The sequence below is a fragment of the Camellia sinensis genome, chromosome 15, assembly GCF_055761805.1.
Source record: "Camellia sinensis isolate YWXY chromosome 15, ASM5576180v1, whole genome shotgun sequence".
Taxonomy (NCBI): Eukaryota; Viridiplantae; Streptophyta; class Magnoliopsida; order Ericales; family Theaceae; genus Camellia; species Camellia sinensis.
Window position 1 is genome coordinate 7,525,521 of NC_138975.1, and position 101,409 is coordinate 7,626,929.

The 101,409-nt window shown below is 33.9% G+C and overlaps 7 protein-coding genes across 9 annotated transcripts; 4 read left to right on the forward strand and 3 right to left on the reverse strand.

Moving 5' to 3' along the window:
• Positions 1–3,729: 3,729 nt before the first annotated feature.
• Positions 3,730–8,774, reverse strand: MSR1 (O-fucosyltransferase family protein). The gene is made up of 6 exons (XM_028249527.2): positions 8,478–8,774; positions 7,666–7,810; positions 7,482–7,552; positions 6,293–6,378; positions 5,014–5,587; positions 3,730–4,359 (listed from the first exon to the last, which is right to left on the reverse strand). The coding sequence occupies exons 1-6, from the start codon at positions 8,577–8,579 to the stop codon at positions 4,084–4,086; spliced, it is 1,254 nt and encodes a 417-aa protein (XP_028105328.2). The 5' UTR covers positions 8,580–8,774; the 3' UTR covers positions 3,730–4,083.
• A 19,444-nt stretch (positions 8,775–28,218) lies between these two features.
• LOC114304377 (uncharacterized) lies at positions 28,219–33,111 on the reverse strand. Its single transcript, XM_082909962.1, has 2 exons — positions 32,793–33,111; positions 28,219–28,361 (listed from the first exon to the last, which is right to left on the reverse strand). Exons 1-2 carry the CDS (start codon positions 33,109–33,111, stop codon positions 28,219–28,221), a joined length of 462 nt encoding a protein of 153 aa, XP_082766088.1.
• A 1,935-nt stretch (positions 33,112–35,046) lies between these two features.
• LOC114304369 (coatomer subunit beta-1) lies at positions 35,047–40,267 on the forward strand. The gene is made up of 5 exons (XM_028249528.2): positions 35,047–35,179; positions 35,351–37,429; positions 38,223–38,732; positions 39,613–39,698; positions 39,836–40,267. Exons 2-5 carry the CDS (start codon positions 35,381–35,383, stop codon positions 40,038–40,040), a joined length of 2,850 nt encoding a protein of 949 aa, XP_028105329.1. The 5' UTR covers positions 35,047–35,179; positions 35,351–35,380; the 3' UTR covers positions 40,041–40,267.
• Positions 40,268–42,100: 1,833 nt separating this feature from the next.
• Positions 42,101–44,600, forward strand: LOC114304371 (exocyst complex component EXO70A1-like). The gene has a single exon (XM_028249532.2). The coding sequence runs from the start codon at positions 42,433–42,435 to the stop codon at positions 44,428–44,430; it is 1,998 nt and encodes a 665-aa protein (XP_028105333.2). The 5' UTR covers positions 42,101–42,432; the 3' UTR covers positions 44,431–44,600.
• Positions 44,601–50,993: 6,393 nt separating this feature from the next.
• On the forward strand, positions 50,994–55,168 carry LOC114304379 (uncharacterized). Of its 3 annotated transcripts, none has more exons than XM_028249543.2 (3): positions 51,071–51,330; positions 51,976–53,047; positions 54,931–55,168. In XM_028249543.2, the coding sequence occupies exons 2-3, from the start codon at positions 52,036–52,038 to the stop codon at positions 54,933–54,935; spliced, it is 1,017 nt and encodes a 338-aa protein (XP_028105344.2). In that variant the 5' UTR covers positions 51,071–51,330; positions 51,976–52,035; the 3' UTR covers positions 54,936–55,168. The 3 variants fall into 3 exon arrangements, with proteins under 3 accessions (XP_028105342.2, XP_028105344.2, XP_028105343.2); XM_028249542.2 differs by having other exon boundaries at positions 51,165–51,330; positions 51,915–53,047; XM_028249541.2 differs by having other exon boundaries at positions 50,994–53,047.
• Positions 55,169–55,436: 268 nt separating this feature from the next.
• On the reverse strand, positions 55,437–56,243 carry LOC114304376 (putative UDP-glucosyl transferase 73B6). The gene has a single exon (XM_028249538.2). It carries the CDS (start codon positions 56,241–56,243, stop codon positions 55,437–55,439), a length of 807 nt encoding a protein of 268 aa, XP_028105339.2.
• Positions 56,244–78,987: 22,744 nt separating this feature from the next.
• On the forward strand, positions 78,988–79,896 carry LOC145813838 (uncharacterized). Its single transcript, XM_082909963.1, has one exon. The coding sequence runs from the start codon at positions 78,988–78,990 to the stop codon at positions 79,894–79,896; it is 909 nt and encodes a 302-aa protein (XP_082766089.1).
• Positions 79,897–101,409: the final 21,513 nt, after the last annotated feature.

The following is a 101,409-nucleotide window of genomic DNA, read 5'->3' on the forward strand; positions in this document are numbered from 1 at the left end:
TGTCTAGAGGAATGAAGAGAGCCGAGGGGATGACATATGTAAACCTCCTTAGTGAGATGGCATTAAAAAAAGTATTTTTAACATCCATCTGATAAATAGGCCAATGATGAACAGTAGCAACATAAATTAAAATATAAACAATAGTCATCTTGGCAATAGGGACAAAGGTTTCCTCATAATCAATATCATACTCCTAGAGAAACCTTTGGCAACTAGGCGAGCTTTGTAGCGCTCAAGAGAACCATTAGAGTGAGTTTTGACTTCATAGGCCCATTTGCAACCAACTGGATTTTTGCTAGCAGGCCACAGAACTAACTCTTAAATAGTCTTCTGCAAAGCAGATAACTCATCCTTTATAGCTCAAACCTAATTAGGATCTTGATAGGGTTCATTGTAAGACTAGAGTTCTAGAAAAGAGTGATTAATAGACAAAAATGTACAGTATAAAGGAGAAAACCCTATTTTAGCAAAACCAAGTTTGACTATCTGTTTACAGATGTAAAGAGGATACTTACGGTTAGCAAGATCAGAGTTGTTAGAAGCAGGGGGATCAGTAACAAGGGTAGAGATAACTAGTAGAGGAAGAGCCTTGCGCCGAGAATAGATTAACAACGGAGGAGAAAAAGGAGCATGTGGGGGAAGTCGAGGAGGAGAAAAGGGAACAGACTCATGGGGGTCAAGGGAGAGGGACTCATCAGGTGGGCTGAGACGAGGAGAAAAGGGAACAAGCTCATGGGGAACATCAGATGCGTACTCATCAAGAGGGACCTAAGAAGGAAATGGATCAATATAAACCAACTCCTCTTTGAAAACTGGGGCTGTGAGAGGAGGAAGTTAAAAGTAAAGTAAACGTTCAAGAAAGGCAACATGGCGGGAGACATATAGACGGCGAGAAATAGAGTCATAACAACGATAACCTTTTTGAGTGGGACTGTAACCCAAAAAGACACACAAGATGGACCGGGCACTCAGTTTGGTCCTATCTTTATGGGGTAAAAAGACAAAACAAGTAAACCCAAACACATGAAGAAGAGAGTAATTGAGAAGTTAAGAAAATAGAGCCTCATAAGGAGACTGACCAGAGAGAAGAGGAGTAGGCATATGGTTGAGAAAAAAAGTAGCAGTAAGAACTGTTTCACTCCAAAACGAAGCCAGAACAGAGGTAGAGAGAAGGAAAGACCTAACTGTCTCCAGAAGATGACGATTTTTATGTTCGGCGCGACCATTTTAGGCAGGTGTATCAGTATAGGAAGTCTAGTGAATGGTGCTTAATTTGGCCAAATACTCACAGAACTCAATTTTAAAATATTTCCTATCCAAGTTAGATCGTAATAATTTAATAATAAATGCAAATTGTGCAGTGACCATAGACTGAAAAGTACGATATATCTGATAGAAGTTAGACTTATGAGTCGTAAGATAAACTCAAATGTAACAAGTGCAGTCATCAACAAATGACACATAGTATGCAGAATCCCTTTTAGTGAGAACATGAGAAGGATTCCAAGCATTAGTATGAACTAAAGAAAATGGTGTATCAGATACAGAAATACTTTTACGAAAATGTAAGGTTGTCATTTTGGTAAGTTTACATCCCCGACACTCGTTAAGTTGACTAGGAAAAACTTTACCTAATATACCTGACTGAGCTAAGGCGGTCAGCAGACAAATGTCCTAATCTGGAATGCCACAAATAGAAAGGACTTGACAGAGAATCTAACTGGAAAAAAAAGCAATCTGAGAGTTAGTCATAGGTAGATGTAAGCTCTTCACCACATAGAGGTCTCTAATTCTACGGTCACTCCCAATCTGCCGCTTGGACATCCGATCCTACACAGAATAGATAGAAGAAGAAAATATAACATCAAAATCAGAGGCATCAAGTTGACTGATAGATAATAAACTGACAGATAATTGCGGAACATATAAGACAGATGGAATAGAGACAACAGACATAGCAAACGGTAGAACAGACCCAATAGATATAACAGACATATCAAACCCATTAGTAGAATTGACAGTAGTAGGAAAGGGAGTAATACAATTTTAGAGTAAGGAGAGATGATGAGTCATATGATGAGAGGCACCAAAGTCGAAAATCTTGACAAACAAAAAGATACTTAAAGAAGACCCAAGCAAACCTGAATAAAGAAATGAAACAGTGGAGACAGATGGAGATGACTAGGTGGTAGACAGTATATGCTAAAGTTGACCAATCTGAGTACTCAAGGAAGCTAAGTTAAGATCGAGAGACGGAACAGATGCACTATAAACGGTTGGAGTCTGAAAAGTACTCTGAGTAGGAGCTCGAAAGTGTGGCTGAGATTGCAGAGCAGATAAACGGCCCTTCTTGAGACAGTGGGACTTTCAATGGCCCTTCTAATGGCAGACGGCACACTCATTAATAGCTAGAGACATCATAATAACTAGAATTCTGAGGGGCTCAAGTGTAATAATGTTTGAATAGAACAAAATAGCCAAACCAGGGGTCGAAGGGTAATAATAAAAAATTTGAGGGGTTCAAGTGTAATACACCTAAAATAGACCAAAGTAACCAAATCAAGATCAGTTGACTCGACAACCCAGATGACCTGACGAACCAGTCGAACAAGAGAGAGCGAGAGCAGCCTGGTGTCGCAATTTCCAAACCAGATGGAACCAGAGAGCTTGTGATGGGTCGCGATACTAGAGTAGAAGAAAGAAAGAACTTCAGTGCTTAGAGGATCAGCGAACAAGGATCACCCATGAGAACCAGTTGATGAACCCTAAGTCGACAAAATCAAAGGAGAGAGAAGACCAATAGTAAAAGGAGTTTTGACTGAAGGTCACGAACCAAAGAGGGGTTAAGACGGATGGCCTTTCGACCAGTGAAGACGAACCACGACGGTGACGAATTAGAGCAAAAAATTGCGAGGTCCAAAGATATCGGACGAATTAGAGATGTCGACCATAGAGGAGTTACGAACCAAACTGGAGAACCCGGGCAAATCAGACAACGACTCAAACAGAGGACCAAACGAACCAAACCCAATCTCGAACAAGATGCGTCGCACGTATTAAAAAGGTTGAACCAAAGAACTCAACGAAGCAGAGAAGCTTGGACAATGGTTGCTAGGGTTTCGAACCTAACTCTGATACTATGTAAACTTTCAGAATATTTTCTATATATTCAATTGTGTATGTAATACAAGAATACATTAGTTTATATAACAATCTAACCCTAGAACGAAAAAAGAAATATGAATTATTCACTCAATCCCTAATATATATAAAATATATATACTACCATATATACATAAAATCTAATATTCTCACAATAATTACATTTGTTCTTCCAACTTTTGCTCTTACTTGATCCTACTGACATACGCATTGAGCCGAGACCCTGGTTACTGTTTTTAGTAGCAATACTAATTTATGTATTCAATAATGTGCTTAATTTATGTTTCATCTAGCATAATAGAAAGAACATTATAGTTTTTTTAGTGTCAATTTTTAATGATTCGCCCATAATCGCATGTGTCCCCAAAAAAAGCTTGCCCTGACACATTCTTTCATTACCATTCAGTGAACGTGCATTGCCTCTTTGAACGTCCCGCTGATTGACTACTAGATCCAGCGATGGGATTGATCCCAAAAGAGAGGTCTTTCTTTCTGGCTATGAAATCACTTGTATTGAAAATCTCTAAAAACCCCCTTGTTTTCTTCTTCATTCTAAAAGAAAAATTATGAGGAAACAAACATGATTTTCATACCAATGCAGGATCCACAATATGGAAACAATTCGAGCAATCGATAAAGTAACTTTTACATCGAAGCAATCTAAAAAATTCTGAAAATGTAGCAGTTGTTACAATGAATTAAAAATACATACAGCAACAGCAACAGCAACAATTAACCATTATGTCTTCAAAGAGTTTGTCCACTTGAAGAATCTCAAGTGATTTCTGAGTGGCTACTAAGGTCACAAATGGAAGAGTATGAATACTGTAGAAAAACCCTTGATTAAGGTAAATTGGAAATATGAGTATATCAAGACATTCCTTTAATCGCTCTATTCGGATTTTCCTTCACTTGAAGAGTTTAGCAGAAACAAGAGTAGGCCAAGTGATTCTTCTTTGAGACGTACGGGGATATGAAATCTGATGCAGAAGCAGAACCGTGAACATTTGCAGGAACAAGGATCTGAGTCCTGCCAGAAGCAATCCTCTTACCGGCTACGTTAGCATAGAACAGGCCTGAGATGGCGGGAACAAAAACATCACTCTGAGAACAAATGTAGAAGTCAATAACCTTCTCGAATTCAGTAGTGTCTGAGTCGAGAAATTTGTCCTTTTTATCCACTGGCATAATGCCTTCCTGTAACGGTTTTCAAAGCAAAAGAGATATTCAGAATGTAATCAACTCTATTTTGTACCAAAGCTGTGATTTAAGACAAATGTCTTGAATTCTACTATACATGACATTCAATTGAGTAGAAAACTGTCCAAGTTGCTCTAGTCTAAGAAGATCTAGGGCATGACTGCACCAAACAGGCTCGCAATAGTTCCAATGTGCTTTATATACAATTTGGGTATAATTAATCATAACAAGTATGGATTTTATAACCTTTTCATAATGACGCCATTCTTGACGATGGATTTGTAATGTTGTGTAAAACATGACAGGGCTCTTCCTTTCTATTGAAAAGCACTTGATAATTCTATGTTGAAGTGATTTCTGCTTTGCAAGAAGCGAAAGGAAAGAAATTTTTTTTTTTACCTTCCCCCTTTTCTTTTTTCTTTTTTTAAACTTTTAGAACACATGAAACAGACTGATAGGAGTCATTCTAGACAAAGAATTCTTCCTTGAAGTTGCTTCAAAACATTCCCTAAATGAAATTCTAGCATTGAAGTCTAAAAATACTGATTGACCATTCTAAGAACTGATTAAGAAAGAAAATTCCACATAATTAAACTTAATTGAGACATGATTAACATGTTACGGAGGAAAAGAGAGGAAGAAAGGCGTTACCTTTGTATAAGTTTTCGGAAAGAAATCCTTCAGAGTATCAAGGCTGCTATCCCACCTTGATTGGGTCAAATATATAGTGGTGTCCTTGTCGAAACCCATCTTCCTCAAAAATAGTGCTATCTCCTCGGGACTGTAACAGCTTTTTGTTCCACTAGATCCTTGGCAACCTTTTTTCTCCAACATCTCAACCCTCAAGTCCACAGCTATGAACCGACCATCTGACTTCCGACTTAATGTTCTTAGCCGCTCAATTATCGAGTCAACTACTTCATGAACCTCTGGTTGTAGCTCTAGAGTTCCAAACATTGCCAAGCACGCCACAGAATCGATTTTACCTTTTTGGTCAGTCTTTCTCATATTCACCGAAGGAAAGTATGTTGCCAGCCTTAGATTGCCCTTTGTACTAAAAATTGGTTCAATATGTTCAGCAATGTGGCTTTGAGTAACTCGATTAGGGACCTTCACAACTGCTAAGTTACGGGATGATATTTCGTCAGGCTGATTTTTAGCGACTCTGACCACCCCATGCAAGCTTTTTACAAGCCTCTCAACATCATAAATATCTCCAAAGTTCCTGAAGATTTCAGCATGTCAGAATAGTTGTGTTTCATGGCTTAACTATATGCAATAAGTACGTATTCATGATCTAGAAATTAACCTTACACAATTGGAAACAATTCGCATTTATATCACGTACATAAATACATAAAGGTGCTGGCTGCGGATTTCCAGGACAAGGATTGCTAGGTATTATTGACTCTTTCCCTGAAGACATCTCAGGTGGGAGTCCTAAATGAAGAGCTCAATTTGTGAATGCATGCTAAGCATTTGGCATATCTAAAACTAGAATTTATAACTGTTGATCTTTGTAATTAACCTTACATGGTTTTCCTTACCAAGAATTAATATGTAAGACCAGAGAAACAGAGGGAAGATTCATAATCCAGTGGAGAAATGAAACTATGAGATGACATAAAAAGATAGACAGGGAACAAACTTATCAGTATCAAGAAAACAAATGGAACTGTATTTTGTGTAGTAAAGCATGCCTATAACCAAAATTGTTTATGTGTGACTAATTTTTATTATACTCTTTCGTTAAAAATTATTTCAGAGGCAATAAGCCCCTAAAAAACGAACAAAGAAAGAAAAAAGACTGCTAAAGGAAAATATTAAGTCGAATTTCATGGGAGGATTCAATTGACTTATAGAGCTTGTGGTTCATTTTTCAAAAGTGTACATAGACAAAGTGTGTTAAAATGCTATTATGGGCACTTACATTTTATCACCCGGTTTACTTCCCCTTATGTCCGGCAGTACAAGAGTTGCTCCTAGATATCTTGCCACTACAACAGCATCAGCAATCTGAAGACATAAATTACATAGAGTAAATAAATAATTAGGGATGAAAGATAAACGAAATAAAAGTTTTATCAAAAAGACAAAAATGAAGAACTCTAAAAGGAATCCACTTCATCAATAGAATAGGAAAGGATATCATAGTTAGCTAATTAAGGATATATGGACTTGGATAGAGAACATCTACTTAAAAAAAAAAAAAAAAAGAATTTTTTTTTTCTTCTAGAAAGCCAAAATTACAATATAAAATAATAAAGAAAAGGAACCCAAATGACCAATAAAATAGTGGACAAGATGAGCAATATAGCACAATCGGGACAAGAAAATTGCTTTGCAATAAAATTCTTCCCCCCCTCTTTTCTCTTTTTCCTTTTCTTTTGGGTAGGCAGAACCAACACAGCTTGTTCAACAAAGCCAAGTCGAGCAATATAGCACAATCGGGCCAAGCAAATTGCTTTGCAATAAAATTCTTCCCCCCCCCCTTTTCTCTTTTTCGTTTTCTTTTGGGTAGGCAGAACCAACACAGCTTGTTCAACAAAGCCAAGTCTTAAATCAACTTTAAACATGCATCTACTAGGAGATAGATTCACTATTAATCACCTCTAAATATGATTTGAGTGGGAATTATCAACTGTGAGCAACCAAGTTAAATTAGAAGGAACTTGAATGGAAAACAAAGCATCAGCTTTGATAGAGTTTAGCCAATTTTGTCTTGATGTTAAAGCTTTCAGATAGAACTAGTTATTTTCTAAATGTGGAAAAAATTCCTATTTTCCTTCTCATGGTAGGTCGCTATTGATCACTTGATGCACATTTGACACAATCTCACCCACCTGTGTCTCTGATTACACCAACACTCCTCTAGGCTTGTATTTCTCAGTTGCCTCCGCCTCATCTCTGTCTCTGTGTTAGTGAGCCCTAGGTAATCAGATCCTAGCATTTTGCAGCTCTTTTTAATAATTCTAATTAGCTTGGCCATTTACGAATTGCTCACTAACTGTTCAATAAAATGTTCAGTAATAGATTGAACCACCCTTTTATTCCAATAAACCCAGAAAAGAGTGCAAGGCAAGGCAACAGGAAACTGATGCATATTAAATTTAGGATACCTGTGAGACATGATATTCAGGGCCGTTGGTTAATGAGAAGGTGACGAAACCGTCTGTTTGTGTTGCTTCTTCTGTTAGCCATAAGAACAAATAAGAAAGCATGAAAGAGAGAATGATTAGCCAAAGGTAAGCTAATTTTAAAAACTACGAAATTTACGAATCTCTAGGACTCAAGCCGACTTACCCAAACCGGGTTTTGTCCAACAAGGTTTCAGATCCAGGCCATCCTCCTTCCAAGGCCCATTACTTGCTCTAGCATGTGTAACAGTGGTGTGCTCTGTAAACTTGACATTATCATAATTCTCCCTTGGTTCTTCCGAATGGTTGGTCTTTAAGAGGGAAGAAATACAAAAGAAATTTAGAGAAAAAAATACATAAAAGAAGAGTAATAAAGTAGATTAATAATGGATACTCATGAAATGATTGTTTCTTTGTAGTTACACAAAGTGAAATTTATGAAAGGCCCACTTAAAATAAAACCCCAATACATTCCTTCCTGAATTGCCTAATGAATACATAAATATACATAATCAAATCCTTTGGTTGCCCAGAAACCATAGAAGCACATGCTAAGTGAAGTGAAATATGAAAATTTAGCTTAATTTTCCCTTCACTTCACGAATCACTCCTCAAATACTCAAAAAAAACACAGCCTTAAGGATTAACTGATGAAAGATCCAAGATTTGTTCATCTTTTCCACAAATTGTCAGCAACAAAGAGAAGAATTAACCAAGCTATAGATATGATCATAAAATGAATTCAACCACATAACAAAAACTAAAAAAACAAAATTGAATAAAAAAGATGTATGAATTTGACATACAGCAATGATTGAATGAAGTTGAAATCTAGAAGAGCATAGGCACAGACACTCACACCGACACTCAGAGAGTAGAGAATGAAGTTAACTAACATGATTTAAGAACAATTGATTCGAAAATGAGGAAACAAAACACTAGATTGAAGTGAATCCGAGAGAGAGTTGGAAAGAATACTTTGGGCGAATCGAAATGGTCGCGCTTGATCATGTTACCGAGCATTACAAACATGGTGATTGTCAAGAAACCAGCCAACACCTGCCTTGGATCTACAGCCATTTCCTCAGATCAAACCAACTCGCTCTCTCTCTCTCTCTGAATAAAAGAATAAAAGAAAGATAAGAGACAGAGTCCCACAGGAGACAGAGAAGAGAGGAGACAAATGTTGAGCAAATGGGGGGTGTGAATCGTCTTCGTCTGTGTAAAGATTTGGAACAAGTTTTAATTAAAGTCATCTTAACAAAATCCAGTGTTACTTGTATTATTTAATGTATTTATTAATTAATGTTCTATTATTATTAATAATTTTATTTATTATATAAATTATAAATACTTAAAATTTTTAAAATTATGTCACATTATCTGTTAATATATTAATTAGTATATTAATTAATATATATACCATTTTTCTAACAAAATTTGTGATATCCGTGAATCACTCTCCTTATCATTTGTTAATTTAATCATTTATTTTATAAAATATTTAATATATATTTTTGATTTATTCGAAAAATTAAATTAATTTAATAATTATAATATTTTAAAAAAATACAAATATTTAGAGATCAAGTAATTTTTTTTTCTACAAATAATATATATTGAGAATAATAAAATTAACTATTCAAATTATTAAAATAAAATTTGATATGAGCCGTACAAACTTTTTCTAATTCTCATGTGGCCCTGAGATAAATTAATTTTTATTTTATTTTTTTAGAGGAGAAAATTAATGGTTAGTTGGAGAGAGAGAGAGAGACGAGCGTATGAATGTGCGTGAGAAGTGAGGTGAGCGAGCATATACTCTTTCAATGTTTTTGCTACCACCGACACTCCACTTCACCCAGAAAACAACCCAAAGCCTGCTCTAACTACTCACTGTTTTTTTTTTTTTTTTTTTTCATAATTCTTTGTTTTTTTTATATAAATAATAAATAATAACTCTAAGTGCATGGAAAATCAAATAAAAAATGAAACACAGATGTCTCACAAATGGTAGATACAACATATAAGTTTCAAACTTTATGAGACGTGTTTGGTCTTTGTGTTTATAACATTAATTTCTGAATAATAAATTCCCTCTAGATTTATCAAAAGAGTTTCGGATTGAAGGGTGTTGTTTGGGCTAGTGAGACTAACTATGGGTTTTGTTTTGATAATTCAAACAATTTATTTTGTATGACTTTTCGTGTATATCATTCATAAAAAATTAAAAAAAAATGGATCTGGTAATTGTAATTTGTTTAATTTATCGCATTTGTATGAAAAAAAAAAAAGAAGAAAAAGAACAATAAGTGTGTTTTTTAGAATATACTTTTTTTTGTGACAAATTTAATAAATTAAACTGATTACAATTATCGAATTGATTTTATTTTTAATTCAAATTATCAAAATAGAACCCATAATGTATCTTACAAAAATAAAAAAATATGCTAGACTCCTATCAAAATATTTTTGATTTCATGTGATTTTTTAAAATTATATCTCACCGCCTGCTCATTGTCACCCCTTCATCTCTGTCATCTCATCCTAATTAACAAGATTAGAAAATGAAGGATTAATTTCACTTTTATTTTTTAAATTATTATTATTTTTTAATTTTATTCTTAAATTATCAAGTCCATTTAGTCTTTAAAATTAATCCAATAGGACTATAAAATTTGAAATTAATAATTTAAAAATAAAATAATTAAAACAATACTGTAGATGAAATTGCAATTAATCCAAAAGAAAAAGGTGTAAAGAAAAAGATAGAGAGATACGAGCGTATGCTTGCTTTTGTGTGGAATTCTCAATCATTGACATGGTTTTGAGTGTAATACACTCAAAATAATACGTGGGATGCTGTGAATTCCAAAATGAAATGCAAATGCAAATGCAAATGCAAATGTGAAGTTCATTTATGGAGCATGTTAGTCAACTAACATTTAATTATATATGAAAGTTGTTACTATGTCACATGTTAACCAAATATAAAAGAGTTATATTATCTAATTTGTTAATTAATAAATGATAAAAAATTTAATTATATATGAAAGTTGTTACTATGTCACATGTTAACCAAATATAAAAGAGTTATATTATCTAATTTGTTAATTAATAAATGATAAAAAATAAATAAAATGATAAAATAGAGATAAATGAATAAAATGGTATTTTTGTTCTCACTGGGAAAAAGTATTTATCATAAGGCTGTATATTTTATTTTTGTACTTTCTATAATAGTAGAGTTAATTACTATCATTTAATGTATTATTAACAAGTGTCCTTAAAACATTGAGTAATGCTAGAAACCTAAAAAGTTGCATCAAATTTTCTATCAACATAGGACTTACATAGTGTGGGTTTCATACCCATGTAAGACATTTGATAGAAAATTTGATAAAACTTTTGGAGTTTCTAACATTATTGTAAAACATTTGTTAACAAAAACCTAATCAGTAATGATTTAGAACTCTAAATAAGGAGCTCTAAATCCACCACTAGTGAGGTGGAAATTGAAAAAATAAAAAAAAAAACAAAAAAAAACAAGGCACAACATAAATTGTGGCAATGGGAAGAACCCATTGTCACATCATTAGTGGTGGCTCTAATTAGAGTTCCCAAGCATTTTTGAAACCCAATATAAAAAGGTTATACACATTCTTTTATGTAGAATTGCAATCCTTTTAAATATTTTAATCTACTATTAAAAAAAAGTCGCTAATTGTTAATTTTTAACGATAGTTTAAAAAATTTGTTATAAAAATTTAAAAAATCGTCACAAAAAAATATTACTAATTTATGACTCTCAGCGACAATTTAAAAAATTCATCATAAAAAAAGGTCATTAATTGTAAATTTTAGTTACAATTTATAAAAATTGTGACAAAAAAGTCACTAATTGTTTATTTTTAGCGACATGCAAAAAATATCAATTTTTAGCGACATTTAAAAAATATCATTTTTTTTTTTAACAACGATTTTACTAGATTTTATTTTCAATAAGATTTGATAAGAATTAAATCCAACTATTATGACCTATTGGTAGTTTATCTTTGTATTATATATCAATTACAAAAATGTATTTTAGTAAATCAATAGTAAAATGATACATCAAGACCTTAGCCGTAGGGGCCATTTGGGAACATGCATAAAAAGTCAAAAGTCAAGTTTTAATTTTTTTTAAGTCACATTACCTCTCATATAAAAAAATAAAAAAATTAACGTCCCGTAATGATTTTGTAACATCACTTTGTGATGTGAAATTGATTGGCAAATCGTATATGTAATTGTTTTCATATTTGTAATAATTTGGATTGGCAAAACATATATTTTATTCACATACCTAAATTTTGTATTATGTGATTGTAAAGGTCAAGGAAGATTGACAAGTTTGGTAAAAACTTAAGTTATTGTTTGTCAATGATATATTTTAATCAAAATTTTAAAATGTCACATTATTTATTTATTTATTTATTTTTTAACATCTTTTTATAAAAAATTAAAAAATTATAAAAATAATTCATTATCAAACGTAACCTAAAATAATTAAAAAGTTATTGGCAAATGGTCAATTATTATCTCCACTTTTTGACACATTTTTTTATATATAAAAAATTAAAAAATTAACTAAAATAACTAGTTCAAAAACTAAGGAGCCTAATGTAATTAACTCATTAATCAATGAGGTCAATACAAAATCTATATAAATATATATATATATATATATATATATATTTAATCTCATTAGAAAACCTTCCGTCGTCTCCAATCTCGCCTAAATTTCTCAATTGTGAACCCTTTGACTTTGACGAAGTGGTCGCATTTCAGCACGTGCTTCTCACGTGCACTTATTTATTTTGTTTTGTGTTTTGTGTTTTTTTTTGTTTAATTTTAATTGAGAGATTTGGTGATAGTCTCCTCAGTGTCTAACTTATCTTTCATAAGGACAAGAATTATATAGATTATTTCAAAATCCCCTAATATTTTAAAATTTATTTATTTTATTATAATACCCTCGCGCGCACACACACACAAACATATATATATGTGTGTGTATCAGATTGCAATCACTCTCTCTCATCTCAATCTCTCTTCTCTCTGTCTCGCTCTTATCACTGTTGCTCTCCATCGACGCTATCGTCGCTCTACACTGGCACCACCGTTGCTCACCATGAAACTCTCTCTATCGTTTTCATTATCACCGTCACTCGTCGCATCCTCAGCCTTAAATTTGAGATCATTCACAGTTGTTGTCATTGAAAAATGACGGTTTGCAAACATCATGTATGAGATTATTCACTCTCTCCATCTCTTAGGTTCTAATGGTTCGTGCTCTCTATGTGTATGTGTATGTCACTCATCATTTATGCTCTCTCTCTCTCTCTTTCCCTCTTCTTCTTTTTTCTTACGATCCTCTATTTTCAAACTCTATCTCTCTTTCTTTTTCCTATGATGCTCTGTTTTTCAAATGGTAAAATTTTACTCTAGTTCATGACACAACACTCTCTTGTAAAGTCATCCTCGCAGCTTGTTTCAAAGTAAAATTTTACTTTGAATCATATTAAATATTACTCTGATTTAGAGTAAAATTTTACTCTATAATGAAAAAAAATTACTCTGAATTAGAGTAACATTTACTATAATTCAAAGTAAATACTAAATGAACGAACCAGAGTCAAATTTACTTTTAGATCTATGAACAAACAAACAAAAAATCTCTTGATTTTTCATTGCAATATCTCGATTTCTCATTTTTTTTTTGTCAAATATATGTTTTTTTTAATCTCAGATCTCAAGTTATTGATTTCAAATATGAGTTCGTACGTATCAAATCTGAGATGGTGGTAGTTTGACGGTAAAAATAGTGGCTGTCGGCCGACGATGAGGATGAGCAATGCTAGTAAACGAAAAAGATTGTGGAGATAATGAACAACCGTCAAGTTGGTAAAGACATAGAGAGAGTGCTATAAAAAAAAAAGAGAAGAAAGAAAGGGTATAATGGTTAAATAAAATATTCAAATAACAAATTTTATCCTTCATACAAGACTTTATAATTATGAGGGGTTTTGAAAGTACTAATTTTTTTTTATTTTATTTTATCATTTTAACAAGAAAAGGAAACTAGGCGGGGTTTATGGGCAAATTTCTCATTTTAGTTTCCCTCCTCTTTTATAAGTTAATGTAAAACCTCAAGTTCAACTATATATATATTTTTAAAAAAATTAATTATTGTGTTTGGTTTCAATTTTCTAGAAATTGAGTTTTTTATTGAAAGCAACCATATGCTAATTTTTGCCAATTTTCAATTTAGCATAAACGAGAAATTCACAAAAGTTTGTAAGAATTTTGTAAAAACTTGCAAAATCTTACATCAAAAATAAATAAAGAGACAATTATAAATTTTGTTTGATTAGGTCATTATTAGTGTAAAATTTTTTATAATAAAAAAAGACAAGAGTGTTTTGAAAAAATGGTTAAAAATTGATTTTTTGACTTTTTTTAATTTTTTTTTTAAATGTGTAGAAAATATAAGAGATTATGTGACTCAAAATGAATTAAAAGTTAGAAAGTGACTTTTAACCCACTTTCCAAAAGAGGCTATAGTAACTTATGCAAAATTGATTGGAAAGTAAAATTTTGACTCGTTTTAAACGGGTGGCTCGGTTTCATCCATTTTTATTTATAACCTTACATAATTTTAGAATTTACCAACTAAATAAATTAACATCGTATCATTTTTGTTTCTTTTACTTTTTTGAGTAATTCAACTAAACTCAAGTTGAACTTGTAAAGACAGTAACATTTGCATTGAATTCCAAATGAAGAGGATGAGGTTAGCTATCTTGACCAATTAAAGTACTACTAAAAGTCTACACATTGTTATTAACTTTTGACTTTTATTTGGAGGCTTTGGGATCCTAATTTTTATTTTCATACATGCAAAATGTATTGCAAAGTATTATGTTTCTATTGTATAGTTGCTGTTATTCTCATTCTTTCTAGGGACTATTTTTAAGATTTTGACCTAATTAGTATGAGTAATATATAAGAGAAGACCATATATATTTAAAAAAATTTGTCCCAAACATTTTTTTAACCAAAAAACAAACAATGTACTGGAATTTTATTCCAGTGTCCAACGGAAAGGTAGTGTCAAATTCAAAATTTTAATATTATATTGATTTACCATATGAAAGTTGCCAAGTTGGTCAGAAAATATTGAAAATCTAGAGAAATTTCAAGACTTAATCTATAATCTTAAAACCAATCTAGCCTTCTCATAATTTTTTGAGCAATGGTTTTATAAGTTAGAGCTACAACAAGAGCCCTCTATGGTATACAACAAATGTATAATGGATACAAAAATCTAAAATATTTTTACACATAAAATCTCAATTAATGTCAAAGCATACAAAAATCATTACAAGAAATTAAAATTTTAAAGACAAAATATTTTTGTCACCAAAAGTGTTATTATTTTATTTTTAACGACAAAATTAGACATTTAGTGATGAATTACTGACCTTCTAGGACCAAAAGTTTTGTCTCAATAAATAAATCTTTTTTGGATTAAGTTATTTTGTCCCTAAAAATGTATTTATTTGCGACATTTTTAAAATTTTGCTACTAAAAGGTCATTTTTTGACTTTTCAAGACAACATTTTAGCCACTGTCATCTCGACAACTGAAATTAGTCCTTAAATATTTTTTGGAACAAAATTTATACTTTTAGAAACAAAAAAAACTTGATCTCTAAAACTCTTATATGTTGTAGTGAATTAATTGTTGGGACCGAATTCCCAAGATCCAGTGATATCATGTATAAATTTGACCCCAAAAAAAAATTAGTGATTTATATAACTTTACAAGGTGGAATTAAGATTTATACCTTCGAGATTTGTTTGGTTTGATTTCGTTTAAATTACGAACAGAAGATTGTAGTTGATAAATTTTGAACTCGGTTGCACTTTACGATCTTTTATCGTATTCATTCCTTATACCTAATCTCAAACTGAGTGTAGGCTGAAAAACGTGACCTCTCTCTCTAAAACTTGAAAAAATTACAACGACGCATATATATAGGTTACGACATGGACCATTGGGAGTATATTAGGATTGGGACTCCCTATGGAATTAGGAAAACTTGTTCCGTTTGGTTGTGTTTTGAAAACATAATTCTACACCTACATTTGAATATCATGTTTGGTAGGAGTTTTGGAATCAATTTTCCAAAACTCTGTAGAGAACTCTGTTTTAGGCTCGTTTTTCGGAATTTTTTTTTTGCAAATTTTGCCTAACTGGTCGTCCGGCCGGTTGATCAGAATAGTGATTTTTTTTTTTGATATGTTAATTTTTATATAATCAAAAAAAATATTTTCTGAATTTTTTAAAATTTTTATGTGCTTTAAAATAATTTTGAGTTGTTATGAGTTGTAAATTTTTGTATTAAATATCAAATGTCACATCAACAATTCCTTACTCAAATCAAAACTCTTTTCAAAACTATTTTCAAAACTCTTTACCAAACAAATTTTCCATACTCAAATCATAATTCAAAACCTCACAAACTCAAAATACAACTCATACTTTCAAATCATAATTACAAAACTCTACCAAACGCAACCTCATAAATTATAATTCATACCACTAAAAAATTATACTTGCATTTCCATTTTAATCTCCAATTTATATTTTGAGTTCCACATTTTTAAATACTTATTTATCTCCCCACATTAAGATTATTAATACCCGCCAATTAAATAAATTGCTGACAATTATATTTAATCGACTTCTTAATATTTTTTGAGACCTTCCACTCAACTTGTTTGATATGTTGGATACAAAATTCACTTGCAGGGTTTGACATAATCAAAACTTATAAGCTTCTTTAAGAGGGTATTATCAATCCCTAAACTGGGATGTAGATTCTGCCAATAATCAATATTCATCATATACATAAAGTGATCATCCAAAAAACTGAGCTTATTGACCCATAAAGAATCTCACTCTTTTATGAATCAAAATAACCAATACTAAATGTATATATGTGATAATTAATTATTTTCAGATTAAGAGCATAAACACTCATAATCATTATGGGATGTAAATTGTCTTATCTAATCAGTACATTAACAATTATCCCAAGACAGTCCTGCTCAATACACAAAGTATACTAGCACAATGAGTTGAAATTTTACCATTTCCTATAGTCAAATACAGACTTACTCAAACACCATACTACAGTCGTACCGATGGTGTCATGACCCAAACATGCCCCTATAGATTTAGTATCATAACCGGCTAGTAATCTAAGATTATCAAAGGCCTAACTAAACAGATTAAATATACGGGGCTAGCAGAAGCTAATTATAGAATAAAAGTAACCGTCCAATGAGCTGTGAAAACTTACATGAGACAAAATGGCCAACTCCATATATACATAGATTAACATATACATCAAGTCATAAGAATCCCCAGTCTCATTACATGCAAAAGCAAAATAAAACTAAACACAATGGAGGAACGATGCGCAAAAAGGTGAACACCGGCCACCTCAAAACTCTGACAGATGGGAACCTCGTGGTAAGGCACAGAGGTTAGCTTGACAAAACCGAAGCAAGGTCGACGCCACTATGTCCTTTCTTGAACTGGATCACCTACATAATATATCAAAATATGAGCTAGAGCCCAGTCAATAATAGCTGAGTAAAGGGGTTCTGAATGATGATCATAATGTAAAGCAAGTTACATACTGAGCAGGTTTTTATAACATATAGAAAGCATAATGTAATATGTGGTACATCCATAAGCAATAAGTACAGGTGGTTTAGAAGACCAAACAAGCAGTCATGAAGACCGAAGATCAGATATGATGGCCATCACTATAGTAAACAAGAGTCCCATGAATTGGAACTGACAGAGATCTCTGTACTCATGTGCATAGATGCTACGGATGCCACGATAAACAATATAAGCGGAAGTAAAATCATCATTCATAAATATAAGAAAACATATCAGAACAAAGCATAATTTTAAAGCAGGAAAAAGGTACTTTAAATTAAACATATCTTTACAACAGTGTTGCTCACAGTTGGCTCCATGATGCAGGTGGCTGGAACGTGGTGTTTGACCTACACAGACAGATATAAGCGTAACACACTTAGTTCACCATACAACCAACTAATTAGTTTCATTACTGTGACAGCCACCACCTTAATTAAGTAAATTAATTAGATATTGATTACGTGCTTAATTTCGATTATGCGATTATGTATTGTTAAGTGTTATTGATTGTTATGCGATTTATTGAATTGTGTTATTGAGAACAGGTAGGTTAAAATGAGAAATAAACCTGTTTGATTTGTAAATTTTAACATACTAGAATTAAATTATTGGATAGGCAATTAGAGCCTAATTCACACTTATATAATTAAATTTAATGTAATTGAGATCATAATTTGATGAGGAGTAATTTAATTTGAGTGAATATAACTTAATTTAACTTAAAGAAAAATTAGGAATTAATTAAAGCCTTAGACAAATTAATTAGTGAATAAAATAAAGTAAAAGTAGAAGTATCTTATTTATAATTCAAGATTTAATTAAGTGTGGTATGTATTAGGACATTTAATGATGTTGAGTGTAGGAGATTATTTTCTGGTGGGTGTATTGAGAATCTAGGTGTGTGTAGAGAAATCTGTGTGGGTGTGTGTGTGCTGAGCAATCTGGTGGGTGTACTGAGTAACCAGATTTGTATGTATAATTTAGTATAGTGAGAGAAAGAGAGGGAGAGAGAGAAGCTTGGGTGGAAGAAGAAGAGAGCTATGGAGATTCATCTCCTAATCCAAAATTAAACTCTTGGTTTGAACGTTGTGTAAGGACACCAACCTACTCGAGGTGAGTAATCTCTTTGTAACGGTATTTTTGTATGAATTACTTTGAAATTAGTTTTGCTAGACAAAGAATTATGAAATATGATGAAGTTTATAAATAAGTCCTTTAAAACTAAAAGTTATGCTTTGACGTACCGAATTGTGTACAATGTAATTTGTTTCTTGAAAAGGAAATTTGCTAAGGAGTGAATGAGTTCCCGTTGAACAACCAATAAGAAAATATGTATTGATCATTCAGTAACCACTGTTTTGTCTATGATCTGTAAATGACGTTCTATATAAGTTAATGGACTGTCGTAAACGTTTTGTTATCAATAACAAGTTATTTGAGAAATTATGTTTGATAAGAATAATGAGCATTCCTATTTGATCAACGAATGTGACACCATGAACATGTGTTGTGATTATCGAAAACTTCCGTTATGTTTATGTCGATCCCTAGTGGTTGTTATGTCTATATCGACCTGTTGCGGTTGTTATGGCTAAGTCGATCTGTTACAATCGTTATGTATATATTGATCCATTGCAATCGTTATGTATATGTCAACACGTTGCGATCATTATGCCTATGTTCTCGTTCCATTGTGAACGTTCTGCTAATTTGCTAACTAGTACTATTGGATCACATCACAAAATGAAAGTGACATTGAATGGTATGAAGAACTTTATGACTTCTAAATGTATATGTTTCATAAATACTTCGTTTCGTCATGAACGTCTTGTATAGTATTTTGCTAAAGGTCTAGGTACGCTTTTGACAATGTACTGCGCTATGTGTTGATTTATGGAAAGTTTATGAAGGTTTATGGAACTTTATTCATTAATATAAGTATCCGAAAAATATTTTGAACATTGTTTTGGTTATATAAGCTGTGAATCTTTACATTGTGATTATTCACTGGGCTCTAGCTCACTGTTTCATATATGTATGTAGTTAGTGGCGCCGACCCGAACTCTCTTTTTTGTCAAGCCAACTATTACGCCTCACCGTGAGGTTCCAAGCCAATACGTGTCAAGGCTTTTTGGGTGGTTCAGATTCACCCTTTAAAAATCGGTCTAATGGCAAGAGTGGTCTGTGACTTTTGTTTGTACTGTTTTGATTATGGGATTTAATTCCCTAACTTGTGTTTCATTTTGTATATAAGTGTTTATGGACTTAAGTGTTTGTGCATACATAAATATTTAAAAGTGGGTTTGTATATGTAACTTCTCACAGCTCGTTGGACATCATTTTCTATTATTGAATTGGCTTTCACTAGCCCCCTTTTATTGTGTTATTGTCATTATTGTTAAGTAGGCCTTTGGTAATCACTGATTACTGGCCGGTTACGACGCTAAACCTATAGGGGCGGGTTTAGGTTGTGACAATTACTTAGGAATTGATTGGCCTAAATGCCTTTTACTCTCGTTTGATGCCCATGCAGTGCAAATGGACGTCAATTACGGATGCAAATCATGCTAATGAAGGCTCGGGAGTAGGGTAAATAAAGCAAAAAAGTGAAATTAAGGCTGCCAAACAGCCGCACGTGCGGAGTTCCTTGGCCGCCCGCATGAGACTTTTTTCACATGTGCTCCACCGGGTGCTTTTTATGCAGAATGCTCCCAGTACCTCCCCTGTTATCCGCATGTGCGGACCTACCCGCGGCATGTGCGGTTCTGGGTGTTCCAGAATCGATTTTTTGCTCTATTTTCTAAGCTTCAAACCACCAAAAATAAACCTAAATTCGATCAAATCAAAAGCCAAAAGTTAACAAACATGGTGTGTAAACAATTACCAAGTTCAAACCAAGAATAGAACTTTAAATTCAAATTCAAGGTCCATAATCTCATAAACAACTTCAAGGTTAAAGAAAAAACAAAACCTATGCATATGGAAATTCCATGTTTCAACAAAGCCATGGAAATCTAGCTTAAAATCATGCAAGACCAAGTAAATGAGCTTGAGTAATGCCACTCAGGCAAGGATATGGAAGAATTCATCCTGTTAAGGTTATAACACAACTTATACTACCCAACTCCTTGCTCTTTCTCTCAATCCCATGAGTTCAAGATGAAAATTCATTATAATGCAAGAAATTAGAAAGAACTCTTACCTTAATGAGTTAATTTGATGAAGTTGCTTCAAATTCTCCTCTTCTCCTTTACCTTCCTCTCTTCTTTTCTTATTCACTCACTCAAACTCTAGAACACTCTTTAACTCTCCCAGGTTTTATCTCTCTCTCTCTCTCTCTCTCTCTCTCTCTCTCATTGAGTTCAACATATATATATATATATACAAATCTATATCTAAGTTACTTAACTTGGATTAATTAAATGAGAGCCTCATTACTTGAATTACCTAGCTAATTAATTAAATTACTACTTGACCTAATTAAGGTGAATCAACTCTACTCACCTAGTCCATTAGTTAATTTATAACCCTACGATTTAACGAATCAGACATGTCTTTTTCATAAATGAACATATCTGTCAACAAACATGATGCACATAACACATAAATAAGCATATAATGCACAGATAAATACATAATTAAGATTAACCATAAAATTAACAGCTAAGTAAGAGGCAGGTGTTACAGATGGTGTGTCCAAATCTATCTTAGACTATGAACCACTTATATTCTATAAGAACTAATGATTTGATCTTCTGTGTGTATGTTGTACTCTACACACCAGATTACATATTTCGTAGAATAAAGGACACACATGCAAAACATTAAACAAATAATATAATGTAAATGTTACTCATAATGATTCTAATTAAAACATGAATAATTGATATTTTTAAAACAAAATACTAAATCTCATTATAAAAAACATGACTTTTAGTATATTTTTCTAACATTAACATCATCTTAAGCTATGTTTGGATTAAGAATTTGTGTAAAAAAAGAAAAAAGAAGAAGAAGAAGTAGAAAAGGTTATGCAATTGATACTAAACTTTTGGAAAATTTACCAATAAATCCCATTTCACAAACTATTAAACCAATTAGTCCCAACTTTATTCTTTTGTTCGAATAAGTCCTATCAGTGGGGAAGTTTATTTCTTATTGATCCTATTTTTCATATTTAGTGTAACTGTATGGACGATTTTACCCATTATTATTTTGTTTCCATGTACTGGTGGGGCTTCACCATCACTTCACCATTTCCCACATTATAACCCTTCCCCTCTTCTGTCTGCAACCCACCCGCGCTTCTCTCTCTCTCAAATTTCGTTCCCTCCAAACCCTTCCACAGATTTAATCTAACAAAACTCCTCTCATCTCTCATTTCAGATCTCTCTCTCTCTCTCATCTCAGACCCCATCTTTCTCTGCCGCTCTCTGTCTCTCGTCTCTACGCCGCCGTGGCCGCACTCCGCCGCTTGATACCATCGGCGCAACCAGTCTCCATCTTCTCTCCTCTCTCAACCGATCGAGACCTCTCTTCTCTCCCTGTGATTGTGTGTGTGTGTGATGATGATGGCGACTCAGATCTCAGTCTCAGATCTGCAGATGCATGTGTGTGTGTGTGATGATGATGGCGACTCAGATCTCAGTCTCAGATCTGCAGATGTGTGTGTGTATGTATCTGTGTGTGTGTGTCTGCCCCTCGTAATGTATGTGTGTATTTGTGTGTGTGTGTGTATCTGTGTGTGTGTGTGTATCTGTGTGTGTATGTATGTATCTGTGTGTGTCTGTGTGTGTATCTGTGTGTGTGTATCTGTGTGTGTGTGTGTGTATGTATGTATCTGTGTGTGTATCTCTGTGTGTGTGTGTCTCTGTGTGTGTGTGTCTGTGTATCTGTGAGCAACGGTTAGAGATGAGGGTAATTACGTCCCTCACAATTAAATGGGACTAAACGGTTTACTAGAATAAAAATGGGACTAATTGGTTCATAAGTTTACATTTTGGGATTTATTGGTAAATCTCCCTAAACTTTTTAGCTTCTAACAAACACATCAGAACATGCACAAAGACTTAGAGCGAAAAGAAAATGGGATTTAAATTACCTTGGGTTACATATACATCACGTGTGCCAACCCTTACAATATCCATTACCACAAATAGTGGTGGAGTCAGAAAATTAAATTAGATGGGGCACTTTCTAATTACAATAATTTTTACAAAAATATTTCACACAAGTTTTTACGATTGATTTCAAGAAATATATATATAAAAAAAAAATTAAGGCGTTTGGTTTCAGTTTTCTGAATTTAGTTTTTTGAAAACTGAGTTTTTTTATTTTTCGTATTTTTTTGTTTTTAGTGAATATTTTTTGAATTTTAAGTTATTTTTCTACTTTTTTAGATGCACATTACTTAGATGTATCTAAATAGTAAAATATTTGTGAAAAAATATTTCAAAAAATTAATAAATACACAAAAATATAAAAAATATACTGAATTTTTTGTTTTTTTTTTTTGTATTTTTTGGTATTTAATGTATGTTTTAAATATATTTTTTTCACAAATATTATATTTTTTAAGTGTATTTATGTTAGGTGTGTCTAAATTTTTTTTAAAAAAAAAGGCTCAAAATATTAAAAAATTTCATTCAAAACATTAAAATACGAAAAATAAAAAAGTTAAATTTTCTGAAAACTGTTTTCTGAAAACTAAAAACAAACAAGCTGAAAGTTATTTATAACTAGTGTATCATGGACAATACAAAAAAAAATGATATAAGCCTTAAAATAGATTATATAATGATAAATTATTTTTTGATACAAAATTTGATTAAAAATTCAATATAATGGTAATACCACATTATCATTAGTATGTGATATCACCCATTAATGGTAAATAAACACATAGAGAGTGAACCTCACATATCAAATGTAACTAACAATCCAATAAATTTCATATATTTATAGTAAGATTACTTATTTTTGCATATCACTAATAATGACATCACCGTTACATTCAAAAAATTCCATAACTAATATGGTTTATTTATAATAGTCTCTTCATTTTCAATCAAAACAACTATTATTGTTTTCATAATTTTTAAAATGTCATTGATATTTCATTCTAATAATATTTTTGTAATTTTTTATTTAAAATATTTTCTTTATATTTAAAAAAAAAAATTTCTTAAAATTCAGGGAGGACACGTGACCCTCCTAATCCCATGCTCCCTCCGCCACTGATCACAAATAATAGCAAACTCTTCTCCATATGAGTTGTTATTAAACTAAATGCCTTATTAAATATATATATACACACATGTGTGAAGAAGGTTTTAAAATGTAGCATTAAAAAAAAAAAAATGCAACATAAAAATAGGCGTGAATACAGGGAGGTAGACAGACAGCGATTTGATGCCATCATACAAGACAAAAGTTGATTAGGTCAGCCTTGGACTGGACTACAAATAGGGACGAATTGCATGTGCCTAACAATAAATTTGTTCTTGAATAAAAAATAATTAAAAAAAAACAATAAATTTGTTCAGTTATCAATTTTATTTTATTTTTTAATTATAAATCGTCAATAATTCGCACAAAATATTTTTACTTGCGGTGTGGTGTGTCAGTGTAATCGAATTACAATTCATTTGATATAACATGTGAAAAAATAAAATAAATTATTGTGATTTTTTTATTACCATTGTTTGAATAGATAAAAAAATTAGAATATGTGAGAATGAGATATGATTGGTTAACCCGAGAGATTATGGCATTGCGGTAAGGTTTTAGGGTTTAAGTCCCAAGGTCACAAGTTCAATTTCTCCTTGGGCCAATCTTCTGGGCGAAATACTGTTGATTAGGAGGTTGGACCTCAAGGATGCCTAATCAGCTACTTGGTGTAGGTTTAATGCTCCCCCGCTGTGCGAGTCCTGACTTAATCGAAACTTACCTTGGGAGGTCGGGGCAAGATTCCAGGTTATAGTCTCTTACTCGGAACAGACAACAGGATACCCTGGTGATCTCCTCATGGGGCGCTACCTTGGACCTGCGGGAGGGTGGGAGGATTTCCTTGTAAAAAAAAAAAAAAAAAGAGAGATATGATTAGTATTATAAAAATTATATTACTATTCAGAACATTTGTTAAATATTGTCACGCTGGGAGAGAAATGTGTGCAAGCACGAAATAATTCTTCTCATATGATCTTATTGATCAAGTTTGCACTCCTTCAAACGTTGTCGCCTTGCCACCTAAAAACACAAACGTGAGCTAACCGGCGGGTGTGTGCCGGAAGCCCCTCCGATGCCTAAGTCAGCAACTAGACCATAGACAATAAGTTATGTATATTCTACAGTAAGAATTGGGATACCTGTACATAGGTCTGGTCATGAGCTTTTATAGACTTGGTTTGGCCCAATCCTAGTAGGATTCCAACTCTCCTTATAAGAGTCCTTCTAGAAATCACACACTCTACTCACTACCAACCAAGTGAGATGGTTTGCACAATCCTAGTAGGACTTTACTCTCCTTAGCAGAGTCCTCCTAGGAGTCACACTCCTACTCACTACCAACCAGGTGAGATGGTTTGCACAATCCCAGTAGGACTCTAACTCTTCTTAGCAAGGTCCTCCTAGGAGTTTCATCACTGCAAGCCAAGTGAGATGGCTGAACCGTTTACCTCGGCTATACATTCCTGACCGAACTGCCTTATCTCGGTCCCTTGCCATTCGGACCGTGTGATCGAAAGTCGATCTATCGAATGCCATCCTGCCGAGCTGTACACAGCTCGCCCCTCGCCATTGATGTTACCTCTGCTCCGTGCTCAACATGGGCGAGCCGTAATGACCATGTTACAGGTTGGTATCCTGCTGAGCTACACCTAGCTCGACCCATCGCCCTGCCATCATCCCGGTCAGAAGGTAAATAGGTCCCAATCCCAGCAACACATCCAACCGTCCTGGTACCTACCTCGGCCCAATGCCAAACCAAACCAAGCCTTAAGTCCCATCAAATGGGGTCGGCTACATGAATCCTTCTTCTCCACGCGGCCTTATCAAAGGCCATTTCATTAGTCAAATTAAGTAGATTCATATCTCTATTTAAAACGCTAGTCAACGTTAATCTAGGCCTACCCCGTCCCCTAACATTTCCATCTACTGTTACAGTATCGCATCTCTTCACTACTGCCTCTGTTGGTCTCCATTGAATATGACCAAACCATCTCAAACGATTCTCTCTCAACTTATCTTCTATCGGTGCTACTCCTACCCATTCTCGAATACACTCATTCTTAATCCTGTCTTGTCTAGTCTTACCACACATCCACCTTAACATCCTCATCTCAGCCACACTCATCTTATCTACATGTTGTTTCTTGGTTGCCAAACACTCCGTCCCATACAACATAGCTTGTCTAATAGCCGTTCTATAAAACTTATCTTTTAGTCTAGTGGGTATTCGTTTATCGCACAATACCCCAAACGCACTTCTCCACTTACACCATCCCGCCTTAATCCTATGGGCCACATCTGCATCAATCTCTCCCGCTGTTGTGATAATCGACCCTAGATAACGAAAATGTTCACTCTTAGGCAATTCTTGGTTCTCAATCTTTACTTCTCCTCTGCTTTCATTGTTACTGTTACTAAATTTACACTCCATGTATTCTGTCTTAGTTCTGCTTATCCGAAATCCTTTAGATTCAAGAGCTTTTCTCTAAATCTCTAACTTTGTGTTAACTCCTTCTCTAGTCTCATCCACTAGCACAATATCGTCTGCAAAAAGGATGCACCATGGCACGTCATCCTGAATATTTATCGTCAACTCGTCCATAACTAAAGCAAAAAGATAAGGACTTAAGGTAGAACCTGGGTGTAACCCTACAGTGATAGGAAATTCATTTGTCTCTCAAACTGGTGATCTAATGGTGGTCACCACCCCTTCATACATGTCTCTAATCACGTCAATGTAACCTTTTGTCACCCCTTTCTTCTCTAACACCTACCATATTATATCCCGGGACACTCTGTCGTATGCTTTCTCAAGGTCGATAAATACCATATGAATGTCTCTTTTCTTTTCTTTATACTTTTCTATTACTCTCCTCAAAAGATAGATTGCTTCCATTGTTGACCTACCAGGTATAAACCCAAATTGATTCTCTGACACCTCTGTTATATCTCGCAATCGGCGTTCCATCACCCTCTCTCACACTTTCATCATATGACACATTAGCTTGATTCCTCTATAGTTGTTACAATTCTGGACATCACCTTTATTCTTATAGATTGGCACTAAAATACTCTTCCTCCACTCATCTGGCATGTTTCTAGTCAACAAAATTTTGCTAAACAACCTAGTCAACCAACCAACTCCCTTTTTACCTCAGCCCAATGCTGAAATGCAAAATATCTCCATGGCCCATTGCGCGGCCCAACTTCCAAAGAAGACTCGTCCTAGCTCGGCCCAATTTGCTCATAAATTACCCTCTCAACTACCCCTTAATTCCATCTGCGTAGCATGATTGGAATTATTTTTCCTCCAGCCGAGCTAAGAACACCCCACTCTGCCGAGCTAAAAAATTGTTCAGTTTCACAACTTGTTCGGCCCCAATAAGCCTTGTCAGTTGTTCAACATGTCCTTCCATTAATCTGGCATGTTTGATACGACGTCATTCCCAGGATACGTGACGTGTCCCCATTATTCTCGTTCTCCTTCTACAACCGTTATGTACCTTCAAAATTTTGAACAGCTAGCCTTGCATTTTTGCCTTCAATATTTATATCCTTCAAGTTCGCAATCGCACTACAAGACGTTCTTTTCGTGTAACCGGGCTATATGTCCCATATTTTGTATTGAAAAATTTCGATCTCTTTGCTCGATTACTGTCTTTTTCAATGTTTTGCATCATTCTGACTGCATGTCTAGCCACACTAATTAGCTTGGCCTTACCTGATCCCGCCAACCTTTTTTGGCCGAGATACGCATCTCGGCTGAAGAATCCGAAAAACGTGTTGGTCAAACCTGCCAACCTACTTTGGTCGAGGAAACTGTCATTCCGGCCAAAGAGTGCAAAAGTTTTGTTGGTCATACCTGCCAACCGCCTTTAGCCTAGATCCTGATCTCGGCTAAAGGGTGCAAAAAAGTTTTGTTGGTCATACCTCCCAAGTTCCTGCAACCTTGATCCTTATCTCGGCTTACGAAAGTGTTGGTTTTTCCAGCCAACAACTCTTCAGCTTAGATCCTTATCTCAGCTGAAGAGAGCTAAATGTTGGTCATACCTGCCAACTTCCTGCAGCCTACATCCTTATCTCAGCTTAGGAAAGTGTTGGTTTTTCCAGCCAACCACTCTTCAGCCTAGATCCTTATCTTGGCTGAAGAGAGTTAAATGTTTGGTTATTCCTGCCAAACTTCTTTAGCCTAGATCCTGATCTCGGCTGAAGAGAGCTCAAAGTTAGTTATTCCTGCCAACCTAGAGCGAGGTGTTGGTTATTCCGTCCAACCTCTTCAGCCTAGATCCTGATCTCGGCTAAAGAGAGCTCAAAATTGGTTATTCTGGCCAACGTTCTTCAGCCTAGATCCTGATCTCGGCTGAAGAGAGCTAAATGTTTGGTTGTTCCGGCCAAACTTCTTAATTGCCCCCCAGTCGGGCAAAGACTCTTGCACGGTCGGTCCTACTTGTCAACCGTGTTAACTCTCGGCAAAGGCTTTTTGTTTGGTATCGCTATTGTGCCAGACTCTTCCTCGGTGCGTGCCCTATCTTCCTTTACCCGGATATGTTGGTGCACTCTCTCCATTAAGGCTTCTATAGTAAGGGGCGGTGTCATTGTCATTGAATCCCTCAACTTATTACCAGCCGACAAACCTCGTTTGTACTGTGCGATAACTAGGTTTGTAGGGCAATCTCCAATCTGATTAAAAGTCTCACAATACCAGTTATTGTAAGATCTCAATGTCTATGGAGAGAAGCTGGTCAATCTCCACTGGTGTCTTGGTGTTCGCTCTGAATCTGGTCACAAATGCCTCCGCTAGTTGCGCCCACGAAGCTATGCTACCTTCTGGTAACCTTTCAGACCACGCTAAACCCAGGTCACCAAGGCTGGAAGGAAACAGGATACACATTAGAGCCTCGTTTCGTCGATACACGGCCATAACCTGGTAAAAGTGGCTTAAGTGTATGTAGGGGTTCGACTTTCCCACATAAGTAATGAATTTGGGCTGGTGGAAGCCTGAGGGTAATGGTGCGTTCTCTATTGTCGGAATGAACGGTGAGCTCTGCAGCCTTGCTAACGCTTTGTCTGCTGGTTCATAGGCAAGGCGTGACTCTGGAATTCCAACCTCGACACTCCCATGTGTTCTAGGAGCCAATCGTTGTAGTGCGGAGACTCTGTGGGGGTCGCAAGCTGAGTGTCTTCTCTCCTTCGAGCCCTTTTAGTCCTCATTCTCTCAGGCCTAGAGTAGCGTGTCCTGGAAGTCTTTGATTGTGTATCGCCCGACCTGAGGTTTCTACTTTCAGTTTGTGATGGTGTGAATTGTCTGTCACGATCTTTTGAGTGGCAAGAGTGTGTGTTGCCTTTGCGCCTCTCTTTTATTGCCACTTATTTGCCTTTTATCCGGCTCTTCATAGACTCTGTGTCAGCCGCCATTCTTCTTATTACTTCGTCTTGCTCCCTTATGCGATCTCCGAGAATCTGAGGATCCATCTTTCGCCTCTGTCTATCAGGGCTTTGAGATCGGTGTGGACTTGAGCCCCGTCTTTCTCTTGCTTCTCTCTGCGGATTCCTTCACTGGGGATCTAATTCTGCCATGGGAGCGATAGAAGGTAAACTGTCGTCGCCTTGCCACCTGAAAACACAAACGTGAGCTAACCCGCGGGTGTGTGCCGAAAACCCCTTCGATGCCTAAGTCAGCAACTAGACCATAGACAATAAGCTATGTATATTCTACATTAAGAATTGGGATACCTGTACATAGGTCTGGTCATGAGCTTTTATAGACTTGGTTTGGCCCAATCCTAGTAGGATTCCAACTCTCCTTATAAGAGTCCTTCTAGGAATCACACACCCTACTCACTACCAACCAAGTGAGATGGTTTGCACAATCCTAGTAGGACTTTACTCTCCTTAGCAGAGTCCTCCTAGGAGTCACACTCCTATTCACTATACCAACCAAGTGAGATGGTTTGCACAATCCCAGTAAGACTCTAACTCTACTTAGCAAAGTCCTCCTAAGAGTCTCATCATTGCAAGCCAAGTGAGATGGCTGAACCCTTTACCTCGGTTATACATTCCTGACCGAACTGCCTTATCTCAGTCCCCTGCCATTCGGACCGTGTGATCGAAAGCCGATCTATCGAATGCCACCCTACCGAGCTATACACAGCTCGACCCTTACCATTGATGTTACCTCTACTCCGTGCTCAACATAGGCGAGCCATGATGACCATGCTGCAGGTTGGTATCCTGCCGAGCTACACCTAGCTCGGCCCATCGCCCTGCCATCATCCGGTCAGAAGGTAAATAAGTCCCAATCCCAGCAACACATCCAACCGTCCTGGTACCTACCTCGACCCAATGCTGAAATACAAAATATCTCCTTGGCCCATTGCGCGGCCCAACTTTCAAAGAAGACCCGTCCTAGCTCGGCCCAATTTGCTCACAAATTACCCTCTCAAAATGAAATAAACAAAATAAAAGAAAAAAATAAAGTAAGCAAAAGTAAGAGAGTACTATTTCTTATACAATTTATCAATCAAACATGGGAAATTTTTTTTATTTATCTTTATTTCTTATAATTTCTCTCATGAAATCATTTTATTTAAACAAACTATAAATATTTTAGAAAAATAAATGATAGAGACGCAAAATAAGCTGTTAGACCATCTCCAACGGTGAATTAGATTCATTATCAGATTTGAATTTGATGAAAAAGTACCACTTTTTTCTCTCCAACGGTTTCACCAAAATGATATCAAATTGAGAATGAACCAAAACTTTCACCAAAATGAGGAGCTGGACCAGATTTCACCAAAACACTGTGTGTTTACGTTGAAGGTGGGCCCCACCGGACAACCGGCCGGATGTCCAGCCAGTTGTCCCATTGATCGCCCCATGCATACAAAAAATTGCAAAGCTGTTATGCAGTGCTTCAGTGTTTGAGTGGCCTGCGAATTGTTTCACAATTAGGTTGTTTTTGTGGCACTAACAATAAATTCAAGGTTGATATAGATTTAAATTTCTATCAAAATACAACATGAAATTGTTGCATGGTATATAGATTTAAATTTGTATCAAATATAGCCGTTCTGAACCTACAACTCCAATAAGTTACCATTGGTGTTATAGAGTACTTGACAAACTTACCGTTGCTGTGATCTATAAAATATACCAATTTTTAAACTTTACTATATCATTAGAATTTCTATTTTCTTTATGAGCTTCAGTTTGACAATATCATTACAATTTCTATTTTCTTTGTGAGCTTCAGTGTATATTATCTGTTTCTCAGAATCAGTGTATATCATTATAATATATTTCACTGTCTAAGTTGGATGTTGTATCCTACTGAATTTTCTTCAAACTATGGAAGATTTTGAAATGTTTGAAGAATCACAAACTTCAAAGCACAACAATGATATTAATTTTATTTCAAAAATTTCTCGTGTTTCTCGTGGTAAAGTGTTCACAATTATAAAAGATGAAACTTTATGTAGACCTTGATTGACAGTCTCTCAAGCTCCCATTACTAGTAATAGTTAGACCATAACAATATTTTGGGAATGAGTACTAGTTTATTTTAATTCACAATTGAGCGGTGAATCAAATCGAAGCCATATTTCTTTGTTTCATCGGTGGTCTGTCATGCAAAAAGCAATTAATAAATTCTATGGTTTTCTTTAGCAAATTCAATTAAGGCAACAAAGTGGAACAACTGAGGCAGACATGGTAATTTTTATTTTTGTTATTAAATATCAATTTTCTTTTGTAAGTATACTTGTTATCGATATGTTTTTAATTTTCATTTTGTAGATCGCTGAAGCGAAGCGGATGTATCATGCAATACAAAAAAAAACACTTCACATTTGATACAAGTTGGGATATTTTGCGCCGAAGTTGTAAGTGGGATGAGTTTAGAACACAACAAAAAAAAAACCACGCAACATGCATATCAAGATTCGAATCCACCAACTGAAGATGAGGCTTTTCAACCCAACTACAATATTGCGGGGGACCAACAACTAACTAATACATCAACACGACCAATTGGTACTAAGGCTGTGAAAGAGAAGTTGAAGAATCAAACAACTCACGATGTTAGATTTGATGAAATGGTTGCCAACCAATCTAAAATTGTTGAATTATTATCATCTATCTTCGCTAGAACTGTTAAGTGGGATGAACAAAAAGTGATAGACCGTGAACAGAAGGCTGCAGAGCATCGAAGAAGGGCCGAGGATAGGGAGGAACAACTTAAAATCTTATATATGATGAATGAAAGAGAAACAACGAAATGAAGATCATAGAATAATGTCAATGGACATGACAAGCTTAAATCTTATGCAAAGGACGTACTATGAAGAGTTTCAACGATAAATCTTATTCAATCAACAAATTAATTTCCTTGACTGTTTCTATATTGCATTACTTATTTCAATCAACAATTTCTTGCATTTTAATCTATTTATGTATTGCATTTTATTCTATTTTAATCTATTTCTGTATTGTAATTATATATATGTTCATGGTGGGTTGTATTGGTTTTATTATTTAAAAACAATTACAGTTCATGTTGATGGTGGGTTGTATTGGAATTATTTGTACCGTTTTTATTATTTAAATCATTGCGGAGGGCATGATGTGCATTTTTATCTCTAATACCTAAATGACGAGAGAAAAATGATTGGAAGTCATTGTTAGTACTACAGGAAAGTTCTACTAGTGAGTTGGTTGATGAAGTATCATAATCGAAATTAAGATGCTCATATCTCTCATCTTCGACAATCATATTATGTAATGTAACGCAACTCTTCATTATGCTTCCAAGCATTTTCGGATCCCAAAAATGTACGGCACCACTTATAATTGCAAATCGAGATTGGAGCACTCTGAATGCCCGCTTTACATTCTTTCTTGCTGACTATTGCATCATTTCAAAATGTTGCTTCTTTGCTCCTTAGGGAGAAGACATTGTTTAAACTAGTGTTACCCACTAAGGGTATATATCATCAACAAGGTAATAACCCATATTATAATTGTGTCCATTAATAGTGTAATGGACAATGGGAGCTTTACCTTGGGCAAGATCAGAAAACAAGGGCGATCGATCCAATACATTCAAGTCATTGTGTGATCCAGGCATTTCAAAAAATGCATGACAAATTCATAAGTCATAAGAAGCTACTGCTTTAAGAATGATGGTTGGCTTTCTCTGATGGCTTACGTATTAACCTTGCCATGTCTTTGGACAATTTTTCCACTCCCATTGCATGCAATCTAAACTTCCCAACATACCTGGAAACCCACGAACCTCTCCAATAACAAGTAATCTAGCATTATCAGTTGATGTTGGAGATCTTAGGTATTTTGGTCCAAAAATTTCAATTACTGAATTACAAAAGTGTTGCAAATTTTGAATTGCAGTGCTTCCCTCAATACGTATATTATCATCAACTGCATCTGCTGCCACTCTATATGACAATATTCTCATTGCTGAAGTCATCATTTGTAGGGGAGACAATCCAAGAATATGAGTTGTATCTTGTTTTTGAACAAAATATGGATCATGTGCTTCAATAGCATTCAAAATTCGCAAATACAGAGGACGACGCATTCGAAAACGTCTCCGAAATGTTGCAGGTGAATAAATTGGACCTACCGCAAAATAATCAGCGAAAATCGCTCATGAACCTTCCATCTATCGCAACGTATGTACTTATGTCCTAAAACAGAACCACATCTTTTCTTTGATCGATCAGTTAATTGTAAAATCTGAATCATACTAGCATTATTTATCTCATAAACCCCCAAAAGTGTGACAATTTTTTCATCATCAGACTCACTATCAGAGGATGAGGAAGAAGAAGAGAATGAAAATGAAGTGAATAGGTAAGAATTTGAGGTACTCATTATGTTCTGCTTTCAGTTATGGTGCCTTCCAGATATAACGTACCTCTTGTGTGGTATATGGTACATGGATTAATGTGTTTATATCAGTTCTTTAAAGGAAATCATTATTGGAGGTAACAAAAAATGAAAAATATTTAACGGAGGGAAAAAGAAATAGGAAACGAAATGGGAAACAGAAATGGAGGGGGGAAAAAAAATCAGTGCCCTTATCGGTCGACCGACCGGTTGTCCCACAAGAGACGTCCCCAGTATTTTGATGCAAGCTACAATGTAACAGTTAGAGCGGCTCATATCAGATTGAGGAATTTACATTTTTTTTTACTCAAATTTAGTGAAAAAATTATTAAATCGTTGAAAATACTCTTACTCTAAGTTATCATATTAAATAGGAAAATGCTAGAGGTCCCAAATTTTCTACCAAATAAATGACCAAATGTCTCACATGAGTGTGGGGTCCACAAAATTGCAGACCCCACACCCATGTGAGATATTTGATCATTTATTTGGTAGAAAATTTAGTATCCCTAGCATTACCCTTTATCATTCTACATGGGGAAAAAAATATATGCATAGTTTTATATGAAATTTGTACAAATTTAAAAGACTATCACGTGCAGAGATGGATTTGGAGGGGTGATTGCCCCTTTTATAATTTTAAAATTTTAATTTATATATTAGTATTAGTTATTGATTATTTTTAAATCGTACAAATTCACTCTCTATGAGTTGTAAAAAAAGATAGTGTTTGCACCGCCTTCACATCTATATCTATGAAAACACAGTGTTTGAACTATAAAATTTAACAATTTGGACTCAAAAAAAAAAAAAATTCTTACAATTAAATTTCATAGATTGTCTTACCATTCTTATTTTTTGTAACTCAATAAAAATATAAGAAATATTTTATTTATATATGTTTTCATGATATTTTTCATATTTTTTATTGGTAGAAATCAAGGTTGTCAGTTATATATATTTTTAAATTTTTTATTAGTATATATATTCGCCCCTTATTAGAATTCCGAGTCCATCTCTAATCATGTGATCATATTGTTTAATTATAATTTTTTTTTTGTTTTTTAATTTTTTTTTTTTTTTTAATGTCATCTATATTTACAAAACCCAACATTAAGCCTTCAGTTGGGCTTATTGGCCTTTAAGGTGGCCCAATTCAAGTTAATCAAGGTCGTCATAGCACAAAATTTTCTGACTATTTTTATATTATTTTAATATAAACCCAAAGAGTGCGAGTGATATTTTTGATAATTCTTATACACTAAGGAGTGATTTGAAAAGTTGGTTAAAAATTAATTTTTTAGTTTTTTTTTTACTTTTTTGTTGCGTATAAAAAATGTGAGGTGATGTGCCACCCAAAATGAGTTAAAAACTAAAAATTAGCTTTTTTTTTTTGGCTTTCCAAGTGACGTGTAAAGAAAGTTTTTATTATTGCATATGCTATTTGTTAAATTATAATTGTTTATTATCTTAATTTAGTTTGTTGTAATAATAATAATAAAAAAAAAAAAGAGTGGTTGGGCATGGAAGTTAGGTAGTCGCTACTCACTGGTCTGAACACCAATCCAGATAATTTCATGCTCTCCGATCCATTGGGCCAAAGGGCTTTAAGGCCCATAATTCAAACTACCTCAAACCCATTCAGCCCAATGTGATAGATCCGCATTAAACGCTCTCTCTCTCTCTATTTGTTTTTCTTTCTAGATCAGTTACCTATGAAGGCTTTTGGTGATTGAATCATAATCTGAAGCATTGAGGTTCGTCAATCACATTCACAGATCCACATTTTTCTTTTTCAAAATCATTCAACGATCTTTTAGATTTTTAGTTTGATTTTCAAATTTTAGATCTGAATTTATAGTTATTGTCAGTGTGTAATTTGATTTGAATTACTACTGATTTTTTTAAAAATATTTATTTTTGTGTAGAGATCTAGATTGAAAGAGAGAGAGTTGAAAATGGAGAAGTCTTGCACATTGTTGGTCCATTTTGACAAAGGAACACCGGCACTCGCGAACGAGATCAAGGAAGCATTGGAAGGGAATGATGTTTACGCAAAGATCGACGCTTTGAAGAAAGCAATCATGCTTTTGTTGAATGGCGAAACCATGCCGCAGTTGTTTATCACCATTGTTCGGTACGTTCTTCCTTCCGAAGACCATACGATTCAGAAACTATTGCTTTTGTATTTTGAAATTATTGAAAAAACTGATTCGAAAGGGAGAGTCTTGCAAGAAATGATTTTGATTTGTCAAAACCTGTTGAACAATCTAAATCACCCTAACGAGTACATCAGAGGGGTCACACTTCGGTTTCTTTGTCGGTTGAAAGAAACCGAGGTTATTGAGCCTTTGATCCCAACCGTTTTAACGAATTTAGAGCATCGCCATCCGTTTGTTCGAAGGAATGCGATTTTAGCTGTGATGTCAATATATAAGCTTCCCCAAGGGGAACAGTTGTTGGATAATGCACCTGATTTGATTGAGAAGGTTCTTTTGACTGAACAAGATCAGTCAGCAAAGCGAAATGCATTCCTTATGTTGTTCAATTCTGCACAAGATAGGGCGGTTAATTACCTTTTCACCCACGTCGATAGAATTATCGATTGGAATGAACAGCTTCAGATGGTGGTGTTGGAGTTGATTCGTAAGGTTTGCAGAGCAAACAGGGGAGAGAAGGGGAAGTACATAAAGATCATCATATCGTTGCTTAATGCCCCGTCAGCAGCAGTAATTTATGAATGTGCTGGGACTCTTGTTTCTTTATCCTCGGCTCCTACGGCAATCAGGGCTGCTGCGAATACTTATTGCCAGCTTTTAGTGTCACAAAGTGACAACAATGTTAAGCTTATTGTGCTTGACCGGCTCAACGAGCTTAAATCTTCACATAGAGAGATTATGGTTGATATGATAATGGATGTTCTTAGGGCACTTTCAAGCCCAAATCTTGATATTCGTAGGAAAACTATTGACATTGCTCTGGAGTTGATAACTCCTAGGAACATTGATGAAGTTGTTCTTGTGCTAAAGAAAGAAGTTATGAAGACTCAGAGTGCAGATCAAGAGAAAAATGGGGAGTATAGGCAAATGCTTGTGCAAGCTATTCATTCTTGTGCAATCAAATTTCCGGAGGTGGCAAGCACAGTTGTGCATCTTCTGATGGATTTCTTGGGAGATAGCAATGTTGCCTCGGCTATTGATGTGGTTGTCTTTGTGCGGGAGATAATTGAAACAAACCCAAAATTGAGGATGTCTATAGTAACTAGGCTTTTGGACACCTTCTATCAAATCCGGGCTGCACGGGTGTGTTCTTGTTCTCTTTGGATCATTGGTGAGTACTGCCTTTCACTTTCTGAAGTTGAGAGTGGGATTGTGACTATTAAGCAGTGCCTTGGGGACCTCCCCTTTTACACCCCTCCAGTGGAAGGGGATGGTCAGGATACTTTGAAGAATTCTCAGCAAGCAAACTCCATCACAGTATCTTCTAGAAGGCCTGCAATTCTTGCGGATGGGACCTATGCTACCCAGAGTGCTGCCTTGGAAACTGCCATGTCACCTCCATCACTTGTTCAAGGATCATTGGTATCTATTGGAAACTTGAGATCACTGATTCTTGCCGGTGATTTTTTCCTTGGTGCAGTTGTGGCATGCTCACTGACAAAACTTGTTTTGAGATTGGAAGAGGTTCAGCCATCTAAAGCTGAAGTGAATAAAGCAACTACCCAGGCCTTATTGGTTATGGTCTCTATGCTACAACTGGGACAATCGTCATTTCTTCCACACCCAATTGACAGTGATTCTTATGATAGGATTGTCCTATGCATCAGATTGCTTTGTGGTACTGGTGATGAGGTAAGGAAGATATGGTTGCAATCTTGCCGACAGAGTTTTGTAAAAATGCTCGCGGATAAGCAGTTCCGTGAAACAGAGGAAATGAAAGCGAAGGCTCAGATATGTCATGCCCAGCCCGATGACCTTATTGATTTCTACCATTTGAAGAGCAGGAAGGTAATAGAAATTTTCCTTTTATTGTCTTTCTCGTGATGTGGAATTAGCTGGCCTTATAAAATTTGATGGGTGTTTCTTTTGTTTTGATTACATAATTACTATAGACAACTTCTCGTATTAAGCTGATGTTAGATAATTTTGTTAATTTCAAGCCATAAAAGACAGGTGGTTGATCCTGATTTACTTTCTAATGTTCTGTTTATTTTTGTACTTACAAATTTTCTTGGAAATGGCATATTGAGTCAATTTATATGTGTATAGCCGTTTTTTTTTGTTTTTTTGTTTTTTTTTCTCTAGTGAATTGTTTATTTATAAAGTGTGGTTTGTTGACAAATTTCTGCTATTTGTTTGATGTCCATATGGGAAATGCAATGTGTTTTTGTAAATTTCTTTCTTTTCTTTTCCTGGGTTGTTGCTTTGTATTATATCTTAAAACTTATGGTTGTTAGGAGGCTTCATGAGTTGAGGTTAGAGATAGATAATCAGCAATTTTAATTTTTTATCTCATGCTATGTACTAAATTTAGCAGAGTAATGTGTTTGAAGGTGAACAGTGTAAATGGACGATTGGTTAGATCATTTGTAATGTTGAATATGATAAGGAGCTATCTTACTGATAATTCCATCTATTTGTATAGTTTTTCAGTTTTGTTTGTTTGTTTGTTTGTTTGTTTGTTTGTTTGTTTGTTTTGTTATTGGTCAATTGTATGTTTTGCTCTTTCCCCTCCAATTAATGGTTATCTTGCATTTATCTTATTGCTATTTTTCTTTTCTAAAATCCACATAATTGTCAGGGTATGAGCCAGCTTGAGTTGGAAGATGAGGTGCAGGATGATCTAAAACGTGCCACTGGAGAGTTCATAAATGACAGTGATGATGCAAATAAACTTAATCGCATTCTTCAGCTCACAGGATTCAGTGATCCTGTCTATGCCGAAGCATATGTTACAGTTCATCATTATGACATTGTCCTAGATGTTACTGTCATCAACCGCACCAAGGAGACCCTCCAAAATTTGTGCTTGGAGTTGGCAACCATGGGCGATCTCAAACTTGTGGAGCGTCCACAAAACTACACTCTAGCACCAGAAACAAGCAAGCAGATAAGGGCCAATATTAAGGTTTCTTCAACTGAAACAGGAGTTATATTTGGGAATATTGTCTATGAGACTTCAAATGTGTTCGAGCGAAATGTTGTTGTCCTCAATGACATTCACATTGATATAATGGACTACATTTCTCCTGCAACTTGTGCCGATGTGGCATTTAGAACTATGTGGGCTGAATTTGAGTGGGAAAACAAGGTATATCTTCTTTTCTTGTTTATGATTATGATATTTTATATTTTATCAATTTATCTACTAAAATTAAGCTTGTTTCATATATTTTCTAAACAATTTTGGGAACAAACACAATTATTTCCTGCAGATCGTGTAAATATTTTCTGTAACTTGAGATGATCTAATTATTAATAAATCATACCAGTGTTTCATGCTGAAACTTTCAAAAAGAATTGGAAAGAAATCCAGTTTCTTTACCCAGCATCCTTTTTCATGCTTCTCACCATTTGTGTCATGTAGATGACGTTGATGTATGTTTGGCTGGGATGCTGATGAGGATAAGGATTCTCGTGTAGGACTGTTCTTTTTGATGATTACTTTGTTGGTTGATTGTAGACAATTCATATCCATCCATGGCTAATACCCATCTGTATACTTAGCAGGGAGCTCCATTAATCTACTCTGTATGATATAGTAAATTCACAAACATGCATGTGTGAAATGCAGCTTTGTAGACTTTACTGCTTGCTTATCTATTTAGTTGCAACTTGCAAGTTAAAAAAACAAAGCTATTGAAAGCTCCTGATACTAGATGTTTGTAAGATTCCAATATTCAAGCACTCATTATATGCTGTTGCATTTCTGTTTGGATGTTTTCTTGTTTGATTAGTTTTGGGTCAGTACATTCGCAACTTTCCATGTTTTAACTTTTAGGTTATTGCCATTTTGCCTTACTAGACACACATTATGAAGCTTAAGTTAGATTTTAGCAGGACTTATCTTTCTGCATATTATTCTCTAATGTTTTCTTCGGTAACTCGAGTTTTCTAATCTTGCTGGTGTATTGATGATGCATTGTGGATTCAATATTAAAAAAAATTAATATGCTGTTACCAATTCTCAGGTTGCGGTAAACACTGTTATTCAAGCTGAGAAGGAATTTCTGAACCATATCATCAAGTCGACAAATATGAAGTGCCTAACTCCACTGTAAGTTCATCAAAACTCTTTCTTACTCGAGTCTCTCCTAATAACAACTACAATGCTCTGGCTCTTCATCTTCTCACCTTCTCTTAGTTTCTGATAGCCATATATATCTCATCATGTTTGCTGATTGGGTAAATCAGGTCGGCACTGGAAGGCGAGTGCGGATTCCTGGCTGCTAACCTGTACGCGAAAAGTATATTTGGGGAGGATGCTTTGGTAAATGTGAGCATTGAGAAACAAGCAGATGGAAAGCTGAGTGGGTACATCAGAATAAGGAGCAAGACTCAAGGAATTGCTCTTAGCCTGGGGGACAAGATCACTCTCAAACAGAAGGGAGGCTCTTGAATTGAGTCTAGGCATCATAGTTTTTTTCTACCTTTCTTCCTCTTTGACATTATTTACTCCATGTTGGTACCAATTAGAGGTACAATTTTTTCCATTTTTTTACCCCATTCTGTGTCTAAATTTTCGCTTTTGGACTAAAATGAAAGGGGTGCTCTACTTGATTGTATCTCGGAAACAGATGACATTCATTTTGTTATTCTGCAAATTTATAGTTTCTTTCCTCTTCATGCCTCGTATTCTTTTCTGTCATGTTCTTTTTTCTCCCCCATCTTGTCATTATTGTCATTTCTCTTTTTGAGACTTTAATATCTTGTTCACTTAGTTGAGAATGGTTTCTCATAGATACTCTGCAAAATGATTTAGATATTTTCAGTATTTTTTTTCGAACTTCTGGTGAATTTGAAGAGGAACCTAGGTTGGTTACTGGTGGTTGGTTCATGTTCTATGAAATTAGTAATGAATTAAAAGTTAGGTTAGAAGAGTTTTGGGTTTGAAGGTATAGTATGATTTGGTGGACGGCTGATTCGTAAAAGTATGTCCGACGTGATGTTCCATGTAGGATTCTCAACTCTTGTTTCATGCATTTACAATTACGAGATTTATTTTTAAACTTAGGTCATGTTTGTTTGGGTGGACATGAGCTTGGGATTGGACTAATAGTCCAATAAAATTATTAATTCTATGTTTGGTTAAACAATTGATGTACGGACTAATTATTTTAAACTTGACTATTAATTAAGATAGGATACATAATCCAACGGATTCGTAGTCCTAGGACTATTAGTCATGGGAATGCTAATCCAGTCCGCCCAAACAAACATGGCCTTAAAGACAATGAGGTCTTGTTAATGAAAATAATGAAATAGGACTGAATTTTATTTTTTGGGGGAGATTCACCCGAATCTCTCTTAAAGTAATTAGGTCAGCTACTTATGTACAGCTTAATAGAGTTATTTTATTTTATTACACTGCGTAACAATTTATAAAAAAAAAAAAAAAAAAAAATCAAGATTACTACTCTCTACATGAACAACCTGAGCAACCTCCAAATTAATTCCTACCTACCAAAGATAATACTTGCAATTTCTAAGTTCTTTGCTTTTGGGTTTCAACATGTACAAGAAAATAAAATGCCTTCTTCCCCTAATCAAATCATGATCGCTTAAGCTTCTTATCTTATTAGTGGGTTTTGTTCGCTTCACACCATTATCCAACGGAAAAATTCCCTAATTTAGCTTTAATATATAATGATATACAAACAACAAAAGTTATACAAAACTATTATAGACTAAGTTTGTATACATTATTTTTTTTAGAACAATTCATTTAATATCTTTATTTTAAAATGAAAAATGCTAAAAACAGCTATTGGTCTGTTGTTAGTGTTGAAAAATATGTAAAAAGTGTTTTGGGATACGTAAAAAGTGTATTGAAATTATAATTTTTTTGTCATTTTGTACTTGTTATTGACAATTCTTAAGATTATCATTAGCAGGACCTAAAGCATGCCATTGTCACTGTGACAACATTGGTGTATGAATATCATTTTGGGTTATTTATATCAAATATCCCTCAACTATTAGTGAATATTATTTTACTCTTTTCATCTATGAATTTGTATATATTAATTCTCTCAACTATAAAAATATATCATTTTCACCCCTGCTGACTACCTCAAAAAATGATGTATTTGTATGAATTTTATACTTGATTAAGGCGGTCAATATGTACGGATTTATGGATGAGGAAGGTGAAGTGATATTAAGGGGTGTTTTGGCAACACATTAAAAATGTCAAAAGCCAGCTTTTAACTCATTTTGAGTCACATCACCTCTCACATGAAACAGTAAAAAGAGTCGCGCAAAAAAAAAAAAAAAAAAAAAAAAGTTAAAAAATTAACTTATAATCATTTTCCCAAAAACATCCATAATTAATAGTTGAGGTTTTTGTGTAATTAACCCTGTCGTCATTTACACGCTTGTTGAGGGTTCCATGAGTTGCCTAGAATTCGTACATAAAATTATTACATAATGAGGTGACCTTAAAAGAATTGTGAGGATGAGTACATTGATGGTAAAGAAATCTGTTTTTATCACTTTATATATATGTGTAGCTTATCTACTCATGCAATTACAATCCCATTCAAGAAACCCACCGGCTTGGTGGTTGTGGATTCCTCAAATTCCTGTTATTGCAGTGAAGTTGGTTTGAATCTGTCAGCCTTCTTTTAACTCAATTTGGTGAGTTAGTTGGAGAGAAAGTTTTAGTGAAATTTTACTACTTCTCAAATGTATATTTTATCCATCTCTCTCTCTATCTCTCTTTAAAACTCACTCAACTAGTTTATTCAAGTGAATGATCATCACATCCATGGTTAAGGCTTTGTTTGGCAATGGCAGAGTTTGAAAGCACAGACAATCTTGTCATTGCTAGCAGAGTTCTAAGAACCACCTTACAAAAATCAAGAGATTTAACTTCTGCAATCGACAAAACTGGCCCGAGATTGGAATCCATAAGCCAAACACTACCATCACTAGAAGAGGCTATAAAAAGCATTGCGCAAAAGTGTTCTCTTGTCGCGATCAGAGGACACGTTGATCGTGCTATTGGCCCCGCTGCAGCTGTTCTAAAGGTTTTCGATACAGTCAATGGCCTCCAAGGATCGCTGTCGTGTGATCCCTCTTCTCATCTCTTTCGCTATCTTTCTTTAGTGAAACAGCTCGAAGAGGCACTAAAATTTCTAAGCGGTAATTGCGCATTGGTGATTCAGTGGTTAGAGGACGTTGTGCAGTTCTTGAAAGACAATACTGTTGATGATGATTTTTACCTTTCGAATGTGAGGAAGTTCTTGAAGATTCTTGGAGAGTTACAAGCAATGGAGGCACGGTCACGCCACGTTGGAGGTCCTCTGTTTGGTGCACTGGAAAAACTGGAATGTGAATTCAAACACATTTTGATGGAAAACAGTTTTCCAATCCCTTTCTCAGAACAAGCCTGCGTTTCTTCACTGCCTCTGCCAGAACCTGTAATTCAGAAATTGCAGGCTATCATTGAGCGATTAAACGCTAACAATCGGATTGAAAAGTGTGTGGCGATTTATGCTGAGGTTCGGAGTTCAAATGCTAGGGCTACAATGCAAGCTCTTGATTTGGATTACCTTGACATTTCACTATCTGAATTTGATAGAGTGCAAAGCATAGAGGATCACATAGATCAGTGGGAAAACCATTTGGAATTTGCTGTAATGCACGTTTTTGATATCGAACACAGACTTTGCAGCGATGTTTTTCACAAGGTTGGTTCGGATGTTTGGATGAGCTGCTTCGCAAAGATTGCTGTCCAATCCGGAATCCATAATTTCATTAAATTTGGGAACAGTATTACAAAGGGTAAGAAAGATGCAATCAAGCTGTTGAAGTTGTTGGACATTTTTGCGGTTCTGAGCAAGCTGAGATTGCATTTCAACTATTTGTTTGGTGGGAAAGCGTGTGTGGAAATTCAGGATCAGACGAGGGATTTAATCAAGAAAGTAGTAGATGGGGCATGCGAAATTTTCTTGGAGCTTTCTTATCAAGTGGAGTTACAAAGACAATCCACGCCTCCCTCTGATGGCAGTGTTCCAAGGCTGCTCAATTTTGTCACTGACTTCTGCAATCAGCTGCTTGAGGATGATTATAGACTAATCTTGATTCAGGTTCTTGAGATTCATCAGATTTGGAATTACCAAAATTTCGACAGTGAAATTCTTTCAAAAGAGGTCTATAAGATAATGAGCGCAATTGAATTGAACTTGGAGACATGGTCGAAGACATACAAAGACTCAACCCTGTCCTGTCTTTTCATGCTGAACGCGAATTGGAACATCTTCAAGAGCTTAAAAGGGACAAATCTCGGTGACATGATGGGCGATTCGTGGCTGAGACACCACGAGCAGGCAGTGGAGTATTATGCAACCGTCTACGTGAGACAAAGTTGGGGAAAGCTTCCTGCTCTATTGAGTGAGGAGGGTAGTTTAGTCTTTTCCTCTAATGATTTGGTGAAGAAGAGACTCAAATCATTCAATGAGGCATTTGATGAAATCTATAAGAAGCAATCCAATTGGGTTGTGTTAGATAGAGGGTTGAGAGTGAAGATATGTGAACTTGTGGTTCGGATTGTTGTTCCTGTTTATGAGAGGTTTATGAAGAGTTATATGCCTTGGGCTGAGCAAGGAACAAGCCCAACCAAGTATGTGAAATACACAGTGGATAGTTTAGAGAGTATGATTAGGTCTATGTTGCAATCAAAACTAGGGAAGTATGATAGTAGTAGCACCAAATGTAGACACTTGATTGGTAAGATCAAGAATGTTGTCACCAATCACTTTTCCTCGAGTCCTGCAGCTGCATGATTGTCTAATTTATCTGATTATCGTTATACACAAATGTACGAGTCTCACTTGTATTTATTATTTTTTGTCTTAGTCATAAAAATATTTGTAAGAAATCTATTTATGTATAACATTACTCTTGTAATCATTAACTTTACATAGAGAAACTTGAAATGTTCATTTGTGGGTTACACTGTTTGGTATCATTTTTATTTTTGTTGTTTTCATTTTTCAGAAAACACATAAAACTTGTTTAGCAAAAATTTCCAAAAACTGTTTTGGGAATTTTTATTTTTTTAGTGCCACCCATTTGTTAGAAAACACACAAAAAAAATGTTCTTAAAAATTGGAAGACTGTTTTGAACAAAAATGAAAACCAGTAAGCTTTTCTTGTGGATGGCTTCCAGTATTCTGATAATGACTTTCTGTTATAATTTAAACCACAAATTGCTGAACCTTTTGAATATATTAATAATCAAGATCAGAATGAAAAGGTTGGTATGACCATGAAAAGAAAAAGCTACCCTCTTAGATCTGTCCAGTTGTTTCAACCACCATATATATATTTGCTCAATTGTATCTTTATTCAATCTTTCCATTATTTCCCCCTCCCCCTCTTCCTTTAAACTTTACTGGGTGGCATTACACTTTTGTTTTGATCATGAGGAAAGAGGGTCATCTTTATTTAATTTTTCTTATCTGTCTTTTCTACACAAATTTGACAGTAGATGTTTGGTGGTTCAACTGCCCAAGTATGAAACCTGGTGAAAGGGGAAATGCAGCCTCTCAAACAATTCAATTTGCACACTACTTGGAAATATTATATCTAGTCCATCATAGGCTTTAAAAATGTTTTTTTTTTTTCATAGGATTTAAAAAGTTTTTTTTTTTTTTTTTTTTTTTTTTTTTTTTTTTTTTTTGGGGTACCTCTAGATGGGTTACACTTTTTTTAAAAAAAATATTTTTTTTTGAGTAAATTACAATTTTTATTCTTATAGTTTGATTAAAATTTCACTTTGGTTTTGCATTTTAATCTAAATTTTAATTATTTTTTTTACATGTAAGTCTCAAGAGGCTGACAAATTATTAATTTTAATTTCTAATTTAAACGAAATAACCAAATTAAAACTATATTTTAGATGAATTCTAAACCAAACTAACCAATTAAATTATCAACAGGAGAGAACTTAGTCTTCATTTTTTTTTTCTTTTTTTTTTTTTTTTTCAATAAAGGTTAATTACAGATCACATTTGTTTAGAAGTTTTGGATGCTTTAAAAAATAAAAATAAGAAAATGCTATGGATCCCAAATAATTTATTAATTTTTTTACCAAACTTCTCACATAGTGATAGGATCCACACAAATCTACCTATGTGTAGGTCCCACACCCATGTGAAAGGTTTGATAGAAAATTTGATAAATTATTTAGGATCCCTAACCTAACTCATAAAAATATGAGTGTCAACTTCAATGGCTGTAAAAAATAGAAATCCACTCAACTGGAAAATCAAACTACAGAATTGGTGTTCTCTAGTTAATATCAACCATTGATCTTTCACTCAGACAACTAAAACAAGATTATATGTATACAATCATCCACTCATTTCTATATGGTTCTAACCCACGAGACAAGTGTGTTAGAGACCCAACGTTTATACAAACAAACCTATATAGATAATATTAAATTACACTGGAAATTCATAATTATACTCAGAATCATCAATGTATAGTTGAGATTTAATCTATGAATAGACCCCACAATATACCATCAAATTTTAGTTACACTTGGTTTCTTGAGTATATTTTTTGACCCAAATTTTGTGTCTCTAGAATTTTCCATCTATATAGATATGTAATAAATGCCCTTAGTTCAGAATGGAGTGTGAATTATAAATTTAAGAATATATAAATTGGTCACAAAATCAAATAATAAAAATAGACAAGATTTTTTTTAAAGAATATAAAATTTTATCCATTTATATAGATTTTATATTCTTTTATGTATCTAATTTTTATGTTTATAGCATAATTGTTTCTGTAAAAAAACCAAAGACACGAGTAAAAATATTAATTTATGAATGTGAAGTCATAGAGACAAAAGAAAGCCTTCAGATGCGCACGCACACACAAAAAAAAAAAAATTATTGGACACTCCACTTTTAAATTTGATTTTTTTTTTTTTTTCGGCACCTCAACTAATTCCAACGTTTTGAATACACAGTGGGACTTACAAACCACTCACACTGGGCAATTGTTGACCAAGTGAGGGCCATAAAACTGTATAAACACCACACATACACACCCAAAGGCTATCCGATGTGGGATAGCCCCAACCCAAACCAGCCCAAGCCCTAAAGTCTCACCCGATCTAATGGTCAAGTCCAAAGAAGGTTTGGAACTGAGCCCACAACTAGACCAGCCCTGACCTGGTTGTTTTGAACACACAGCGGGACGAAGCCAAAGAAGACCTAGGGATCACATGCCCCTTCTCAATTTTTGAACTTTTTACTTAGTTATTTTTCATATGCAAAATGTATTATCTTTTTATTTTAACATATTTTTTGGCTAAGAATTTTTTTGTATTGTTCACAATACATAGTTACTTGATATTTTGGGAGCAATATGTAGTATTGTTTATGTAGTAGCCTTAACTACAAGTGTAGCGGGAAAACTTATGGATTTGATATAATTAACTCGTTATTTTTAAATAGTTAAGTGGTAATGACAGACCCATTTAGTGTGAATTGTGGTTTATCATGTTGTGAGCATCACGTAAGCAACGCCATATGGTATATTTTAAGTCTGTTTAATCATTTCTATTCAAAACACATTATTTATAAACAATATCACCTCTCTAATATTCTTCTGTCAGACAAAAATTAAACAGATTTTATAATAATTTATATTATAAACGATGTGTTTTTATTTTCTGAAATTAAGAATTTTGATTCATAATTTTTTGTACTAGAATTGCAAACTAACATCACCATCTTGCACCAAACTATTCCACACTATTATAGAATTTTGATTTGTTGCTATTTAATAATGAATATTTAACTTTTTGTGTTTAAATTTAGCTCACGAAATTATTATTATTTTAATATTGATCATGATTTTTTTAAATAAAAAAATATAATTAATAATGCTTCTTCTAACTTATGGGTGTTTTAAGAAGATGGTTAAAAATTAACTTTTTAATTTTTTTAAAATTTTTGATTTTTTTTTTTTTTGTGAGAGATGAAATAAGTTAAAAATTGAGAAGTGAACATTAACTCACTTTTTAAAAATAACCCTTAAGTTCTTAACTCCCTCAATGCTCTTCCGTTTCTCTCCCCAGTGCTAGTTACCTCTCTCATTCACTCCTTATTAAATTTTAACCCAAACACAATAAAGCTTCGTCGTTCGAATTTTCTCCCCCCTAATCCCCCGAATGCCCAAAACGACGTCGTTTTGGGCATTTCTTTTTTTTTTTTCTTCTTCTTCTTCAACGAGTCTGAGACAGAAGGAGAGGGAGAGGGAGGGAGAGGAAGAGAAAGAGGGAGAGGAAGAGGGAGAGAAGAGAGGGAAGCAGCAGCTCCGACCGCCTCCGACTGCCGTCATCGCAGCAGCAGCTCCAATCGTCGATCGTCAGCTCGTCGCAGCCCGTTCGTCGCAGCCCGTCAGCTCGTTGCAACTCCGGCCCCGCCTCCGCCTCCGCCTCCTCCTCCCCTTGTGGTTATGGCCCTTTCCACTCCTCCTTCTCCTCCTCCTTCTTCCTTCTCTTCTCTTCTCCTTCTCTGTTTCTGAAAAAAAAAAAAAAAATTAGGGGGATTCGAGGGAGCTCATTTTCGAGCTCCCTAGCATTACTCCTACTAGTATATACATATAGTGAGAAAGGGAGAGAATGAGAGTAAGTCATGAGTAGAAGGGACAAATGGTAGGTAGATAGAAATGGGGAGAGGCTAGGATGGCTATCAGAGGTGATGGTAGCGAATGTTAAAAGTATGGACATAACGTGGGTGTTTAGAAAGTGATTATTTTAAAGATTTTTTTGATTTTTTGAGTATTTTAGTTTTTATGTTTGGGAAGATAGGATAGATTTTTATTTGAGTTGTTGTATTAAAAAATGTGTTTAAAATGATATTTGAGGCTGAAATTACAAAAATTGTCCCTAACCTCACTTTTTTCAAAATTTATCTAAAAGGGCAAAATTGTCATTTACTAAATGTGCCTACACTGTGAGCCTACGCTGAACCTACACTATCAATGTGACAATGTAGGCTGCCCCATGCCAATTTGTATTTATTTATTTTTTAAAAATAAATCATTAATTTAGGGTATTTGAGGTTATTTAGTTTTTTTAATGTTTGAGGCTATTTTAACCTCAAAAGTGGGTTCCCAAACACCCCCAATAGCTAAGAAGAATATAGAGTGAAATAAGAGTTTATATGAAATTAAGACAAGTCTTTTATAACAATTTAATTTAAAAATAATAGTATTAGAAAGAAACTCATGAAGTGTGAGGTACCCATCAACATTCTTGGGTTCTATTAAAAAAAAAATTCTTGGGTGCATTTGAAAGCATCCGAGTCTTAAAAAAAGGATACTTTTTTTTTTTTTAGGGAAATATATCAAATTAGTTTGAAAAAATAATTATAAATTAGTAACAAATTTTATAAATATTAATAATTATAATTATAATTTTTTTTCATAAATCTACAATTAATTTTGAAAAATCCATTAAATTGTAATTTTTCCTATTTTTTCAGGGCCACCCGTGTAGAATCCCAACTCTCACCCCCAAGCTGTAAAACCGTGTGCTACCACTAGCCGTTTAGTGGAAAAATTAGGTGCTCCACACCACACCACGCCACACCACACCACACATTTTAGGGCAAAATTAGGTAAATTACACTGACATCTCCCTGGTAGATTAAAATGATATATTTATTCATTAACTTGTGTAAATATAAAATAATAAAATAATGTTAATATTTTATTTATGTCATTTCAAAAAAAATAACAATCATTTTCTTTAGTTTAATTTATACAAAAAAATTAATTTTTAATTTTTTGTGTTTTTTATTTGTACTGAATTTTGTAATATTTTAAGTAATTTTTTTTATTTTTTAAATACAACTAATCTATATATACTTAAGAAGTATAATATTTTGTGATTTTTTTAAAATTCACTAAATACAAAAAAAATATAAAAATACAAAAATTCAGTAATACTGTAATAAATGTAGGTGAATAGATGAGAAAGAAAAATGATGGTGAAAATAAAAATGAAAAATTCTATTCATATATTAAATTTAAACAAAAAATATCATAAAAAAGAATTGTGATAGTGATATTTTTATAAATATAAATCATGTTTATAAGTGTTTTGTTTCAAAGTGAAAGATCATTATTAAACTATATCATTGCGTTTGAAAATTTTATATGAAATTTATGTTTTTATATCATCACTTAATAAGAATATGTTCAGGTAGAATTTAATGGCAGAAAATTATAGAATGTAGTCATGATAATAAAAAGAATAAATTGTGGGAAAAAAGACAAAATGGTCATTTAAAAATTTTTAGGACATGACATCAGCAATTCATGGAACAATTTATAATGAAATTACAAACCTCAAAAAAGAGAATATAATTTTTCAAACGTGAGGATGAATCTGTATTAAATAGAAACTTCAGGGGGTGTCAGAATAACTTACCCAAAAAATTATTAGCTGCTTGCGGGTAGGGTTGCAAATGAGCCGAGCCGTATTGAGCTCGAGCTTGGCTCGTTTGCTTATCGAGTTCGTTTATTGAGTTCGAACTCAACTCGGCTCGGTAAGATTTTTTAATATTATTTAAATAAAAAATAATTAATATTATTTAATATATAAATAATATATTTATTATATAACTTAAATAAAAATAAACGAGCTGAGTTTGAAGAACCAAGCTTATTCGAATTCGGACTTGACTCGTTTATTAAATGAGCCTAATATTCAAGCTCAAACTGACCTTGTTTACTAAACGAACTGAACCAAGCCGAGCCCTTAATAAGTCGAACCGAGTTTGTTTATCGATTCATTTACCATCCCTACTTACAGATATCACGAATTTTTATCTTCAACTAATCATTAATTATTAGGTTCTATGTTGTTCTTATGTTTGAGATTAAAAAATTCGTTTGACATTATTTTTTAAAATTTTTATAATTATTATAAAAGAAAAATAAAATATTTATAATTTAAATATAATACTTTAATTTTTAATTTATTTAATCTTTTGTGTGTTTTTAATCCCCACTGACGCCTTGAAGGGATGACGCTAGCTTCCACCCATCATCACCATCCTAATGTTAAATTAAGAAATTGTTTGGATGTCTTAAATAAATGTATTTTTTAATTTTTTGAATTAAAAAGTTGAGAAAAAAAATATGGTTGTTTAGGTTAAATTTTTGACTTTTTATAAAAAAAATATATATTAAAAAATTATATAAATTAATGTGTAGAAAAAAATTAAGATTAAAAATTATGTAATGTACTTTTGATAAATAATTATAATTTTTTAATATTTTAAATAAATTTTTGACATTTTAAATTTTTTTTATCACATGCTAAACTTGGCCTAAACAAAGTGAAAGTGGCTTGATTTATATCTAAAAGAAAGTCGCTTGATTTGATTTGATGCTTTTATGCTGAAAAGATGAACGCTTCAGATCATCTCACGTGCCTCCCCTCCTCACACCACAAAAAGGTTCTCTGATTACACATCCCCCTATTCCCTCAATTGTTCATTGCTGTTGCTGATGCTCTCTCTCGCTGTCTCTGTCTCTGTCTCTCTCTAAACTGCTTTTGGCAGCCAGTGACCCAGAAACCAACGGACTTGTAACTGATGAATTCCAGAAATGAAGATGAAGCATATGCTACCAGCTTTAACCTCTGAGTACATGCCTATTCTCACTTTTCTTTAATTTGTTCTCTCTCTCTCTCTCTCTCCTTGTTCATCTTTCAATTTGATTTTCCATTTTTCAATTCTGTCTGTTTTGATCACTAATAGTCGAGAAAAACCCGGTTTGTGATCATAGAGGAAAATACTCTCACACAACCATTCAATTTTAGAGTTTTTGGTTTCTGGGTCTCTGCTCCCATAGAAAATAATGGTACTTTCCTTGTGTTTGTTCATGCCTAAGTAATGGTTTGGTGGTATTTATTCTTGCGTTTTTAGGGTTTTGTTTGGTGGGTATTGCTTCTTATATTCTCAGTTCTCTTTAATTTGCTCTCTCTTCTTGTTCAGCTTTCAATATACCCATCAATTCTGTCTGTTTCAATCGCTAATAATCTAGAAAAACCCAGTTTTTATATTATTTTGCAACCTTCAAAAAATCATATAGGAAAATTCTCTCACAGAACCATTCAGTTTCAGTATCTTTGGTTTATGGGTCTGCTCACATATAAAATAATGGTGCTTTGCTTGTGTTCATTCATGCCTAAGTAATGCTTTGGTGGTATTTGTTCTTGGGTTTTTAGGGTTTTGGTTGGTGGGTATTGCTTCATATTTATTGTATCAATGGGGGGTTTTTGAACTCAGGATCAAACACTCACTGAAATTTACTCTAGACTGTCCGAGTTTGTTGTATTGTTGATTGCAATGGAAGGAGGTGGGGAAAAGAACAAGGGGGTGGTTGTGGCGGTTGTGAAAACCCCGGATAAGAGTAAAAGGGATGAGTGGAGCGAAGGAGGGATTATGAGTTTATTAGATGTGTATGAAACAAAGTGGTCACTCCGAAATCGAGCCAAGTTGAAGGGGAGTGATTGGGAAGAGATAGCTGGGCAAGTTTCAGCCCGTAATTGTGGGACAAAGCCTGGAAAAACACCTAACCAATGCAAGAACAAAATTGAGGCGATGAAGAAAAGGTATCGCATGGAGTTAGCTGTAAATAACCATTCTGGTTGGCAATTCTATGCTAGGATGGATGGATTGGTGAAAGGGACACATTGTTTGGAACATAAGGTTGGAGATGTGGTTGCAAATGGGGTGACAGAGACAGAGGGTTTGCAAGCTTTGCCAAATTTAGTGGGTGATTTGGAAACTGATACCAAGAGGGTAGACGATAACGGCCCCGCCCATGTTCAGATTGTTGAGAAAGCTCAAAATTACAAGACAGTAGACGAAAGCGGCCAGAATCACGTTCAGGTTGTTAAGAAAGCTCAAAATTGCAATACAATAGTCGAACGTGGACAGAATCATGTTCAGGATGACAATCAAGATGATGCGTCTGATACAGTTCCTAATAACAGTGAATTTAGTACCCCCAGAAACAAAGCAGCCAGAGTGGCTGACAGGTCATTAAAGGTAAATTCTTTTAAGCGAAGGAAGAGATCGGGCAACGACATGGCAGAGAGTATTAGGGTGTTAGCTCATTCAATGTTGAAAATTGAACAGGCACGGATGGAAATGTACAGGGACTCGGAACGCCTGAGGGTAGAGGCAGACATCAAGCGAGCAGAAATGGACCTTAAGAGGACTGAAATAGTTGCAAAAACCCAGTTGCAGATTGCCAAGCTCTTGGTTAAGAGGACATGCAACCATAACAACAAAAGCGGAAATTCATCCTTGGTTGGTGAACACAATGTTGCGACAAATCCAGAGGAAAGAAGTGGTTAGTATTGTTGCATGTCTTTTAGATAGTTATCATATATTTTCAAATGCATATTTGTTTGTGGTCTTCTTTAACTAGTTTGTAGAACATGAATATGTATTTAGTTGAAGTTTTTGTGAATAGCTGTTGTCATTTCTTTATTTCTGGTTCTTACTTCAAACCTTAACTTTTAAACTTCTTGCAGATCCCCATTTTTATATTCTATTCCGTATCCTTCTCATTTTGTTTCTTGTTACTGGATTCTTATCCTTTCAGGGTTTTGGATATTAGTATTATCAAGTGTCATCCATGATATCTTTGATTGGCATGGCTGATGCCATAATCTTCAACCGCTTAAATCTTATTAGATGAAAACAATGTTTTGACTATGTGTGTGTTGTGTGATTCTGTAGGCACACATTAAAGTGATGATGTAGCATAGTAGTTACAACGTCTCTTAACATTTCATTATACCATTCCTTTTTTAATAACGAATATTATTTTGTTAAAAAATCTTGCACCGCTGGATTAGGTTCTGGCTAGGGAGAGTATGGTAGTTTATGATAACTTCCGCTCCATCAAACTCTTTGCTTGCACTCAAAGACTGTTTGGATTATGGATTTGAGGCGAGATTTGCGGAGGGAAAGAACAAGAGAAGGGAATAGTGAAAAAAAAATTAGCCTGCATTTCATTCACTTTTCTCTTCACTTTTGCTTTCCCTTCACAAATCCCTCCCCGAATCCATGAACCAAAAACCGCCACAGTGAACCTAGAGTCAGTTAAACTCCAATTGGCTGCATGGAGCAGTAGCAGCATTCATAATATGTTAGGCTGTGTCAGAAAAAGGTTAATGCTAGTTTGGGGTGTTAAGTTGATAAGGATTTTTTAGATACAATGGCAATGCCATGCCCTACTCTGGTTGTCACTGATGTTAAGGGAAATTTGTAAGATGAAGAGACGAAAATGGTACCTACCAAATTCATGCTAGAAGTTCAGATTGGAGATTTCTTGAAGAACAATATATGGTTATTTATGTGCTTGAGAAAAATTTAGGCCACCGCTCGATTCTCATTTCACCTTAGGCTGCAAATGGTTCTTAAAAATGTTGACTCAAGGAAAATGTCATGGTATTTAAGAAAAATGAATCAACAGTTTATTCTGGTGACAGGACATAATTTGGAGCAGCCTTCATTCAAATAAGTTTAGTGGGCTTAAGGTGAACTAAAAATTCAGTTTATTTGGATTTGATTGCTAAAATTTGTGCAAGGATCCGTGAAACCAGCCTAATTGATATTTTTACCATTTTATTAACATAAATCCTTATGGAAAACAGGGAAATATTAGTTGCTAAATAATTCATCCAGCTGCTCATATCGGTTGCTTTGTACTGTTGGTGTTTTGGTCGCTAATTTGACCAAAGCTTTTTTTTTGGGGGGGGGGGGGGAATATTAAATCAGATGGTATACCTTTTATGGGTAAATTACAAATACATCCCTTGAGATTTAATTAAAATACAAATTGTCCTCTGTGATCTTGGAAATTACATTCCACCTCTTGAGATTTTTAATTTCATAACAAATTGTCATTTTTATTAATAAATCATCAAGTCAATTATCAGTTTTTAATGATATTAGAAATATATTTTAATTAATAATTTATGCAATTTTATTATTGTATAGGAGAACAATTATGAATTTTATTTTTGTTAGTTAATTCTGTTAAATAAAAAATTGATGGGACTTAAGGTTTAGTTTGGTTTCGTTAAATAAATAATTTTAACAATTGGATATTTGTAATTTTTTAAACCACATGAGGCAAATTGTATTTTAAGCAAACCTCAGGGGTTTACTCATATTTTTATTAAAGCTCGTTAAATCATTGACAACTGGTATGTTGTTTTTCAGGATGATCAATAAAACCAATGCCTCAAGTTGGAGAGTGACGTGTCAGAGAACTGGTCTGATGTTTGTGTTCCTGCCATAAAACTCATACTGGTATGATTTTCTTATGTATGTATAATCAAATTAATCTGTATAAAATTCAAGTGATTGTGTGTTGTCAATAACTTAAGAAACTGGGCAGCATTGGGGATGAAATTATTATCATTGAAAAATAAATAACAGAATCACTACCTGAAGCAAATGATCAATAGCTTATCTGGAGATCCATTTTGTTTTCATAACTGTCTATGATTACACACACACACACTCTAGAAAATAGAAATTAAAGATGACACATCGTTCTTTATATGGGTTAGGCGCTTCGATCAATTTGTCCAGCTTCTTGTGGGATGATCCACCTTTCTCCATAGCTTGCCTTGCCATAATCCCCAATTCTTGTGCCCTCTCTCGGGCTTTCCTCCCTTTCTCTACTCATCAACTCCTTAACCTTGTGACAAATCACATCATGCTCAATGGTGTTGATTCCCTCTGTCCCAACCCTCCGTCTCCCTTGTGGTTGCGGGTCGACCAATATCCCTGCTCCCAATCCGTCCGCTACATACTTGGCATTCAACCCTTGTTTGGCCCCCATAGGCCAACCCAACATTGGGATCCCATTCAACAAGCTCTCTAACAGAGTTCGAACCACAGCGACTCAAAAACCCACCCATTGAGGGGTGTGCTAATATGCTCCTCTGCTCCACCCAATCCTTTGCAATTAATCCTCTCTCTTTCACCCTTTCCTCCCATCCGTCTGGTGGGGTCCATTTTGTCGATGGTACAACCCAAATAAATGGATGGCTGGCCATCTCCAGCCCCATTGCAATCTCATCCATTTGGGTGTTCGACACGTGTGCTTGTGTACCGAATGATATGCATATCACCCCACTCGGACGCAATTGCTTGTTAAGCCATTTGATGTACCAACACAATTGATCGTCACTGGTTGCTTTTTGGTCAATCTGGTTGACGAGAAGAAGTTGGCCCACACACCATGCATATGACTTCTTAAAGAATGATTCAAGAGTGGCTACGTACTCACCTTCAAGCTCTTCAAAGCTATTGACTATGAATCCCCAGCTATCTGCATCGGCTTCTCCAACCTCAGCCATGAACTGCAGCCACGGGTCGTCGGCATTGCCCTTTTGGAGCGAGTTTGGTAAGTCCGCTCGCTTCAAGCTGAACAGAACTTTTACTTGGCTCAAATTTATCGGATCAGAATCCAACATAGCCCTGATGCATGGGCTATGCAAACTAGTGGCTTTACCGATAGCCATAGGTAACATGCCCATTCCATGGCTAACAAGCCGAGGAATGCCAAATGAACAACATGAATCGAGCATCCACTGGAGGAAGAAACAAGCCGAGGAATGCCAAATGAATGACATGAAATGAGCATCCACTCAAGGAAGAAGTCCGATATCACGCAAATAGGAAGGCATCCAGCTATAGACATCTCTCTGAGGACACCCTCGAAGGGCTCCTTCAGCATTTTGGTGGCTCTTAGGAACGTTAGAAAAAGATCCATTGAAGGAAGGTGAGCCGTGTTCTCGCACCCCGGTGGCAATTTGGGGACTTGTGGAAATGGTAACACGTGGAGAGAGATTCGTGGATGTTTTGAGACTTTGCAAGCAATATACGGAACATTTGATGGGATGGTGATGATGGTTACTGTGATGCCGCGGCACGAAAGAGCTTGGGAGAGGTCTAGTAATGGGCGGGTGTGGCCCCATGCCATGGTAGGGAAGATGACTACATGGGGTGGTGAAGCACAAACCAAAGCTTTTTCTTAGTTCTTACCCTTTTCCTTTTCTATGGGGAACAATGTTCATTTTTAAATGGGTTTTTATACAAGTACATATTAATGCACAATGATGAGAATTTAAGTCTAATCTCTTCAAGTCATGTCCATAATAATCTGATTTTTGAAGTTGGGTAATTAATTACTATATGTTATGGAGCTGATGGGGCATGATTTATGGCATGCTTCAAAAGGACGGTAGGGCGCGCCATTTTTTATTTTATTTTCTTAAATTTTGTACTGTAAGAAATTGAATCCGTAATCTCCTAAATGAATAAGCTCCCGTTTGGCAATTTTTCTCTACACAACTATAACATCTAAATTATAAAATCAAAAATCAAAAATTCTTCTCAAACGGATATAGTTAGGTTAAATTAATCAACAAGTCGGATTAAAAAAATTATTACCAAAAGGAGCCTAAGTTTACAGGCTTGGACACTATTTTTTTTTTTTTTTTTGAGAACATGGAAAACATTTATATTAAAATTAATAACATACAAAATAGGATCTCAAAAGGTCATACAAACCATACAACAAAAGGAAAAAAAATAACAAATCTACCAAAAAGACCAACTACGGTACAAGAAAAATCACCGATCTTATAAATGTGGTCTGGAAAGTAAGATTTGTATTAAACTAAACAAAATTTGGTTGAAAATCTGCGGTTCCCGTCTACGTCACCCCCATTGCCGCTGCCCAATTCTGCTACCACTGCTACCGTATTTCGAACACAACCAGAAGCTAGAGTTGAAAAAGAGGTATACCCACAATAGTATGGAAGAAGGTTTAAGAGGAGGAAATCATTGTGGGGGTAGAAAATTCAAAAATTTACACTGAAAACGGAGGGAAAAACTCTCAAACTCCTATTTCAAATATAAAAAGTTTATATTTATACTCTAAAATTACAGATCTACAAATGTAGATCTACACTTTAGAAATGTAAAGAGAGTTGTCGGAGTATTGCAGGGGAATTGCCGAATCCTAGAGAAAGAAGCTCTGCCCTCACCTTCTCTATCTCTCATTCTTGATATTTGCTTCGCATTTTTCCTAACCAATTTTTTTTTTTTTTTATTTTTGTGAAAAACAACAAGCATATTGGCTTTTTTGAGTTTTTTGGATCACATTAACCCTATTTTTTTTTTTGTATTTTTTTTTAAAAAAAAGTTAAAAGTGAGCTTTTAATCGACTTCGCAAATGGTGGTGGCATTTTATAATGAGGAGAAATTACATTTTAAAAATTATTTTTAAATTAATGATAAATTTTATAAATATTAAAATGCAAAGTCATAAACTTTTGGATATATTACACTTTATATTCTTAAATTATTGCCAAATTATCTAAATAGTGTCTGAACTATCGATTGAATCTAGTAAGTTCTTATAGTATTTAAACTATCGATTAAATCCATTAAGTCTCTAAAGTATTTAATTTAAACTTATTTAGTTCTTGAAAAGATTACAAAAATAAAACATAAGTTCATAAGTATTATAAATTAATAAAAGACCTTACTCAATTAAGAACTTATTTCAACAAAATCTTAAATTTGTATTTTGTCTTTGAAAAGTACTTTATTTTGTTGTTTGTTTAAATTAACATTAGAATCTGATTTTTCAATCTTACTAATAAAATTATTTGGCTATTAGATATACTGAAAAAGTAGAATCAGATGATTTAATTAATAACATTTCACTATAAATAATAATAACACAAAATGATACATTAATTAAGTAATACGGTAAATTATGCAAATAGTCCATGTAGTTTACACGATGTGTCAATTTGATCTCTGTAGTTTCAATTTGCTCGATTTTGCCCCTTAATTTAACGGATTGTGTCATTTTAGTCCAATAAATAACGGTTGTAAGTTAATTTAACAAAAGGTCAAACAATGTATCAATTTGGTCCCTGTACTTTACACGATGTGTCAATTTGGTCCCTGTAATTTCAATTTTCTCAATTTTGATAAGGATTAAATTGACACATTGTGAAAAATACAGGGTCCAAATTGATATATTGTTTGACTTTCCGTTAAATTAACTTAACAACCGTTATTTATTGGACTAAAATGACACAATCCGTTAAATTAAAGGGCAAAATCGAACAAATTGAAACTATAAGGACCAAATTAACACATCGTGTAAACTATATGGATTATTTGCATAATTTTCACTAAGTAATAAAAAGAACTTAGTGAAAAATTTAAAAACAATTTGAAAATTATAAAAACGCCAAGATATTAATTTGTGATTATATTTGAATTTTAAATAACGAATGACAATCCCAATCAAACAATCAAAAACAAACCAACACAATGATTCAATGTGGAGAAATTACAATTGGAGCACCTCTAATTGTTATAAAAAAATCATAGGCCAAAATCACAAAACAATCTACTAAGAAGATAAAAAGAATTAAACAAGTGTACTCTCCATTACTTAATGAATCCACGCCCAAATTGAACCGAACCCAATGTGCCTATTCTACCACCATCTTCACTTCGAAATTATCTTGCCCAACGTTGAATTTATAACGCCGATATCGAATCCACGACGATGAGCCACTCTAGAATCCACCAAAATTTCAAACCCAAATTCTTCGGAATCCACCGAAGAACAACACTCTCTTTTGTGAATAAACAAAAACAAACAAACCATTGATGATGTTAATATGAAATTCAAGGATCTATTTATCACTCTTAAATCATCAAGGAAACACTCATAAAGTACTCTCAAATACAAAACACTTTATTTCTTGTTCCTTTCTGAAAATTTGGACAGTCCAAACCGTAGAAACAGCAAATTGTCTTCTTTATAGTAAACTGAATCACGAAGACCGCTCGAGCGCACATTTCACTGCTCGAGCGGTGTGAGCAAAGACGGCGCAAAATATATAGGCTGACCGCTTGAGCGCAACTTTCATCGCTCAAGTGGTAAAGCTTTCTTCTATATACAGCTCGATCCCCGTACATAATCAACGAAGTGGCAAACATGAAAGAATCAGAATCACAAACTTCTCTACATAAGTATAATTCGATTTGGATTCGCATCTAAACACTCATAGTTTCACTGTAATAAAAGAGCGAATAAAATTACAACTGAAATGAGTTTTTTCAAACAGGATTGCCAATTACAAAAACCTAGCATTCTCCCTCTTTGGCAACTCTGTGACAAAACACACCTAACAAAAAAAATTCTAAACACCCCAACCCATTATAACGAACAAAAAAAAACTTCTTTCTCAATGTCATGATCTGCAAGACAGCTATTAATGCTACAAGAGTATATGAAAACAATAGACATATGGCAAGATTATCTTAAAGCATGAATATATGGACATATGAATAGATGAAAATTTGAGATTTTAAGAACATGCCACATGCAACATGAAAAGATGAAAATTTTAAGAAACATGCAGACACACTCAAAATTCTCCTCCTTTTTGTCATGAATTGTCAAAGGAAGCTCAGTTAACGAAAGCAAAAGTATAAACCAGACAAGCAAGGACATGGTGATATAATAATCAATAGCATGTGACAAATAAGCAATAAATAAGCAGTGCATAGCAACATACAAACTAACTAATACCAATCTCCCTTGCAAAACCAATCAATGTAAGACATGCCCAAAAAAATCTCTACAACGATTAACCAAACTCTCCTTTACTAAAAGCAATCACAAGCACCGAAAACAACGAACAAAAAATAAAAGACAAAAAATAATATGATGGAGTAAGTAAGGAATTTCATATTTGTACCTTAAAACACACAAGAATATCTAAGAAACATAATTACTTGAAAGAATGTGATGCAATATGTGAAAAGTATAGATCCCATGATAAAAGAGTGTGTGTGGCTCTTGGAGTTGGACAAACATTAGATTCAAATCCTAGTAGTGATCTGATGGTTGGATTTCCAGCAAGAGGATCTAAACACAACTTAGGAAAGTCAAACCATTAGGAATCAATGGGTATTTATTGAGTAAATACAAAGGCTCCTCCTCAATACACTCACTGGCAGCTTTCACACTCAAGAGTATGGAAACTGAACCAAAGAAGCATGGCTAGAATAAGGAAAGCCTGTTTGGTGACTCTGAGGTAGCCTTTTCCTCATGCCCTGTCTAAAATAATAATAAAAAAGGGAAAGCCGTAGAGATGAAACAAGATAGTAGGTGGTTAAGAAACTCAACATCACCCATGAGAAATTTGATCACTTATGCAGACGATTCCGATATTTGCTAATATAAGAGTGTGTATAGAATGAGACATACTATTCAAAGTACACACACTTTGAAATGAATAATGACCACAGAAAACACACACATATTAACATATAATAAATATTCTCATCAATTCCAATATGCACCAAGAACGTTTCAAAAATTTCAACTTGCAAAATCATACTAGGAAATTATTATTATTATTATTATAAATAAAATAAGAAGGAAACGAACAAACACACACAAAAGACCCAAAATCAAACAAACAAAATACTCAAAACAAAAAGTGAAAAAAAAAAAAACAAAACAAACAAAAATGAATAAACAAATGAACACAAATCAAGTTTTCTCACCCAAACCACTTAAGTATAAACAAATTTGTGCGTATTGCAACTCTTGGGTGACGTCCTAACATTGTGGTTCCCCTCCCATTCAATGGGAACCCATCTCGATTTAGTTTCCAACCTCCTACTCCAAAGTCTAGGCAAATGCAAACTCGTTTCATGTTTGGTCTCGAGCAAATCAAAACAATAAGGTCTAATTTGACACTGAACCTCATTACGACTAATGAAATGTCTTTACCCGACAAGGTATTAGAATTTCTTTTACCTTTATGAGACATTCTCTCATACAACTCATAACAATAAAGGCGAATATGACCATACATACCACAATGATAACAAATAAAAATATGGTGTACCTTCTTTTCTTTGGCCTTACCAATTCTAGGAAGATTGAGAAGTCCATCCTCATATTGAATTCTTTGCTTCTATTTTCTTGAGTTCTTGTTTTATGAGATATAGATGCACTCCATTTTTGCTCTTTGTCACCACAAAATCCAATGCCACTGTTGTCACAACACATTTGTTAAGGCCTAATGATATTGTCCAAAAGCTTTGATCCTTTGTTTCAAAGACCAATGGTAACCATAATACACTTGAGTTTTTCCTCTTTCTTGATGATTAGCTCTTCTAAGGCAACTTGGGACATCTTGCGAGTTTCAATATTTTCTTCATATGTTGCATAGATTTGATGTAGCTCATTCCTCTCTGTCTCACAAGTCAAGAGTCTTGCACAAAGAACTTGTCGATCACTAGAAATCTTGATGGCATCATTCCTAGCCTCGGAAATCTCCTTCTTTAATTTGATATTCTCACTTTCACAAGCTTTAAGTTTGATAGTGAGTTTGTCATTCAACTTAGATAAGTTAAGAAACTCCTTGTACAACTTTTTATAAGCTTGTTATAGTGCTTCATTATCTACATCACTAACACTCTCCGAGGATTCATCATCAATGACATTCTCAATTGGTCTCTTTGAATCCTCCATTCGTTCTTCAATTCTAGAAGCCGCCATGAAAGCTAGAAATTGGTCATGCTCCTCTTCGCCTTGAGCCTCGTTGTCACCCTCATCTTTATTAGACTCTAATTCATCATCCTAGGTCATAGCAAAAGCTTTTTTGTTTTTCAAACGATTAGGGCACTCTTGAACAAAGTTCCCAAAATCTTAGCATTCATAGCATTGGATTCTTTGAGGTGTCTCTTGTATCTTTCCTTTCTTCTTCTTCTTGATTGTAGAATTAATTTTGAGTTAATCTTGCCTTTAGATTTATGAGTTGATTCTAAAAGATTAGGCTTCTTTTTTCAGAAAAGACTTTTTAAATTGTTTTAGAAAAGTATCTGTAATCTTGGAATTAAACTTACAATCCTCATTGAAATCCTTTCGAACGCTATGAGTACTACTAAAAGCAATTCATCTTTTTGTTTTTTTTGAAATTTATACGAGCTTCATAAGTTTGAAGATTTCCAACCAAATGATTCAACTTTAGGTTATCAACATCTTGAGATTCCTCAATAGCCTTAACTTTTGGTTGAAATCAATCAAGCAAGAACCTCAAAATTTTTTCCACAACCTTGGATTTCGATTTGTTTTCACCTAAATTGAACGATATCACTCAACTTCACATAAAATTCATCAAATGTCTTACTATTTTTCATGGAAATGTTTTTAAAACTAGATGTGAGCCTTTGAAGTTTTGAGTGAACCAAATGAGTGCCCTCATGAATAGTTTGTAAGATATTCCAAGCCTTTTTTGTGACTTCACAATTACAGATACAACTAAACTCTTCGGGTGTAACGGTACAAAAGAGAGAATTGATAGCTTCACTATTCCAGCAACTATTTTGATAATCACTTGTGTCCCACTTATCAATTGCTTTGGGAAAAATTACTCCATCAATGGTAATCGTCGGTTCGATTCACTCACACATGACGAATTGCCAAACTTTTTCATTAATAGATTTTAAAAACGCTCTCATCCAAGCTTTTCAAAAAGAATAATTGAATTTGTCAAGTAGGGGTGGTCAAGCTGTAGAATTCCCCTCACAAATTGAATCCATTATCACAAATCAAATAAGATCTCGCTATAATAGTTTTGGAAAACAAAGATTGAGCGACTCGCTCTGATACTAATTGAAAAATATATAAAAAATTCAATATATTGATTTGTGATTATGTTTTAATTTTAAATAACGAATGGCAATCCCAATCAAACAATCAAAAATAAACAGACATAGCGATTTAACGTGGAAAAACCACAATTGGAGCATCTCCAATTGTGATAATAATAATAAAAAAAAAACACGGGCTAAAACTACAAAATAATCCATTAAGAAGACAAAAAGAATTACACAAGTGTACTCTCAATTACTTAGCGGATTCACGCCCGAATTGAACCATCTCCAATGTGTCTCTTCCACCACCGTCTTCACCTCGGAATTGTCTTGCTTAACGTTAAATCCACAACGCCGATGTCAAATTCACGATAATGAGCCACTATGGAATCCACCAAAGCTTCAGGCCCAAATTCTCTCGAATCCACCGAAGAACAATTCTTTCTTTTGTGAATAAACGAAAATAAATAAACTCTTGATGATGTTGATATTTATGAATCCATTCATCACTCTTAAATCATCAAGAAAACACTCAAAAAGTATCCTCCAATATAAAACACTTTGTTTTTTGTTCCTCTTTGAAAATCTAGATAGCTCAAACCCTAGAAACAGTAAACTGCACACTTTATAGTAAACTGAATCACGAAGATCGTGTGTGCTCGAGCGGTGTGAGCAAAGGTGGCGCAAAACATATAGGTTGACCGCTCGAGCGCAACTTTCATCACTCGAGCAGTAAAAATTTCTTCTGCATACAGCTCAATCTCCGTACGTAGTCAACGAAGTGGAAACATGGAAGGATCAGGACAATAAACTCCTCTACATAAGCACAATTCGGATTGGATTCTGATTGGATTCGCATCTAAACACTCATAGCTTCAATGTAATAAAATAGCAAATAAAATTATAATTGAAAGGAGTTTTATCAAATGGGATTGTCAATTACAAAAACCTAACACAATCAATTAGAAATTATAAACGAAATTTGAAGTATATACAAATAAAGGCAAATACGTAGCTATCGTAAAATATAAGTAAAAAAATGTCATAGATAATTATTCTTACCCTTATAAAGAAAACTCAATATAAAAATTGAAGCCCACTTCTAAGGACAAAATAAAAAATTTTCAATTTTTCTGTACTTCGGGTAAATTTGTTTACTAATTTATAAATTTTATGGCCATATATTTTATCTTTGTAATCCTTTTAGGTAGGAGTGAGCAGTGTATATATCGATCTGCCCAAACTGACTGAATTGAATTGATCCGCTACATTTTGAACTGATATGTGATAACGAACCGACGGTTGCAAATTGATTTTTTCCAATCCGTCTAGTTTGGACGGATAACGGATTTGAGGTTCCTGTGGCCACAACCGAACCGCCAAATCGCGAGCACTCCTAGTAATTTATAAGACTTTGTGTTTTCAATTTGTTTAGATATTCTGTTTGTGTTTTCAATTAAAAAAGAATTTAAATATTTTGTTGAATATATTCTGTTGAAAAAAAGTTTTCAACTTGAATATATTTTTTGAATTAAAAAAAATAAATGTATTATTTATTTATATTTTTTTATTTTTAAATCTAACTATAAAAATAAAAAAAAAATGGTATATGCTGATTGATTTTTGTTTTCAAAAACAGATATAGATGTAACAATACAGAGACATACAATCTTTACTACTGCTCTGTTCATGGTTTTTGTGATTTGAATTATTTTTATATTTTAAGAATCACATATTATAATACTTTATGTGTATGAGGCATACAGTGATTGTAATATGTAGATGAGGCATGCAGTGATTGTAATATTCTAAAGTTTCAAACTTTTTTTTCATTGGATGAAGCATGCAATGATTGTAATACTTTTTTAAGTCATTGACTGTATAATATATATATATTTTTAAGGAAGTGCACAAGTTGAATTATGTTAAAAATTTTAAATCGCCAAACCGATTCACATCCATCCACTAATCTGCCAATTCACTCGATCCATATTCACCAAAGTGCGCGGACGGATGTGAATTGACTTTCTCTAATCCGTCAATTTGGCGGGCGAATGGCGAATTGGAGGTTTCATGGCCACAACCGACCCGCGCCCACCCCTATATTTAGGGACTGAGTGTTTGGGAAGTGAATTTTTATGTAGATTTTTTTAGTTGTAGAATATTATTGGAGAACATTTTTTTGGTGTTTGAGAAGATAGTTGGCTTTTTTGTGGTTGAATATGATGTTTGTGAGAGAAAAAGTGAAATGATTATATGATTGGATGTGATATTTTGTTTGGATTTATTTTTTTTTTGGTTTTGCAAAAAGTTTGTCTTTTAGTGAAAAAAAAAAAAAAAAAAAAACCAACACACAAACTTCCCAAACACCACCTAAATATGTTTGAATTAAATACTTTAGGGACTTCATAAATTCAATTGATATTATATACTTTAAGGACTAAGTAAACTCAATTGATAGTTCAAGGACTAAATAAGTAATTTTATCGTAATTACCATAATTTAAGGGTAGAAAGTATAATAAATCCCAAAAAAATTCATATATTTTTAATTAATTTTTTGAAAGACCCCCCCTCCCCCAACACATATATAAGGTAAATTATACTTACACCCCCTGAAGTTTGTATTTAATAAATATCATCCTCTGATGTTTGGAAAATTACACTAACCCCCTATCATTGTAATTATTTAGACGGAATGAAAACATTGAACTCATGCACTCTCTCTTTTCTTATTTTGCTTTATTTCCTCCTCTTTTTTTTTTTTTCCCCTTTTCTTTGTTTTACTTTTTTTTTCAATGTAATTTCTTATATTTTTCTACTACGAGTTGTTACTTTTTATACAAGTAGAGAGTTTGTAAAATGCAACTATTAACCATAGGGTAAGAATGCTATTTTCAGAACGTCGGAGAGTGGAATGTTATTGGACTAAGGCCAAGTTTGGCAACCAAAAAATAATTCATCTTTTTATCTTTTTTTCATCACATCACCTCTCTACTTTTCTGCACATTTTTTCGTAAAAAGACAAAAAATACACTTATTTAGGTCATCCCAAACAACCCCTGAATCTCAGACAATGTCAGTGTAACTCACCCATATATATATATATATATATAAACCTATAATTATGTACTTTTTCATTTCCGAAAGTGAATATATTTTTCCACATAATTGTTATGCATAAATTTTGGTGTCATTGTATTATCCTTCTCTTTTTTTTTCAAAAATGATCTAACCACCTCATTATCTTCAATTTTTACTTACAGACAATTGAATCTTATATATATTTAATAGTGTGAAGTTCACTATTTTATTTAATATAATAAATAAGTAAATATTTTATCTCACAACCATCAAATCAATTATCCAAAAAAAAAAAAAAATCAACTTTTTAAACATAATTATTTTAACCGGACTAAAATAATCAAATAGCCGATTAAAATAATCAACTTTCTAAATAAGGCCATAATATATATATATATATATATATATTCATAGTGATCAAATAATTCTCATTTTGTTTATTTGTTTTTTTAAATATTTTTTTAAAATTGTAAGATTATTTTAAATCTTATTTTTAATCCACTCCAAATCTTATTTTGTTTGTACGAGTCTTTCCTTCCTTAGATTGTCCTTTTGAAAATTGTTTTTAAAAGGAGAATTGTTTTTAAAAGGGTTAATTAATTTTTTTTTTATTTATATATGTTAACCCTCCCAATTATTAAAATCGTGAAAATACACATCTTTTAGAAAAGATTTAGAGAGAATTTCCCATTTTTGAAACACTCATTTTAAGGAAGGTGTATAGTGGCCAATTTTGACAAGTTGATTAAAAATTAATTTTTTAATTTTTCAAATCACAATACTTCTCTATTTATATATATATATATATATATATATTTAAAAAAAATTAAAAAAATTAACTTCCAACCTTCTTTCTAAGATAGGCCTAAAATTTTCTGTTTTCGATTTTCTAATATTGACTCCCTCAGTTGACCTGATATCGCACGAGTCTTTGCTTACTTGGACTCCTTTTGAAAATTGTTTTTGAAAGGAGAATTGGTTTTGAAAGGGTTAATTAAATGGGGTTATTACTTACCAGTTGTGTCAGATAAAAAAATATAAATTTATGAAAAAATTAATAAATTTAATTATTAATATTTATAATTTTTTTATTAATTTGTAATTATTTTTTATACAACTCATTGATGTTATATTTTTCTTAATTAAATTTATTTTTTTATTTATAAATCTATACAGATTAATTCTCTAAGTGATATATTTTTATAATTGAGAGGTCAAAATAACCTATTTTAAGAAGTAGATTAAAAGTTAAATTTTTATTTTTTTTTTTACTATTTTAAAATATATATATATATATATATATATATATATATATATATAAACAAACATAGACATGGTCTAACCCAAAAAATCAACTTATTGATTTTTTGGTTGTCAAAAAGGCCAATATATAAGACCTCGTTTGGCATGTTGAACTAATTTAGCTTACAAAAGACAAAATATATTAAAAAGTCAAAATAAATATCATATGCAAATCATAATTATTTTATTTATTTTTTTACAATCATCGATAAAAAAAAAAGCACGAGATTTTAGTCAAGCTAAAAATAATCAAAAAAATAAGCTAAAAAAATTTATTTTAATCAGATATATAAATAAAAAAGAATAAAGTAATATTAATATTTTTTTTAAGAACAGAAAAAACAGTTATGTTAAAATAAAACAAACAAGACACGAGATTACAACAAAAATAACAAGATCTTAAGGTTCCGTTTGTTTTGGGATATAGAGATAGGAATGGGATTGAGACGGAAGTGGGACCCACCATGTGTTGTGTTTGTTTTGGGAGATGGAGAGGGGATTAGGAAAGGTCTTAGTGTTGGGATTGAAATGGAAGAAGTGGAAGTGGTATTAGGATATTAGTCCTTTTGCTTAGGGTTTTTTTTCTTTTGTTTTTTTTTTTTCACATGTTGAGCAATTTTTTCTAACATTAATGTTTAATATTTTTGTATTTTTTATATGTAAAAATCATAGTTTTATTTGTTTTAATATTTTATATTTCTTTTATAGGGTAATAATTTAACAATCTTCAATAACTATCATCAAAATAAATATAATTTTACTAAGAAAAATGCTTTGGAGCTCTAATTTTTGAGCTCTAAAGGTAGCTCTAATGAGTTGGCAGTGAGCTCCACCCACAGTGATGTGATGTTTTGGTCTTGATTTGTTCTTATTTTATTTTTTTTGTTCATTGCCATGTCATTAGTGCTCCATTAGAGCACCAAAATTAGTGGTCTAAATCATTGTTGTTTTACTAATCTCCTCACTAATTATGTCACGACCCGCTTCCCGTACCTAAGGGTTAAGTATCGTGATGGCCAGTAACCGAAGTTATCTCCGGCCAAATCTTTAAACAATTACTAAATGCGAGCGGAAAAATATTTAAGTGAGGGTACTAAAATAATCATTAGAACTTCTATTTAATTACATTGTCAGAGCTGAACTATGTCTACAAAGTGTTTTGTGCTTACCCCACGCGCTGGTCCTGACATGTCACCTGAAAGTGGTAAACAACTATAAGCATATGGCAGAGTGAGTTATATTACACCTTAAGTCACCATAATGTATTTTACGTATGTTTTGACTTACCATATTTATTTTATACAAGTTATGTTTTATAAACTATATTATTATTTCAGTTATGTGGATTATTTTCTGAACCCTATATGTTAAAATGAAATCCATGAATATGTTTGTTTATATTTTAAAGAATATTTGATTATGACCTTATATACAATTATATTTTGTAAGTACCACCATGGGAGTTCCACGCCTTGGGGGACTCAAATAACCATTGGCCAAATTTTGACCATTTTGTGGTCTCCTGTTTGTCATGGATCCATTGACCCTTGTTCTGTTCCATACCGTGGTTATAATTATTTACGTAATTTATGTAGTGTATGTCAAATGATTTATGTATGATATATATTCTGTATTTTAATATTTAATCACAGTTAGCCTCCGTTTGGGAAGTGGGTTGGCTTTTTGGCTTTTTGGCTTTTTTGGCTATTTTAGCCTGGGCTAAAAAGCTTGGTTTGGGAAGGGCTTTTTGGCTTTTTGGCTTTTTTTTGTAAGAGAAGAGTGTAATGATTATGGGTTGGATGTGATGTTTTGTTTGTTGTGGCTAAAATAGCCTGTTTTGTCTTTTGTGGCTATTTTAGCCCCGACCCACTTGCCAAACACCACCTAAAACATATAATTTATTATAAATTATTATGTATAATTTTGTAAAATAATATAATTATTTAAAATTTATAGGTCAAAGTATAAATAAATAATTAAGTTAAGACAAGCTTGAATTAATAAGGAGCAATGGAAATGCGACACGTGGTAGCCCGTGGCTTAGTGCCCACGGCTGCCTTTGTATATCAACAGCGCTACATACACCCAGTGGGGGTCGCGCCCCCAGTGACGTGGCGCGCCCCCACTGGCTGAAAACTTTAAAAAAAAAAAAAAAAAAAACAGTTTTTTTTTTGCACCAATCCGGGGCCGACACCTCACTGGGGGTCGACCCCCAGTGGGGGTATGAAGCATAAATCCTTTGTATATAAGGGGCGATGTGCCAGAAAGAAATGCAAAGAAAGAAAAGAAAGAAGAAAGAAAGAAAAGAAAGGAAAAGAGAAAGAAGGAAAAAAATAGTGAAAATTGAAAAGGTCTTTAGTGGAAAGAAAGAGTGAAGTATTAAAGTTAAGGTGAGTTATATTATATCTTGAGTTATTAAAATGTATCTTACTTATGTTTTGACTTACCATATTTATTTTATACAAGTTATGTTTTATAAAGCATTATAAACTATATTAATATTTCAGTTACGTTGATGATTTTTTGAACCCTACTTGCTTAAAAGGAACTCATGGATATGCTTGTTTATATTTTAAAGAATATTTGAATATAACATTATATATAATTATATTTTGTAAGTACCACCACGGGAGTCCCACGCTTTGGGGGACTTAAATAACCATTGGCCCCTGCTTAACCACTTTGTGGTCTCCTGTTTGTCATGGATCCATTGACCTTTGTTCTGATTGTCACTCCGGTGACCCCTGTTCTGTTCCGTACCGTGATTGTAGTTATTTACGTAATTTATGTAGTATATGTCAAATGATTTCTGTATGATATATAATTTGTATTTTAATATAAAGCTCTGTTTAGTCCCATAATTATCCATGGTGAATTTTATGCCCTTATGCTCTTAGTATAATATTTCTCTCTGCCATGTGCTTATAGTTGTTTACCACTTTCAGGTAACATGTCAGGACTAGCGTGTGGGGTAGGCACAAAGTACTTTGTAGATATAGTTCAGCTCTGACAATGTAATTAAATAGAAACTCCAATGGTTATTTTAGTACCCTCACTTAAATATTTTTCCGCTCGCATTTAGTAGTTGTTTAAAGATTTGGCCAGAGGTAACTTCGGTTACTGGCCATCACGATACTTAACCCTTGGGTACGGAGAGCGGGCCGTGACAAATTATCCATTCCATTCTATCTCTGAAAACAAATAGGACCTAAAGGTTAAACAAACTACAAACAATAAAAACAAATTTCTTAAAAACTCAGCTATTATAACAATTAATAGAATCTCATATGACTAATTCTTTATTTAGAAAAAAGTAATGTCGAGGAGTCTAAAAAAAGGGTAAATTATAAATTAACCCCCTGTGGTTTACCCTCAAAACACGGAACCCCCTTATAGTTTCATTTGTAACACTTAAATCCCTACACTTTATACCATGTTGTAATTTTTGACGGACGTAACAGAAGTGCACAAAACGACGTCGTTTTGTGTACCGCCTGGTAAAAAATAAAATTAAAAAAAAAAGCAAGAAAGGAAAAGAGAGAGAAAGTTTGAATTTGACATTAAAATCAGATCAACAGCAAGCACAAGCATGGCACAGCAGACATGCAAATGATGGTTAAGGTAACGACATTCTTCATCATTATCATCTCTTCACAGTTCCTCGAAACTCTGACGTAATTGAAGTGAAGGAAGCTCGAGTTTGGAGTGAGGTCGAGAAGCCTACTCTTATGAGGCGGAGAGTTTAGAAAGAGAAAGATATATGTGTTGATCATTACCATCAAACCAGCGAGCAAAACAACTTGTGTGTTGTATCCATCTACGTTTGTTTTGTTTTCAGCTTCAAAACTGGGTCCTTGCCCATGCACACCGAGACCCACCCTCTCCCTAAACATTTTCTCTAAACAAAATATATCTTTTACCACCTTATTCTCAACACCACTCCAGCCCGCACAGAGAGAGAGAGAGTGTGTTGTGTTTTCTCCTCACTTTATGGCTTTGAAACTCTCTGTCTCAGAGATGGGTTTGTTGGTTGGTTTTTCTTGTCATCCAGTGGGTAGAGAGAGCAAGTGTATGCGTGTATCTGTCTGTGAGATGAGAGAGAAAGGGATTGGTTTGGTGTTGCTGTGTATGTGTATGTGTGAGTCTCTCACTTGTTCTCCACCCGTCACATGGCCTTGTGCTGGGAGGGCGAAAATGAGTATCTGTGGTGGTGTGAGTGTTTCTTCTTCCCCACTCCACCCCCACTGCCGAGAAAGAGTGTGTGTGTGCTGTGTGCCCTCTCTATTTAGGTCCAGGAAGAGAGCGTAGAAAAGATAGATCAAGAGATTGAGCTTGTCCACTCATGTTGAAGCTCCAACCTTGCATATAATGACAGCTCGCTAGCAGACCTATTGAAGCAGAGAAGCCTACATACATTGTGTCTTCAAAAATCGGAGACAGATCGATCTGAAATGTCAAAATTGAAGAACTGGGTTTTGTCGAAAAAAGTGAAAGCGAGACATTCAATTCGTTTTTGGCAGAATCGTAGTCGATCCATCCCTGAATCATGTTCCTACTCTTGAGATTGATTGATTGCATTATCGAATTGCCTTGTACATAATACTCAGCGCTCATCGAATCATTGGAGATCATGCCATTGATATCGATGACGAGGTTGGAGGAAACCATTGTTGTGGATCTTTGCAACACCGTTTAGGCTTATGTTGTTATTGTTGGTGTTAAAACCCTTGAAACCATTGTAGACAAGCCATTGTTGAGCTGAGAAGGAACTTGGGTTTAGTTGCAATCTCTCTCTCTCTAACTTTCACTTTCACTCTCTCTCTTTCTATTCCTTTCTTGTTTTTCTTTTTATTTTATTTTATTTTTTATCAGGCGATATACAAAACAACGTCATTTTGTGCACTTCCGTTACATCTCTAAAAAATTACAACATGGTATAAAGTCTAGGGGTTTAAGTGTTACAAATGAAACTATAAGGAGGTTCTGTGTTTTTGGGATAAATCACAGGGGGTTAAATTATAATTTACCCCTAAAAAAATTACTATCATATTTTTTACCAAATAAATATTTATGTAAATCTCATATGAATATAAATATTTATGAATATGAATATTTGGTAAGAAATTTTAAGGGTGTGTTTGATTTGATTTTAAGAGATAAATTTTCAAAAAATATTTTAAAGAGAAAGTTTAGAAATTTTTTTAATTTATTTGGTTGTATATTTTGGAAGTAGTTTTAGAGTATGAGAGTTTGGGATGATTTGATATTTTGTTTTAGTTGAGTAGATGTGTGTGAGAAAAAAAGTAGTTGAAAAAGAGAGATACGAAAAAAAAAAAGTGATTGATTAATGTATGAAAAAGATTAAGTGATTTTGAAATTTTCTTTTCTAAAATCGCTAAATCAAATAAAATTTTGAAATTTTTTTGTAAAATTATTTTTTCAAAAACAAACTAACAAGACCTAAATCTCTGGCATTCTTAGGGTTGGTTTGGGATGTTTTAAAAAAAGTGTACTTTTTGACTTATTGACTTATATAGGTTGGATTTGAGTTGGGTTTGATGTGATGTGTTAGAAAAATAATGTGATTTAAATAAAATGATGTGAGAATAGTAACTTTTTGACTTTTTATATTATTTAATTTATGCCAAATCAACCCTTAATTTTAAAAAACAAAAAAATAGGAGGACATTAGGTCAGACAGTCTCCTCGTCCCGACACAGACGGCGACGACACCAAACGCATCATCACAACGATGGGAAACTCAACACAACCATACACGTGTCATTCAACCATTCATTGCTGTCATAGATAAGTCTCTATCATCTGTCTCTTTTCTTTTCTTTCTTTCTTCCCCGTCATTTACATCACTCAGTTTTTAGTCTTTTAGGTATGACTCTTATTTGATTGACCGTGCCGACCGCTATTTCGTGATGTTTGCGTTGGTTTTGCATTAGTTTTTGTACTAATGTTTTGTTTTTTTGTTTTTTTTTTGAAAAATAAGTGGGAGCATTAATTAGTGTTACTACTAATGCTATGATAGTGAGTCTTATTTACTGTCACAGTATTATTATGTCTGTTTTTTTTATAAAAAAAAATTAATGTCACATTATTAGTAATTACTTTAAAACGTCACTTTTAATGATTCCTATCATTGCTTTTCCTTTTTTTTAAAGGTCAATTATAATAACGCCTCTCCATGTTTTTATTTGATATAGATTTTTTTTTTTACATTCAAAAAAGAAAAATGCTTGAAATTTTCTTTTTTCTTTTGTGGAGGCTTTTATAATTTTTTTTGGATCTCAATCATTGATATGTGAGATTCATATCATCAATAATTGAGATTTAAAAAGAGTTGTTGAGGTCTCTAAAACAAAAAGTCTCAATCATTGTTGTTTAAAAAATTACATTTATCTCTTATTAGATTAAAATGATATATTTATCTCCTTAACTTATATATATATATATATATATATATATATATATATATCATAATAATAATAAAATAATATAAATATTTTATTCGTATTATTTCAAAAGAAATAACAATCTTCTTGTGTTTAACTCACATAAAAAATTAAATTTCTATTTTTTGTATTTTTTTTATTTTTATTGAATTTTTAAAATATTTTAAACATTTTATTTATTTTTTAGATAAACATAATCCAGATATACTTAAAAAAATATAATAATTTATGATTTTTTTTAAATTCACCAAATACAAAAAATATATATATATATATATATATATATTCAATATATTCTCTTATTTTGTTGCATAGAATGAATTTTTTCAATTTTTTTTGTATAAATTTTATACTTTTTAAAATATATTTAGATTCAATTGATCTAATCTAGATATAATTGTGGAAAAAAAAAAATTATATTCATATATGAAACTTTTTACAAAAAATATTATGAAAATGTTGTAATAGTGATATTTTTATAAATATAAATCATATTTATGGGTGTTTTATTTTGAAATGAAAGATCACCATTAAGGTAAGGTTTGGGAAGTATGTTGACTTTTTGATTTTTTGAATTTTTTAGCTATTTTAGCATGGGGCTAAAAAACTTGATTTGAGAAGGGTTTTTGACTTTTTTTATATTTTTGTAAGAGAAAGAATGTAATGATTATGGGTTAGATGTGATATTTTGTTTTATTGGATTAAAAAACCTATTTTGTTTTTTATGGCTATTTTAGCCAAAAAAAAGCTTGGCTTTTTTCTTCCAAAACCATGGCGAAGCTATATCATTGTGTTTGAAAATTCTATATAAAATTAATGTTTATATATTATCACTTAATAAGAATATATTCAAATAGAATTTAATGATGAAAAGTTGTAGAATGTAATCATGTTGATAGGAAGAATAAATTGTAGGAAAAATGACAAGATGATCATTTAGAAAATTTTTAAATCATGACATTAGTAATTCGGGATCAATTTATAATGAGATTACAAATTTCAGGAAAGAAATGTAATTTTTTAAATATGATGAGAGATTTATATTAAATAAAAATCTCAGAAAACGTTAGTATAATTTACCCTTTTTTTTTAATGAAATTATTGTTAAAAATTTGTTCATTTCATAAATGTTAAAAAAGTTTTTTTATATTAGTGGGAAGGTTGGGTGGGAGAACAAGTAGATTATTTATTTATTACAAAAAAAAAAAAAAAAAAAAGAGCAGCCCAAAGATGGTTTAGAGAAATTGCTTGTTAGAGTGTCACCAATGTTTTTACCTTATAAATGTATAATATTTATTTTAGTTAAGCACTTTTTTATGCATGTAATAAGACTCTTAATTTTAACAAGTCATTTTAGTTGGTCTTTTATGTATATTATATTTATATTTTTTGCTCATTTTATTATTATATATGTGTACATAATTTTTTTTGATAAATTATTATATATGTACAGTATGTAATGTATTACAATATGGACAAGGAGAAATAGGGAAATGAAAAGTAATATCCTGCAAAAGCAAGAGTTAGAAACATGACGCCTAATAAAAAAAACCTTACTCACCAAGTGAATTTTTATGTTTGGATCTCGAGAGATAGTGAAAAATAGTGAGAAGGTGATTTCGAATTCTAATTATTCTAATATTTATAATGAAATATAGGGGGTGTTTGGCGATAAAGTTTTTAGTTTTTTTGGGGTTAAAATTCACAAAAATACAAAATAAGTTAAAATATCTAATAACAAAGGGGCGTTTTGGCGATATAGTAAAAAGTAAGTCTTGGTTTGGTAAATATATTGGAACTAAATAAGCACATAAGGACAAAAAAGGAATTGGGGTCATTGCTGTGCCTTTGGCACAACAGTGACTGTTGTACCTCATTTTAAAATGCATTATGGATTTATTTTTATAATCTGAACCGTTCATGTTGTAAGGTTTGTTGAGTACTTCATTCCTATCAAAAATCATATTAATCGAATACCAATAACTATATGATTGATAACCAAAAAAATAAACAAGAAGTTTTTCTTTTGAAAAATAGTATAAAAATATGCAATTCGATCATATAGTTATTGATATCCGATTAATATGATTTTTGGTAGGTTTGAAGTACTCAACAAATCCTACAAAATGAACGGTTCAGATCATAAAAATAAGCCCATAATGCATTTCAAAATGAGGCACAACAGTCACTGCTGTGCCCCAAGTCTGACAAAAAAAGGTCACAAAATCACAAAATGATAAAATAATTGACTTTTGATGTAAAATTACCAAATTAACCCATATACAAACAAAAAGTCAAAAAAATATCATTTCCAAATAGAGGGCAATTTTGTCATTCCAATGCAAAAAGCCAAAAAAGTCAAACAAAAAAACCAAACGAACAAAAAAGTCCTAAGTTAAAAAAAGTTAAAAAGTCAAGTTTGCCAAACGACACCTAAGTTTTTTGGCTTTTTGACTTTTTTAAACCACATTACGTCTTTACTTTTTTTACACAAAAAAAAAAAAAAATCTAAAAAATCAATTTTTTACCAACTTCCCAAAACACCACAAAATGTGGCATCAAATCCATAATCATTTCACTTTTTGTCTCACATATATCACATCCAACTACAAAAAAATCCAATTATTTTTTCAAACATAAAAATTTTAGCCTACTAAAATAGCTAAAAACTAAATAGCGTATTAAAATAGCAATTTTCCAAACACCCACATAATAAGAACAAAAATGACTGAGAGCCCTAATTTTAGAGTTCTAGGAGGAACTCTGAAGGTGAGACTCACCATGTAATTTGATGTTTATGTTTGCTTGTTTGTGTTTTTTTTCCTTTTTATTTTTTCTATGCCACATCAGTAGAGTTTAAATTAGAATTCTAATTTTAGAACTCTTAATCACTATTCTAATAAGAATTGATTCCTAATTATCTATTCCAATAAGAATCAATTCTCAATTTGAGGAAGAATTCATTCCCACCTTATTTTATGATAATTTCATACTCTTGAAAAAATGTGAGGAAATAGTATCATGTTTGAAAGAATTCTACTTGGCTCAATTTTTCACAATTTCTTTATTTTTTAATCGTTCAAACAAATGATGAGAAAAATTCTTCCCCCTTTCTTTTCTTTTGACTATTTTATTTTCTCACCAAATTTTGCCATCCAAACAGAATGTTAATGTTAGTGATACATTATTATATGACTAAATTAGTTCACTACTGCACAAGTTGAAGTTGGTCACTCCGTCCATGATTGGGAGTTTTCGTTTCAGGTTTTTAGAGTCAATTTATGATTTTTAATTTTGAAAAAATTATTTTAGACAGTTTGATTAAACTTATTTCAAATAATTTCTGATTCTAATAACTTGTTTTAACTCAAAAAAGTTGATTCTGAGAAGCTGCTCACCCCTTACTTCTGATTGGACATGTTAATTTATGATTATACTCTTAAATTTTTTTATTTTTTATTTTTTTAAAAATAGAAAAAGACTCAAATGGATTATAGATTATTATTAGGCCTCGTTTGGCAAGAGGCTATTTTAGTCAATTAGCCAAAAAGTTACTAAATTAGCCAAAAAGCCAACAACCCATACCAAAAAGTCAAAGATTCTCTTTTCTCTCTACTTTTTGCACATCTTTTCGTAATTAGCCAAAAAGTCATCCCAAACATACAAGTTTTTTTTACCTACCTTTTTAGCCAAATAGCCAAAAAGTTACTAAATTAGCCTGTTCCCAAACGAGGCCTTATTATTATTTTTTATGAGAAATGTAGACAAACAAAAAATAAAAATTAATTAAAAAAGCTATTTCACAGCTTATTTAACAAACACTACTCAGCAACTTAAATCTAAAATCTAACAGCTACACCAAACAGATTAACAATTTCTGATTAAAGTCATAATCTATAATCTGTTAAGTTATAATCTATAAGCTGTTTTAACAACTACACTAAACGGGGCCATTATGTTTGGTTTGGACTTCCAGAGTGAATTTGAGAAAAAAAAAATTTTAAAAATCAGTTTGGTTTGTAAATTTTTTTAAATGATTTTTAAAATTATTTTTATCTATCAATCATTCATTTTTTTTCTCTCCTCTCTCATTCTCAATTACTTTTTTTTACATACATTTGTTCAATTATAACAAACTATCAAATCATTTCAAACTCCAAACACAACTAAACAAACTAAAAAAATTTCTAAACTCTACCCTCAAAATAATTTTTAAAAATTATTCACCCAAAACCAAACCAAAACATAACGGGCTCGTTTGGTTTGATTTTCTAAAAAAAATTTGGGAAATTTTCTCTACAAATAAGTTTTCAAAAATAACCAAACCAAACAAATTTTCCCAAAAAAATTTCCCAAAACTTGTAAACCAAACAAGTTTTCCAAACAAATCTCTCTCTCACACACATCAAATCAATCACTTTTTCCAAAACTCTATCTCAAAATAATTTTCCAAAACATCTTTTAAAAAAAACCAAACCAAACATGTTTTCGTACTTTTTATCTCTAAAACACATCTCTCAAACACAAACCAAACATACCCAACATATTTTATTCCGATTCCATTTTCATGTCCATACAATAACAACAACATTTGAAGATTTGGCACAAAATAATCAAAACCCAAACCATTGTCGATTCCATACAGTAGTGATTGTTCTCATTCTCGTCTCTCTCTCTCTCTCTAAACCCACAATCAATCAACCATGGCCGGAGAACCCTTTTCACCTTGCTCCGGTACGACCAATCCGGCGAATAACACCGCCGGAATCTTCAGAGAAGCCATGAAACTCCCAGTGAAGAACGAGAAGCTCATGGTCCAAGTCTTCTTCCTCGTTCTCTCCCCCTTCTCTCTCCTCGTTCTCCTTCACTACCTCCTCGCCGGACCATTGATGCAGAAAGTCGAAGACACCTACGAAACCTCCACATTAGATCCCAAAGACACCAGAGCCCTCATCGCTATCGAAATCCCCTTCGTAATCTCCTTCATCTTCGTTTCTCTGTTCGGAATCTCCATCACAATCTACTCCTCAGCCCTAATTTACAGAGGCAAAACCTCGAGCTTAATGGAATTGGTTTCATGGATTGTATCGATTTGGAAGAAACCAGTAATCACATTGATACATGTTTTGATTTTGATAATCGGTTACATTGTTGTGTCTCTGATTTCGATCAAATTGACTGGCTTAATCGGTTCCTATATATGCAATTGGGTGTTAGGGTTAGTGGTTGCATCGATTTATCTGTATTTAGCATCTGTTTCGATTCTAGGGTTTGTGATTTCGATTGTGGAAGACGATTGTTTCGGATCGGACGCGATTGGGAAAGCGAGAAGGATCATCCGAGGGAGAAAGATTCAAGGGTCTTCGATCGTGTTGATTCTAACATTGTTGAGCATTCCAATCTATGTTATGTTTCACGTTACAACCACAGATGATGATGATGAGCTTGGTCCGGTGGCTCGGTTCGCTTTCATGTTCATCGCGACTGTGCTTTTTTGCATCTCCAACTTGTTCAATTTCATGGTGTTTACAGTGTTTCAGTTCGAGTGCAAGAGAAGTCATGGGGAGAGCTTGAGCTTGGAAACAGAAAAAATTGGACCTGGGTATGTTTAGTTTCTACTGTAACTGATCCCTGATGATAGCTAGCTAGCTTGCTTTCTGTTTCTTTTTTATGTGGTGTTTGATTTGTTTTTGTTCTTGTTTTTGTCTGTCATGTTGTAGTAGTATTTTCTAACCATAATTTATAACGAAGTAGCCTAGTTATCTTGCGTAGATGATGACTTGTGTTCAACATCATGTTCTTGATCTACTGGCTTTTTCACTGCATTTTTATTTTTTTTGAGGGTTTTTTTTAAATTAAAATATATGTTAAAATATTAGATAGAATAAAATATCACATCAAATTCATAATTATTTTATTTTATTCTTACAAACATAACATTTAATTACAAAAAAATTTAACATTCTTTTCAAACATAATTATTTTAATCTATTAAAATAGTCAAAAAAATAAAATTATTAAAATAATAACTTTCCAAATTTGTTTTACGAAATGAATTTGAGGTGTGGACGACCGTATAAATCAAACACAGAATTGAACAAAAATAAAATGAAAAAGAAGATGGATGGATTTGTTTTACAAGATTTGATGATGCTGATAAATTTTTTCCATCCATCCTGCTTTTTTGTGTTTAATTTTATATTTGGTTTGTTTTTCTAAACATAGAAAATCCTAATCTGATAAGAAATTAAATTTTTGTTTGAGAATTGATTATTTTAATTATTTTGATATAATAATTTATAATAATTTTATTTATTTATTATTTAACCAAATACGAAACAACTCGGAACAGATTGAAAGGTGCCTAGCGTTCAAAAAAAAAAAAAAAAAAAAAAAAAAAAATTGAAAGTGGCCTAGTTAATTTCTAGTTGTATTAGAGGACGGAAAATTATGAGACATTGTTTGTCACCAACTTCTTTTTTTTTTTTTTTTTTTTTTTTTTTTTTTTTTTTTTTTTTTTTTTTTTTTGGGTACATCGGAAAAGAAAACCAAACAAACCGACAAAACAAACAAAACACAAAGAAAACTAAGAGTTCCCAGAACGATGTCTGAGATAACTCTGACCAACCATATCCACAACTAGTTGACCTTGGATTTCTTCAGGAGGATCATCCATCACAACCAGCACTTCATTTTGATTTGCCCCCATCTTAGCAAGACCATCAGCACTCCTATTGCCCTCCCTCTTAACATGTTGAATCAAAAAGCCACATCTTCGAATGAGAAACTTGAAATCCTCCACTAAACTTCTCAGAGGAGAAAAAATCTCAACATTTCCCTTTAGCGTATCAATAGCATATTGGGAATCGGTCTCGATGCTAAGATCCTTACAGCCTTTCTCAAAGGCTATCGTCAAACCCCTGTATAGAGCCCAAATCTCCGCTTCAATGCAGGTACAATTTGTGAGCTTTCCGAAATAACCACAAAGCCACATACCTCTCTTGTCACGGATGCGGCCCCCAAAGCCACCATCACCTGGATCTCCTTTCGAGCTACCATCCGTGTTCATCTTTAATTTGCCTGGAGGAGGAAGAGACCAACTAATTAGCTCATTATCCAAAATGTTGACAATAGACATATTAAAAGCATCTTTAATATCAGTAGCATATCTATGTATAAGGTGAAGACTATGCTGCCAAGGCAAATCAATATTTTCAAAATCTGAAGATTTCTATTTTTCCAAATCTGCCATAAAGAGGTAACAAAAAGTGTGGGATCAATAAAAGGATGAGATTTAGACTTCAAAGAAGATTCCACCCAAATTTTAAAAGATAAATTCCTGCAATTAAACAGCCAAGAAACACAATTCAAACCCGTCCAGATAGATGTAGCTTTGGGACAGTTTCTGAAGATATGGTTTAAGTCTTCAACCTGCATACCACAACTAATACACATAGCAGAATTTGATAATCCTCTTGTAACTCTTAGGCTGTTCGTTAGCAACTTCTCATGAAGTGCCAACCAAACAAAGCCTTTGAGTTTTTGGGGGATTTTCAATTTCCATAACCATAGCCAATTCCCAGAGTCCACTCCCGAATCAGTCACCAATTCATAGGCCGCAGCAGTACTGAACTCACCACACCTTGAGCCCTTCCAATGTGGCATATCTGGGTAAGTTACAAACCTAGGAAGCTGAATCTTTAAAACAAGATCCCAAGCTACCCTAGGTAACTTAACAGATATAACACCTATATCCCAACTACCCTCATCATCCAAGAGAGTATTCACCTTCTCCAAGCTAATGAGATGAGAGTTAGGAAATAAGGAGGCCAAACTACACTCCCCACACCACCAATCAAACCAAATGGAGACTATATTACCATAGCCAAAACACCATTTGCTACCCTTAAAGAAGGATATCACGAGTTTTAAGAATGCCTCTCCACGTGAGAAAAGCTTTACGCTTACTAGAATAGTTGAGAAGTGAATCCCCTTGAAGGTACTTATTGTTGTTCAAATTTTGAAATTAAATAAATAGATTTATGAAGAAATCAAATTATATATATACTAAGAACACATGCTAATAATTACAACTAAATTTCAACAGAAATACACAAAACAATAAAAGGGTAAAGAGACGAAACCGAAGCCTGCACGGAAGTAGTTTCCTTAAAACAGATTTCGCCGCCTCACTGGTCGAGTGCTTGAGGAATCCCGGCGTCTGTCTCCCAGGATACGACGGTCAAAACCAGCTACGGCAGAAGCACTCTCTGTCTAGCTTAGTGAACAAAACAGTGGCAGCACTCTCTCACTGTAGGAACTTTCAGGCAAACTGACTTATGAAATGGAAGTAAAAATTTCCGTGTTTGAGACTTGACAGGAGGGTCTCAATTTATACATGTATAGGGGAGAGAGGAAGAGCCTCCAGCCTTTATGGCTGTTCATAATGCACCATTAACCTCTGCAATAAAGGCGGGAGTTACAAACCCCATTAATGCAAGAGTTACAAACCCCATTAATGCTCTATTAAACTCTGTAATAAATGCAAGAGTTACAAACTTCATTACCTTTTTTCCATGAATCTAACTTCATGAGGTAATTTCGCATTCAAATCTCAATGGTTTTTGGCCATTCTATCTGTGGTGTAAAGATCTCAATGCAAAGTATCTAGACCCACTTGGACCCAACACAAGAGATGGTTGGGACCCACTTTAATATTTAATTAAAGTCACCAAAAAATCATTTTTTCTAACAATCCCCCACATGAATAAAAATTGACCGAATAACTCAACAAACGAACACCGTTCAACAATAATGACTCGGAGAGAGAGTACAACGGACTAACCCCGACATCAGAGAAGGTAGCTTTTGGCTTTGAACCTCTCCCAGTGAAAACCTATCGAGTTTACTGGCTGATCAGTGAATATGACATCTTGAACTGCTCTGCCGTTTATGTAAACTGAGACAATAGATCTCACACGGGAATTATTCCTACCACCATTCTGTTCTCACTGGTGTGCCCTGTGTGGCCTTGGACACTAGCCTGGTTCAGCGAGTGGTTTCAAAGAATCTTGGCCTCCCAATTCTTCTAGAAGCGGCCCCACTTCACACTCACATAGGTGACTCTACTTGAGTATCCTGTTATACTCAGCTCAATAGCTTAACACACTAGAGTCATTAAAAGCTCAGCTTAACCTCTACACTTGCAGGTATCACTGATAGAAGGAATGGCTGGAGGTTTAACCTCCTCAGTGACATATCACTGTTACACGCAATTAGGTTGTTCCATTGAACCTAGATCTTGGGATCTCCAGTCAACTAGGTTGGGTTTCCATTCCGGTAACTTTCAAAGGCCTCAACCCCATTCCTTTTGACGATGTTTCGACTAACACTCGATTTAACCCTTTGGTTAGCGGATCCGCAATGTTGTCCTTAGACTTTACATAGTCTATAGAGACAACTCCATTCGAGAGTAGTTGTCGTATGGAATTATGTCTACGACGGATATGTCTAGACTTTCCATTATACATAATACTTTGTGCCCTACCAATTGCAGATTGACTATCACAATGAATACAAATAGCAGGCACAAGTTTGGACCAACTTGGAATATCTTCAAGGAAATGGCAAAGCCATTCAGCTTCTTCCATTGCTTTATCCAAAGCAATAAACTCTGATTCCATCGTTGATCTAGATATACACGTTTGTTTGGAAGATTTCCAAGACACCGCTGCTCCACCAAGAGTGAACACATATCCACTAGTGGACTTTGAGTCCTTTATATCTGATATCCAATTTGCATCACTATAGCCTTCAAGCACGGCTTGATATCGAGTATAATGCAGCCTATAATCCCGAGTGTAGCGTAAATACCTTAACACCCGCACAATACCCTTCCGATGAGAAGCATCGGGATTACTTGTGTATCTACTAAGCCTGCTAACCGAGTAAGCTATATCTGGCCTAGTACAACTCATCAGATACATTAAACTTCCAATTACCCGAGAATATTCTAACTGCGAGACACTTTCATTATTATTCTTGGTAAAATGTAGACTTAAGTCTACAGGTGTCGATGACACACTCGTATCTGATCCACTAAACTTCTCAAGTATCTTATCAACATAATGAGACTGAGATAGTACAATTCCGTCAGAGATTCTGGTAATCTTAATTCCCAGAATAACATCTGCAATGCCCATATCCTTCATGTCAAACTTAGAATTTAACAACTTCTTGGTAGTTTTGATCATTTCATCGTTACTACCTATAATGAGCATATCATCAACATATAGACACAAAATGACATAACCTCTGTCAGTGTCTTTGACATAAACACACTTGTCACATTCGTTGATTCTAAACCCATTTGACAACATTGCGTTGTCAAACATCTCATGCCATTGTTTAGGCGCTTGCTTCAAACCATACAAAGATTTGACAAGTTTACAAACTTTCCTGCTTTGCCCTGGAGCTGAAAATCCTTCAGGTTGCTCCATGTAGATTTCTTCATTCAAATCTCCATTTAAGAAAGCTGTCTTTACATCCATCTGGTGAATTTCGAGATTGCGCAAAGCAACAATCGCAATCACCATCCGAATGGATCCTAGTAACAGGTGAGTACGTATCAAAATAATCCAGGCCTTCTCGTTGCCTGTACCCTTTGATAACGAACATCGCCTTATACTTGTCAATAGACCCATCGGCCTTCATCTTTCTTTTAAAAATCCATTTGCAGCCTAAAGGCTTACAACCTGGAGGTAAATCTACCAACTCCCAGGTGTGGTTCTGTAAGATGGAGTCAATCTCACTTTTGATCGCTTATTTCTATAATGGACTCTCAGGAGAAGTCACAGCTTCGTGGAAAGTTTGAGGTTCGTTCTCAACCATATAAGTTAAGAAGTCTGGACCAAAAGATTTGGATATTCTAGCCCTTTTACTCCTTCTGGGCTCATCCAAAACCTCAATTTGATCATCATTTGAATCATCAATATGATCATCCTCACTAGCAAGCTCATCAAATTTTTCCAAAGACCTTGGAACCCTTTCATGGGTTCGGCCAGGAAAAATGTCTTTAAAGAAACATGCATTCCTTGACTCCATAATGGTATTCCTGTGTATGTTTGGAATTTCAGACTTATGTACAAGAAATCGATATGCACTTCTATTATGTGCATAACCAATGAATATACAATCAACGGATTTCGGGCCTATCCTAACCCGTTTGGGTGTAGGAATTGTCACTTTTGCAAGACACCCCCACATTCGTAAGAATTTATACGAAGGCTTAACGCCTTTCCATAACTCATATGGCATCTTGTCCACCTTCTTCCGGGGTACTTTATTCAGAATGTAATTTGCAGAGAGAATTGCTTCCCCCACATGTTCTGTGGCAATCCAAAACTTATCAACATTGCATTCATCATTTCCTTTAGCGTCCTATTCTTCCGTTCAGCAACCCCATTTGATTGAGGAGAATAAGGCGCCGTGGTTTGGTGGATAATCCCGGATTGAGCACAAATCTCAATAAACGGTGATTCATACTCACCACCACGATCACTTCTGAAAGCCTTAATCTTGCGGCCTACTTGATTCTCAACTTCATTCTTATAAAGAACAAACTTGTCAATCGCCTCATCTTTGCTTTTGAGCAAATAGACATAACAATACTTAGTGCAATCATCAACAAAAATGATGAAGTACTTATTGCCACCACGTGATTGTATAAATTTTAAGTCACACACATCACTATGCACTAAATCCAACGGTTGTGAACTTCTTTCAATAGAATGAAACGAAGATCTTGTCAACTTCGCTTCAACACCAGTTTCACACTTGTGTTTCGGATTAATCTTAAAAGATGGTATGTGATCTAACTTGATTAATCTACGTAAAGATTCAAAGTTCACATGTCCTAGTCTACCATGCCACAAGTTGGAAGACTCAACCATGTAAGCAGAAGAAGATGCATCTTTATTCATCTTTGGGGTAATAGTCATTACATTGAGTTTAAACATACCCCCCAACATATAACCCTTACCCACATACATTCCACTCTTGGTCAAAACGACCTTGTCGGACTCAAAAACAACGTAAAAATCATGTTTACTAAGAAGAGACCTTGAGACAAGATTTTTACGAATGTCTGGAACATATAGGATTTCGTTCAAGGTCAGCTCTTTTCCTGACGTCAACTTCAGGACCACCTTTCCTTTCCCCTCAACAAACGAGGTAGTAGAGTTTCCCATAAACAACTTCTTACCGTTTGTAACCGGTTCGAAAGTTGTAAACAATTTTTTCTCGGAGCAGATGTGGCGTGTAGCCCCAGTATCAATCCACCATTCTCTTGGGTTTGAACCTACTAGATTCACCTCAGAGACAACGGCAGACAAGTGCATATCATCCTCCTCATGGGAGTGCTCTTGTAAATCTGCCATATGAGCACGAGGTTTAGTCTTGTATGACTTCTTCTGCTTGTGGCAGTCACTAGCCCGATGCCCATTGCTACCACAGTTATAGCACTTCCCAAAGAACCGATTACTTGGTTCCGGTGGATTGTAAGCCGGCTTCTTTGCAACACCACCTCTAGGCCCCAACTTAGAGGGCTTCTTTCTTATTCCAGAAGATTTGCCATGTTCAATGACATTTGCTTTTACTAAGGAGGTACTCCCTCCTTTCTTTCTATTATCCTCCTCAATCCGGAGTCGGACAACCAGCTCTTCAACTGACATTTCCTTGCGCTTGTGCTTCAAGTAGTTCTTGAAATCCTTCCAACCATTGAGAAGTTTCTCAATGATCACAGCAACTTGGAATGACTCGTTCAAAGGCATTCCTTCAGCATGAATTTCATGCAAGATCACTTGAAACTCCTGGACTTGGCTTATCACAGTTTGAGAGTCTACCATTTTAAAATCAAGGAACCGGCCAACCACAAATTTCTTTGCCCCGGCATCCTCAGTCTTATACTTTTTGTCCAGAGATTCCCATAACTCTTTTGCTGAGCTCTTAGAACAAAACACACTATAGAGTGAGTCTGCCAAGCTGTTGAACACATAGTTCCGGCAAAGATAGTCTGTCTGCTTCCATGTGTCAAGCGCCATGACTTTCTGTCTATCAGGCTCATTCTCTGCCACGGCTGGAGGATCTTCGCTCAGAACCTTTGCAAGGTTTAGCGTGGTCAAGTAGAACAGCATCTTTTGCTGCCATCTCTTGAAGTTCACCTCAGTAAATTTCTCTGAGCGCTCATGATGACTGAGCGGTCCTCCTGGAACAGCCGGAGTAACGCCATGGTTGACCACAGAGGTCACAACAGTAAAGGTTGGCAACCCAGTTGCCCCGGGGTTCAGATCCCGACCAACATTAGCAGTAGCAGCAGCATCAGTGATAGTTGCCATTTCGAACAAATAAAACCTCCTTTTTAGCCAAGGCTAAACACTTTGGTTTCTATTCCAGAAAACCAAACCAAAATCCAAACTTACAAGCAATTTAAACTTGCAAACAATTTAAAATTGCTACAACCAAATACATGCATATAAAATGCGTCTAATAAGCAAATAAACTTGCTACTACAAATTGGTAAACAAACCAACTAAATGTCAAGAAAAAAATTTCTTCAAACATAAAGAGAAATAACCAATCCAATTGAGGATTATAAGTAGTCCATACAATTCCTTTCTACGCTTAGGTATACCTACAAAGAGAGTTAGTAGAAAACGACAACATAATATAAAGCAATTGTACATACAATCAAATATTATTTAACCTTCTGGCAAATCATAGAATAGCAAAATAACTAAGGAATTAAGATATTATACAAGTTACAAAACCTTATAACTTCTACATTAAATTAAAAAATTAATTGCCATAAATTATATAAGAATTTAATTCACAATAACCATGTAAATAAATATAGGCAAGTTACACAAATTTTATAACTCCAAAGAACTACATTTAATTCAAACTTTAATTCATCCAATTAAATCACACACTATTCATGGAAATAACTTATGTGTATAACTCTAGAAAACTAGAAGCAATTTCACATGCAAATTAGATAATAAAGCTAGAAGCATGCAAAATCAAAATATACATATGCAACATTAGACAAATAGGATGAAACCAAATAAGTAGCATGCGGTTTATGTAAATAATTTGAATTGTTTATATGTAATAAATTAATAACCAAGCACTTCAAGTATATAACCATTCAACCATTAACATGCAAAAATTCTAAAGATTAAATCATGTAATCTAGTCTAGAAAATAATAAGCATGTAACAAATTAAAACCTAGAATAGAATAGAATTAGCATGTCATAATTGCAACATCAATAAATTATATTTTATAACCTTAAAATTCATGCAAATCATAGAAGGGGAATGATGAACCATACTCATAAAATAAGATCAGAGTAATACAATTAAGTATACAAATTATGATAGAGCATTCTAATTATACTAAACAATTAGAGAATCACATTGCATAATTGAAATAGCGAGCAATTCCGCAACAGTTCCTAGTAACATTATACAAATATATAAATCTATTCGATCAATTTCATAGGAAAAACATATATGAGAAATCTGTTTTAAGCTTCTTGTTAAAATTTTGAAATTAAATAAATAGATTTATGAAGAAATCAAATTATATATATACTAAGAACACATGCTAATAATTACAATTAAATTTCAACAGAAATACACAAAACAATAAAAGGGTAAAGAGACGAAACCGAAGCCTGCACGGAAGTAGTTTCCTTAAAACAGATTTCACCGTCTCACTGGTCGAGTGCTTGAGGAATCCAGGCGTCTGTCTCCCAGGATACGACGGTCAAAACCAGCTACGGCAGAAGCACTCTTTGTCCAGCTTAGCGAACAAAACAGTGGCAGCACTTTCTCACTGTAGGAACTTTCAGGCAAACTGACTTGTGAAATGGAAGTAAAAATTTCTGTGTTTGAGACTTGACAGGAGGGTCTCAATTTATACATGTATAGGGGAGAGAGGAAGAGCCTCCAGCCTTTATGGCTGTTCATAATGCACCATTAACCTCTGCAATAAAGGCGGGAGTTACAAACCCCATTAATGCAGGAGTTACAAACCCCATTAATGCTCTATTAAACTCTGTAATAAATGCAGGAGTTACAAACTTCATTACCTTTTTTCCATGAAGCTAACTTCATGAGGTAATTTCTCATTCAAATCTCAATGGTTTTTGGCCATTCTATCTGTGGTGTAAAGATCTCAATGCAAAGTATCTAGACCCACTTGGACCCAACACAATAGATGGTTGGGACCCACTTTAATATTTAATTAAAGTCACCAAAAAATCATTTTTTCCAACACTTATCTTTAAGAACTCTAGCCCATAAACAAGATTCCCTGGAAAGGAGTTTCCAGCCCAGTTTAGAGAGTAAAGCAAGGTTACTATCCTTGGCCTTCCAAATGCCAAGACCACCCAATTTCTTACTATTACACACCGTGGCCCAATTCGCTAAATGAATCTTTTTGGAGGTGCCCACATCACCCCATAAAAATTTCTATTCAGACGATCCATATCCTTACACACATTCATAGGTAAGTCCATAGTTTGCATCATATATGCCGGGAGGGCAGAGGTAACCGAATTAATGAGGGTGGCCCTCCCTGTAATAGATAACATATTAGCTTTCCAACCAGTCAATCTGTTTTGAAGTTTCTCAAAAATGGAAGTAAAGTGAGCCCTGCTCACTCTGTTATGGTTAAATCTTGTTTTAACTCGAGAGATATCCCCCTAGATATTAACAAAACTCTTATCACTCTCATTCCAAAAATAGAAAATTCTGAATCCATTAAACAGTTTAGGCCCATCAGTTTGTGCAATGTCTTTTATAAAACCCTTTCTGTCACGACCCAAACCCGGCCCTATGGGTTTAGCACCGTAACCGGCCAGTAATCCGAGATTACCGAAGGCCTGCTGAACAGTAATACAGTAAAACAGAGTACAGGGCCTGGCGGAAGCCAAAACAGTAATGAAACAATGTCCAATGAGCTGTGACGGTCTGTATGCCAAAAAGATTTTTCATGCATTCATACATACAAACGGTACGGTCTATACAGAATTTACAGTCACACAGTACAAGGACCTAATCCCTTGATAACAGTACGGTAAACATTCAGTCCATACAGAACAGTTAGACAGTATGAAGACAGGCGGGGGAAAACAAACAAAACACCCCAAAGCCATAGCATGGCAACTCGGAACCTCGCAGTGAGGCTCAAAGGGTGGCTTGACAAAACTGGAGTTACCCTGACGCTCCTAGCTCCGATCTGGTGCCTGTACACCTACATATATATATGAGCAGTGAGCTAAAACCCAGTGAATAACATAAAGCGTAAAGGGGTTTAGAATGAATGTCCTTACAGTAATGAAAACAGTTCAATTCAATCAGTATTTCAGTTGTTCAGTACAGTAAACAGTCATATGTGGTACATCCATTAGCATAACAGTAACAGTAGGTCTTAAAAGACCGAACAGTAATGATGGCCATCAGTCAGTAAACAGTAGTGGCTCCACGAGGGAACCGACAGAGATCTCTGTAACAGTAACTGTAACAGTAAACAGTAGGTACTAAGGATGCCACAGTACAGTTCAGAAATAAAGGACATACATTCATTCAGTAATACCAGTTCAGTAAACAGTTCAGTTCAGCATTCAAAAGATATCAGTTGAACATATCTTTACACAATTGTTACTCATAGAGTTTGGGCTACAGTATGCTAGAGCGTGTCTCCCCAGTCGCCAACCCTACACAGTTAACAGATTGAACACACACTAAGCTACCCAATTGGGAACGGTAATAACTTAATTCCTAATGCCTCGGTGTGTTCTACATCTATATCCTCAACAAGATGCCTTAAACTAGGCCTAAGAATGCCAAGAATGGGATGGGGATGCAAAGATGTACATTTAAAAGCATTTTCAGAAAAACAGAGTTCTGCTCGAGCTCAGGTTTCCCCGCTCGAGCGGACATGCAACAAAGGTACACGCTCGAGCGTAAACTTTCCCGCTCGAGCTTACTGTAAAAGTGCTGGATGGGTGAAATCTCCGCTCGATGCCCGCTCGAGCGTAAGACATGACTCCGCTCGAGCGCCCAATCCTCCGCTCGAGCGGACTGCAAAACAGTGCAGAAATACTGGATGCTCGAATTCTACGCTCGAGCGGCACTTCCTACGCTCGAGCGGAAGTACAGAATCTGGAAATTCCAGATTACACCTCCAAGCCAAAAACCAAGTTCAAAAGCATTAAAACCGATCCTCTTGGGCCCATTTTCTGGAAAACATTTATAGACACATAGAATAACATGATTCAAGACTCAATTTGGGAAATCAAAGCCCAAGGGTGTTTTATTCAAACCCAATTTCAAACAATTTTCAAGAAGAAGAAGAACATGCAAACATGCAAGAATTCAAACCATTTTGAAGCTCCAATGTGATGCTCTAAGGAGCCAATTCTTTTCAAAACATGGTGAAAACATGGACCATTACAAAATTATGAACATGCATGTAACCTTTTGCCATGAACTCAACTCAAAATCCAACAATACTAACATGCATGCAAAGATTGAGCTTCAATTCACCATTAATGGACCAATTCATGACTTAGCTCTACAACTAGACATGAACCATGCAAGAACCAGTTCAAACACAAGAATGAGAAGATGAAATCCTTACCTAGAGCTTGTATTCAAGGTTTAGGAGTCCAATTAGGCAAATCTCCTATGATCTCTTCAAGCCTTTCAAGCCAATTCTCTAGAACAATTCCACTCTCTCACTACCTCTCTCTCTAGTTCGGTGGTGTGCTCAAAATATGGCTGAAGAAATGTTTTGATAAAGCATACACAAGGCTCAAATATGAGTAAACAAAGGCCCCACTAGATGGCAAAAGTGTAATTACGTCGAACTCTTTAATTGGCCTATTTTAATCTAATTTAATCCTACCTAATCAGTTTTCAGATAATTATGCCATAAAATTACATTAATTATGAGGATCATAAAACACTGACCAATTCCGGATTCGGCCGCCGATAAGGCCTTCAATTAGCAGTCTAAACATATAAGCATGAACAGATAATCATACAGTCAAACAGATAGAATGCAATTCAAACAGATGTATTCATTTAATTCAGTTTAAATTTCGGCCAGTCAGTTCAGTACTTTAATCAGTTCAATTATCAGCCAGTTATCAGTCATTATCAGTTCCGTTTAGCAGTAATCGGTGATTATCGGTAATCAATCAGTCATTAATCAGTAAACAGCATGAGGGTTGTTACACTTTCTAAAACCTTGGTGAGTAGACTTAGACACCTCCTTGTGAATGTGATTAGCCCAAACCAGAGTAGCTTTATCCCAGGGAGGACTACCAATGATAATATTATTATAGCCCAAGAGATTATCCACACTCTTAGATTCAGAAAAGGTAAACAAGGTGACATGATTTTCAAAATTGATCTTGAAAAAGCTTATTATAATGTCTCTTGGTCTTTTCTTCATGATACATTAGTTGATTTTAATCTAAATCCCTATTGGATTGAGCTTATTATGAATTGTGTTACTAAGGTTAATTCATCTGTGTTATGGAATGAGGAAACGGTCCGTGAGTCTCATCTTAAGAAGGGTCTCCGACAAGCAGATCCATTATCCCCTTATATGTTTGTTCTATGTATGAAAAGATTGTCTAATTTGATTACTTTGAAAGTTGGCAGTGGGGAATGGAAGGGTACCAAGGCTTTTGCTAGGGGCCCTGCTATTTCACATTTATTTTTTGCTGATGATCTTCTCTTAGTTGCCAAGGCAGATTCTAGGAATTGTGATACCATTATGGATGTTTTAAATCAATTCAGTAATTGTTCGGGTTTTCATATTAATTTTGCTAAGTCTAAGTTGTTCATTTCTCCTAACGTGCCTATTTCTAAGGCTAGGAGTTTTGTTTGTCACCGACTCACCGAGTATGTTTTAACCATAAATTTTTTCAATAACTAATTGATTTAGAACACAAGATAGATAACGTCTTAAGGTAAAAGTTACCCCAAAACTACTAAATAAATAATCAGTCATTGAGGTACATACAGGCAATCTATGCTCCCGTTTAGTAGAGTTGTGGGAAAATGATTATATCTTATACCCTAATAATTTATAGCTTATAACTGTGAAATAAGTTGATTTTTGATTTATAAATTAAGTTTCTCCTCCCCCACTCAAAGAATAAATTGATTTTTGACTTACAAAAAATTATAAGCTGTATTATTAAACTGAATTAAACACATTAAAGTAATTAAAATTAAGTTAAAAATTAAAATAAACTGAAAATAAATCCTGCCAAACATGGCATACACCATGCAATGGTAGGCGTTTTGGTTGTACCTCTTCAAAAAAAAAAAAAAAAAAAAAAAAAAAAAAAGAGGATCATTGGACATATATAACCTTGGTTAACGTAATCAGGGTTGAAATGTCAGATGCATAAGTAAGAAGGAAAATATTATATATAAATAGATTTTTCATTAAGGGGTGTTTGGGAAGTGACTTTTTTAATTTTTTTGGTTAAGATAGTACTAAAAGATAAAATAAATTAAAATAGTTAATAAGATAAAATGTCACATCAAATTCATAATCATTTCACTTTTTATCTCACAAACATCACATCTAATTATAAAAAAATTCAACTAAAGTTTGGGGTTAAAAAGTTTTGGCTATTTTAATTTGGGGTTAAAAAGTTTCATTTGAAATAGCCTTTTTGATTATTGTAAGAAAAAAATGAAATAATTATAATTTAAATGTGATATTTTATCTTATTAATTTTTTAATTAATTTTATTTTTTTATACTTAAAATAGTCCCAAAAAATCAAACTTAGAGTCCCACTCCCACTCCTTGTGGCTAAACCTCATGCTATATTTATGGCAAGTGTCAAGGAAAATGGTTGGAATATAATTAAAATGGGGATGACCTTTCAAAATTTTATAAAAAGTAGTCAGCAAACTCGTCTCGATTACAATGTTAGCCTAACATTGTAAAGAAGAGATACAATTAACGATATGGAGTTAGTTTTGCCTTTTTTAAGTAGTGATTTGAGATGTTGTAGATAAGTATATTTTTTTTAGTTTTTATAAAATGATATATAAAAAAATAGAGAAAGTGGGTAAAAAAGTAAAGAGAATATATTAATTGATGTGACCTAAATAAGTGTATGTATGTAAAAAAAGATATTTTTTTAGTTTATGCCAAACAAGGACTAACTCATAAACGAATTGTTTTTTTTTTTTCCAAATTTAAAATTAATCAAATAGTATACCCGTATGTTATTTAAATAATTTTGAATTTATAAAAAAAAAAGGGTTAAAAAGACAAGGAATATTAAACCTATTGATACACATATATTTTAATAGCATATTAAATACTAAATACTTATATTACAGAGTGCAAAGTAATGCTTTAATTATGACTTTCTCTCTTAAAAGCATTTAATCAAAGCTAATAGCAGATTGTTGTTGTTGGAATTGGAATGATTATGTTTGGTTTGTGTTTTCTCAATTCACTTTTAAAAAATTAAAATTTTTTTTTTTCGTATTTTCTTATTTTCATTAAATTTTTTTAATATTTTAAATAATTTTTAAAATTTTTAAATACACCTAACATAAATATACTTAAAAAATATAATATTTGTGCAAAAAAAACCTTTAAAAACTTCATTAAATACCAAAAATACAAAAATATATATATATATATTCAGTACATTTTCATATTCTTGCATATTTATAGATTTTTTTAAATATTTTTTTAAAAATATTTTACTTTTCAAATACATATAGGTAAAGTTCATCGAAAAAGTTTAAAAAAAAAAATCTTTAAATTTTAAAAATATTTACTAAAAATATAAAAAATAATAAACTTAATTTAAAAAAAATAAATCTAGAAAATCAAAACCAAATATTCGATGGTTTTGTACGCGGGCTTGGCTATCCTATCTCACTTTGGGTTTGAGGTAACTTTAAACTGCCAAATCCCCTCTTCTACAAAGAAAAGAGCAAGAGAGGGGGAAACCCACCATTTCTTGAATATTAACCTAGTACCACACACAAACCAGACCCATAGCTATGAAAAACGTACTAAATTACTCGAGTTCTACACGTCAATAGTTCGTTCGAGATGAATAAACAAGTCACGATCTCTAAAGTCATAAACGAATTAAATTACTCAAGGTTTTCATGTTAAAAGTTCATTCAAGATTAACAAGGCAGAGTCCTCAAAGTCTGGAAAGAGCCAACTATTATTGCATCTTGAAGCCCTCTTTGATAGTATGTGTTTTTAGAAATGGTTTGAAATTCTGGGTAAAATTAAATTTTTTTTTTTCTATCTTTGGTCAATTATTTAGGTGAGACCCGTGCTCCAAAATTGACAGGTCTAAGTGGTAACGCGTTCTATGTCGCGTTGTGATTCACGTGGTATATTTGGTTGCTCAAAACCATTATCGAGTGAATGAAAAATTGAAGCCAAAGTGTGCTCTATGAAATTGAGTTTTTGTGGAAATTCCTTAACGTTTGTGTAAATGGCTTGTCCCACCTTAATTTGGTGAGAAGTTTTGAATGGGTTTATTAACTTGGGCCTATAACTTAGGAAGGGCCGCAAGGGGCACCCAAGTTTGTAGAAGGGAGAGGTTATAGGCAAAATGGGCTAGATCCATTGGACCCAAAAATCACCACACGCGGGCGGGCTAGGCTTGAGCACGGGTGCGTGATGTGAGGTTGGGTTGGGCTTGTCTAGCTCAATACTAATCTTTTTGGGCCAAAAATATTATAATTCAATTTATTTTTGATAGAATAAATTCTGTCCAAATTTAATTTTCAATTTTTGAATTCAAAATTTTATGTGCACCACTTCAAAAATTCTGTACAGGTTCGGATCTGTCCAAAACCAAATTTGTTCGGTTCAAATCTAAATCCACCTGAACAGATTTGAAATTCAAACAGATTCGGTTATCTGTTCAAATTCAAACCCAACAGGTATGCTACCTGTTCAATTCAAAATTAAAGGGTACCATTACTTCGATAAATAGACCAGTCCTCATTTGATCAGATTCTCTCCAATTTTCGTCCCTCTTTTGCTGCAATTCATCTCCACATTTTGCTGCATTTATTCCATTATTTTTCTGTGAGAAAGAGTGTATATACTAAGTTTGTTCGTTGAACAAATAAATTGTAGTGCTGCATTTATTTGTTATTGATCATTTCATCCTGAGAGATAGACGTCCATATTTTGAAAGTACCGAGGAGAGGACGAATCTCCTAAGGACACAGTGTCAAACACTGGACTTGATCAAATTATTATTCGAAGAAATTAATCAAGTAAGTTGTTTAATTTATTATTCGGTTTTATTTGTTTATTTAAATCAGATTTTAATTTTGTTTTTGTAACAAAATAAATCTTTTTTTTATTTATTTAATTTTATTTCTAGTTTGATTTTTGTAATCAAATAATTTTCTCTCCTTTCCTTTATTTCTTTGTATTCAGTTTGTTGTTAAGTACACAAACAGAATTAATTACTTACAGTAAAGATTGTCCAACAATCTTAAGACAGACTATTTTTGGTATCTTCATTATATTTAATTTTCTGTGATTTCATAAAGACAGATTCTGGTTAGAAAAACAAATAGTGATTTATGCTATTTGACAGATAGTAGTAATATACTGCCTATTTTCTTTGACAACTAGTAGTAATATACTGGTGCTATTAATAATTGCAGAATATTAATTTGTGTTACAGAAAATTATTGTGGTATTTTATTTTTTTAGTTTTAGTAACAGGGAAAATAAAATTATTGTGTGTTATAATTTATTTTCTGGTTTTAGTAACTAGAAAATGAATTTGTGTTTTAATTTTTTCTGATTTTTGTAATAAGAGATTATGGCTACTGCAACTGAAACTGGTAGTGGTACTCCAATTGTCACACCAACACCTGTCCCTATCCAGAATCATGTTCAAGTACCAATCAATCATGGAGAAAAATCGAAAAAATTTAACGGTACTGAGTTTAAGAGATGGCAGCAGAAGATGTTGTTCTATCTTACAACTCTTAATTTGGCCTGGTTTCTCCGTGAAGAGGCTCCAGCACTTAACAAGGTTGAAAGTGATTGGCAAGTTGTTACCGCTATAGATGCTTGGAAACATTTAGATTTCCTATGTAGAAACTACATCCTCAATGGCCTTGACAATATGCTGTATAATGTTTACAGTTCTCTGAAAATAGCAAAAGAATTGTGGGATTTTTTGGAGAAAAAATACAAGGCAGAGGATGCCGGCACGAAGAAATTTGTTGTTGGTAAATTTCTAGACTTCGTTATGGTAGACTCCCAAGCGATAATTTCTCAAGTTCAAAGTTTTCAATTAATTTTACATGATATTCATTCTGAGAGCATGTCTCTAAGCGAGTCTTTCCAAGTTGCTGCTTTAGTGGAAAAGTTACCACCGGTTTGGAAAGATTTCAAAAATTATTTAAAACATAAATACAAAGAGATGACCATGGATGAACTTATTATAAGACTGAGAATTGAGGAAGATAACCGTAAGGCTGAAAAGAGGAATGGGAAAAATCCCATTGAGTCCAAGGCTAATATGGTTGAACAAGTTCACAAACCGCATAAACAAGAAGAGGAAGTTTACTAGAGTTGGTCCTAAACAAGGCGACAATAATGACAACAAGAAGTTCAAAGGAAAATGCTATAACTGTGGCAAGACTGGACATTGAGCTTCTGACTACGGCCGCCCTAAGAAGGATCATGGAAGTACAAGCAAGAAGATTACCAATTAGGCCAATGTAATTGAACTAGATTACATCTCTGACGGAGTAAATGACATCAACCTCACTGTTGTGGTGTCTGAGCCTAATTTGATTGGAAATCCCAAGGAATGGTGGGTTGACACTGGTCATATTTGTGCGGACAAAAAGATATTCACTACCTACAATGAGGCTGCAAATGGTGAACAACTTTTCATGAAAAATTCTTCTACTTCTTCTGCGGCTGGACAAGGGAAAGTGATCTTGAAGATGACATCAGGGAAAGAACTGACCCTCAACAACGTACTACATGTACCTGACATCTGGAAGAATTTAGTTTCTGGTTCTTTGTTAAGTAAAAATAGTTTTAGGCTTGTTTTTTAGTATAACAAATTTGTATTAACAAAAACTGATATATATGCTGGTAAGGGATACATGAGTGATGGTCTCTTTAAATTGAATGTAATGACAGTTGTACCGAAAGTTGCTATGAATAAGAATAACACATCTTTTACTTATATTCTTGAGTCGAATTTATGGCATAGTAGATTAGGACATGTGAATTTTGATGCTTTGCATAGATTAATTGGTTTGGATTATATGCCAAAGTTTGAAATTGATCCTAATCATAAATGTGAAATTTGTGTAGAAGCGAAACTAACTAAAGCTCCATTTAAATCGGTTGAAAAGAAAACCGAACCTTTAGAATTAATTCATACAGATGTATGTGATCTTAAATTTGTTCAAACCAGAAGAGGAAAAAAGTATTTCATAACATTTATCGATGATTGCACAAGATATTATTATTTACTTAGAAGTAAAGATGAAGCCTTAGAAATGTTTAAACTCTACAAAACAGAAGTTAAAAATCAGCTTGGTAAAACCATTAAAATGATTAGAAGTGATAGAGGTAGTGAATATGATGCACCATTAAATGAATTTTGTGCACAACATGACATTATTCACCAAACTACAACACCCTATTCTCCTCAGCAAAATGGAATTACTGAAAAAAAGAATAGAATCCTAAAAGAAATGATGAATGCCATGTGAATTAGTTCAGGCTTACCACAGAACTTGTGGGGGGAAACAATATTGTCTGCTAATTATGTTCTTAACAAAATACCCCACAAGAAAACCAACAGTACTCCTTATGAATTGTGGAAAGGTCGACCACCTTCCTACAAATACTTAAAAGTGTGGGGGTGTTTGGCAAAAGTTGAAGTTCCTGTTCCTAAAAAGACTAAGATTGGACCAAAAACAGTAGATTGTGTGTTTATTGGTTATGCTCAGAATAGTAGTGCATATTGGTTTCTGACTTATAAATCAGAAATACATGATATAAATATGAACACTATTATAGAGTCAAAGAATGTTGTGTTTTTTGAACATGTCTTTCCTTACAAGAAAGGACAGGAATTAAGTTCGCAGAAAAGAACTTATGATTGTACACAAAGTCAAGAGACTAATGACAATCAAACTCAAAAGACTAGTAATGGTCTCGACTAACAGGATGTAACTGATGATGAACCAAGACGAAGTAAGAGAGCGAGAACATCAAAATCCTTTGGTCCTAATTTTCTGATATACCTGTTAGAAAATGAACCTCAAAGCTTTAAGGAAGCAATGACAGGTCCTGAAGCACCTTTGTAGAAAGAGGCTGTTAATAATGAAATTGAATCCATTATGCAAAATCATACTTGGGAATTGGTGGATCTTCCACCTAGTTCTGAACCTCTTGGGTATAAGTGGATATTCAAAAGAAAAATAAAAGCAGATGGTTCAATAGACAAGTATAAAGCAAGACTTGTAGTTAAAGGTTACAGACAAAAGGAAGGTCTGGATTATTTTGGCACATATTCCCCTGTGACAAAAATAACATCAATTCGCATACTTATTGCTATAGCAGTGTTGTTTAATTTAGAGATACATCAAATGGATGTTAAGACAGCTTTCTTAAATTGTGATCTAAATGAAGAGATCTATATGGAGCAACCCGAAGGGTTTGTAGTGCCAGGGCAAGGAAAGAAAGTTTGTCGGCTTGTAAAATCTCTTTATGAATTAAAACAAGTGCCTAAGCAATGGCATGAAAAATTTGATCATGTTATGCTTACTAATGGGTTTAAGATAAACGAATGTGACAAGTGCGTCTATGTTAAAAACACTGACCAAAGATATGTCATAGTTTGTTTTTATGTTGATGACATGCTTATCATTGGAAGCTGTTAAAACATGATCAAATCAACTAAGCAAATGCTTAACAAAAGATTTGATATGAAAGATATGGGGGTCGCGGATGTTATATTAGAAATGAAAATTACTAAAACATCTGACGGATATGCATTATCTCAATCTCATTATATTGAGAAAATTCTTGATAAATTTATCAAGGATGATTTGAATGTAACTACAGTCTTTATTTATCGAAAAATAAAGGTGATGCAGTGTCTCAGTTAAAATATTCCCAAATCATTGGAAGCCTAATGTACCTAATGAATTGTACTCGTCCTGACATAACTTATGCAATCAATAAATTGAGTAGATACACTAATAATCCCGAAGAAGACCATTGGAACGCGATCATTCGGGTTCTTAGATATCTAAGATTTACCCGTGATCATGGTTTGAACTTTACTCGATATCCAGCAGTACTCGAAGGTTATTGTGATGCCAATTGGATATCGGATACTAAAGATTCAAAATCCACTAGTGGATATGTCTTTACTCTAGGAGGCGTTGCTGTTTCTTGAAAGTCCACAAAACAAACATGCATCGCATGATCCACAATGGAATCTGAGTTCATTGCTTTAGATAAAACAGGAGAAGAAGCAGAATGGCTTCATCACTTCTTAGAAGACATTCCAATGTGGCCAAAACCTGTGCCAGCTATTTGCATTCATTGTGATAATCAATTTGCAATAGGCAGGGCACAGAATCATATGTATAACGGTAAGTCACGACATATTCGTCGTCGACATAATACCGTAAGGCAATTATTGTCAAATGGAATAATCTCAATAGATTATATAAAATCTAAAGAGAATATTGCGGATCCGTTAACAAAATATTTGACAAAAGAGCTAGTATATAGTTCATCGAAGGGGATGGAATTAAAACCTATTACATAAGAGTCATCATAATAGTAACCCTACTTATATGACTGGACATCCCAAGAACTAAGTTCAAAGGGACAACTAAGTTATGTGTGGTTCGCCAGAAATCACCAAGGGATTAAAATTCCCTACCCATTCTTATGGTAAGAGTGATATCTGCAACATGTGTTGTCTGCAGAGGTATAAGGATAAGCTTAACTTTTAAT

What these genes read in the sequence shown, in the direction of transcription:
- LOC114304376 (XM_028249538.2), bottom strand. Translation starts at nt 56,243, where the DNA reads ATGGCTATCGGTAAAGCCACTAGTTTGCATAGCCCATGCATCAGGGCT.
- LOC114304371 (XM_028249532.2), top strand. Translation starts at nt 42,433, where the DNA reads ATGGCAGAGTTTGAAAGCACAGACAATCTTGTCATTGCTAGCAGAGTT.
- LOC114304377 (XM_082909962.1), bottom strand. Translation starts at nt 33,111, where the DNA reads ATGCGTCGTCCTCTGTATTTGCGAATTTTGAATGCTATTGAAGCACAT. An exon ending in AGAGGTTCGTGGGTTTCCAG is followed by an intron (nt 28,362 to 32,792) that starts GTATGTTGGGAA and finishes ACCTGGGTTTAG; the next exon opens with CGTGGTCTGAAAGGTTACCA.
- MSR1 (XM_028249527.2), bottom strand. Translation starts at nt 8,579, where the DNA reads ATGGCTGTAGATCCAAGGCAGGTGTTGGCTGGTTTCTTGACAATCACC. An exon ending in TTGGACAAAACCCGGTTTGG is followed by an intron (nt 7,553 to 7,665) that starts GTAAGTCGGCTT and finishes TATGGCTAACAG; the next exon opens with AAGAAGCAACACAAACAGAC. An exon ending in AGTAAACCGGGTGATAAAAT is followed by an intron (nt 5,588 to 6,292) that starts GTAAGTGCCCAT and finishes TGAAATCTTCAG; the next exon opens with GAACTTTGGAGATATTTATG.
- LOC114304369 (XM_028249528.2), top strand. Translation starts at nt 35,381, where the DNA reads ATGGAGAAGTCTTGCACATTGTTGGTCCATTTTGACAAAGGAACACCG. An exon ending in ACCATTTGAAGAGCAGGAAG is followed by an intron (nt 37,430 to 38,222) that starts GTAATAGAAATT and finishes CATAATTGTCAG; the next exon opens with GGTATGAGCCAGCTTGAGTT. An exon ending in AATTTGAGTGGGAAAACAAG is followed by an intron (nt 38,733 to 39,612) that starts GTATATCTTCTT and finishes ACCAATTCTCAG; the next exon opens with GTTGCGGTAAACACTGTTAT.
- LOC145813838 (XM_082909963.1), top strand. Translation starts at nt 78,988, where the DNA reads ATGGCCGGAGAACCCTTTTCACCTTGCTCCGGTACGACCAATCCGGCG.
- LOC114304379 (XM_028249541.2), top strand. Translation starts at nt 52,036, where the DNA reads ATGGAAGGAGGTGGGGAAAAGAACAAGGGGGTGGTTGTGGCGGTTGTG.